A 111734-nucleotide genomic window follows, 5' to 3' on the forward strand; every position below is an offset into this window, starting at 1 on the left:
AGCCGGGCATGGGGCAGCACGACACATCCCAAAGCAGCCAGGAGTGACACAAAGCAAAAAAACAGGCAGAATGAAAGAGACTTGTGTCTCAGGCTGCCCCCTTGAAGCTTTGTGAGTGGTTTCCCCACACGTGGCATTCAGAGGCACTCAAAAGCACAACTCGGGGGGGAAAAACGGGAGTGGAGCTCTGTGAAAAAGCACGGCTAGAGCAGAAGCTGCTCAGGGGAATAATGGCTGGCTGGCTTCTGTGCAGGAGGATGCATTTGATGACTCTAACCCAAACCCAGAGGTGAGCCCCTAAAAGGAAACAGTTCCTCTGTACACAATTTAGTTGTTAAAAAGAAATAAATTTTACTTTCAGCAACGTGATAATTTATTTTTGAAAGCAAATGGATCCACCTTTAATTATGTGATGGCTCTGGCAAAGAGAAGCAGCAGGTACAGTTGGTGAGGTATTTTCATTTGAGCTGAATTTCACACAGCTCCGTGCAGATACAGTGCCAGAAACTTCTTGAATGTGTCTGGCTGAAAGCCATATATTCCAGCGGGCTTCTGCAGAGAAAGAGACACGGATGCTCAGTTTGCAGCAAAGTGATTAATGTAGACACACAACGGCTTTAAATATGCTCCAATAAGACTTGAAATGCAGTGGCTTCCCTCACCAATGCTTAGAAATACCTAAAGGGCTGGTGGCGAGAGGATGAGGCCAGTCTTTGTTCTGTAGTGCCCAGTGACAGGACAAGGGGGAAGGGGCACAAGCTGGAACACAGCAATTTCCACTGGAACAGGAGGAGAAACTCCTTTGGTGCTGAGGTGAGGGAGCCCTGGCCCAGGCTGCCCAGGCAGGGTGTGGAGGCTCCTTCTCAGGTTTCCAAACCTGCCTGGATACGTTCCTGTGCCCCCTGGTCAAGGGGAACCTGCTTTAGGAGGGCGTTGGGCTGGATGAGCTCTGGAGGTCCAACCCCCACCATTCTGTGATTTGTGCCCACCCTCCCCAGGCATGTTTGTGTGGGAGTACTTCCACAGGGATAAATCTCAAGGTGGCAAAAGCCCTTTGCCCATCAGAGCAAGCGCCCCAGGGCTGACAGCACTGTGCTCTCCCGACTCACAGTGAGGCTGACACATGCTTCCTTCACCTGAGCTTGAGCTGTATTTCAACAAGCCCACAATGGTTACAGATACAGGTAGGTCACAGATGGGGCTATGTGTATGTGGGAGTTCCTGTCAAGCTTGGTGTGTGGCTGACAGGCACATCAGCCCTACGAACGCTTCCTGACAGTAACACTTGCTTAACCAAGGCCTATGCCCACATTGGGCCCTTTCAGCTGGTTTAAAACCCACCCTGCAGCTCCAGGCCAGCTCCCAAACCAGTGGCAGAGCAGGGGTAGGATTTCCAGGACCACCTCCCAAGTTCTCCTTACCACAACGACTCTCTTCTTGACTTCTGGAAGGCACTGGGCTTTTTCATACAGATTCTGATCAGAGTCAATCCAGACTAGATTTTTTATGCCATCACCAGAGACAAGGTCTGTGGTATTTAACTGGAACACCATGAACTGGAAGAGCTGGCCATCTGTGCCAATGCTTTGCACCACTATCGGCTGCTCCAAAACCTTGGGATCATTCTAGGAAAAGAAAGAGGTGGGGTGGGGGTGGAGAATGTTTAAAAAGCCAGTCACTACAGAAACTGTAGGAGTTACTTGCTGATTCAGCGTCTTCTACTTGGTTTCAAGCCAAGATTTTAATAAATGTATTGTTACCTTGCCCAGAAAATTACTCTAGTCAAACAAGTTTTGAATGTAGATTTGGTATTTTAATTAAAATTCCTCCTTCAGCCAGCAAAGAAGCATCAATTTACATACTGAGCTCTTTCACAGCTGAACCTACTTCCTGGTCCCCGCTTCGACACGAGTGACATCAGGAAGACACCCATGGCTGGGTATGGTAACCACACCTGAAGGTTGGTTGGAGTTAGCCCATTGGACTAGGAAGCTCAGGTTTGAAAACTACTCTAACATGCTACAGCAAGGGGAATTCCACAGCTCTTCCCACTAGCTGCAGCTTCAGGAGGAGAACAAAGGCCCGGCAGCAGCCTCGGGTACGTACCCCGTAAAGCGCCTTGGCCTTGGCCAGCGCGTTGCCGAAAGCGAACATCAGCATCTTGGCACGGAGTTGTTCTGGCCTGAACCTCTTGGGGCGGTGGTTGTGCGACTCCAGGAAGAACAGAGTGTGAGGATGAGGGTAAGGATAACCATCCCTAAAACCTAAAGGGCGGATAATCGCGTCAGAAAGCACTCGGTAAGAGACTAAGCAGCCAACGTTTCCTCTCCTGCCTTTGGGAACTGTGAGGTTGTGAGATTTAAGTTCTTCTCCACAGTCCTGCTTAGGCTGCTTGCCACAGGTCTGGAGGGCTTACAGTGCACACCCCATGCCTGGCACCTCTGTCCCCTCGCTCCCTACCCACAGCTGTCTCACAGAAGGAGAGGGGCTGCAGGTTAACCTCAGCACTTGGTCTGACATTAATATTATCATCAAACAAGGTAGATTTACCTGTTTCGTTGAGCTCTTTGTACACATTCACTTCCTGGAGATCAATTGTAGGAGAAATGGGATAGAAGGTCTCCAGAACATGTTCTTCAGTGGCCAGCACCTCCTCCTTGGAGGCTACAGGTGGTATTGGAGCCATGGAGTTCATAAGTATTCCGTTCAGGCCTCGGACCTGAAGGAGAATGGATTCTGGGGAGGGAAATCGGGTTACATTCAAACACTGCTGAAGAAAGATTAGGAAAGACATCTGTTTCCTTTTGGGCAGCAGTTGTTCTGCAAGTCTCACTCTCTCCCCCTCACCTCCAAATTCATCTTGAACAGTAACTCAGCTGTAGGATCTTCTTCTAAAACACCAACCTTAACTGCTGGTGTCAGTTTTTTAACTAAACATACTTAGAAAAAAACCAACCCAGTACAGATTTTGGGCAACTATAATAATCTGTCCTAAGACACCCCTTCTTGTCTCCCAACACCGTGTCAGTGTTGTCTAACACCCTCATCATCTCCTCAGGGCAAGCATCACCCAAGGCCACCCCATTTAAAACTGAAAGAGTTACTCGGTTCTAGAAATTGTTTCATTTTCTCAAGTCCTCAGCCTTAAAGCTAAATAAAAAAGCCTTGAACCTCGTATTAACAACAAAGAGAGAAATGCTTCCACTGTGGCAGCGACTGACCTCTTTCCCACGTAGCTGCTACCCTGTAGTTTCTTGCCAGGATTCTTTTACTCAGAGAAGGATACTTCGGAGTCATCGACCGACATAAATGTATCAAGTCTTCAAACAGTACTGGGCTTTAGAAAAACACCCCACATGGTTACATAAAACAGTGTGATGGAAATGGCAGACAGATGCTTCTGGAACACCAATGCCATAGCATTGCCGTATGTAAAACATACAACAGTGTAACATTTCCAAACAGCTGAGGCAGACTCCAGACTAATATCCCACATGCCAGTCCTGTTCCAAGCTGGCAGAGGTAATGTTTACCATTAGTGATTTAAAAATCTGGCATTCTGCATCAGCTACGAGTAGATCTCAAGTCGAAACACAGACCTTGGGCCTGGAAGAAGCTTTGATGCAGAGTATGTTTACATCAGTACCTCTGTCAATATTCAGAGTTAAGGTAGGGTTTTCTCATAGAATCATTTCAGTTGGAAAAGACCTTGAAGATCATCAAGTCCAAGCCCTCCCTTCACACTGCCAAGCCCGTCACTAACCCATGAGCCTCAGCACCTCATCTATGCAACTTTTCAGTATCTCCAGGGCTGGGGACTCCGTCACCTCCCTGGGCAGCCTGGGACAGGGACTGACAACCCTCCCAGTGAAGAAACTCTTCCTCAGCTCCAATCTAAACCTCCCCTGGTGCAACTTGAGGCCGTTTCCTCTTGTTCTGTCATTCATTACTGTAGACAAAAGACCGACCTCCACCTCACTACAACCTCCTGACAGGTAGTTGTAGAGAGTGGTCATGTCTCCTCTCAGCCTCCTCTTCTCCGTGTTGGTTTGGCAGTTGTTGTTTGTTTTGGGGGTTGACAGCCTGGCACAAAGGGTCTCAGAGTTTGGCACAGTTAGCAAATCTCAGTACATCTATGTATGAACCTTCTTTGTAGTGCTAAAAACTCCAGCTCTGAAGCTGCCTGCTTGATGAGCGGCTCATGCTAAAGCCACAACCATGCAGCAGACTTTTGCTCTGGCCCAGGCACTTACCAATAATGTTCCCTCATGGGAGCAACCTCTGTGGTGTCCCAGAACCGTGCGTGCGAGATGGCACGCTTCACCCTCTCCTCCTGCTCCTCCAGCTGCTGAGCCGGGTCGTGGACGATGCTCAGCACTGGCGGGGGCAAACCTTCCACCAGCTTCGTCTTGGTCAGCCACTGCGCTTGCCGCACCCCTTCAAACAGAAACCGAGAGAACCGGCGTTACCGAGGGTCGTGAGCTCGTGGGGCAGGGCAGGCTCCTCGCCCTCCGCGTGTTTCTGCACTGTGCGAGGAGCCTCGGCTGGCGCTCAAGGGCAAGCGCCTGAACACGCTGCGCGGCCTTGTGGGGCGGCGAGGCGCGGAGGCCCGGGCCGGTACCTTCCAGCATGCGGACGCGCTGCTGATAGACGAAGCAGCTGCGCTCGTTGTACAGCGGCATCTCCTCGTAGCGCGGCCCCCGCCAGTGCCGCGGGTCGTGCCAGCCCCGCTCCCAGGGCGGGAAGCGCGGCCGGGCCAGGCCGGGCACGAAGTGCTGCCGGCCCGCGTAGGTGACGGTGTCCAGCTCCACCTGCTCCCGCACGGGCCGCCGCTCCACCCTCCGCGCCAGCTCCTCCGGCGGCGGCCCGCGGGTGGTCCAGGGCGTGCGGGGCAGCGGCCCGCGGGGACGCGGGGGCGCGGCGCGGGTGAGGACGCCGCGGGTGTGGGCTCGGCGGCCCCGCGCCGCCGCCCGCCCCAGCGCCATCGGCCCCGCCGCCGCCATCGCCCCGCCGCCGCCTCAGCGCCCGCCCGCCGCCATGTTGGGCCGCGCGGCACGGCGGGAGCGCGAGCTCCCCCCTCCCTCCGCCGCGGGTGACTGACGGCGGCGGCGGCCAATGGCGGCCCCGCGGCGAGGCCGCGTCGGCAAAGCGCCTGGGGCCGCGGGCGGCGGGGCCGCGGGCCGCGGCGGCAGCGCGGGAGGCGGCCGGGGAGAGGCGCGTCCTCTGCTGCGACGGCCGGGGCGGCGATTGGGAGCTCGGCCCTGGCGGAGGCCGCTGGGGCCCGCGGAGGCGCTGTAGGGGCCCGGGACCGTGCTGCGGGGCGGGCCGGGGCGCCGTGGGGCCGCTGTGCCCGCGGGCAGCGCGCTCGGGGGCCCGGGCTGGGTGCTCGGGGACCCTACGGGGCCGCTGTGCCCGCGGAGCCGGGCACGCACGGTAAGCGTTCGAAACTATCAGTGTGGCCAGTCAGAGGGCCCTGGGCTTCAGCCGCCGCCTGGCCGGGTTTTCCCCTCGTTACAGCCCGCGGAGGAGCCGCGGGTGCTGAGGGAGGGCCCACGGACCGGCGGCCGCTGTGGCAAGTAGGAAAACTCGCCTTTTGGTTCTCCTGCCCCTTATCTTTTGGTTCTCTCTTCTCCCTCGATAACGTTCGAATAAGCATGTTTGCCTCTCAGGGCTGAAGGCTGGTTAATTAATTCTCCTCGCAAATGAAGCTTCCCGAAGTGCTAAGTGTTCTCTTCCTCACCCCCTGTCACCCGTGGCTTTATAATTTCCTCTAGACCTCCTTTTGTTTCAGTGGTACAGCTACAAATACATTGGGAACAGCGTTGAGACAACCATCGTGTAAAAACAGCAGAGTCTCTGGCAGGTCTTCACCAAGCAAAGACAATAGCAGGGGATAAAAATCACCCTGCCACTGCTTCTTGCCCTTCCTACGTGCCTGTGCTTAAAGCCAGACTCAGATTTGCTCCTAACCAAAGTGTTTGCCTGTGAGTTTGCTGCATTTGCCTCTGGTCTCTTGGCTCAAACCCCCACATTGGTCTTGCTGATCTCCCCCTGTTTTGTTGCCCTTTTTTGTGGAATGAGGTGTAGATTTTTAAGACATTTGTGCTCTTTTGTAAGAAAGCACGACGGCAGAACGAAGGGGAGTCAGGCTGTGTCTGCTGCTATTAGAGGTGACTTTGGCTGAGGAGCCAGGGTGGGATGCAGAGCCTGAGGTTGGGCTGGGGTCTGCTGTGCAGCTCAGGGCCCAAGGGCCGTGACGTCTGGTGTTCCTGCAGCTGACAATGCAGAGGCAGCGAGCACTTGAGTGAAAATGGAGTGTTGCAGGCACAGGATTTCAGTTTTCTGAGATACACAGGCAGGATGCTTGAGAGAGATTTTTCTCAGCCTTTCTCCAAATAACGCTCGGCTGATGAGCACATGCTGCTCTTCATCGTGCTGCTTCTGATGCAGGGCTTGTGTTTTGCAGACAATGAGTGGAAATGAGCAGGACTGGCTGGCTCTCAGACCTCAGGAACCTTCTCCATCCCAGTGCTGCGGCAGCGGCTGCAAACCCTGCATCTATGATGTGTACGAGAAAGAGCTTGCACAATGGGAGAGGGCCAAAGCAAAGCAAGACAAAAGCCTCCTCGTGGAAAAGAAGGAGCAGGTCAATTTATCATCATCACATCCTAGAGCCAGTGCTTTGATCATCCTCGTTAGCGTGCGGGGTTGCGGTGATGGGTGAGGGATGCAGCAATAGATTAAAGCAGCGCCTTAAGAGAAGGCTGTAAATGCAATTCCCCAAACTCTGCCTTGGCAGCCTCCCTCCCTCCCCCTTGCCTGCTCTCTCCCTGCTCTAATGTGATTTTTCCAAGTGTAGAGTTGGCCCCGGTGTCGCATTACAGCCCTGGATCTGCAGCTTCTCGCTGGGGCACCCCAGCTAGCCAGAGCCAGCCTCTTTGGAAAGTGGGAATAGGTGAGAGGCACAAAGAATGGTGATTTCCTCTCACAGTTTCCTCGGAGAAGCTCTGTTTTCCTGACCTTTTTCGTCTTTTAGACTCCTATTTTGAGGACAGAAAGAAAAGCCGCATTGTGTGTATGGTGGAGTAATTGTCTTCAGAGTGTAGTTTTAAGCTCGTGAGCAGCCTTTTACATCAGATTAACTATGCTGGGTCAAGCAAAACTGACAAGCCTTTAAAAAAGCTAATGGTATTTCCTATTTGCAGTGGCCATCAGTAGGTTTCCAAGTTGCCCCCTAAGCCTTGCTCAGCTCTTTCAGCAGTATTGTTTCTGTGAGAAGGGCAAAAACCGATCGCATAACAGTCATAACAGGATGGTCTTGCTGTAAGGTGTAAAACATCCGAAAAAAACCCCAAAAGTAATTAAAAAAATAAAGAGGGTGGGTGAGGAAATGCAAGATCCCAAAGTGCATTGCTACAGATTGTGATAATGAATCAGCAGAGAACTGAAATTTTGCTCTGGGCCCCAGCATTTAATACACATTCTTCTGGAGCCTTGAGTATCTCTGGCACTAAATTAGCACATGGAGTTTGCTTCCAAAGGGGAGGAAGGAGAAGAAAAAATGAAGAATAATAGACACCCATCTAACCAAGCAATTATTTATTGTTGTTCTTGCAGAGCAATAATTCAGAGCTGAATCCAGATAGGTTCTCTGCATTCAGCCTCGACTCGGTGGAGCAGCTAACAGAGGACACCTACCAGTACAAATTTGAATTACCGGGAAATAGCAGCCTGGGATTGAGTTTAGGACAACACATCGTGTTAAGGTATTGTTCTCTCTGCTGGTTAAACAGTCTGCATTATGTAACCTAATACGTAGGGGTTTTGTCAATAGACAAAAGGCTCCATAGCGGGCAAATCACGATTTCTATACCTCCACAGTGACACAGATGAAAGGACCCGGGAGCTCTGCTAATTTCATGGTAAAAGCCATTCCAAAGCTGCATTTTTCTTCAGCATTATCCTTGCGTCAGTGGGTCAGAAAGAACTAGGTGTGATTAAGAAAAGCCATTTGCAGAAAGAAAGGCTGGAAGAATAGATGGTACAACAGATGATTTGCTCCAGTGTGTTGGAATGAAGACAATGAGCTGCGCTGACCCCAGAGCTCCCTGGCTCAGGCCCTGTGTCTTGGGGTAACTCAGCACCATGGGGTGTAACCCCCCAGTGCCCAGGCCTTTCCTGACTGATTTCTAGCAAGACAGCCCTCCTCTGTAGTTGATTGCTTGCCAGAAAAGGGCCACTTGGGACAAGTTTCTGTCTCTCCCAGCCATCTGTGGTGATCATTGCCAGATAGAAAAGGCCACGTTATGATGCCATCGATCTGGATCCATTGACGTTATTGCTACGTTCACAGCTGATGTGTACAGCTGGCTGGCTGCTGAAAGTGCACCCTTCTCCTTTCAGCATTCTTCAGGAAATGCTTTGGTCACTTCAATCAATTACTGCAGGCAAAGAGCAGGGTGGATATATTCTAGGGAGAGGACTTAACAGGGAAATTGACCAGCCCTCAGGTCAAGGCTGTGCCTTTGCTTTCATTAATTACCAGATGCTGCCTGACCACAGAAAGGAAGGTAGACCCCAGCCCAAAAGGGCAGCAAACTTAACCATGAAAGCCTTTGCTGCTCCTGCATGTTTAGCTCTTTCTCATAAAATGTCTTTCCAGAGGTGTGTCCAAGAGCTGAATGTGCAGTACAGCTGGGGCCACCACCCCCAAAACAAAAGGTGTGTTGGCCATTGTGTTCCCCCTGGATTTTTATCTCTGGAAGGGAAATATTTTGCTCTGCTCAGGCTGGGCCTGGGGAAGAACCTCACCTGCCCAGAGAACTACAGAGGTTTGAGAATAGCAGCCAGTGACCCAAGTGACAGTGTGTTCCTGTGTTTCTCCCCTCAGAGGAGTGGTGGATGGTTTGGAGGTGCAGCGTGCCTATACTCCCATTAGCCCAGGGAATGCAGAGGGGTACTTTGAAGTTTTAATAAAAGTAAGTAAGCCTGTACAATACAGATCAGAGCCTGAGGTGTTGGGAACTACGTTTCCTTTAGGAACCAAACACACTATTCTTTTTTTTCTCTGATTTTTCTCATACTGCTCTGTGTCTGTGTTGTTTTGAAGCAGTTGTGCTTTCCTGATAAACACTGCAGACTTTTTGCCCATCACAAACCAGAAAGCAGAGGAAGGTGACACACAAACAAGTGCTTTGCAGCATAAGCCCTGTTCAGCACTTAGCAGAGCCTTTGGGGAGCCCTGTGGTCATCAGCGTGGAAAGAGGTGCCCACTCCACTCCTCCAGTTTCACTTTGCCGTTTCAGTCAGTCTTTGCAATCACACCCAGCTGTCAGCCCAGTCAAACCAATGATTTTGGTAAGTCTTTGCCCAGCTGCAACCCTCTTCTCTGGATTTTGCTTTAAGAACACTCCTCAGAAACATTTTTTCCTCGTGTTTAAAAGTGCAGATGGAGAGCAGAGGCAGTTTCTGGTTTGTGGGCAGGGCCCTGGAGCTGCCTGCAGTCAGGGGCCCAGGGGCACAGGCTGCACCTCTCAGCGTGCAATGGGGTGGCAGAGACATATTGTGGACAACTGTCCTGCCCCTTCTGGAGGCCACCACAAAATGCTGGTTGAGTTCAAAAGGGTTTTCCGGAAGAACTTGGCTGGAAATCTGTCTTAATAAAATCTGCAGGGCCCTCATAAACGATTATTTTGTGGGGAGAATATCAAAGTGAAGACTTTTTTCCCATACTGCATTTGTATATCGCTAGTGATTCATCAGGGCAGACACAGACTTCAGGAGGGGTGTGAAATTCAGAGTGCTGGGTGTCCCCAGAGGCTTGCAGAGAATGACCACTTGTCCTCTGCCCCTCTTCCAGGATCTCACATTTTGGGGTTTATTACGCATTGTACGTTTGAATGCAAACCCCATTCTTTAGAAAAACTTCTATAGGACACCTGTGGGAGGGTCATTTCACCATTCTTGTGGCAATTGGTGTGTGGCAGGGGAGAGAAATGTTGCATTTGAGCTGCATTAATAGGATACCTTCACAGGAGGACTGTGAAATTTCATGTATACTTGCTTGTTACTCACAGGTTTTGCATTTCAATAATAATGGTAATGATTGTAATGATACCTTTCCTTTATAGAGAACCTTTCATCCCAAAGGGAGCTGTAGTTATTCTCTGGCAGTGACAAAAGAGGTTGGTAACACCCAGCGTAAAGCCGTTTTTATAGCTCACTCTGGAGGTTGTGGTGTATTTCACACTATTCAGGCAATTTTGGAAAGTACTATATTATTGTTATTACTCTGCAATCCAAGCACTGTTCAAACCCCTCTGTCTCCTGTTATTAGAGCATTGCATTTGTGATACTACACTTAAGGGTGAGGGAGTTGCCATTTACAGAGCATAACCCTCTTTTTGAGTGATTTTATAATGTTAGGGTTCCTCTCCATGTAAACCTGGGTGTAGAAGTTTTCCCCCAGGAGATTTTGTTTTTCTTTTTTCCCCTTTTTATTGATAAAAAAAAATCATTTAAAATCCACTCCATCACTTCTCACTTCAACTTTTTGGAGAGAATGTTGGTGAAAGAAGGATTGTTTTAGTTTCCGTTGCCCTGGCCCACTGGGGATAGGCAGTAAGTGGGGCTGACTTCTCCACCCTTGCCTTGGGTTTCTGTATATATTTGAAGAAGTCAGGTATAAAATACTGCACAAATCTCTTTGCATGAGACAGAACCTGCCCAGAGCCCTCTCAAAATGTTTCTCAGAGCCTGGATGTGTGTATGTTCAATGCATTTGTCTATTGAATGTAACAACTGGTGCTGATAGTTCGGAACATTTGGGATATCTTGTTGAAGTGAAGCTGTTAGGGGGGAGGAGCATCTGTGTTCTTTATTAGCTAATGCTGCCTGCAAGCACAAGCACCCTCTTGCTCACTTTTTCATAGCTTCTTTGTGGTTCACCAATTTTGTTTGCCTGCAGTGCAGCTTGGTGGCCAGCCAAGGCACAGGGGTGTGGAACTGGGCTTCTCTCCAGTATGCCTGCAGAAAATACCCCAAAATACGCTCTCTGTACATGGGCTGGAGCCTATGAAGGCTCACATCACAGCTCATCTTTTAACCTCTGGTTCTGTGGCTCTTCCAGTGGCACTGCCTCTGTGTGAGCCCAGTTGCCTGCCACCACTGCTGACCCTATGCTCTGGCTGTTTTCCAGCCAGACCCCTTAAACAGTGGCCATTCCTTCTCCTTACCCGTGCAGTGTCCATGCAGATCAGACATACACACAGATGTAGCAGCAAGGCTGCTTGGATGAGCCCTTCATCTCTTGGCCTCTCTTCGTTTCTCTGTTTCTAGCAAGCACTGACTCTTCCTCATCAGTCACCAACCTCATCAGGTTGGCATTCTTGCAGGCAAAAGCCCAGGTGATATTGTTGGTGCCTGGTACAAAGCAAGGCAGATTTTACTGCTGGTTTTCCCCCCCGAGGCTCACATTAATGTATTATCTTTGGAAAATGTGAAGGCATCCCTTAGCATCTGAAAACAAAGAGTTTTACAAGTAAGAAACCTGACTTTTGGTCACTAATTGCATCAACACAGCATCTGAGAGACAGAGAGGAAGCAAGAGCTCTGCAGTGTTTATGTAACCATCAGTACCCAGAGGGCATTTCCAGAGCCCTGTACCCTAAGATCTGCACAACGCTTCAAGGCTTGGGCTGTGCTTTGCATTCGAGACACTCTTCTCTGTGTGCTTTGTAAGCAAGAACTCTGATAAGCTTTTTGCCAGTTTTGGAAATTCAGACTGCATGAGAGTGGGTTGTGTTTACATTCTAGTCAAGCTGGAATGGATCCAATATGATTTAATTTAAATGTCTTTGTTTTGGGTATAACTTTGAGTTATTTTTTCAAACAGAACGACCTTTCTTTCTTTTCAAACACACGGAACGAGTTGTTTGGTGGCGGTAGTGGGGGGTTGTCTCCTCCTTGTTTAAATGGAGATAACTTTAAGCTGGGAAACTTTCCAACAGAGTATAATTATTCTTTTCTTTTGTGCCATGTTTTTTTTATTAGTGCTATGAAGCTGGACTAATGTCACAATACATAAAAACATGGAAGAAAGGAGACATGGTCTTTTGGCGTGGGCCTTTCGGAGGGTTCCCATACCGACCTAATCAGGTTAGTTCCCTGAGAGACCAAGGCTGTTTCATCTAGCTTTGCTTAATACTCCAAGGGGAAGACATCCATTTGATTACTGTTTTCATGCTTATTCTAGGGGAGCTTCCTGGGTTAGCATACAGTGCTCCAGCATTAGCAGTCAGTGGGAGAAAGGACACCTTAATGAGCTGCAGAATATTTAAGGAGGAGGAGGAGAGGGAGGTGGACGGGAGCCTGGAAAATATTAGCAAGGCTCTCTGTTCATGACTTGCATTAGGAGTTTCTGGTGTGTTTAACAATGGGGAGTTATATTTGAGTGGGGTTTTTTTGCCTTGTTTGAAGCATGTTGCTGTTTGGTGACCCACGTGCCAAGGGGAGGTGTTGATCTGTTCCCCTCACTATAGCAGCTCCAGTGAGGTGTTGTGTCACCCATCCCCTCTGCAAATGCTGATCCCACCTGCTGATACCAGGCTTGCTGCAAAGGCAGGCAGATCCAGTTTCAGGGAAAGGCTTCTTAGACATACCAGTTCAGTTACTTAATCCCGACCTTTCAGACAAGGAGCAAAATTGAAGCACTGGTCATTAAGATCCCAAAGCCTTGGGTTTTCTTCTTGGGTGTTTTCCTCAGCAAAAATAAGGCTGTAAAACCCCAGTGGCTGAGCACCATGCAAAGCAGTTGTGCTCTGCTTCCTGAAATATTCTCCCTGCTGCTTTAGACTACTGTTCCCTTCTTTTCTTAAAATCTTGCAGACAGTAGTTTGGGACAGAACACGTCAGTCGTGCCTGGATGTGGCTGTGTTCAGGGGCTGCTTGGGCGATCCCTGTACCTGCAGTCTGCAAAACACCTGAGCAATCTTCAAAACAACTTGCTTCCAAAGAACACTTTGTTATTTAGGAATCATATCATAGGTTCAGAATGTTGATTTTGTAGTAAAATGTTTTTATCTCTGTTTGCTGCCAGTAGAGTGGGCCCCAGATCCATTCACAATAAACTGCCCAGCCAAAACAGCACAAGCAGCCTCTGAGGGAGCTAGTAGGAGCCTAAGTCCCACTTCTGGCTGGCAGCTGGGGAAAGTGGTTGGAACCTTCTGTCCTCCTACACCCAGCACCTTACTGCGTGGACATCCCCATCGGGAGCAGAGGGAACGTCTGTTTGCGGGTGGGAGGCACGAGTGCTGCTGGGAGCTCTTTGAGAAAAGCGAGATAATGCACCAAGAAGATGTGTGGGCCGAGATGGAGGAGCAATCCTGGTCAGATTTCCTCCAGACAGCAGTCAGGATTGTACGTTGCAGCACCCAAGATAAACAGGGAGCATTTTCAGTGGGACGACAACACACAGTGGGTCAGCAGAGTGTGCTGCAGAACTGAAACCGAAATACAAAGTAATTGAAGTCCAGGCCGAAGTTGGGATAAATACTTGTATTTGGGTAAAATCCCAGTTTAGATAGGTTTGCTATACAAACCCTGGGAGTGCTGTCTGTAATCCTTTGCATAAAAACTCCTTCTGAGATTTGAGTTCACTGATACGTTCTCTCCAGAGGGACCTCCAGTTGTGTGGCAGCAAGGAGGAGCTGACCACATGCAAGGAGGAATGTGCCCATTCATTTCCTCTCACCACAGCTCATTCCAAACATCCCGTTCTGTTGGCAGCATGGAGAGCTCCTCATGCTGGTGGCTGGTACTGGCCTTGCCCCAATGCTCCCCATCCTGCGAGCCATAACGGAGGATGAGGAGGATGAGACCTTTGTCACTCTCGTTGGCTGCTTCCGGACCTTTGACAAAATCTACCTGAAACCTCTTCTCCAGGATCTGGCTCGATACTGGAACATCAGAATATTTTATGTCCTAAGCCAGGTAAATAAGTGGACATGGAGGGTGTTTGTGTGAGGGCTCTGGGTGCTGCACGAGCTTCTGCCTCCTCTGGGTTTTTTTCTGTCAGTGTGATCTTCTTTCCCAGTCATTGAAGGGATTTTTGATCCAGTTCTTAAATGTGATACATATTCTCACACAGTCTGGGGAATTTCAGGGAAGGGACCATTGCTGCTCGTCCCTCTTTAGCTCCTTGGTAAGCGTTCTGTTAGGATGACCCCACTGATTCACAGTCACTGTCTGTTATTCCCCACTGCTTCTGGTGGCTGTTGTTGCAGCTAAACATTGCTGCCATGAAAACTTGACTCTGGGAGACTCACAGCAAATAAACTACTTTCCCTTTTCTAATACCAGTGCTTTAACCTGTCCTTCCCTTTACTGCTCATGGCTGGAGCTCTCTTCTTGTAGTATGTTAGCAACATCTTCCCAGCAATTATATTTTTTCCCCAGCTGACCCATTTTTAAACTTCTTAAATTTGTTTCCCCCTCTGTAAAATTACTTTTTCCTGCCAAATCCATGGGATGAGGGCATACCTCTCAGTGGTCTCACATTTTGAGCAGTCTCTTTCATTTCCATTTGGTCCCAAAGTTGCCTGCCTTCTGCACAGATTTGGTAGCTGAAAATTATTTCCCTCAGAAACGAGAATTCATTGCAGGGAGGATATAGAAGGAATTATTTATGCTAAGGGAATGAATCCCATTGCATTTTTAGTTTCTCAGATGAATCATGTTTTGTGTATCTCGTGGTGGATCTGCCTCATACATTATGTTCCACATACAGCCTCAGCAAGTTGAGATTGAGTGTAGAGAAAAGTGCTTGTGGTTTAGGCACCCCCTAAGCAGCTTTACAGGAGTGCAATGGGTAGCTGTGTCTGGTGACATAGCTTAAATACCCTTTTCAGGACAGTGCTGTCTCAAGAGCATGAGGAGGTCTTGAAATTCAATCTGTGAAGGGCAAGAAACCCACCTGACCCGTGTCAGCACTGTCTGCCCTGCGTGTGCATCTCCCTTTCTTCTCTTCTGCTCTCTTAGCAGGACTCTTGTAGCCCAGCACTGACTTGTGCATCCTCCCTTTTAGGATTATACAGCAGTCTGTACCTGACTTTCACTCTGCTGCCTGTCACCACCACACCTGAGCACCTTCTGCTTCTAGTGAACAGCAGCAGAGGAGTCCCTGCTGAGTCTAATGCTGTGGGATCTAACGTTCCTTATGGTGCCGGAGCTGTGCTTGGAGCAGGGCTGGCTGCTTCCCCTTTAGGGAAAGGGAGGTGGGACTGAAAGAGGCTTGGGAATGGGGGAGGCAATAGAGAGGAATAGACTTGGGAGTTAGGACTTGGGAATAGGAAAGGCATCCTGAGAAGTGGTTCTCACAGGAGAAGGTTCTGCAGCATTTATTAGCGATAGTTAACACTCTGGTTTTGTTGAGTCCCCTCTGAATGAGTGTCCAGGTCCTGTGGTGGGAGAACATTGGTCTGGCCTTTGGAAGATAAATGGTGGCTCTCAGGCTGGGTGACTTCTGCCCAGATGGAGTCACAAGGGTGACGAATGTCCTGTGCAGTGCTCTGAGAGGAGGAGGGAGATTGGGCTGTAACCAGTGAGTCGTCCTGTTTAACGTGGCACACTGGAAACCTTTTGCCTTTTCAGGAAACTTCCCTGGAAAAACTCCCTTGGAGCTATCAGGAAAACACACACACTGGTCGTCTCAATGAAGACTTGCTGAAGACCATAATAAACTCCTGTCGAAGAAGGCCATTTGTATTAATCTGTGGCTCTTCTACATTCAATGAAGATATGAGTAGATACTTGAAAGCTGCAGGTATTGAAGAAAATTCCTGTTTTGTCTTTTAGTGGGGTATTCCTGACCTGAGGAGCCTCAGGCTGAGCTTTGGATGCCCTTTTTTCTCTGCCAGCACTGCTGAAAATCACTCACCTCGACAGATTGAGTTCCTTGTGCGTGGACTTCCACCAGCCTTTGGATCAAATCTTTGTCTCCAGGATGATTCTCGCTCTTGAGAATCTGGTGCCATTCCAGAGTGGCTGCTATGCAGTGTGCCACCCACACCTCAGAGAACAGCACAGTCTTGTAATGGAAGTCTTCACATGCAGTTTTAAAGGAGATGGCTCCTATGGGTACTAAAAAGCATCCAGGCACATAGCTCTGCTGGAGCATGAAGACCAGTGACTTGCTGGCGGTGGTGTGCCCTGCTAGGTGTCCAGAGGAAAGACTTAATCCTCAGGGAGAAGGCTACCTGGCCAAGGGAGCAGCAAAGCACTGGCCCAGCGCTCTGGGGCCTTGGGCTTCGTTTTGGTTGTGTTGTTACTGTTCTGGTTGATGCCAGGCAAGTCAACCTCTGCGTGCTTCAGGTGCCCTGTTACCAACTCACACAGAGAAGGTGACACTGATCTCCTCTGGAAACAGCCTTTCCAATTGTATATGAAGAACTCTTTGCCTTGCTTACCCTGGGCCTTAACCCTTGAAATGCTGCCCAGAGGGGAGAAAGAACATGTCCTAAAACTAAGAGAAAGCATCCCCATTGTAGCTGCTGTCTGTCAGGGAAGATGGTTGGTTGCCTTCCGTGTCCCCTGAGTGTTGTATAATAGCCCTGGTTCATTAAATTGAACCTCTTTTCAAATAAACAGCTGGTTCTTTTTGTTCCAGGACTCTCAGGGTGCCTCAGAGGCTGCTCTGAGTGCACAAAAACCCCACCTAAGGAGCAAAAGCTTCAGGAGGCTTTGCTAGGAGCTCTCTTGCAGGGCAGGGGCCAGAGCCCCAAGGGGATGGCAGCCCCGTGCCTACCCTGGGCACAGCACCCATCCCCTTCCTCCCGCTGCACTGCAACATGCTGCTGCCTTTCCTCTGAGGTATCCCCTGTCCACTCATTTTTTGCTTTCTTAGACCCCCCTGTTTACCAAGTACCCCTGGAAACAGAGCTTTTCTGCCAGCCTTCATCATTTTCCATTCATTACCGGTTTGTCCCCTGTCGAGGGTTTCCCAGGTGGTGGCAGAGGATGTTGCATCATTGTTCATGCCTTGTTCTTGGCCTGTGTCAGATAGTCCACCTTCCTTCAGAGGAGTTTGTTACTCAAAGTAAGCAGTGTGCACTGAAATGATGGCTGTGATGCAGGTGCTGGGAGGAAGCCCAGGTTCCCCGTGCATCTGTGAGGTTTTGTCTCTGGTTACCGCATGCCTGGAGTTAGTCCTTGGCAGCAGCAGCTTTGAGGTTAACTTCAGCAGAGCAAGGGTTGACAAGAAAGCCATCTGCATAACCCAAAACAGGAGTCTGGCTTTTGACATGGAGAGATCCAAGGAAGCTGTAGCTCCAGGTAAGCTCTCAACTCCCATCTGAGCGTGGATATGCTTCTGCACAACATGGGGATGATAAAATCAGGAGCTGCTTTCACTGGTTGGCCTGGCTGGGAACACAGAGGAAATATTTTCCCTAAATATTACATACTCTCAAAAATCTTGCTTGAAATATTCAGCCTTTCTGAAGCTTTGCTACAAATCCACCCAGCCTTTTTGCAAAGGCCTGCACTAAAACTTCTCACTGGGGAAAAGCGCGAAAGCTGGGGCTGTGCCTTTAAACACAACCCCAATATGGCTGGGTATTTCAGCACATATGGGCCCCCCTGCCTAAACCCTACCCAGCTGGTCCGGCCGTGCTGCCGAGAAGCCTCCCGTCTTTGTTCCCGGCTAGAAGGGAGGGTGGTGAGAGACGGAGCAGGCTGTGAGTGCTGCGGGCTGCAATCCTGCAAAGGCAGGCTGGGGGCAGAGCGAGAGGAGGTGATGCATACCGAGCCGAGCCGGCGGGGACGGGGGTCTCGGCGACACGTTCCCCGTGGGGGACACGATATCCTTGGAAGTATGAACCCGAAGGGGCTTTCACATTGGCCGCAGGCACTTTGTTCTCTATTTTTCTGCCTTTCTCTCCCTTCCCCCTCTCGCCTTTTGTCATTTCGCAGCCCGAGTCCCCTCTCCCAGACCCATCCCCCGTGGAGACGGCCCCTTCCACAGCCTTGCGCGGCGCCTGCAGAGGCGGGGACGTGGGGCGGAAAGGGGGTCGGGCGGGACGTTCCCTACCGAGGGAAGACGAGACGTTTCCTCCCCTTCCGAAGCCGTGGGGAAGCGGTTGTGGGGGGACCGGTGGGGCTGGAGGTGTGAGCGCTCCCCGCAGTACTGGGGGGCCGCAGCCTCCCCGGCGGGGCAGCGGGTGTGGCGGGATCCCTGCGCTGGATGCCCCCCGGGAAGCCCCTGGCGGTGCGGTGCTGCGAGCGGGGTTTCGCATCTCTTCCCGGCTGCTTCTTCCTCATGTGCAGCCTAAATACCTTCTTAATTTCATCTCATTATTTCCTGCCTAAATAATTCCCGTTTCTCCTGGGGACCATATTTAATCCTTTGATCTCCTCTGAAGTCTCACAGTCCTGATCACATCCTTTTTATTTAAATGAATCAAATGCCTTTTTCGCCTCATGATTTATAAATTTGCCCACAGAGGAACAGAGGCAGCCCTGACACGGCACACACCTCGAAATCACCCACCGTGTCTCTACACAGAGCCACAACACCCAGAGCTGATCCAGAGGGGAGCTGATCCTCCGGCCATGCCTCCGTGCGGAAGGACCTGCCTGGCCCCTCTGCCCACTCCCTGCCGCCCCTCGTCCCCCGCTACCCCGCTCCGCGTTGTCGGGGAGCGGCCAGCCCCGGGCCGGGAGCTGGTGGATGTGCCGGGGCTGATGGGTGCTGATGGGTGGCGGGAGGCGGGCACGGCTGCACGGCCCCGGCTCCCGGGCTGTCGCCGATACGGAGCGTAGCTGGAGAGAAGGGCAGGAGTGGCCGAGTAGGTACCGGTGTCCCGGGCACTGGCTCCGTGGGTGATGTCGTGAGGATGAACGTGTTGCTCTGTTGTGCAGTGATGGAGAGTCACAGCATGGTGGGGGTTGGAAGGGACCTCTAGAGCTCATCCAGTCCAACCCCCTGCTAGAGCAGATTCCCTTCGATCAGGGGGCACAGGAACGTGTCCAGGCGGGTTTGGAAACCTCCAGAGAAGCACATTGTCCCCGAAGTGGGGGTATCCTGGTGGGGAGGGCTGAGCCCTGCTCGGGGCTCAGCCAGAACAGTGGTTACAGTAATACCCAGGAGAGGCCCCTGCACTGACTGCCCCATGTTGCCAGACCTCTCCTGCCTCTTTGCTGCAAGCTCTGGCTCCGCACATGTTTTACGAGGAGGCACAAAGACAGCCCTCCTCTTCCAGCCCGTTAAAGGAGCAGCTAATTAGTCTCTGCAGCATCCCTGGGAGGTGGGTAAGAGGTGTGCATCCTCACAGCCATCTCCCAGAGCCTGCACTGGAGCAGGAGCTCCACACAGTGCCTGGGCACAAGGAGGGCTGCCTTATGTCTATCTCTGCACTTAATCCCAGTGCTCATGGGGTGACATGTTGTCCAATGCCCCAAGACAGCAACCCCAATGTCCTCTGCCTCAGCTGGGCTCAGGACGGAGGGCTCCTGGCTGGGATGCCCCAATGCTCCCACCATCTCTTAGCCTGACCCCAGCAAGGCAGGGTGAGGGGGAGAGAGCCTGTACAAATGTTGTTGTTGTTATTACCTATAAGGATATGCAGCACTTAACGACCTTGGCATGGAGCATTTCCTGAGGATTCATGACCAGTGGGTGTTAATGGTCCTTAGCTGCACCTTGGGCCATCAGCTCCTCCCAGCCCATCATTAATCCACAGGAAATGTCTCAGGCATCGATCCTCGTTGCGTAATTAATAAATACAACTTGTCTCCCTGCCTAAGATTTAGAGACACTCACTGCTCCTTTACCCGCTGCTTGAAAGGTGACTTCTTTTAGCACAGGTCCCTCACGTCGGGAGGCCCTTGTGGGTTTCTGTTTCCTGGCATTCATCTGTGTGTGGGCTATGGCAGCAGGAAAGTCTTTTTCTCTCCTGGGTGAGAGGGAAGGAACCGAAGTGCTGCTGGGTTTGAGATTTCTCCAGCTAACGTGGCATGGCATGAAGAGCACATCTGTGTCACCAAACATAAAGGCTCCATTCCCTTCAGCCGGGTGCATCCAAGAGCCTGGGTGAGAAGGAGCGTGAGCCGGCATGGAAGGACATGGTAATTCTCCAAGGCCTTAGCGAGTTCTATAATAATCAATGATGGTTTTTGCCCCTGAGTCACAATTCATCTCTAATCTTCCTCAGGGGAGGTGGGATTTGCTATCTTTAGTGCTCATGACTGCCACTTTCCCGGGCCGAGCATCCTGCTGAGTCTGGGCGCTCGCTGCAGGGATGCTGACCTGGCAGCCCACGTGGAGATGTTTCAGTCCCCTTCCCTGTTTCTCCAGCCTCCTGCCTTTGTGCTTGGGTGCTGCAGTATAAATCATGTTAATTCCTGAGGTGCTTTTCCGTGCTAAGTCTGAAATTCCCATTTTGGTTGGCTGGCTCGCCCGGCCAACTAAATTATTTTCATAGCCCCTTAAGGGCATATTGTCATCCCAGACTTACTGCCGTTACACACGGTGTCTGAAACATTAATATCTCTTCTAAATATAGTGTATTGACAAGGTATCTGCTATAGTGTAAATCCTTGGGACATTTGATCCAGATCATTAAAACTGAGCGAAGGAAGGGAGGAATAGATCAAGTTACCTTGCCGCTCTTAATTCAAACAAGGGATGAATTATTCATCCTGCTATTAATTCTACAGTCTTCTCGCTTTTTATTTATTTCTCTCTTTATTTATTTTTTTCCTCCCAGATAGACAGGTCCAAAAGGATGCTCGGGTGCTGGTGAGGGGAGCCCTGCCTGCCTGATGGGGTGTACAAGGGTGGGCTGCCTGGCAGCGCTGGCCCTGCTCTGTGGCACTCTCAGGGATGCCGGCGCCAGAGGTAAGAGCCCAGTCCCAGCTCTCAGTGAGGACCCTGGGGCTGATGGGCACCCATGGTCCCCAGGGAGGAGAGGGATGTTTGTGGGTGCTGCAGTGGCTCTGGGATGTGAGTGGGCCCCAGCTCCCAGCCCATGCAGGAGAACAGCTCACTCAGGCCAGGCCCCCCCCCAGCTCAACCTGGGGAAAGGAGTTGGGATGTGCAGGAGCAGGACACCGCTGCGTGCTTCACTTTCTGCTTCACACTTACTGGACTGGAGGCTGCAGGTAGGGGTTGTCCTGTCGTGATGTACAGGTGCTCTGCTGAAGCCTTTATTAACTTCTGGAGTTGCACACACCTGTATAAATAGATGTTTACAGACATGTAGACATGTATATGTGGATGTATGTATGGGTGTGGATGTGTGTATGTGGCTGCTTGCCCCTCCCAGGGGCTCCCCTCTTGCCTATCTATTTTCATACCACTATTCCTTTGGCAGCAGCCCCATATTACTTCATTGCCTATCTGCAGTAATTAGCAAGGTGATTTTAGATCTGGACAGCTTTGCTGCTTGTGGAAATACAAACATACACTCCCCCCCACCCTGCTCCCCAGTTTGCCGTGGTGCTGCATCACACGCATCCACAGGCCCCCCCTCTCTGGGCAGTCCCCGCGCCAGCCGGCGTGATGGAGAGCAACACGCGCTGGCTGACTATTGATTTGCAATATACTTGGCCTAGATTGATGGCAGCGAGCACCCAGCCTTGCTAGGGAACCCACATGTGTCCCCTGGGGGCTACACAGGCTCTTCATCCCCCCAGATGTGATGTATGTGCCCTCTAAATGAGCCTCTTCACCCCAGCCCCAGTCAGAGCCAGGGGCAGGTGGCAGCCGCCCCTCCTCCTCCACCTTAATTTATAATAACCATGTGTCAGTATAAAGATTTCATTAGAAAATCGATGTCTACATGCATAACTCATCAGTAAGGGCACCAAACCCTTCTCCCCCATTTCTCCCACCTTGAATTCAATGGTGCTGCTGTTAGATGGAGGAAGCATCATGGGGGAGACATGAAGCTGAGAGGCTGAGCAGCCGGGGCACCACCGAGCCTTTAAAACTCACTCCCTGCTTTCTTTTTCACAGCAATAAATAGATGAGGCTGAACTGAAGGGCATGGCTAGCCCTGCTGCAGCCATGGTGTGGGGCAGCACAGGGAGAAGAGGGTGGTGGAGGGACGAAGAGGGGACACGTGTCCTACAGGGAGAAGGGGTAGCTGAGCCCAGCGGGGGCCTGCAGGGCATTGGTGGTGAGATGGAGCCGGTGTTGTGCACCTCATCTCCGTTCTTTTAGGCTTCCCCTGGAGAGGGGACATCACATCCACCTTTGTGTCCCTCAGGCATCAAATGTGGGGGGATCCTCTCAGCACCCTCCGGCAATTTCTCCAGCCCCAACTTCCCGGGGCTATACCCCTACGAGACGGAGTGCACGTGGCTGATCGTGGTGGCCGAGGGCTCCTCTGTGCTGCTCTCCTTCAGCCACTTCGAGCTGGAGTATCACGCCGCCTGCGCCTACGACTACCTCCAGATCTACAACGGAGCTGCCCGGGACCGGGGCAACCTCCTGGGCACCTTCTGTGGCCGCAGCCCCCCGCCACCCTTCTCCTCCGCCTGGCACGTCATGGCCGTCGTCTTCCGCTCCGACCGCCACGTCGCCAAGCACGGCTTCGCCGCTGCCTACCGCAAAGGTAGCGGGGAGGGATGGCAGCCGCGGAGCCTCTGGCCCTTTGCCCCTCCTTGCACCCACCCATCCATCCTCACCCCCTGTGCCTCCGCGCAGACGCCTGCGGCGGGCAGCTGACGGGGCTGTCTGGGGACATCACCAGCCCCCGCTACCCCGAGAGCTACCCCAACGACGCCGAGTGCCGCTGGAGCATCGGGGGGGCGGGCGCTGGCCCCCTCACTCTGGTGTTTGCCGACTTCCAAGTGGAGGGGGGTCAGGGCTGCGGCTTCGACTACGTCGCCCTGTTCGATGGCCCCGCGGCCACTGCCCCGCTCTTGGGCCGCTACTGCGGCAGCGCCCGCCCGCCCCGCACCGTCTCCTCCACCCCGCACCTCCTCGTCCTCTTCAAGTCAGACTTCAACATCGGTGGAAGGGGCTTCAAGGCTCATTTCTACTCAGGTACGGGGGCTTTGGGGTGGCGGGAAGGGTGCCCAGCGTGGTGGTAGTGATACTCTCCCTCCTGCAGCAGCAGGAACAGAACAGACAACAGTGGCGGGGAGCGCTTTGAGGTGAGCTCCTGAGATGACACTGTGAGGTGTAAGCCAGCACTCAGTGCAGATGGCAGCACTGCGGCTCTCCCAGGCCACAGGATGTCTTTCTCTTGAACAACAGCTGCCCTTCTCCCTAGCTCATGCCACTCCCTGGGATATGGGTTTGCCTTGTCTGCCTGTGTAGGACTTTGGCCATCCCCAAAAACTGGTCGTTGGCCAAACGCAAGGTTGGGAAGCAGTGAAGGGAAAAGCAGAGCATCTCTTAGTAATAAAACAAGTGCTAATTCATCTGCCAGCTCATCCACACCCGGAGCTCCAGGTTTGCTTTCATTTTTGCCTTTCCCCTTTTTCCAAGAGCAGGTGAGTGCCAGGAGGTGTTCACCACCATCAAAGGGAATCTCTCCAGTCCTCGGTACCCCAATTTCTACCCCAACAACCTCAAGTGCCAGTGGAGCATTCAGCTGCCCCCGGGCTACCGGGTCAAGGTCTTCTTCTTGGAGCTGGATCTGGAGGGCCGGAGCAGCCTGACGGGGGGCTGTGACTACGACCACCTGTCTGCCTTCGACGGCAGCAGCGAGAGCGGGGCCCTGCTGGGCCAGTGGTGTGGGCACGAGAGCCCCACACCCCTCACCTCCCACAGCAACCACCTGCTGCTGGCCCTCCACACCGACCGCAACACGGCCAGGAGGGGCTTCTCCATCACGTACGTGGGAGGTAAGGCCTCACCTCAATGCCTTGCTTCCATCAGGAGGTGCCCAAGGCCATGTAATTTCTGTGAGGACCACGAGGTGAAGGCATCTGTCTGCAGGAGCAGACATCTGCACCTCGGGATGAGATGAAGATGTGAGTTCCAGCTCTCACAGGCAGTGTGAGACACGCAGGCTCCACGTCGTGTTTAGCATTCAGGAGGTGCTTTCCAGCTTCTCCTCCCCACGTCTCTGCCGCTCACATGCTTCTGCTCCTCTCTCAGGGCATGAAGGAGAGAAAACCCAGGGGCGTTTTAGAGGACCAAAGCCCCCAAGTATGTGACCAGCTCAAGCATCACAACCCTGTTCCCTGCTCCCCAGGATGCTCAGCACAAGGCTGAGCAGGCAGATAGAAGCCATGTCCTCTCCCCTGCTGGCAGCAGCACTAGAGGGGCAGGGCCCCTGTGACACGATGCTCCCAAACCCACCTGGGAGACCCTGCCCAGCAGCTCCCTGCTGCATCCTACCCTGTGTCCCAGCTGGTGGGAGGAGCAGTGTGTAACCTTCCTCATGCATTTGCTAACCTTTGGGCCTCAAAAGCCAGCAAATTTATGGCATTGATTGTATTTCAAGATAATTACATCTGAGCTGACCTGAGTGTCGGGGATGGTTCAGACAGGAGCAGCCTCACCGGCAGGCTGGAGCCAGAGCAGGGCTGCTGGGCCGGCAGCACAGGAGCTGGAGGTGGCCATCCCGGGGTTTATGAGCTTTTATCCTTCAGCAGCAAAATCCTTTTTAACTTCCAGTGTAGCAGAGGGGATTTGAGAGGAACGTGGCTGTCGGAGTAAGAGAGGAGATGGACTTTTGTCCTCACCCTCTGAAGCCCCTTAACAAAGAAAGGTTGTCCCAGGCATCTAGTAGGGTTTTAGTGTGCACAGCAGGTCTGCCCCTGTCCTTGTCCTGTTTATGTCTTACTATTTTACAGCAGTGTGCAGGAAGAGAAGTCCTGGCCTCATTGTGTCTGGTCATGGAGAAACCCCATTCCCAGAGGAGCTTGCAGACAGACAGACAGGATGCTGGCTGGGGAGCAGGGGGAAGTCGTGGCACAGAGAGGGACGTGACCTCTCCCAGCTGCCCGAGGCTCCTGCATCCCTGGTGCATGCTGATGGATGCCTAAAACTGAGCCTCCCTCTGAGAAGCCAAGCTGCCTGCTCTGCCTGCCCAGCAATTACAGAATCACAGAATCTCAAGGGCTGGAAGGGACCTTTAGAGATCATCCAGCCCAACTGCCCTAGAGTAGGTCACACAGGAACTTGTCCAAGTGGGTTTGGAATGTCTCCAGAGAAGGAGACTCCACAGCCCATCTGGGCAGCCCCTTCCAGGGCTCCCTCGCCTGAACAGGGAAGAAGTTTTCCCTTGTGTTTCTTTGGAACCTCTTCTGTTCCAGCTTGTACCCATTGCCCCTTGTCCTATTATTGGCCATTACTGAGCACAGCCTGGCTCCATCCTCCTGACACCCACCCTTGATGGATTTGTAACAGGAATGAGGTCACCCCTCAGTCTCCTCCAAGCTACAGAGCCCCAGCTCCCTCAGCCTTTCATCATAAGGGAAATGCTCCACTGCATCATCTTTGTGGCCCTCCTCTGAACTCTCTCCAGCAGCTCCCTGTCCTTGAATTCATGCATCTGCTTGCCATGAGCGTCCTGCATGGCCACCAGTGCCCTGGCAGGGGGGCAGTGGAGACACTGGCCCTGCCACCATCTTCCTCAGGAGCCCTCAGGGCCAAAGGGGCACCTCGAGCCTCCACAGCCACATCCTCAACTCTTCAGCCATGCAGACATTTTCCTTCTGGGCCCTGGGAAGGGCATGACTTGGGCTAAGTCATGATTTATGGCCATTTGAATGAAAGCCTTCATGCCAGGAGACAGGATCCATTTTCTCCTCCTCTTGATCTAATGCACTTCAGTTTATTTGGTAAATCTTCTAATGGTTTTATAATGCACTGAGTGAAGCAAAGTGACACTATTTCTTCACATTGATTTGATTGCATCTTACCAGTTTCGTAAGGGCAGGATTCAGAGGGAGCTGGAACAGTTCAATAATTCATACTGCCCAAGTGGTTGGTTCAAGCAGAGGAAGGATTAGCTTTAAAGAAGGGGGAATTTTTCTTCCCTGCTTCTTTCCCTGCATGGATGCTTTCTGCATCCAGAGGGGTCAAATACGATGCCAGAGGGAGAGAGATGGAAAGGGGCTGGGTTCCCCAGGGCCTTTCTCCTCTTCTCAGCATCACAGGCAGCTCAACAGCAGCTCCCTCTGTGCATTGTTCATCAGGTCCTCATCAAAAACAACACTCTGGAGAAAGTGAAGGGCTGATGATACCTTCTCTGGGGAGCATACGGCAGCCACAGCTGCATCATCCTGGGGGAGTCAGGTATGGAGTTCCCCCTGAGATACATCTCCTCCATTTCCTCACAGTCAAAGTGTCTCTTGCAGGGGTGTCATAGAGTGCAGAGGAGTTCTGTGCCCACTGCAAGCCCTCAGCAAAGCTCTCTTGGTCTAATCCTGATCAGTAACTCATATATTTTGCTGGTTTTGCAATGATGGAAAGCAGCTGCTCTCACAGGGTAAATCCTTCCTTCCTTCTTCCCTTGTGGCAGTGATGACATGATGGTGTTGCTTATGATGGCACTTGGGCATCACTTGGAGAGCTGGGAAGGAGGACAAGGCTCAAGAGGGTCGGTGTTGGGGCAGAGAGCACAGCAGTGCCTGGGAGCAAACCTTGGCACAGGACAGGGCTGAAATACTGATACATAAAATAACACTTTCTGCATTTTGGGTGTAGCTCCTTTTTGTAGGCACAGTGAGCTCTGGAAGGAGCTGTGGCTCTGCATTGAGCCACTGCAGCTGGGGGAAACCCCATCCCAATGGACCTTCACATGTGCCTCGTGTTCTGTCCCTACAGTTGTGCCCATGAACGTCAGCTGCACCCGGACAGACTTCCACATCCAGATCCCTGTGCAATCCCTGGCCCAGCTGGAGAGGAATAGGATTTATTTGGGGACTCCCTCCTGTGCAGCCCAGGTGGTTGGCAGGAACTTCAAAATAGACACCAGGTTCGACACCTGTGGCACCGAATCACAGGTAAATGGTCAGCAAACCTTCCTTTAAAGCAAGCTGAGAAGATGGTTAGCCCCGTGCTGGTCAGACCAGCTGCAGAGAGCAGTCCATCTCCCATCTTCCCAGTAGCTGCTGATCAGATTCATGGGCAACTGTCCTCCAAACTCCTGGGAGAATGAGCTGCACAAAGACCCAATGAGCTGTGACTATAGAATCAGAGAATCATTTAAGTTGAAAAAGACCTTCAAGATCATCAAGTCCAACCCCTCCCCTCACACTGCCAAGCCCATCACTAACCCATGGCCCTCAGCACCTCATCTATGTGTCTTCTAAATATTTCCAGGGATGGGTGTTCCCCCACCTCCCTGGGCAGCCCGGGACAGGGACTGACAACCCTCTTGGTGAAAAAGCTCTTCCTCATTTCCATTCTAAACCTCCCTTGGTGCAACTTGAGGCCATTTCCTCTTGTCCTATCATTCATTACTGGGGAGAACAGACTGACCCCCACCTCTCTACAACTTCATGTAGGTGTAGACAGTGATCACGTCTCCCCTCAGCCTCTTCTTCCCCAGAGTAAACACCCCCAGCTCCCTCGGCCACTCCCCATCAGACCTGTGCTCCAGACCCTTTACCAGCTTTGTTGCTCATCTCTGACCATGCTCCAGCACCTTTTTGTTTTATATTTCCAGACTGTGGCATGTCTTTGATCCTTGTCTTGCAGAAACGCAACAACACGTCCGTCATCGTCAGCATCCTCTACATTGATTTTTCGGCGGGGGACCAGGAGGACATTCACCAGTACGAGCTGCAGTGTGAGCCAAGGAGGAAGGAAGCCTCGGTCACCCTCATTGCTGGCCCAGACCCAGCCAGGCTCAGTCAAGCAGAAAACCTGCAGGATGCCCAGCAGCGGGAGGGGGCGGCGACGGCCACCCGCGAGATCAAGAGCCAAGACACCAGCGACATCGTCTTCATCAGCATCTGCATCCTGGCCGGGCTCCTCATGCTCATCGCCGTGGTGGGGCTTGTGCTTCTGTAGGACGCTGGCCTGCCTCAGGGTGGAAGCACACCCCAGAAGCCCACCTTCACCCCAGGTCGTGCACTAACAGCTGCTCACGTGGAGACGTGTCTCCCAGGCCCTGCAGCAGAGCCTGAACCCAAGCCTCGCCACCTCGCAGCGCCGGAAAGTCTGGGCAATAGGCAGCCGTTTCCCTCCCCAATTTGTTTTCCTCTGTCTCAATCTGTCCCTTTGGCTTGGGAACACAATTCTTGTGCTTCCTAACTCTTCCTGCACCTGCTTCAATTTGCTTTCCCTCTGGTGCTGCTGCTTTCAGGAAAGTAACATTGTTTGCCAATGGCTGCAAATCATCCTGTCAATTATTTCTACCTGAGCCCCTGAAGGTACAAACCATCCCCAAATACAGTGATATTCACAACAAACACTTCCCACGCTCCTTCCTGTGCTCGGGGGTGGACTGTAGAGCTGTGCAAATGGTGTCTCCACTTGGCAGGTGCAGATGTAGCTCATGTAGATGCTCCCAGGTGATGTTTCTGGATGTCCACAGGTGATGTGATGAGGCATGTTCACTGCGTGCCCTGGACCCCTTCAGGCTTCTTCACTTGAGTGGGCTTCAGGGCTCACCCGAGTGAAGAGAAAGAGAACAGTCTCTCTCTGTGTTTTCCTCCCTTCCAGCATGCCCAGGTGTCCACTGCTGTGAGCTCCAGACCAGTGTCCCTCCCACAGTCTGAAACCACAGGCATGGAGGTTTCAGTACAGGAATTGGCACAGTTTTTGCTGCCAACCTCAGTGACACCAGACCTCCACCTTTGATCCTCACAAAAGGGGAGCTCAGCAGCCCAGAGCACGAAAAATGAGTCCTGTGGCCACCTGCACCTCCAGAAAACTTGGGTTCCTCCCCAAGAGTCCTGATGCTACTGGCTGCTGGATGGCCAAATAACCTTCACTTGCCTCCTGTGCCACCCCAGTGAGAGGGAAATCCCCTTTCAGCTTCACACAGGAGATGGCTCTTACAGAGCAGCCTGTGTGTGTCCTGGCACAAAGAGCCAACACACCGTGGAGCCAGCATGGAATCTCCCTGCAGCAGTGGGTGAAAGCAGCCCTGGGAGCCTGGCATGGGGGACTCACCCCAGCCTGTGTAAAACACACTGTGGTGCACGGACGGATGTTAAAATCTCCAAACATGGTCATTCAAGGGCAAAAAATTGAGCTTGAGGGCAGTGGGTAATCCAGGAGGCATTTTTTTGATAGCAGTGTCTCTAAAGGCAAATCCATCCTTGGGAGGGTGCCAGCTGCTCCTGTCAAGCCTTGTGCCACACAGCAAACCGCTCTTGCTGCTGAATCCACCGGCAGGATTTTTAGCAGGGGCTGACAGGACAGTCCCATAGGTGAAAAGCTTTTTCCTGACTGATGTCCTGCTTCCCTCACCTGCTGGGAGAGGTCTGGACATCAAGGCATCAGAGGAAGCAGCAGTAAAGGCAAAGGATGATTATCAAGAAACAGCAGTAAAGGCAAAGGATGGTGATCAAGCAGCTTTTTCTGCTGGATTGTAGCAGCCCAGGGATGCCCAAGAGGGTGTGTGAGGAGGGATGGAGGCCAAGACCTGTGCATGCCTCCTAAGGAGGAGCCTTCATTATCAGAGCCCAGACTGACTTGGTGTTTGTTGGTGCAACATGATGGCAAATGGGAGGTTTCAGAGTGAAATATTTGCCAGCACTCTTAAGCTGCACTAAGGCAAGGGTTTGAGAGCATGTTGTATACATAGACAGGGAACAAGGCCAGACCCTCCCCTGCTGCTTGCAAAGCCTTGCTGTTGGTTAATTGCTGGGTATAGAACTGTCAGCTTGACATGATAGCTACAAGATTTGACAACTGAAGGAACTTAAAGATGTAATTAACCTTCCTGGAGGCCCAGGTTTTGCTGAAGTCGTGCCTGGCAGACAGCATCCAGCCCCATCAGCATCTGAGCCTTGTCCTTCACAATGGGCTCCTCCTCTCTCAGGGGAGCCTCCTACACCCTTTGATATCCAGGGAAAGGGGCTTTTCTGGGTAGCTTCTGGTGTTGCACTCAAATCAAGGGTTGGACCTTATCCCAGAGCCCAACAGCAAGATGGACTGCTGTGTGCTTGCCCCAGGGAGGGTTTCCAGCTCTGCTTCAAAGCCACTCAATCAAAGAATCGTCATAGAATCATAGAATGGTGGGGTTGGAAGGGATCTCTACAGATCATCCAGCTCAATTCCCTGCTAAAGCAAGCTCCCCTCAATCAAGTCACACAGGAGCACGTGCAGGTGGGCTTGGAAACCTCCAGAGAAGGAGCCTCCACAGTGGCATCCAGTTGCTCTGTGCCCTGCAGGGTTTTGCTCACTGACATTCCCTGTGAAACCACCTCTTCCCTGATACACAGGGCTCTCCCTTTGCGTTCCCAGTTTTGACATGCTGGGAAGTTGTTTGTGCAAAACACGTGGAGGTGTCACCACTGGTGATGGCTGGGAATCCTCTGTGCTTTCAGATAATCAATACCTCGGAGCTTTAGGACCTCAATGAGTGCCATGCTAGCAGCATGGGGCAAAGGTGACGTGATGGGGACAGAGTTAATGTATGAAGCCACAGCTGTGCTTGGTTCCAGGATGTTGGAGAACCACATTTCTCCAGTTAATGCAGGATTGTTTTCTATCTAAAACAGCAATGACAGCTTTGCAAAGCCCCCAGACCCCCTGAGCTGCCAGTGATAGTGATTTCCAGCCCAAATATGCTCCCAGCTGGTTTATCCTGGTTGCCTCTGCACCTCTAACTCCCCAAATCACCCAATAGCTTCTCCAGCCCCTTCCCCACCCCGTGGGGCACTCCTTCCCTGGGGGCTACAGGTAGCCCAGGAGTGTGATGTCGCTGCCTGAGATGTGGTCCTAAAGCATGACAGCCCCAACATCCCTCACCAGTGCACAGAAAGACCTGGCAGCACTGACAACATGTCCCCATCCTCATCTCTGCCCCCTTTCCAGACAGACCTTTCCTCATTAATGTGGATCTGTACACAGGGTGCTTTGTGCTCAGCATGATGGGGAGTAGCTGTACCTTGGGACTGGGGCTCATTGGGCTCTCCCAGAACCTCACTTTGCCTTTCCCATGGGCAGCCAGATGTGACAGGCACAGCCGGCACGGAAGGGTGCTCAAGGGAGCACCAGCTCATTTGTCACTGCAGTGAACAACGTGAAACAAGCCAAGTGGCAGCTGCAGAGACAGCTAAGGGAAAGAGGTCAGAGGTATTACCAGGGGCTGGAGATATTCTGGCCTTGCAATTTAATTTTAATAAGAAACCTGTGTTCATCTGATCTTCTCTGTGCAACCAATGCTCCCCAGAAATGGATCAAGGGGCATCTCTGTGCCACCACTCATGCTGCTGCTGCTGCTGAGAGTGGTCATGGCATGGACCAGTGTGGCACCTGTAGCAGTTCTCCTTCAGCAGGCACGTCCATCCTCATCCCTGCAGTGAGGACCCCAGCAGCACAGGAGGTCACAGTGGGACAGCTGGGAGGAGAGAAGATCCTGGGGAGTGGGTGCCAAGTTCCCTGTCTGGGCACTTCCTCAGCTGGGAAGGGGACAGGGCAAACACACAGCCTGGAGAGAGACACTGCCTGTGTCATTCTGTGAAACAGTCTCTTTTTCTCATGCAAAAGCCATTCAGGTGAGCTGCAAACAGGTATGAGGAGTCCATCACCAGGGCTTCTTTTCCTCTACCACACCCTGGGACCTCACCCATGGGGCCTCAGTCTCCCTCTCTGGTGTTACCCCCAGCGGGTGGGCAGAGCAGCAGCCACAGGCACTGCTCCTGTTGCTCAGCTGATAATTTATTTAGAGCCTGGTGATTTGATTGCACTGGGCTGAATGCAGCCACTCCATCTTCTGGCTTTGCTTATGGCCATGGAGCTGTGTCCCTGTGGAGCAGACAAAGGCTTTGCTGCTGTGCAGGAGGGAGAGCTCCTGTTATCTCTCTGCGAGCGCCTGCGCACAGATCTGATGAAGAACCATCACTGGAAATCGTAGACTATAGAAAAGATGACTGGAAGAGCCCCCTGGAGATTGGTTGGTTTATTCCTCTCCCTCCCTGAGGGAATTGCTTCTACTGGAGAGAAGCTGGGCTAAAATATCCTAAAAATCACAGCCACGGTCTCTGTTTTCTCTGTTTACTGGAAAACTTTTCCTCGTGTGTCACCTGGGGAGACACGCTTTTGTGCTGCTGCTTTGGGCAAGCACAAGGGTGAAGCTGCCCCAGAATGGGCACTGCTGCTGGCAAAAGACCCTGCTGCCCTTGCCCTGGGGAGGATAGGGCATCTCACTAGGGCTCCCAGCAAGAACATGGTGTCCTGATCCACAACAAGAGGGTTTGGCAACCTTGGGAAATCACCCCTGCACCTAGAGAGAGACCAGGCAGGTGCAGTGGGTTGTGCCTTGATGGCATGAGCAGCCTGGAGAGCCTCAGGGCTGAGGGCTCTGCCGGGGATGCAGACTCAACACAGCTGAACCCAGTCCTGTTAAGAGTCTCTCTGGTGCCTTTAAAGCTGTGGACAGGGAGGTAGGGCACTGTTTTGTTGACAAAGAGTGTGGTGCTTAGCCTGGTTCCCTGAGGTTTCCCCGTGTGAGGCTGAGTGGCTCTGCAGTGAGGTAAGCTCTGGGGGTTGCTTGGGACTGGTGAGCTCTTGGTGGCCATGCTGGAGTGCCCTGGAGACTCTGCCTTTACAGGGCTGAACTTGAGGCTCTTTGGTAGTGTGGGGAGCAGGATGAATGCCATCTGCACTGCTATGTGGGTGCAGTGGCAGGTAGCTTGAGTCCCTCTCCTGCTAGGAATGCTTTATGGACCCTAGCTTGCACACTTAGCAAAAAACAAAGGGTGTCCTGGCACTTTCTTAGGCAGAATCATCATATGCTCTGATCATTTGAGGTTAAAGTGGTCCAAGGGGAACAGTAACGTTCTGCTGACTCATGTCTTTCTCTTAAAATGAGATTAAAATGGCGAGTGCTGTTACCTTGGTGGCTGCAGGGAGGAAAAAAAGCTTCCTGGGCACCAGCTGGGTGCTCACCCGTTTCCAGGCTTCCACTCTTTGGTTTATTGTACCTAGCACTCAGTAAAGTTTTCTGTGTTGCTGCGTGGTGTGGGGAGCTGGGGCAGCCCTGCTGCTGTGGGGGACATGGTCTCACTGGGGGTGCCAGGGGTCCCTGAGCTTGTGCAGACCACGGTGCTCTACTTTTTCCAGAGGCCATTCTCCATCGGGATGTGAGTGTGTGTGGCCTCACATCACAGGTGGGGTAGTTGCTCTGCTCCCTCACATTGGGCTTGTGCTGAGAAAGAGAAGGGGAAATATGTTTAAAGCTCTCCCCTGTGGGTTTCTTCCCTGTTCCTCTGCTCAGAGGGTTGTGTATTTTCAGTTTTTATACTCAAGACTGCTGGCTGGAGCTGGGGTGCAGAGAACTGACAGAAGTGTGACACACAGGGAGCCAGTGCTGGAGCTGAGCCTCACATCTCTGAGCAGTGCCAGTGTCTTACACTATTACACTCCCTCTGTGCAGCTTTGGAAAACAGTTTGGGGATTTTTCCTGCTTCACAGAAGTATCCCATGGCTGGGAGTGCTGCCCTGTGTCCTCCATCATCCCCCAAATCCCCCAAAAGCAGCAGTGTGAAGACCTAGGAAGAGGCACTAGGATTGTGTCTCTGTCGTCGTCCTGTCCCCAGGATGGGGACTGTGATATCTGCAGAAGGGGCAGCTGGGACAGAAATGCCATTGACAGTCCCAGTGAAACCTGATGGGCAGGGGTGAGCGTGTGCAGGTGGATGGGGTCCCTATCACTGGAGATATTTAAAAGGCACGTAGACAAGGTGCTAAAGGACATAGTTTAGTGGTGGATTGGCAGTGTGAAGTTAGTGGTTGGGCTTGATGATCTTAAAGGTCTTTTCCAAGTGAAACGACTCTGAGTGCCTCCAGCCTAGCTTGCAGGAGTCACTGTGTTGCCAAACTAGGACTTCGGCTGTTGGAGAGGAGATTGTTTGTCTCTAGATCTGGAGGAGGCATCCATTTGTTTCTCTCCAGGAGTGTATAAAAGCCAAAGCACAAGTAGGATTCCAGGTACTTTTCTGCCCATGGTTTGGGCAGGTTGCTTTTGCTTGCATCCAAGTATGCAAAACAGCAAAGTAGCTTTGGAGAGCCAGGACATGGAAGAAGTAGAAAGCCAAGGAAGTATTTTCTGAAGCCAAGTGGCTTTCAGACCTTGCTCCTGGGATTTGGTTTTTTTTCCTGAGAGAGACTTGGTGCCCAGCTTTCAGCCATCCAGCCTCCCTCCAGTGTCCTTGCATGGACTGGTCCTGTGAGGGACCAGCAAGAAGGGAAATGGGAACTTGTTTGGCCTCATCTGCAAGAAAAGTCTCCTTCACTGGCAAGCCAAAGCCCCCCTCTGTGAGGGGGTGGCTAACCCTGGCTGCTCAGGTGGCAATGCCAGCCTGCTGCAGGGATATCTCTGCCTGGGAGATCCAGGTACTCGCCTGAGATGCCAGTCCTGGGGACACAGATGAGGAAGCAGTAGTCAGGCAGCCCAGCCATCTGGGGAAACATAATGGATCAAGCATATGGACAATTACAAATGCAGTGGCAGCATTTACTAGGAGTTACTTTCCCAGCTGATTTTAAACCCCATTTCCTGGCCATGGTGCCTCTGGGGGGCACCTGATGTCCTCCCATGCTCATGGGGGCTGTGGTGTGAGGAACCTGATCAGGGTGTTTACTCCATGAAGCGTGGGACAGTTTGCAGCTGGATTTTATGCTCATAGGCATTGCCCTGCAGTGGGTTCAGGGGGTGTGAATTTGAGCCTGTCTCTGCATGTCACAGCCTTCCTCCTTCTCTTCCTCCTCCTCTGTCCATCCAGGAGCACAGTGCAGTGTTTGCAATGTGAAAATTTCAGCTTAGGTAAAATATTGACCAAAGCAGAAATGGGTTTGGCTTTTGGGTTGGGGTTTTTTTTCTGTGCCTTTGGGGCTGGCTGTGCTAGAAGATGAGTGTTTGTCCATTATAGGAGCACCCTTTACGGGGAGATAGCTGCTTGCTATATAATAATCTATAATTAGCAAGGATTATCTCATAATCTAGTCTAATTGACAGAGACTGTGGATGTTGTCCAGCAGACTGCCAGCAGAAGAATTAGAGCATCATTAATTGCAGTGTAACTGTGGCATGGGCTTCCCTTTTCTGCATCCTGGGACAAGTCAGGGTCCCTTCATGCTTCAGTTTCCCCTCCTGTGAGAGTCCAGTTCATTTACCTGAATGGGGGGGAAATTTATCCTGCAATACCTACACCTGTGTAGAGGGGTGTTAAAACAAGTGAGGGAGGGCTCTTCTGTCCTTGTGATATCCTCCATGACAAGATCTCAGCTGAGGCAGGATTCACACATTAGCATGAAAATGCTTAAAAGGTGCTGCAGCCATTTAAAACAGGAAGGGAAATGCAATGCTTCTGGTGCTGTGTGTTGCAGGGAGTAGCAAGGCTTTGGTGCCTGCACCCAGCAGCTCCCTGATGTGCTTCCCTCCCTCTGGCTCTTTTCTGCTTCCCTTCATCCCTCCTCTGCTCCAGGCCCCAATTTCTTCTCCATCCTATGCTCCTGCCTGTCATGTGCTAACATAACCTAGGAGGGAAGTTTCTGGAGCCTTCTTCAAATGATCATGTCTCCAAAAGACATCTGTGGCTTTCTTTGCCTTAACATCCCTTAATCCAGGGCCAGCCCAGCAAACCTTTATATTACAGGGCTGCCAGGGAAAAAAGTGAGATCTAAAAGTTCGGATTCTTTGTGAAGAAACCTTTGAAGAGCTTCTTAAAAGATGAAAAATAGTGAGCTGCTGTGCACTCTCTCTTCCCAAGGACAGGGAGGGTCTTGTCTACTGTCTTCTTTCGCCCAAGTAATTTGCAGCAGGACAAAGCTCTTCTGAGCTGTGCCTGCTGATGTGGAACAGAGTAAGCTGTTGCCTGGTGTCTTCCCAAACTTGTTTTTGGGAGAGAAGCCAGCTTTGGCAGGGGTTAATTCCCACTCCATCTCTCCTGATGCTGCCCTGAACTCACTCTGTATTGCTCAAGCAACACGGGCAGGGGAGGAGAGCAGATGTCACCCACCTCCAGCAAGTGCTTTCACTCCTCTCTTGTTGGGTGGAGCAGGTATCTGTAGGTCTCTTGACTTTACCTGCTCTTCTGCTGAAAGAAATCTGTGGGCTGGGCTTCATCTGGTAAGAAAAGGGAAAAGGAAGAACTTTTCTTCCAGATTGGGTTCCTCTTTCATTTAATGTTTCCCCTGTAAAAATGGAACCAAAGGCATCAAAGGCATCATGCTAGGGAAACCTAGCATGAGGGGGCTACTGCTCAGCCCTTTCATCCTCCCTTTTCATCTAAAAGGGTTTCCCCAGTGTGAGAACAGGAGTTTGTGGAGAGTCTCTGCCTTTGTAGTGTATCTTGCTGGCATCCTGTGGCTGCCAAGAGAAAAGGGAGGAGAAGGAGCAAAATTTAGGAGAAATACACACCTGTGCCAGACAGCCCAAACTTCAGCATGTGTGAGGGACTCCTTCTTCCAGCCCAGTGTGGAAGCCATGTGGCAGGGAACCTGAGCTGGCAAGGATCCTGTAGGACCCCCTGTGAGTGTGTTTGCTACAGACAAGCCATAGCAGATCAGACATATCAGAGCCAGGTCAGCCTGGGGAGTGATGCACTCTGGAAGTTTCAGGTGCCTGTGCCCTTCCAGACTTTCTATTTCAAGGGATTCTCTGGGGTCACAGAAACAACAGGTAGTGAAGGGGTCAGGGCAAGTTTTATAGAATATTAAGTATCCTCTTGTCAATGTCAGTGTCACTCTTTGGGAAAATGAAGCTCTTTTGTCCATCTTCCTTAGCCACTCTCCTCTCTCTTTTTTTTTGTCCTTAAAGCATTCCCTTGTTCTCTTGTGTTCCTTCTGTCCAGTAGATCTCAATCCAATCTCAAGAATCTTTTCCAGTTTCTCCAGACAGTCTGTGAATCTTCAGCCCAAATGTTACTGCCAGCTTTAACATCAAGATGTCAAAATACCCAAAACAATCCTGGAGCCAGAGCTGTACACAGAGCTGTCCCTTCAAAATCAAGTTGGACAAAACAACCATTAACCAGAGGAAATTTATAGGAGACTTTCCTCTTTGTGTGCATTAACTTTGCATCTCTGAAATTAAAAGAATCTCTTTCCTGAAGGCTGCTCAGAAAGTGAGCAGAACCTCAGAAGGTGTTTGGGACCAGGAGAGGGCATGGAAGAGAAGAGATGGACCTGGAAGAGCTTTGCCTGTACCCCAAACAAATGTTGATGCCATAGGATAGACCAAGCTGGCAGTTTGTGTGGAGCAAAGGAGCTCACAAGCACCTGCAAGTTGTTGTCCACTGTCCGTGGGCTCGGGGAGGCAGTGGCTGCCCCACACTAACCTTGGGAGGTTGCACAGCCTGTAAGATGACAGCAAACAGACCTCAGATGTCTCTCCTGGTTTGCACCCCTCCAGAAGAGGTGCACAGAGGAAGAGCTGCACTCAGGTTGTAGCTCTGCTATTTTTCTAAATGCACCTTGAGGACAAGGCTGGCATTCCTCACCATCTTCCCATCTCTCCTCCAGCCACCACAACCATCACAGGGCTGCTCTGGACCATGGTAGGTCCTTCTTTAGAGCTGAGTTGCTCTTACTTTTAATTTTTACAGTGCTGTGTCACAAATGGCATCTCTTCCATGGGACTAAGAGGGGAAAGAATCATCTACATCCCTTTCCCCCTCCCTTAGTTCCCAGGGCTAAACTGTACCAACAACATCTCCTCATGTTGCTCTTTTCAGAGTGGAACTGCCATCTGTAGAGCAGGTCACTTTCAGGCAGCCATTGTCCTCACCTCATACCTGCACTGTGCATCACAACTCGGATGATTCTTAGACTTGTCTTGCAAACTGAAGTACAACATAAGTTGGTCACGTGTTCAGGTAATTCAAGAGATCTCTGACTATCTGACCTGTGTGGGGAAACTTCTCTGGCCTGGCTCTCATCAGAAGTTCCTCATTTGGGGGATATTCTGCTTCTCACACATTACCTAAATAGTGAATACACAACCCAGCACTAGAAAGCTGAAAATAAACACTGCAGGCCTTGGTGTTGCAGCTCTGATAGTGAAAGGTCAGTCACTGATCCTGAACCTCTTCCACCACAGTCAAGGGGAAGTGAATTCCACTCCAGCTGTGCAGCTGGAAGTCATTTTGATGGGAAATTGGGCTGATGGCTTGTAAGAAACAGGTTGAGGGGTTTCCCATCTCTTGCTACAGCCTGGTCAACAAGTGTTACATCTTTATTGATGTATTATCCACAGAGTCACCACCCCTTTAGCTTCCAGTTTCTGTCTCCTACTGTCTCCAATTGATTTATATTTAAGACAGCTAGCAATTATCTAATTAAATTTACAGAGCTCAACACCTCAGGTTAGTTTTAGGTGTTTCTTTATAGTGATCACAGAAGAAAAGCCATATTTAGCAGGTTCACATAACGACAGTCATGTTTTGGGCTGAAGATCTGAATAAAGATTAATTCAGGGTTTTCCCACTATGTCATTTGTCCTTAAGTGACTCTTCTGAACAAAGAGTGCTGACCACAACTGATCAAAAGATGCTTCCTTATGGTACACGAAGACTTAATTCCCATGAATGTGAGCAGGTAGGTTTCACTCACTTGGTTCTATCTGCCCTGATAATTCAGAAAAAGGTTTGTGACCAGTCCCCTGTCACACAGAGAACACTTTATTACCTACTGGGACAGAAATGCTGCTCCTGTCCCAGCTTTAGCCACAGGTTATGGCAAATGAGATGATTGGAGGCACTAAAAACATCAAATACAAAAGACAAGATTTCTGTTTTAATTAGAAGGAATTAAAACAATAGTTTGTTTCTTAAGTTTGTTCACACAGTCATTCTGAACTGGCTTCCTTCTGGAGGAAAAGAATAACCTTTAAAAGGAATGTTCTGCTTATAACTTCATTTTATTTATAAAATTCATTTCAAGTGGTTTTGACTTTGCAGTAAGAACAAGCACCACATTTAAATCATGAGTGAGGTACAGAAGTCTAAGTGAGCTGCTCATTAAACAGCAAAGGCATTAGCACCTAAACTCCAGGGCATTTTGATTTGTACCCCAGGGTATGAGAAAACAGTCACAGGATGACTGAGCATATGGAATGGTGGATAGCAATTTGCTGAAATTCAGTTTGCATCCAACTCTGGAATGCAGCAAAGGGAAATCACCTGGCTGGGCAAAACAGACAGCTCTTGCCACAGGCCATGTCCAGCTACAGCAGATGTGGCTGATGGAGGGTTTACTGGAGTTTGCAGTTCCCCTGAATTCCCAGTATTTCCAACCAGCACAGCACAGAGCTGCTGCTTTGTGTTACTCAGCTGATTCCACCTGAAGGTCCATGTCAGGGATGGAGCTCAGCTGAGTTACAACAAACAGGCAGAAGTGAAAAACAGGTGAGTCAATGTGGATGGTTTTGTAGCAGGAAAATACACACCAGAGTAGAAGAAACTTTTCTTGCCACAAGGGATTTGAAGCCCACAGGGAGTCAGATACAGAGCAGTGTTTCCACCATTAGCAATCCTTGTCTCCAGGAGCCCTGTTTGTAGCGTGGTGCCAAGTGAGTCGCGCTGCCAGCGCTCCAGCACTCCCAGTGCTGCAGAGATGTAGGCACCCAGCTCTCACTCGGGGTCAGGCACGACACCTCATTTCTGATGGCTCTGCACAAAGGCAGGGACAGGGAGTGTGCCAGCCCTGACTGCTGCTCGGGTCTCAGGCCTGTGCTTTAATGAGAAGACAAGCGCCCGAACGGTTCTGCGGTACGATGTGCTAACGAGGCGGGAAGAGAGATGAAAAGCCTCTCGCTCAATATTTTCAGCCAGTGGGTGATCAATCTGAAAACAGCAAAGTATAAATTTAGATCTGTACATTTAATAAGGAGACTGACTGATTGGAATTGGAGGAGTGGTGCTTTTCAGTGTTTCTTCATTAATCAGCTGGGATTCAAGGAAATCTACTTCCCATCACAAGTGTAACAGGAAGAGCAATTTAATTCCACCCTAGCAATTAAGGAACAAGGCAAGGTGGCCAGTGCTAGGGAACATATCCACAGCTCCAGCTGGGTTGGCAATGCTTTGCCATCACAACAGGAAACTGCTCTGCAACCAGCTTTGGGTATTAAGCTCAACTGCAATTATAAGCCACGTTGCACTGTCTCCCTAAAGCTTACTTTTGATCTTGCTGCTATAAGGTACCTCTGATACTGTTTTAAACCTGATTCCAACAGCAACTCTAAGACATGCCAAACACTTGGCAACTCTGCCTGGTGCTATAAAGGGAAACACAGGCTCTCTGGGTGCAGAAGGAGGTGTAATTAAGAACACAGAATGGGATTTGCTAAATGTTAATTATGTAGTTATTGCTTCAACCTGTGCCAAAACCTGTAATTTAGCCCAGCTTTGAAAAAATTCCCCACCTATCAAGAAATGGTTTCATTTCACCACTGCCTGTTGTGATGGGGAATCTCCCATGCTTTGCATGCAGTGTGCCAAGCAGGATTCCACCAGGTCTGTTGCCCGCTCTGGTTTTGCTTCCCCATCACTAAGCTGCCCCTCTGTTCGGCAGCACTAGAAGCCCCTGGACCCATTCAGCCCCACCTTCCCTTCTTCTTTTTGTCAGCCTCCTGGATGCCCCTGCTCTCTCTCTGCAGGACTTCTGTGGCTCCCCTGCCTATGTATGCAGTTCATCAAGGCTTCATTTGCACATAGAGGGGTAGGTGTAAGCTAAAAAGGTATTTTTCCTCTGTGTTTTCAGGTGGGTCCTGATCAAAGGTAATTCTGCTTTAACTAGTACTACTACCAGTTAGACTGGTGCTATGGTCTTTGCATCCCTCAGGTTCAGACTTTACTACCAGTCTTATCACCACATACAGATGTGCTTTCCAAGAACTAAGCTCAACACAGCAGCCTGGCAAAGGTGAGCTCCTCCCTTTCTGAGGCATTCCCACAGCCCACCATCCTTTTGTGCTGCCTCTGTCCAGATGGACTGGAAGTTGGGGAGCTTGTTGTTCAACAACCTCTTCTCCCTAGTTGTTGTCCAGAGAGCTAAGGGTGTTTAGTCTGGAGAAGAGGAGGCTGAGGGGAGACGTGATCACTCTCTACCACTACCTGAAAGGAGGCTGTGGGTGAGCTGAGGGTCAGTTTCTCCTCCCAGTTAACAAGTGGAAGAGGACAAGAGGGAATGGGCTCAAGTTGCACCAGGGGAGGTTTAGATTTGGAATGAGGAAAAGCTTTTTCCCTGAGAGTGCTGTCAGCCCCTGTCCTGGGCTGCCCAGGGAGGTGGGGGAGTACCCATCCCTGGAGGGATCCCAAAGCCATGGAGCTGAAGTGCTGAGGGCCAGGGGTTAGTGATGGGTTTGGCAGTGTGAGGGGAGGGGTTGGACTTGATGATCTTAAAGGTCTTTTCCAACTAGAACAATTCTGTGATTCTCACAGTCAACAAACACTTAGCTTTGCAGCTCTTGAATTCTTACCGCTTGACCTGCCATTTAAAGGATAATTAATGAATAAATATAAAAGGACTATTATTAGGGCATTTCACAGACCAAGCTAACTAGTCATTAAACCTTACAGGAAAGCCCTGTTCATTTACTCAAAGATACCTGAGGGATCTGGTGTTTATCACCACTTTACATACTGTCAACCTTGCCTTTCTGTTTTTGCAATAGATTTAAATTTACCAATGCTTACTTAAATACAAAACACCCAAAAGGTTCCAGAGTTGCCTTCACAGCTAAGTAGTAGGAAAGATTTTACATTCTATTCACTTTCTTTTTCTGTTCAGCCCAACTGAAGCAGACACACACAAATATTCTGTTGACCGGCTCTGTAAATGAGAGGAAATACACCTCACTCACCATTAGCACATTCACTTGGTTGACAATCCCTGCCAAAAATTTATCTACCTTGAAAACAAAGCTGCTTGCAAACAGGGATGAGCAGCAAATCACTGGAAACAGGAACAGATCATCTGGTCTTGTACCCACTCTGCAGGCAGGACCAGCTTTACAGCAGCTATGGCTGACACAGGTCTGTTTAACTTGTTCCTACAAGAAGTAACTCTTTGAGTCCAAGACAAACAGCTCTGAACACTACCTCTAGATCCAGGGCTTCCCAGAGCAGCCTCCGTGCATTCTTTCTGAAGGCCTCGGTCTTGGGGTCACTCCTGACCTCTATGGAGGGCCTGTTGGCATGGGCTTTGATGAAGGCTCGCCACTGGCTGTAAACATCTCTGGCAAGGGCGGCCACGTCCTCATCTGAGTGTTTGCGCATCTTATTCACTGTGTGACCTGGGAAACAGCAACAGCTCCTTCAGCTTTGGGAGGTGGGCAAAATGTAACACACCTGTCAAATCACAGCGGAGGGAGGCCACACACACTCTTGATTCAGGCAGTGGAAGCACTGACACAACCAGAACATTATTAAGAATCAGGCCTGAAGTTCTCACTCTTTGACCTTTGCAGTGATTTTCTTGCCTGAGTAATTAGCAAGGAATTGACCTACACGTGTGAAAGTAACCTCCCCGAGACAGCAAGGTGTAGAGTGTTGCTTATGTACTGCAGGGCTACCAAGATGATCAAGCAACCTTTCCTATAAGGAAAGGCTGTGGGAACTGGGGCTGTTTAAAATGCCTGGAGAAGGCTGAGAGGGGACACTTACACCTAAAGGGTTGATGTTAGGGGGATGGGGCAACACTTTTTTCTGTAGTTCCCAGTGACAGGACAAGAGGTGATGGACATGAGCTGGAACACAAGAAGTTACACTAAGATACGTGGAAACATTTGATTGGTGTTGAGGTGAGGGAGCCCTGGCTCAGGCTGCCCAGGAGGGTGTGGAGGCTCCTTCTCTGGAGATTTCCAAACCCACCTGACATATTCCTGTGCCTCCTGATCGAGGGGAACCTGCTTTAGCAGGGGGCTGGGCTGGATGAATGAGCTCTAGAGGCTCCTTCCAACCCCCACCATCCTGTAATTAAGGAAGCAGATGTTGCTGGTTGGTGATGGCTACAGCATTTTAACAGACAACCACTATGGTGACTCCAAGCAGAATATTTCTAATCGACTGGGCCTGCCAGTGCCAGAGGCTTCCCCAAGAGAAGGCAAAAGGGGCCTCCTGCCAGCAGGGGATCTCTCTCTGCCCATCAGCACCGCTGGCCAGGAGGTGTCACTGTTAGGCTTCGGTGGCTCTTCCAGCCCAGCTGCCTTCAGCAAGGCACTGGGAAAAACCCTGAGTAAGCTGAATATGGCAAATGCAGAAGTCTGGGGAAGGGAGCAGATCACATTTCCTTTTGTAATGAAAAATGATCTCTTTGACTAGAGATTCAGCTGCTCTGATGGCAAACAAAGGCCAGCACAACTAGCTCATGCCACCTTCATCTCCACAGGCAGGAAAGGCAGTGACCATGTGGTCTTACGTTGTCCCTCCCGCAGAAAAGCAGCAGGCATCAGGCTGCACCCTGCCCATCTGCTGGGGACTTCTCAGTGTGAGGATGCAGTACAAAGTTCTAGGCCAATCTGAGGTGGATTTCTCAAGTGTTTAGAGGATTCAGACAAGTCAAATAGACGAGCCACATCCTGGATGGCAAGAAAGCACTCTGCCAAGCCCCTGACAGATAGCAGGGGAAGGTGCCCAAGAAGAGCTCTTCAAAAATTTGACCACAGAGAGCGTGGTGCACTATTTGGTAATAAGCAGGTAACCTGGGAGGAATCAGAGGATAGTTGAAGTCTTCAGTACAAGTGCTCTAGACTGCAAGGTGGGTATCAACATTTTCTTGCTGGCAGCAACACACATTTCTTAAAAACCTTGCAAGTTAGTCTCTTTCACACTGAGAAGCTAGGCAGGCACAAGACAGCCCAATATTCACAGTCCAGATCAGACAAGGTGTACCTATTTTTGTTGAAAGTAACACTTCCTTGGAGGGGATTTTCTTCTTCAGCTCCTCCAAAGCTTCGATCAGATTCTCTTTTGGCTGCCCAGGAAGCTCGAGCATAGACTTCCATCGTTTTATGTCTTCCACAACCACAACTCTCTGGAAAAGAGAAAAGCCATTAGGAGAGCAGAATATTCTTATTATAAATAAGGACACTGGCTTCCTCTCAGCTAATGAGGCTGTTATCAACACATGAATTATTGAGTATGGCATGAACCAGAGCACTGAATACATGATGGCTTGGAATGATGGGTGCTCTCTGGAGATCAGCAGCCTGCTGCAAATCCAGACTGAAGGAACTAGAAAGCAAAGCCAGGTGCTTCACCTTGGTCTGCCAAGCTTAGGGAATGCAACAGCAAATGTCTGCTAGAAGAGAATTGTTTTGGATTTGAGTCCATTGTATAAACATCTCTTACCAGAAAAAGGGATTAAGAGAGAGGCAGATAATTATCTTTAGCAGCCTGGCAGAATCTGAATCCCTCTCCAGTTAGCTTGAACTTTAAAATAATGCCAGCAGGCAGAGAAACAAAGCATTAGGGAATGTGAGCACAAACTCAAGTACCCTGGACATCTGCAGTGTTTTTCACCCTCGGTTTTCTTTGCCACAGACCTGGACAGAACAGACTGCAGACAGTGCGAGTCTCATATTTCAGATGTGAGGGATCTTACAAAGATTCAGCAGTGCTCAGACAGTTGAGGTGCCTTATGCACCACTCTTTTGCTTTCTGCCTTACATTAATAAGCTCTTTGGCACAGCAGCTGTTTTCCTGTTGTGTTTCTACAAACAAGTGGCAGACAGGGGCTCAGCTCTTATGCAGGTCTCCAGCGGGATCACTGTGCAACCAACGGGTGCTTTTTGCTGGAGAGAGAAGTGAGTCAGCTGCCAATATGGAAACCGGGGGGTTACCTGGCTGTGCTTGAACTGTGTGCCCAACCTGATCCTACACCACACCAAAGAGGCAAGCAAGAACCAAGGTACGATTCGCCTCAGCTCAGGAGACTCCTTCCAGTTCGGCACCTCTTCACTTTTTTAACATTGCTTCCGTGAAGATGACACCTCAGTGCTGCAAAGAGTGAAGATCTGGAACCACGGAGGTGGTTTACAGAGCCGTCCTTGCGAAGAGGCAGGATGGCAGCCTGGCCAAGGCCTCACAGATCTTCCTCTATCCGAGGCGCCGCAGGGCTAGCCTGGCTTCTCCCGTGAGCCCTGCACACAGCCTCCGGGGACCGGCGGGGCCTCACCTCGTGCCCTCGAAGGCAGCGGGCCCCGCAGTAGCTGCCGGTGCCGCGGGAGGCCGGGACGCGCCGCTCTGCCCCGTCCCGCTCCTTCCCCCCCTGCCCCGCTGCCGATCACCTGCCTTGAGAGATTCGAGGGTGGCCTGCCGGTAGGCGCGCGGGGCGGGCCCGGCCCGGCGGGGGCTCTCGGGGCAGCGGGGCCTGCGCACCACGAACCGGTCCATCCTGCCGCCCGGCGCAGCGCGGTGCGGCGCCCGCCCTCCCGCAGGCCGCTGCCCCGCCCTTGCCGCCGTGTAGTTCCCGGCGGCGGCGCGGCCCGAGGGGCTGGCTGCGGCTGCCCCGCGGCACAGACTACACCTCCCGGCAGGCACTGCGCGGCGGGGCGGGCGCCGTTCTTCTCGCGAGACTGCGCGGCGGGGCTCTGAGGGAGGAGGAGGAAGATGGCGGCGCGGCGGGGCGCCCTCGTCTGCCTACCCCTCGCCCTGGCGCTCCTCGCCGGCAGCAGCAGCAGTGCTCGGGCTGCCGGGCCGTTGCCTGCCGCCTCGTCTGAGGCTTTTGACTCCGTGCTGGGCAACACGGCGTCGTGTCACCGCGCCTGCCAGCTGACCTACTCCTTGCACACCTACCCCAAGGTACGGGCGGGCCCTGCCTCACAGCTCCCCGCGGCGGGGCGGGCCCTTTCCCGGCCTCTCCCCTGCTCCCCTTCTCCCTCACCCCCTTCCGGGAGCTGGCCTGCGGGGCAACACGGCCCCGGCCTTCCCAACACGGACATTCCCTGGCCTGTCGCTTCCTCCTCCCTCCCTGCAGCCCAGTCTCCGGTCTTTCTCCTTCTTGTGCTCCAGGATGACAGGAGATACCTTTTAGCAGGGCCTGTTGCGAGAGAAAGATGGGGTAATGGTTTTAAACTAAAAGAGGATAGATTTCCACTAGAGATACAGAAGGTAGTATTTACAATGAGGGTGGTGAAACACTGACACAGGTTGCCCAGAGCAATGGTAGATGCTCCCTCTATGGAAACAGTCAAGGTCAGGTTGGGTGAGGCTGAGCAGCCTGGTCTAGTTGTAGATGTCCCCGCTCATTGCAGTGGGTTGAACTAGGTGACCCTGGAAGTTCCCTTCCAACCCAAACCGTTCTGTAATACCTGAGATTTTCTTGGGCAAAAGCGTTTTTTGAGGCACGTCCCCATGCGTGTTTTCTCAAGCAATGTTGGACATGTCTAAGTAACCATAAACATGAAGAACCTTGTATTCAACAGTGTTCAGGTGCAGTCAGCAGCTGGTCATCCATGGCACCTCTCATCTGACTTAGATTTTAATCCCCTTAAAGTTGGGAATGTGGTGGCTTCTCTAATGATAGATAGCTCATTTTGAAAATAGATGGTTAGGCTGCAGCTTGCCAAAGAAATACTGCTTTCAAAGTAGAGCTTTGTTAGTGCTGATTACTTTTGTGGGTTTGAGGAGGTTTGCTGCTTTTTTCCCATCCTGTTCCTAAAGAGGCAGCTATAATTTTCCTTCTGCTGTTCAGAATTTTTGGGGCACTAAAACAGTGCTGTGTTCAGGATAGGCCCAAGATCCTGGCAGCAGTGTGACACTTGAAGAGTGATACATAAATGGTGACAAATGAGTAACTTGTCAGAACCTTCAGATTGTCTTTTGATTTAATTGCATGGCATTTTTTTCATTGCCTGATAAAATACTGAAACAGCACCTAATGGATGTGTAATTTCATACTGCAGAGTTTGCTGTTGGTCCAAGCTCTGTACAACTTTGAACGACTCACTTGAAGTTGGAAGAGCTAGTACCAAAAAATCTTACCTTTCTTGGCAATATACTTTTTGTCTGCAGCTGTGTGACAGGTTGAACTCTTAAATGATGGGAGCTCTTACCCCATCTTTGAGATTTCACAGGAGGCCAGCAGTCAAGTGAAGGGGTGATGATGTTGGGTAACTGGACTTTGTCTGATTTCATGTGAAACTTCAATTGGACCTTATGACTCCATAGCTGGTACCAGTATCCCTGCAGAGAGAAATAACAAGGAGTTGTGTGGAATACAAAGAAGCTTGCAGCTTTCTCACAGCAGGTTGTAGTGCCTACATGTTATGATAGTGAGGAGAAAGAACTAACCTGAGAAATTGGGACCAAACATTCTCCTAATGCATTTCTATACTGTTTTGGTGCAGCACTCTTCATGCATGCAAGTTCAAGGAAGGCTGATATTTCTGTGTTTTTTACTGAAATGTTTGTTGTGTGTTGTAACTGCCAGATAATATACTCATCTCTTCCTTTACGTTTAGTCTTTGTTGTGTTTGTCACACAAATACCAGTTCAGTTGAAGGAAATTGTTTTAGTTGTCGTTGGAAAGTAAGACAGGCTTCACTGGGACTTCTGTGGAAGACTGTTATAGAAATCTGTCTGCCAAAGCTAATTCTGTGTGGATATCAAACCACAAAACACATTTTCTGCCACAGTATAACTATCTGAGCCACCTTGTCAGTGTAGTTAGTGTTAAGTTTTCATGGACATGCACAGTTTTCTACTTTTGTGCCTTTAAAGCACGTGAACTTGTGCTCTGAGACAAGCAATGGCCAGTTAGTTTGCAATAGAAAGGAACAGCAAGGCGTGGTGTGTTTGGTTTTCTGTTAAATTAATTCAGAGTCTGTTTTCCACCTGTACAGCAGCTGACTGCAGTCATTTGAGTGCTCATGCCATGAGTGGTTTGGATGGGTCTGATTCATAGAATCATAGACTTGTTTAGATGGGTCATTGAGTCCAGCCATTAATGACAGGGTGTGTAAGAGTAGGAGCACTCATGTAATAGAGGCTGCCTTTAGTTCTGCAATGTGGAGAGCACTGTATATGGGAAGTGCACATCTATCTGTTTGGTATTGTGGACAGAAGAAATACAAGGTGCAGGTTTTCTATAATAATTTTAATAGTTGGAATGAGGAAGCACTTTTCCTCCTCAGTTCAATATAACAAATAAAAATATGGCTTCATAGAACAGGTTCAACAAGTGAAGGGTTTAACAGGATACTGGTGTAGTACCTCAGAGGATAATTTAATGCGACAACTCCCTTGTAATTCTGGTTAGAGACTGGTAGATACATTGTAACTTACTGTCAAAATTAGTCTCTTTTTTTTTGTCCACTTCGGTTGAGTTACACTATTTAACTTCTGAGATGGAGACCACCTACTCTTTGTAGGGTTAAACATCAGTAAGTCTTTTACAGCAGATTCTCCTACTTTTAAATCCAATACTTTAACAAAAAATCCAGTGCAATCTTATTTGTGAGTTACAGGGCTGAAATTACAAAATGGAATTTGCTGTTCCAGGTTTGCCCCACCACAGAATGAAGAACTCTCTCTGAAATAAATGGTATCTTAGTATAGGTTTGCTCCAGATCATCCGAAGTGTCATGTTCAACTGGCTTCTAAGTCTAGTGTAGGGAAGGAGGATAGTGGATGGTTTTTTTCTGGCAGTTCCAGAACAAAAGGAAGAATACTTGTTTTCTGACAATGTCTTGTTGAATGGAGGGACACAAACCTTTCCTTGTGTCTTCACAGGAAGAGGAGCTGTATGCCTGCCAGCGAGGCTGCCGCCTCTTCTCCATTTGCCAGTTTGTGGACGATGGCATCGATTTGAATCGAACCAAACAGGAATGTGACTCTGGTAAGTGCTTCTTCAACATCCTGTAATATGGGGATGTCAGCAGTGGGAAGAATGGGACTGTTTAAAAGAGTGTTGTTAACTTGGTGAGATTACTTCAGTTGCTTTCTGACTTTGCTTAAAAACTTCTTAAAGTTTATACACAGGATATTAAAAAAACCCCAAATCTTTGGGAAAGGTTGTCTGATATCTGCAAATTTCCCCTTACCTGATCCTTAGTGTTGCTCTTTTTCCTGAACTTCTTAAATGTTGTCTGTGTAAGTCAATTCTCTGTAAATTGGTTAGAAATACTAAATTTTACTATAAACAGTTTGTTACAAAATGACTGGGGAAAAAAATACAGGCGAATTAACACTTTTCCTTTAGTAATTCCAGTGGAACTGGAAGAACACTGGATCAGGCTGTCTAGGGAGGATGTGGAGGCTCCTTCTCTGGAGGTCTTCAAAACCCACCGGGACACGTTCCTGTGTGACCTGATCTAGGTTGACCTGCTTTGGCAGAGGAGTTGGACTGGAATATCTCTAAAGGTCCTTTCTAACCCCTACCATTCTGTGATTCTGTGAATTCCAATCATTCCCATTTACAGTTCTTGACAAACTTGTACATACAAGTGAATTGTTCAGACAGAGCAAGAACACAGACCTTAATGTGCTGTTTGGCTCGTGACTTGGGGTCTGGCTGCATCCTGAGATTTACTTACAGCTAAACTTTTGGGAAGGAGGTATCAGTTTTGTTTGAAATAGGCTGTTAAGTGCTGGTGACTGATTCTCTGAGGTTATCTGTGTTAGATCCAAAATTTCAAAGTGAAGATGAAATGTCTACGCTATAGGGTGGTTAATACTGGGTTTGGAATTGTATAGAAGTTTCATGCAATAATCCTGAGGCACCTGAATCACAGTTTTGTTGAGAGATTAAGTGGGAGAGATTCACCCAAAGCAGGAAAGTAGGAGCTCTCTGTTGATATTTTCAATTAAACACCAAGACAGCACTCAAAGGAGGCTTTTATGTTCTCAGTAGCATGAAAACAAGAGGACAAGTGAGTAGCTCAGGGAGCTGATGCAAGTAGAAAGCCTGACATGCAAAGATGCTAATGTGATACAAAACTACATTAAATACTCTAGAAATGGGCTAATGCTCTAGTCTGTCACACACCGTGTATAGCTGTGATACAGCATGTCAATCTAGTTGTCAAACCACACATGAGAGAGTGCCATAAAAAAGGGTAATGTAGCACTAGACCACATGTAGAGATAATTGAACAGTTGCTTACTTTCTGGTTTGACTCTCCTTCCTGAGGCTGTTGTCTTCTGCTGGCTTCTGTTCTGTAATCTGTTACACTGGTTGGTGCCCTGACTAAGTATTCTCTGCTTGGCAAGATCCATCTTGGCTGATCTGCACAATTCTGTCTTCTGATGCTTCTTTATGCCTACAAGCACTGGTTTGGTGGCAGTTTTACCATGGAGTTGCTGTTCAGGTGCTATGTTCTGCTGCTGATGCTTTGGTTTCTGCCAGCTGCTTGGCCTTCAGGATGACCTGTGTGTTCCTGCAAAAAGCTGGGAGAGCTGCTCTTCTGTGTTTCTACTTGGTTTAATTATTTAGTTCAGGTGGTACTGCAGTGTGGTCCAACTAAGCACTAGAGTTGTGGGGAAGTACTGTGCCCCTGCATTGTCTGCTTGATTTCTTCATGGGCAGAATACTCTTAAATTATTCTCTCTGAATAATTTAGGTTTCTTGGTCTTTATGATCTCTAGTGAACAATTACAACTATCTGTAAAGCAAAGAGTGGCCTTAATTTTTCATTTAAAAAAAATACATAATCATTTCAGTGCAATTTCTGTACTGTGCACTCTAGCAGCAAAATGCTCCTTCGTGTGATACCATGGCTTCTCTTATTACCTCCAAGGGATTTAAGGGACCAATTGTTTTCAGGATTCCATCTCTGTTCTCTGAGGTAAAAAAAAAATCACGTTTTTCTTCGACATGTCAAGGTAAAATTGAAGAGATCATGAGAGGATCAATGAAAACTTGCATTCCTGAGTTTGGACAGGGTAGCATTTCTGATTGGTTGCTCTGATTGCATTCAGATTTCAACTACCTCATCTGCCTAAGCTCTGATTCCTTAACCTTCATTGGACCTCAGAGCAAATGCTACCCTTGGAGCCATTGTGGTATCTTTCCCTGTAAATGGGATTGTCAGTCCTTTAACTGCTGCTTCATTTCTGATCCAACTTACACTGAAAATGTTTTCCTAACTAAAACACAGAATTTATCTTCTCATTTGAGGAACTTCTTCCTTGCAGCCTGTACTGAAGCATACTCCCAATCTGATGAACAATATGCTTGCCATCTTGGATGCCAGAACCAATTGCCATTTGCTGAGTTAAGGCAAGAGCAAGTGAGTAGATGACATGTTTTTCAAATACCACCTACTTGTTTTCTGTTCAGCATGTCTTCTCTTTTTTTACATTCCTTCATTTGAAAGGTAAATTTTCCTAAGGACTCAGATCTAGACATGGGATGAGGGATGAGCGAGAACATGACTTCTGTCTTTCTGATATAAGAACACGTGGAAAGCCAGTTAATGTTGTGCTTTCAGTTAATGTCCCTGATGCCAAGAATCCATCTCCTCTTTCCTCTAACGCTGGTGAGATCGTTCTGGAGTGACATGATGGATTCAGCTCAGAGCTTTATAACATCCTCATGGACTTTCTACCTTCAAGCAGATGATGGCAAAATTGTTATTTTCCAGGTACTTGCCTTTTTCATTGAGATTAAGGTGTTCTGGCTGCTAAATGTTTAGCTCTGCTCCTTCCAGTCATGGAAAAGACTATGGAGTACCATCAGAAATGTGTTTTTTGTAGTATTACACTACCTTTAGGGCCAGTGCAGGAAAAGAGATTTAAATCAAACAGTGCATATCTTAACCTTAACTTGTGTATTAGGTCTGGAAATGTAAATGATCAAGATGAGTGGAAACCTGCTAGTGGGATCTCCTCTAACTCCTTGTTTTGTTTTAGTCAAAACCAGAAGTACAGTATGTTCCACAGCTTGATCAAGAAACTGGAGATACAAGAGGATCCTTACCGCTGAGTAAAACAGCCTGTAAGTTGTTCTTTGTGCTTTGGAAGAGGAAATGCAAATGTTCCCTGTTGTGCAAGAAACAAAAGAAAATATCAAGTTGCAGGTTGCACATGAAAGTAGATTTATAGGAAGCTGAAATGTAATTGTTTCTCGTGTAGACTGTGCTATGTGCACTTAGCAAAGTCTGTGGTGGAAAGCAGGCTGTGCTGGAAGTAGAAACCTGCAGGTTAAGGACATTTTAATATCTTCCTTTTATCCTCTCTATGTAGACAAATTGTGTGGCATTTGGGTCTTGTCTGTTGCTCTCCTGACAGCTGTTTCTGCTGTTGTATTTCAGCAGCCCTGCGCCCAGGGAGTTCACAGACGTACCGAGGGCTTTTTGAAGAGCGAGAAAATGATAGTTTCTTCAAGTGTCTGTCCATGTATGTGTATTCTAGAACTTCTCTACCTATTAAGGATTCTAATGGCCTTTCCTCTGTGTGTGGGGGGGGATTCTGTTGCAAGATCTCCAAGAGCTACAAGTCTGATAGGCTGAGGATACATAGCAGTCAAAATTGTGTGTCTGACTGCTGCTTTTCCCCTCATGTTATTTGCAGGCTATTCTGCAACTTTGATTCTCCTTTCCATTTCAAGAGACCATCATATTGATATATTGTTTCCTACACTGGTTTTTGAGTGTGGTATTTGGACTGTTTAATCCATGCTATGTTTTGCCTATTCTTTAGTTCTGAGTATGTTTCAGGCCAAAAGACTTCTGCACTTCATTTTGGGAATGCCTGATATGAAGGACATGGTTAGGTGTCATATCCATGCTGAAAAGCCCAGTACATATTAAAGCTTTGCTGAAGATCAGCATGTTGATTCTTCTTTACGTTACTCTGATTGCTTTATCCTTCAAAGTTTACGCATGGAGGATGAGTGAATTGCACCCTAAATGCCTAATAGGAAAATCTGGATTTAAACTGTAAATGTGAAGATCCTTAGGGCCCAATAAACAGAATCAAACCAGTCTTTTGTGTCTTTCAAGTCAGATAATTACTGGGCTTTAGAGTACTCAGGAGTCTGAAGTAGGCTATGTAGCTGGAAGAGCTAGAGGCTAATGAATTGGCAGGAAATGCAGGAAAAACTGAACCTAGCTTTTTAAAGGGTCTGTTGTCTTGTATTCAGTATATAAAATCTAGTAACATTCTCTTAATTCCAGAAATTCCAGTTGGATTTTAACCACTACACTGGTCCTGTCAGTGTTGGTGCTGCTCTGGATTTGTTGTGCAACTGTAGCTACAGCTGTTGAGCAGTATGTTCCATCTGAGGTAACTGGTTTACTGCTGTTACAAAACTGTTACAACTGTTTACAATATTTTTAATTTGTTCATTATATTACTTATATGTTACAACTGTGCAGAGACTAAGAAACATTTTGGGGGAGTTTCAACTAGAAGGAGAGGTTTTTTTATGTTGCAGATGTGGTTAACCAATAGTTTTGTTATTTAAATGATTATTTTTATAGCTGAATAATTGTTTTTTATTGCTGTGGCTGATTGATGCTCTGAGCTTTCCTCAGTCAGCCCAGGTATGATGTCTGCTGGTTTGTAGCACTCTTCTCCTGACAGACTTCACTTTACACTTAACAAATGGAGGCTGTTCCTCATGTCCCTGGGAATATAAAGCTATACTGAGAGTTGAATGGTGTAGTTGGAACCCAGTATGAGTTTAATCCAGGAGGATCAATAGTGAAAACAGAAATGACAGCATATTATTGGTGAGCCCAGAGAGTCTGATCAGAGGGAAACTGGCTGAACAAGCATCCCTCATGCCTAGAGAGATCCTTGTGCTCCTGAAGTAAGCAAAGCTCACACTATTTGCAAACTAATGGAGCTGTCACACAAGCACTGTATCTACTGTTGTTTTTCTGGCAGACTTCCTACATTCCTTTTGGACTCTATTGGAGTTCCAGCCGTGAATTTCAGGTGTTACAGAAAGCCCGTGTTAACTTCTGTTGAAGGGCTGCAGCCATTGGGACCAGGAATGTAGTTGCCTAATGAAATGCATTTATATGGAGAGCCTTTGTCTTAAAGTAAATTGTTTAAATATTTCAGAAGCTGAGCATCTATGGAGATTTGGAATACATGAATGAACAGAAACTGAACAGATATCCATCCTCTGCACTTGTTGTGGTTAGATGCAAGACTGAGGAACATGAAGAAGCAGGACCTCTTCCTACAAAAGTCAATCTGGATCAATCAGCAATTTAAATAAGTTTCCTTTGGATCTGATAGACTAATTCTAACAGAGCTAGCAACTTCTGATTGTTTGTGATGGTTTTCCAGACCCCAAGCTTAGCAAGCAGTCTTTAAATGCAAATAAAGTTACAGAATTAAGAAATGTCATGGGATTTTGTTTTCAACTGGTAGGGAAGATTCAGACACCTTGAATTTATGTTTGTTTCCAGACGTAATCACTTCTCACTGGTGTTTACTATCTGTCCTTTTGCTCACAAAAGCTTTCTGCCATGACATTTTCAAACTTATTTGTGTGTTCTAGGACGTGATGTGTACATTCAGAGTTAGCTTTGTAAAGGTATAAGAAATTTTAAGTGAGCAGGAGATGCCTTTTTAGTGTTGCACTTTCTGTTGTAGTTAAGAGAAAATACTATCAAATTATCTGCTGAATTTTTGTACTTGTTACTGTCCATGCACAAACAAATGTCTCCAAAAGAATCTCCAAAAAATAGAAATCTATTTTTTCTACAGCACGGTGATATCCCAGATGGAAAATATTTATGAAGGGCTGTAGGCTAGAGTTCAGTTTGTGGAAGATGGAAACTTTGTCAGAGCTTATGGACATACCCCTTCACACACGGAACATCACACGGTCAGTTATTTTGTCCGACTTTAGCCTTTAAGTCTTAGAATGCCTGTAAAGTTAGCACCTGTATTTTCAGAAGGAGTTCTGCTTTTCGTTCTTGATTAACTATTCTAGTCTTGTAACTTCATTTACAGAAACAAGTTGATTCCTGGGAAATGAGAACAGACAAATAAAATTGACTGTATAGAAAACATGGACTATATAGCTTTTTGCTCTGCTTAGTTAATGACTGTGACATTCTGTATGAAAGCCTGTCTCTAGCATTCCTCTCATGGGCAACGTGACCTGCTTCTGCTATGTGAGTTGCTAACACAACTGCAGCCCTCATAGCTCAGATATTTTTTTCATCTCTCTGAGAAGGTTACTAAATGCTGGTTCCCTTAACATGATCAAGGTGAGGATATGTGTGGTTTATTTTAAGGTCTCTAAGTGTTTGAAAGCTGGCTAGGATGCATAATCTCCATATTTTGTTGATTTTACAGAACTCCCTTGAAGGTTTAAAAATAGTTAAAAAAATCCAACAAAAAAAAAAATCCCCAAACCACCACATCTTATGGCTTGAACTCTGGTTTGAATTCTGTTGGAATTCCACTTTCCTTTTTGGTTTTCAGTTCTACAGAGGCTTTGGAGGATAGTGTAGTGTTCCCTCCCATTTAAAGCTGCCCTCCCAGCAGCTTTAGGGCTGATAATTGTGTAACTACATGTGATGGAGCTGTTTGGGGGCCATTAGGCAGTGCCTCAGTGAGGTTTAAGAGCATAAAGAAGTGTTTGGTTTAAGTGCAGAAAATTGCAATTTGAAGTCTTAAATTAGTGATACCTATTCATGCTGAAGTCTTCTTCAGAGGGACAGTGTCACAGCCCAGAAATTTGGATGGCAGCAGCCATTAAGAGGTACTTTTGTGTGTAGGTGACATTATTGCAAATGACTGTTGTGGAAATCGCTGTGCCAGTTTTGGAACACTGCTCCCTTGCACGATGGTAAGAGTGGGGAATCACAGGGTCTGCAGCGGTGGTTCAGATGAGTCTGGTTTCTGCTTACCCTGTACAACCCCATTCAGTACAGGATGACAATGTTCACTTGGAGCAGTATCAAATGCCTTTTGTGCAATGGCTGTTTAGATTTATTTGTAAATGTGGGCTTTACTTCAGTGGTTATTGCCTTGGTTTTAGCACTGTGTTCTTTGGGATTGCCTTGAGCAACCCCAGTTTTTCTAACTGAATGACTAACATGGAAATGTTTTCAATCCTGTTAGAGTGTTTTCCTTTTCTATTACATATAGTTGCAGAGGAAGTGTTAGAGCTTCATGAAAACATGGCTATTTGCCTGTTTCCAATGTGAACAGCACAACCTCTCTTCTGTTGATGACTTGATTTCACAAAACCTTATCTTCCAAAACTGTTTGACTCGATTGCTTACGTTCATAGTTTTGAGTTAAACGAAAAACTTCTGCTTTCCTTTGGCGTTCTATCTGCCTCCAACAAGGAGAGAAACCTCAAGTTTTCCTGTTTTATCTTTTGTTCTCTGTTTAACTACATTTCATCTGTGCAGTGAAGCCAGTGATTCCGTAACGTGCTGCTAGGTCACAGGAATCTCGATGCCTGTGGCAATCTGTCACTTGGCACTGCTTTTTCCAGAGCCAGCCAGAGTCTGAAGACTTTCAGTGTTGTATTTGTGAGCTCTTGTCAAAGTATCTTCCCTCACTAAAATCAGATACTCGCTAGGCTGCAGTAATTGAACTGTTTCTGAAGGCTTCTAATCTAAATGGACTGTTTAAGCTATCTTGGTGTTTGGCTCTGCAAAATGGCTTGTCCTACTCATTTTTGGTTAAATGTTTGACTTTCTGACATCTTCATATTCAGAGGCTGCAATTTGGGTTTGATCTCTGCTGAAGACCACTGTTTAAATCAAGGACCTTAAATTATTGAAATTGCAGGAGGAAAGCATTTTATATTCTCTTTAGGCATGTGTTCAGTTGAACTAGTATCAGATTTTTAAATGGAATCATCTTGACACAAATGAGGCAGCTCTCTCAAGCGTATGCAATTTAGTGTTGGCAGAAACAGCCGCAGTACATTTGGGGGATCTTGGGGCTTTTTTTAAGTGCTGAAGTTAACAAGTCTCCCATCATACTAGATATCTTGATCTGTGTTCCCTCTTCAGCTTCTCTGAGCTTTGATAAAGATTTTTTAGTCTTTTTTTCAGAAGGGCTTGCTTGTGTGTATTACCCTATGAACTCGTCTTTATGAACCATAAGCAGTCTTTGATGTGGGGTAACTGCTCTAAAAATCCAACTGCCTGATTGGCTATAGCTGAGACTGGTAATCTTGGTATAGGAAATAGATGGTCTTAGATGTCAGGTCTCATGGACGTTTGCTCTAAGGGTAGATTTACTCCACATTTAAACATTTCCATCTTGGATTGTTTCTTGGGGTACATATAGGTGGGCTGCTTGACTTGGCTCTTACATGTGACACTTAGCAAACTCACAGTCACCTTTTAGGCTTTCTGAAGGCTCAGAATAGTCCTATGTCAAATCTGATTAGAAACTAAAACTTCCTCTTCAATCAGAAGTAGATCCAGAATTTAAAATATGCACATTTTAACCCTTACTCTGCCATTTTTCCTTACTGTAGCAGGTGCCCTGACTTGCAGACTTGCTACTTGGTGTTTGGTATTTTCACTCAAAATCCCCCTCGGAATAGGAGACCTTTCTATCACCAAGTTTAACAGTGATACATTCCTGTGAGAAGCTCTAGCTTTGAACAAATTGGTGCTGCTATGCCAAAGGAGGAGCATCTGAAAGACTACATTTAATTCTGGTTGCTCTGTGAACAGGTGAGTGCAGGGTTGGCAGATGCCTTTGTCAAAAAGCATATATGAATTCTATGTAATTGAGAATGTGTTCTGTTTGTGGGGATGGAGAAGGAAAGAGCTGTAATTGTTCCTCCATGTTGAGCATTATTTGGTGCTTTGAATCAATTTGAGGCAACTGCCAGCTTCTCCAAAGGCCTGGTGAGATAGATATGACAGCGCTTGGAGAAGAACCGTGATCTTTGAGGTATCCACAATTTGGAGGCACTTGAGTCCTAATGGACTCTCCTGTAAGAAAGATTCTTCTGAATATGGGCTCCTCAAACACTTTATGCTGGTGCTTTTTCTCTCCCCCAGCCGCTGTTGCAGAGTTGCCTACTCATCACACTTGATCCTTGAAGCTGCAGAGCTCTGCTCTGCATATGCTGTGCCAAGACCTGCAGCTACCTGAGAAGGCTGCAATTGCTTTTTAAGTTCATGTTAGCTACAGGCTGAGCTGTTAAGACTTAACTACAGGCCTGGAAATTCAAGTTCACAAGTGAAAGAAAAGGCTGTGGAGGCTTTGTCATGGCTGTGCTTGTTGCTGAAGCAGGAAAGCTCTTCCAGATGATTGCATCTTGCACAGCTCTACTGAGATCTGATCATCTTGCAGGAAACAGGACTGATGCTGTGATTAGGTCAGTGTCAGCTCCACCTTGGGAAGGAGATGGGGAGAAAGGAGACTTTACATAAAGATGATCAGACTCTCTTTCCTCAAGCTTTCATCATGAAGGGAGATTCTCCCTGACCAGCGCCAGAGTCAATGCAGTTGTTTCAGCCTGGGGGTGAGTGCTCATCTCCCAAACTGGCATCAGGAGTAGCAGTGGAGTTCTTGGCATTCAAAATCTCCATGTGCGTTATAGCTTGCCTAATGCCCTGTCAAGATGAAGCCAGGAGGAACAGGAAGCAAACCAGAAACCAGCCAGACCTGGAGCACAGGCTTGGTGCCGCCTTCCCCGTCCTCCCCTGCTTGTGTGCCCGGGCAGCAGCACACTCCTTGCTTTCCTATCTCTGTTGGGTTTTGTATCCTGGCAACATTGCTTGTGTTAAGGTTCAAAGAACTCCCTGCAGTCCTTTGAGCTCCTGTGAGGGCTGTAGCTCTGGGAAGCATGAACAAAACTCATCCCCAGGTACAGTCCTGCTTCAGAAAAATCTTACATGCAGCTATTTCCTGAAGCACATATGTTCTTGGTCATGGTGTTTGTCTGACCTCTGTATCACTGGTTTCTGTGAGATTTTGAGTGGTTTCTACTGAACCTTATTTGATACAAAAGGCAAGTATTGATATAAAGTGCTGGAATTGCATTAGTGTTTGTTTTACAAATGGGTAAGACTTAAAAGGTGAGCTAATTGATTGCTTTGTGAATAAAATCTGGGCCATGTTTCCACTGAGGCAATTTTTGCTTGTATGTAAAAGTAAAGGAATATGTTGTTATATTCCTGGGTAAGATGGCATGAGGACTGGAAAGGTGTACCTTGGTGGTTACTGCACACTGCTTCTGTAAACAGTCTTTTATTCCTTTCCTTCTAGAGAAATGGTGGTGTGGCTTTTGGTTCAACAAAGCCCTTCTTTGAAGAAAGAGGTAACAAAATGCAGAGCTTAACATTTTTATTATTAAAGTATAAATCAATTGAAACTATATATGTAATGTAAACTACAACCAGTATTTATGGTCTGTGGAGACTGATTTTTAATTCTTTCTCCTCTTCTGTATAGTGAAACGTCCAGACTGTAAAATTATAAGCTTCAGCTGTTCTTTGTTGGCCTGGAGTTGGCAATCTTGGGGTATAGTAGCATAATAGGTAACCCTTGTCTGTTACAGGCTCATAATGAACTTGCTCTAGACTAGATTATCTAAAGTTTTTAATAGCTGAACTTCAGGAAATTTTGTCCATATTGCAAAGGAGAAGGTGAGATCAAACAGAATCAATTGCAAACTTGTATATCAGGTTGCAACAACATCTCATCACTGCCATTATTTTATACTCATGTTTATTTGCAACTGTTGTGCTTTCTGGTCAAAGGTGCTGCCTTGTAGACACAGACAGGCTGTAATTCACCACAGTCCTTTCTAGCTGAAACATTCTGTGTTTGGTTCCCTCTCAAGCATGACGGAGGGGGTGGTTACTGCAGCCAGGATCTCTTTGCCTTTGAGCAGAGGCTGTGCCTTCACTTGTGTTTGTACAGCACAACTAAGTAAATAGGAAGCACAGCTAAGACAATTCTGACTTTTTGATCAAAGCACTTCAGCAATCGTCAAATCCAGCCATACTGCAGGGTTATTTTGAGTGACTGGTTACGTGTTTCTCAGATGATCATGTGCAGTTTTTTCTGTTGGTCTGGAATTACGAAGGAATGCATGAAAATACAATGTTGGTTTAGAGACAGAGCGCTGGTGCTGCAGAGACCTGAGATGAGGGCAGCCCATTGGCACTGCTTGTCTGTGCACTGCTGTTGTCTTGCAATGACTGTGGGTCTGGCCTTTAGCTCCCAGATTTAGGATGACTTATGTACTTTCTGAAAGTTTAGAGTCCCTGGAAGGTCAATGGTCTTTATACTCTGGAGATGTCTTTGGGGGGGGAAAGGGCTCCTTTTCAGCCAGTTCTCACCATTTTGAGCTGCTAATTCTGTCCGTGGGAATGTTAAAGTCACAGCTGGAGCAGAAAGCCCAAAGTGCTGTAAAATGAAATGGTACTGCTTTAGGAGTTTTCCCTGTGAGCTCTGGGAGGGCACCTGTCCCAGTGTTATGCTGACCTGCCATGTGTTTGGGCTGCTTCTGCAGTGGAAAGGGCATTGCTGTCCCATGGAATCAGGCAGGGGCTTGGCCTCTTCCACTTGTCTACACCTGAGTGCAGTGGATAAGCTCTGACGGAGATGCAGTGTTTGTATCTTTCAGTCCTAGTGCTCCATGACAGCAACACAGGCTCACCCATACTGCCAGCAGCAAAATCCCCTATGAGGAGATGTTTAATGTCAGAGCTTGGATTAAAACTCAGTTATCAATTCCTAAACCCCTCTGACAGTCCTACATGCAGATCCCCCAAAACATCACCCCTGTAGCTCTGTGTTTCCTCATCTGTCCCCGCCCAAACACTTTCACACAGAAAGGTAGGGGTTGGGTTTGACCTGCCCACCTTTCCCCAGCCCCTCACCTCTCACTGTTGCCTCCAGCAGGCTGCTGCCAGTGGGGCTGCACCCGGAGGCAACTCTGCATCTCTGCCATGGTGCTGCTCATCCTTGCTGCTGCCACGGGCTTGGCGGCAGTGCTGGGACTCCTGCCACGTGCCCCAGGTTGGTATCCCAAGGGCCATTGGGTTTTTTTTAGGTAAGGGAGGCAGAAAATGATGTTACAGCCTTTGTGTCCATCACTGTCAATGAAGGGGTGTGTCCTGGCGCAGAGCAGGAGGAGGGAAGGGGATCAATGGGGGAATCGTGGGGCTGTACCAAACCAAGTCACCACCAGTCGTTCCTCACCTCCTGTGTCCTGCCCCATAGGGCTGTGGTAACTTTGCATGCTGTGGTCATGCTTCAGGCTACTGGTATAGTTTTCAGACTCTGCCATGAACCTCCCAGAGATTAATCTTGGCCTCTGGCTATTTACAGAATAAGAAATGAGTTTTGGAAATTCCCTTTCTTTTCATTGTACTATGAAAATGCTGGAAAAATAAAGTTTTTCTTATTTGCCCTTCAGTGAACCGCTTCTGTGCAGCCTCCAGGAACCAGACAGGCTTCCTGTGTGATGACAGAGTGACCTGCATCCCAGCCAGCCAGGTCTGTGACAGAGTCAGCAACTGCAGGAATGGAGAGGATGAGCAGGAGAAACTCTGTGGTGAGTGATTTTGTTGTGACTCTCCTGCCTGTGCTTCCTGTTGAAAGACAGAGAAGCCGATCTCCCTCTAATCCCATTCCGTGCTTCTGGCTGTGTATGTGAGCAGATAAGCCTGGTAAATCCTTTGTAGGGCAGATGCTGAGAGATGGCACTGCCCAAAAGCCATCAGGAGTGCCAGGAGTCAAAGACTCTAAACTCCCCTTATTTTCCCAGGGTTTTTTTCCAAACTGTGATGCAATTTTCTTCTATTAGTTAAGCTGTATGCCTACATGGTTAATTTATTGTCCAGTTAACCTGGGAAAACCCTCATTAATACAGAAGCCTGGAGCACCCAGACTGTGCTTCTGGCTCAGCCACAAGCATCCCTTTCCCTCTCCAACCACAGCTTCCCCATCTGTGCTGTTATTCACACTCTGACACTGTGCAGGGCAGGACTGCCTGATCCCCCATGACAGCAGCCTCTGGCAGCTTCATCCCCCATTCAGTGGGTGCATCTGTGCCTGGTGGAGCTGAGCACGTGCCCTGTGTGTCCATCCTTGCAGGTGACCTGCCCCACAGCCTTCCGGGGTTCCTGGTTTTCCACTGCGCTAACCCCACGTATTGGGTCTACGCTGATCAGAGGTGTAATGGGCTCAATGACTGCGGAGACTGCTCTGATGAGATGGGCAGCTGTAAGTCTCTCTTCTGGCTACTGCTGTTGGGCAAAAGGTCTTTTCTGCTAATGGAATGAAATAGGTCGTACAGGTGTGGTGTTACTGGTGCTGCTGGAAATGCATGGATGCTGGCATCCACTGCTAGAACACCCAATAGCTGTGTGTGACATGCAGGCTCCAGCCCGGTAGCTGCCAAGGGCTCTGTGTCAACACCTGGTAGAAATCAAGAGGGAAAAGGCTATGTGCTTCATTCCCAGCCCCAAAAAGTCACTGCTCCTCTGTAGCTTGCTGAGTGTGGGTCAGTTTCCTTGTGATGTGTAGTTGTAGGCAGCAGCCATTATTCAAACTAGCCTTTGGTTGTTGATCAAGAGATGGGTACGTCTCAGCCAGGAGGACTGAACATACCCCAGCAGCTTCAAAGCCATCCTCCCCTCTCTTGCTAAAACAAGCACCAGATGTTTTAAGTCACTTCCTTGGTTTTGAACATCAGAAAAAAGCCTGCCAGTATCAAGCAGCTTTCTCTAGAGTAGCTTGCTTAAGTAAATAACTATCAGGTTATTTATCAGGTTATCAGGTTCCTGCCAGGATGTCGTCTGCCATCGCAGTGTCGCACCCCGTCACTGCCTCCCACAAGTAGCACCAAGCGTGTGTCCTCTTTGATAGGCTCCCGGGTACAGGCTCATCACCAGTGGCTGCCAGGGAGTGAAAGGATAACATGCTGTGTGATGAAGGAGGAAAGGGGCCAGTGCAGCAGCAGCATTTCTGTTCCCTGTTTTCCATCCCTCACAGTGGCCGCCTGCACTCCGTGCGGGTCGGAGTGGTGGAGCTGCAGCCCTGTGCTCTACGAGTACTGCTCCTGCGTGCCCAGGAGGCTGTGCCGGGATGGCATCCAGCACTGTCTCAGCTGGTCTGATGAGTACATCTGCAACCCATGAAGTCTTGGCACCCAGCAGTGCTGAGACAGCAGGAGGCTTCCCGAATTGTCACCTTTAAGCTTTGGTGTCCTCCTGCTCGCCACCTGCTTGAGAAGCTCCAACCCCTATGCTGAGTGCACAATGACACTCAACTGGACTTGGACATGCCCATGCCAGCCCATGCTGCCTGTTGGGTACTGGACACCTTCAGGGGTTCTTCTGTCATGTGAGGGTGAGTCCTCTGTACATGGGCAGAGCAGTGTCTCACAGCATTGACTTGATGGGTTGTGTGCAGGCTGCTAGAGACGGTTTACCAGCTGCTGCCAACAGTTGGCAGGTCTGGCCAACACTGAGCAAAGAGTTTTTCCCGTGTGGACATGCTGGTGCCTTTGCAGGCAGTGAGATGGAGGGTACATTGAAGAATACTCTAAACGGCAGGAGCTGAATGAGGTGAAACTTTCTAGGCCTTGGGTTAGCATTTCCCTCCAGCACATCTTCACACTCCCGATCCTCACAGGCAAGAGAAGAGGCTTGTATTTATGTTCAAAGCAGGTCTGCTAGTGGTTTTGGCAACAGCTTTGGAGGCTTTTGCATTGGTGCTCCTGGGATCCTTCCTTGGGAACACTATGCTGAGGGTGATGCCATGGAGAGCTGCTGCACAGGCCACTTCCTGTACTCTTCTTAAGCTGTGAAGAATGTAATGGTAGGGAAAACTGAAGTGGAGAGGTTTCAGGGTTTGTGGAGATGTATCACCATTTCTCCGTGATTGTGGAGCTGTCTCTGCAAGCCAGGGCACAGAACCAACGTGTATATAAAATGTACTTCTCTCAGGGCTGTGCAGTTTTTGAGCAGGTTGAGAACAGACATGGAGCTGGGATGTGTTTTGCAGTAAGTTGGCAAAGAAAGGGAATTCTAAAAAGTCACAGCCTCGGAGCAGAGAGCAGCAGAAAACCAAGTGCCACTCCCGAGGTGCTGTGGGATGACGAGGGATCTGTTCGTTGCTTGTTTCATTCCTCTGCCAGCAAAGCAGTATGAGGCAGCCAAACCTTCAAAACAGTCCTCAGGAAATAGACATGGATGTGCCACTGAAATTTCAGAAAGATGTGGTCTATCTCTGCTCCTTTGAAAATCTCATCAGTGTCTAAAACATCATCTCTGAGAAAAAAACCCACACTTAAAGTGAGTATACTTACTTTTCTAGCCCCAAAATAAACATCAGGCAATCTTCTTCCCACCACAATCCAAGGTCATAGAACTTTAAAAACAAAACCCCATTCACTCATTTCCTCTCTGTCCTGTGATCCTGTGTCACTATGACTTATATCAACAGTGAATGATTCTTCTAATTTGTCACTGGGATACAGCTGTAGATCTGAGGCTTCTTTTTGAAATGGTTTTACATTATCCTGACTCAGGCTTCACCTGGAAAGAGGTGGCAAAACTGCAAAATGGAACTGGTACTATGGGAAACTTTTAAAGCTGCATTTAATGACCTGTCCTCTTCTACCCCTGACTAGGAGGAATGGCTTGTTTTCTCGATGCCTGTAAAACACAACTGCAATGCATTCAGTGCTGCAGCTTGGGAAATAGGTTAGGTGTTCTCTAGATAAACTCTTCTCAGTTGCAAGCTTCCAGCCATGATCAAGGCCTGAAATAGGGATGCACATCTTTACTGGAGAGTCATAGACATCTAATGCTTCAACAAGGTTCAGCTGGGGTTGGTAAATAAAGCCTGGCTTATTGTAGTTGCTGATGTTCCTCTTGTTACCCCAGAGTCTATTCTGGGGCAACCACTGAGGAAGTCTTGCAGCATTTCTAAGAGGAGCACAGGGAGGGGCAATCCAGAGGCAGCAAGGGTCAGCCTCCCCTTCCTGGGAAGAAGAGCTTCTTTCTAATTCAGATTGGATTCAGCCATGGGCTGTTTGCCTGCTCCTTAGCTTTGGAGGCACCTGCTGCTTGTCTTTGGAAGGGGAAGATGCATAACAAGCTCTCTGCATGAGGAGGAGGTAGGTGGGCTGCAGGACTGCTGCATGCTTCTATGGGGTAGCGGTCAAAGAAAGATGGGAACTGTAGCTGGATAACAGATACTGTTGTTGGTTAGGCTGGCCTGTATGGCAATGGCTGTATTCTCCCACTCCAGTATTGGTTGATCGTTGCCACAGCTTCACCTCTGCCAAGTTTTAAGATGCTCATGAGGGTGAAGGGGAAAGGGCTGGGGCATGTGACATGGGAGTGGGGGGAGTTGGATGTTTGTGCTTGTTGTGTAGAAGGCCACTGCAGCAGAGGTCAAGTGGTGGCTTGCCTTGCCTGGATGGGGATAATGTTGAGATGTGGAAATTCTTACTATATTGTGAGATGTGATAAAGAGCACAAGTGGCCTGGCTTAAGGCAGGAAAGATTATTGTGCCACCTTCTCTCTCCTTTAGCAGGAGGGTGAGGAAACAGAGGCAGGCTTAGTGTGCGTGGAAGATATCCCTGACTGCAAAAAGGAAACCAAATACAGGCTTCTTCTCCCTTTCTGCCATCTCACAGCTTTGTAACTGAGCTGAACCACAGAGAAATGGGGTCAGTAATGTGGTCCCTGTATCTACGATACGCCAGTAAAGGTTTACTGGTGTCAGAGGAGCTGACCTACCTGCAGGGTAGAGCCCCAAGGTTCCTCTCTGGCTGATATCCCTGTATCAGTTTGCTCCTGGGAGGCCAGAGCTGTGATTAATGGCCTTAGGTTAGGAGAGAGGAACCAGGGACTCATCCTGCTCTGGATTTACACCTGTGAAGAGACTTGCCAAGAGAGACATGGGAAGCAGCAGTCCATGGGCAGCAAGGCTTGGAAGTCAATCTGGAAACAGGCAGGGATTCAGCAGGCAGTTTCAGCAGCCCCTTGGCTGAGCCCATCTATTTCAGGGTGAGTCTCCTGTAATTTTCTAACTGCCTTGTTCCTGGTCAGGAGAGCCTGTGTGCTTCACAGAGTGCAATAAATAGAGAAGAGTGGGCTGAGGACAGTGATAAGTGTGTCTAAGTCTTCCTAGGATAAAGTGTACACGGGGTGTGTTTAGAAGAGGCAGTCCACTGGTCAGCAAGAAACCTAAGAAAAGGAATAATTGTATCAGGAATGGGGAAGAAACACCGTGGTCTATAACAACTCTCTTCTGAAAAGGAAAGATGTACTGTATTATTTTAGCAGCAGCCCTGTGACCTGGGGTGACTGTTTGTATCAAATCACGCTGTGCCCGTTTTCCAGCTGGAGGCATCAGCTCCCTGCTGCTTCGCCCGTGTGATCCCCGAGACGTGCCTCCCTGCCGGGCCAGGCCAGCACATCTCCACAGTGCTGGAAGGGCTAGCAAAAGAAATCTGGGGTAGCTGTTGACCCAGAAGCCAGCTGCAGTGGGGAGGAATATACTTGAGTGCCACTGTCACCTTCCTGTGCAGGCATGGGTCTGCCAAGTGGCTGTGTCTGCCGTTGTTTGCCTCAGCAGAGGGCTGATGGAGTCGTCAGTGGAAGCTATTAATAGCCTTCAGTTTCTGGGAAAAAAAAAATGTAGGGCTTGAAAGTATGCTTGTTTTGTTTGTGCATAGTCCTTTTCTGAGGAAAACTCAGCAGTAGAAGAACAAAGAGAGAAAGGAGTCTAGCCTTTGTGCATTTTTGAGGTGAAGCTTCTTTTCTTGGCCTTTTAATTTCCAAGGATGTGTTGCTTTTTTATGTTAAACAATGGTGTAAAAGGAAGATATGCCCTAAATAAGCACTATTAGGGGAAACTGGTAGTAAATTCTTGGCCTTACAGGTCTAAGAACACACTGATGGTTGCAGTGCCCAACTTGTGGGCACAGTGCACATCAGCCAGCTTTGAGAGTAACCCAAGGGCAGGAATTTGGTGATAAACATGCCTCTAGTAGTGCAGCTCTGCCCCTGGCTTCAGACAGGCTGACACATGATGAGTCTTAAGTGTCTAGGGGTTGTTTATAGCAAATATGTACAATCTGTGTTTGAATGATAAACTTCCTGGGACGTTTTTAGGTGGGAAGTAGTGTTAGTGCATTGAGGATGTGTGCATGCCCCAACAGGGGGGTTCAAACCACAGAATGCTCTCAAACGCAGAGAATTTGCTTATAAGAGAGAATATATTCCAACTGCAGAGCCTGGTCTCCCCAGTAACCAAGTTTCAGCTTTCATTTCTTGGCCTAAAATGAGAGAGAGGGGACTTCTGTTCTACTTTGGATTTCTGCAGTAACTGTTACCCAGGGCTTAGTGCCTCTGCTCCCCTGGGGCCCTGCTTATCTTCTTGGCTTCCTCCCTTTCTCAGAGCTCTGGTGCTTGCAGAATGAGCTTTATGTTCTACCAGCACTATTAACAGCCCCAAGGCACTTGACAGTGGCAGTGATGAGTCTTCCTTCAGCTCCTTAGAAGGTGAGAGAAGAGGGAGAATAGGACCAGATATTTTTGTGAATATCTACACCAGAAAAATTAGTTAAGCATGACCACAAAAGCTTTATTTGAAAAAAAATATGTATTGAAAATATACAGTAGTATCACCAACCTTTTCCTTGCCTCTGTCCCTCCCCAGCCTGGTTAACCCAGCAGCATGTCACAGCAATCAGATTTAACACCACCGATCTCCTTTTGTTACTCCCTCTCAATAGTCTAAATTCTGTCATCAGCAAGAAAATAACAAACAAAAGACCCACTTCTTTCTGACTCAGTAGGTATTTAACAAATCCCAGTCCTCCACAGTGAGGCACAGATGCTTCTGTTTGGAAGTCCTTTCTCTCTCTTGTTCATCCAAAGCTCTTTTTTTATTCTTCTTTAATTCCTGGCTGCCCAAAACCTCCTTTTTCAATGGCAAATGGCTATTTTGAACTTTTTCCTTATAAAACTGCAAGTGTCCAGATACTTTTGTTTCTGCCTCCACCAGCTTGCATTTCACTACTTTCTCTATTCTGTGTGTCTTGCCATCTACAGGAAAAACAAACACAAAAACCCATAAAAATTAAGTTTGGATTTGGGGAAAAGCAGAATTATGCTGTAAAATGCACACTTGTGTTGGCCAAGCAAACCTGGAATACTGACTGCTTTGCTGAAACGTGCTTAAGGGAAAATAACCTTTGTATTTTGGACTCAGGATTTTAAGGAGAAAACTCAGTTATTGTATGTTGCCCCTAAGCATGCTGCCATGCTATAGTTTAAGAGTTATCCAGCTGCCTAACAAACAGAAAAGATGAAACATGTTGTTAATGTAGTTACACAAACGGCTGAAATTCCACACCTAAGATGCTGTTTGTGCTAGAAAGGGATGAAAATATTCCTTGTAGAAAATAAACCAAACACACTCTGTGGGCTCTATGCAGTTACTTACAGAAGTGCAGAGCAGCTGTTCTGGATTTCAAGTTGTCCTGTGGCTTGATGGCCTCCATAATCATCTGCTCCCACTGCAAAACTGTCTGAAAAAAAACCCATTTGAAGGAGTTAAAATGTTTCTTGGAAAATTTACAGAAATATCACTGCAAGTAACTCTGCCCCTTATTCTCTCCCACTCAGTGACTTTTAATACACCATAAGGATCGTTTCTAGAGAGTAAATCAGACTTAAAAGCCTATACCTGTTCTGCCCATCCCTCTGTTTTGCAGTTACTGTGATCAAATTCTTTCAGAGGCACTTTGGAGTGAACCAGGCCTATCTGCATTTGGAGCCGCTTAATGACAGCATCAACATCCTAGTGAGAAGGGAAACAAAGCAGTCAGAAGGGAAGACATTTGATTACACTTGCCCAGTAAACTTAGATGCTTCTTTTTTTTTTTTACCTTGAGACCTGTCCCAGAAATGTCCAGACAATTCAATTTCTTAAAAGAAAGAAGGTATCCAATTCCCACATCTGTGATTTTAGGGTTACCTGTAAGGGCAAGGAAAGTGAGCTAAGTTGTGAGTTGTGGAGAATGATGATCAGAATACCAAGAAGCTGTTTCTTCCAAAAAGCTGGAACATGGGAGTCTGGGCCCTTTTTTTTTTGGTAGTATGCTTCATGTTCAGTGAGTCAAAATTTACTTTTTCCATCTAATGATTAAAGTACAAGTACTTACAATACCAATTCCCAAACTACTACAAATCTTAATGTGAGTAGCAAAGTAGCTGAGCCCACAGGTGTGACCTGTGCCTTCTGGAAAGTCGGGAGTCCAGTCCTTGGCACATGGGAATCATGAAATTAATAGCATTCCTTCAATATCAAGGAGGACAAATTCTTTATCAGAAAGGATACAAGTTGCTTCTGATGTTAAACTATAAAGCACTTACATGACAAGTCCAACACTAGAAGATTCTCAAGTCCCTTTTTCAACACCCGCACTGGTGCTGTCATTCTGCGAAGGCCTACATCTGATAGAGAGTTGTCTTTCAGGAGAAGCTGTCTTACACTGGGAGGAGAGATATAAATGCACAGGTTTTAGTCATTATTTTAGATAGTTTTCCAAAACTTCCTAAAACTTTCTGGTGGAAGGTCAGGGTCTTCCCGTGCCAACTCTTCGGTCTACTTGAATGTTAGCAAGAAAGAAGCCTCAGTGAGTAAGATGAACAAATATCTTTCTATTGCCTCAGCTAACTCAACAGAAGCACTTACTTGACCAGCTTTTCCCAGGTGACAAACTGACCCTACAGCACAAGCACTTGTGAATAGACAATACAGTTCTTTATACACCAAAGTTCTTTAAACCAAGGCTGCCACTCTCAAATCCACTCTAAACTGAAAAGAGGGGGTTGTTTTTGCTTAGCAGAGTGGGAGAGGACAGATTTGGTAAGAGAAACTGCAATAATTTTAAGGAAGCCATGAGCTATTAGAACACAGGTGAACAAGAGAAAAACCAAACACTAAAACTCTCTGGGACACTGCATGAAAAAAACCTTAATGCAAAATGCACCAAAATCTTAGAGCAACGTAATATCCCCTAGTTAGCAGTTATCCTGCCTGTTGATTTCCAGCATTTTGTACTTTTCAATCTTTAGTATCAAACAGAATTTTGTATGTTTTGAATGGTAACCAAATATTCAACCTACTGCTTGTAGAAATCTTAATCTGGAACAGGGTTTTGGTTAGAAATGCGGCTGGTAAAAGTTCCTTCTTAAAACAAGGAAATAAGTGTAACACTTCCAAATGTTTAAGATGCAGTTTTTTACCTGGCCAATGGAAATTACTAAAAGTGGATTTCAAACCACAAGACAGGGAGTTATCTTGGCTGCTTGCAGGACCTTTGAGGATTCAGGGTGTGCTCTGGATCATTTGCTTTGCACACAATAAATCCTGCATTCCCTTTACCTCAATAAGGGGTTTTATGAACAACCAAAACTTTCAACTTTATACATTGCTGCCTATGAATCTTTCCTTTAAAGTTCCCAGCTTGGTTCTTTGAACTGCTTAGTGATAAGAAAACTGTCATTTTTAGCTGTCTGTCAAGAAATAGGTACCTAGACAGAGCCTCTTTGGTGAGGTGTTCCAGCAGTTCGTGTTCGTCTCCAAGTTTACAACAGGAGAGATCCAAACATGTCAGCTCCCGAAAAGACTTAATTTCTTCTAGCTTTTCAGAGATAACCAGGTATCTGCAAAGAGAACAACAACAAAATAGCATAAGGCACATAAAAAGGCACCTGTATCTTCAAGTGGCACAAGCATAATGCAGTTGTTTCTTCCACGTTCCTTTGTGAAAATGGAGAGAAATGAGCCAGGTGTCCCAGCTACCTTTTTATGTGCAGCCTGCACGCAACACATTCAAGTTCTCAATCTTCTCCTTGAACAAATGTCATGGTTTTGCTTTGATGCAAAATATTGGACTAACAGTTAAGACTTCAACTTGCCAATATCACAATTAGGGACTTCTTCACAGAATATTATTGTATTATTTCAGAACAATGCAAAATATATATTTCAGTTTACTATAAATCAGCTTCATAAACTTCTCTTCCTCGGTATCTAGGAAGTGTGCAGACAAACTCACATACATCCAGGTTTAAAATCAACTTCAAACGTATCAGCATAGCTTCTCAAATGGCAACATTTCACTTTTTTAGACATAAATAAAATACTTGACTAGAGATGAAAGGCCTGAAGGACTGTGGCTGCACCCTAGGCAGTAGTTACCCAGCGAGTTGTTTGCTTAGCTGTGCTGGTTCCCTGATCTGCTTCGCTCCACAGTCCTGCAAACATCTGTGCTGGAACTATTCATTAGGAGGCTCAGAGATGGGAACAAACCACTGAAGAATGGCATGCATGAAGATGCAGTAATGAGCACGTAGCAGTCACTGCCTCAGCAGTCTCTCCTACGTTTATTGTCCCCATGGCAAAACAAGTCCCAAATTTGCTAATCTCTCCTGAATTTACCATATATTCCCCATGGCAAGACAAACCCTGAGATCAGCATCTTCACTGCTGAAATGAGGAGTGCTTACCAATTTCATCCCTCAAAGGAACACCTCTTTGGCTGTGCAAATGGGAGGACTTTCATATCCCTCTACTGCAAGGCCAGCTATCAAACTACCCTACCAAATCCCTTTGCCATGCAATTCAGCTATGCAGAAGGCAGTACCTACAGTCAGAGCACAAGCCAACTCTTGAGAGATGCTACTAGCTCAGAGGGGATGTGAAGAGTGGGCTCTTTTAGAAATAAGATTAATCAGAAAATGGCTTAATATCTTACTTTCTGGATTTCAAAGACTCGATACTTAGCCTTCTGTAATGGCAAAAGATGACAGAGGTAACTTCTGAATTAATCCCATTAAAAGTATCTGTACTAGAGATAAAAAGGCAGTAGGTTTAAAGGATAAAACAAGGGATAATTGACCTCTGCTCAAACGTTCCTACTGTTCTCTGAACACCCTTGGCACTTCACATGAATATGCCTGTACTTGGATTTTAAACTGGATAAACCATCCCCTTTTCAAGTGTACAGATGGAAGATAAGGCTGGTTATATTACTGGGAAAGGCTTTGGTAGGAGCAAGGTTTTAAAAACAAAACTTTTTAAGCTTGGTAAGACTCTCTTTTACTGAAAGACAATGTGGACATTGACAAGATGGAAAAACTGGTACTGGAACCTCCTTAAAGCATGTTCAATATGGAAATGGGAACGAGAATAAACTAAGGTAAAACCTGCCTGACTTCAAAGCCTGTAACCTACCTACAAAACTGTATCTTCTTCTGACCCCCCCAAAATGAAGTGAGATGGCAACCTTATAGTAAATAAACTCAGACAGTTTGCAAAGGTGTACAAGTCCACTAAGTATGTGGAATTGCAATTACAAAGACAACCCAACAAATACCTGAGAAGACATTAAACACAGATTGCTATGGAAGTGCTGATTCTTCTTGTTAAAAAATAGTTGCAGGTTTGTTCCTTCACATAAATGCCCTGTTAGTTAACACGATGTAGTCTGTTACCTGCATTATGATTTGTGTCTTAGGATGAAACCAGCAGCTGCACTCGTAAGGAAAGGAATGGACAAAAGGAAACATGCAGATCAGTCGGATAAGGCTCAGGCCACTTCATTAGAATTAGGTGCTGTCATAAACCCAAAAGATTATTATTTTTTTAAAATATTTTTGAGAGAAAATCATTGAAGGGGAACTTTGAGTGTGCTGGCAAGAAGCTCTAGCAGATGCTAGAGCAGCACCTGTCACTGAACTCACGTACCTGTTCCGCAAGCACAGTGAACATAGCACCAAACTGCCGTATGCTTCAGTGAACTTCTGTAGAGCTCTCAGTCCCGTTACTGGTTCTGCAAACTTTTGTCTTGCTTCTGCAGCTGAAAAGAGCTTCTCACCAATCTGCTCTGGGAAACCAATCAGTGAGTCGATGTGATCAACATTGTCAGAAATGTAGCCCAGCACCAGGCTGAAGAGAGTCTTGGCTGAGTACCGGAGGTTCCCCTCCTTAGTGTACGTGAAGATGAAATGGTCAGTCCTCTGCCTCCTCGCCCTATCGTCCTCCCTGTTCAAACAAAGCTCCACCGAAAATCCTCTGGAAAACAGCCTAAAAGGTCTTGTTTTGGGAGTGACATTCTGTATGCCGCCTGCACTCTGATTTACCACATGCAGCTTCCCATTTTCACGCACATATATTGGCCCAGTATCCAAATGGCTTTCTGAGTGGAGACAGTAAGACATTCCCCTTGTCCAGTTCTGCAGAAACAAACCATAGGCAGGTAAAGAATAGCCACAGAGAAAAATGCTCTTCAGGAGAGACCCCAACCCCTGGCAGCATTCCTCAATGCCCCAAGAGCAGTCACGTAACCCCGCAGTGCAAGGATGGACAGGCTGCGTGGAACGGGGTGTGTGCTGGCTGCCATCATACCACAAACACCAGGCAAGGGGGAAGTGAGCCCAGGGCTGGCAGGGGGCTGAGGGGCCTTGGCTCTGCAGGGCTCCCCACTCTGTGCCTATGCTAGTGGCCTGGGGCTGGATCCCTGCCCTGCGAAGGGCTGCCGGAGGAGGTCTGGCGCTGTGGGGGAAGCAGCCCCCACAGCTTGGCCTGGCTCTGCTGCAGGCGGGAGGGAACAGGAGGGCAAATTGCTGACTGCAGCAGGGCAATAGGGCCTGCTGAAGGATGTCCCTCCCTGAGCGGGAGCGCAGGCTCCCGGTGTCCCTACCCCAGCCTCGCCCACCCGGTGCCGGGGGGGCTCCGCTTCGTGAGCAGGTGTCGTGGTCGGGGGGGGGGGGAGGGAGGGCACAGACCCTGCCATGGCGGGGGGCAGGGGAGGGTCGGGGTCCTGCGCAGCCGAGGGCTCGGGTCCAGCGGTGCGGGGGGAAATGGGGTACCGTCTAAGAGGGCAAAGGGGTGCTGACGGGATCGGGCGCTGCCCGCGGGGAGGGGGCTGGGGGGATCGGGTCCAGCCCTGAGGGGGCGGGAGGGGAGCTGGGTCCTGTCCGGGGAGGTCTGTGAAGGGCTCGGACCCTGCGCGGGTCTGAGTGCGCCGCAACCGGGCGCAGCCCCGAGGGGCGCAAGGGGAAAGGTCCCCGCCCCGCCCGCTCCCGGTCCGCTGCGGCCCCGGCAGGAGTGGCGCGGGAAGGCGAGCGTCCAGCGCCCCGCTGGGGCTGCGGCAGCGGCCCGGTCCCCACCTACCTGCCCCAGGAGGGCCCCCCCCGCCGCGCCGTCAGCCGGGCCGTGGCTCGGCGCTCCCGCCGCCCATCCCGCAGCGCCCGCGGGGCCGGGCGGAGCCGCGCCGGGGGCGGGGCCGGCGCGGGGCATGCCGGGAGCGAGCGGCTGAGGCGGGGGCTGTGCTGGGGTTGCGGTCTGTGTCCGGGGGTTTCACGTGTGGCGAGACCCCGCTCCGCAGCCTCCTGCCGCCGCTCCTCGGAGAGGGGCTCGGGGCTCCGGGCGTGGGCCTCCCGGGAGGCTGCGGCAGTGGCGAGGAGCCGGGGAAGGGGGCACCGGTGCGGTGCTGTCGCGGTCCCGCTGCTGTGAGGCGGTCAGTCTGCGGTGGCGGGACCCCGCGAAACGCCGCCGGCGCGGGCAGGCGGGGACGCCGCCGTTGCCTGGTAGCGGCCGCCTCGGTTTTCCCCTCGTCTCCCCGCCTCTCTGCTGCCGGCCAGCGTGGGGATGAGGGCCACCGACTGGTGCCTGAGCTCGGCAGGGGCTGTCCTCGTCCTGGCCACCTCCAGCGACGAGCAGCACCCCGCCGAGAACGTCGCGGACGGGTGAGGAGGGCGCGGGGCGCTGAGGGGCCGTGAGTGGGGCGCGGGACCCGGCGGGAAGCAGCTGCTCCCCTCAGAGATTACCGCAGCCCCTCACCACCGGCTTCTGTCCTTTGCTTTACCTTTCCTGTAGGCACAGAGTTTAACTCTTTTTCTGGGGCCTCCACCGTTTGTGAGTCCTCCTGGGGTACTACTCGGGTACAGAGCCGGAGCGTTAGAGCATTAGTACCACATGAGAGCTTTTCCTATCGTTGTACACGGGTGTGCTAAAAGTACCCCAAATAACAATGGCTTTGGAGCTTTGGGGGGATTTTTGTGTAATAAATTTCTTTCAAGATGATTATAAATGGGAACCTGAAGATGGGGGTTTTGTCTGATTCCCTCCACAGAAGCTCAGAAACGTTTTGGACAACGACGGGCATGTTCCCACAGGAATTCATTATTGGTTTTCCTCAACGTGTAAAAATCAGCAAAGTCACAATCCAGTGCTATTTGGGTAAGACTTCACGTATTGCAGCTTGGCATAGGGACCGTGTTAGAATGAGTGCCTGTGACTATATGCACATTGTCGCAGTACTGTCACGGCCTCTAAGTAGTCACTTCTAAGAGATACACAAAGCTTAATCTAATTAATAAAGCTTCGTTTAGTTTAACAAAGCAATTGTTCTCCCCGTCCAAAGTTTTTGATAAACAAACTAGAAAAAGATGGAAAATCTACTTCATCTGTACTTAATTTGTTCTTGGAACACCTTCTACTGAGCTTATAACTACCTGTTCTGTTGCACCATGATGGCTGTTCTGATGTAACGGACAGGACTACAACACTTACTCTTTTAGTGATTTATGTTGAATATTGAGTTTTATAATTCAGTAGGACAGAACTCTTACTTTTTAAGAATAACATGAAGGAAAATGTGAGTTTTAAACCAGAAAGGCCTGTTAGGAGGTCAGAGCATGGAGACAGGAGCTTGACCCTTAGCAAGGGCTGTGTAAACGGCAGGAAAACTTGTCATTATTTGTCCAACCTGGAACACGGGGATGGTGGTTGTATTACAGTCCTGTCCCAAAAGTTAAAGGAAGAATGGATTAATTAATGCTTTTAAAGTGCTTTGTAGACAGGAAGTGATGGAACAAACCGTTATCAATACCACTCAGAACTTTTGTTCATATCTTAAATGTATCTATTCCAGTGCGGACTTTAAGGATTGAAAGAAGCATATCTAAAGATCCAGTAGATTTTGAACAGTGCATAGAAAAAGGTAAGATTCTGAATCTGCAGCAGTGTGGCTTTTGTGGGAATAGTGTTGATCTTTCTCAGTCAGTATTTTTAACCCCGTATCTATTTGTTGACAAGTGTGGCTCAATCACTATTTTACTAGATATTAATGCACTGAAATGCAGTTTATGAAGACTCCCGGTCTCTGTAGGAATTTGTAGACGTAAAATATAAGGTCTAAAAGCACTATTTGTGCCCTCGCTTTTATGGTCCAAAAATGAAAACCAGAATGATATAGTATAATAGAGTGGCATTTCCTGCATGGGTTGGTTGGTTTGGTTTAGGGTCGTTTTTTTAGTGCCTCCTGGGTGCCATTTTATATAGCAGTGTAATGAGTGGGATATATATGCACTGAGATATTGCAAAAACTATTTGTTCTCTTAAACCACCTTCTAAAAACAAAAGAGCAATTCCTGTATGCAGTGTAAGTTCATGGTCCTTAAACTCTCTTGCGCTCTGAAAGTCCAGTGAAAACTTTTCACAGCACTACAGATTATTCTTCATTATTTGCTTTAAAATATATTTTCTAGATTTGCAACACACAGAAGGACAACTTCAAATGGAAGAATTTCCAGTGAGTATTTACAGTGTACATCAGTAGTGCTTTGAGAAGTGAGGTGTCTAGACTAATTGTGGAGAAACCACGAGAAACCAAAATGTGCCTTTATTCACAGTAATTGCTCAGTTGATGTTCAGTACAGAAATTTTTAGGTCACAGTATGAAATTGCAGTTCCCGATTGCACATTTGTAGATTAGAGTATGAAATGGCAACTGCCCACTGCTCCTAAGTATGGGAAAGAGCTCTTTCCAGAAGTGTGGCAGTCTTTCCTCCTTGAATTGTTTCCTTTATGGCTGCAGTACTTGGGAGAGAGGGATGGGACTTCTTTGAATTGCTGTCATCTAAAGAAACTCTGAAGCCAGCTAGATGAGACAGAAGGCCTTGCTTTATGTGTAATTCGAGCACAGACAGAAATATCTAGATCTCTCTGTTGAACAGTGCTCTCTGCAAATGTTGTTTGATAGTTATGTTACTACAGAGAATGCAAGAACATGTTTGGGGTTTTTGTTTCCTTCTACAGCTTCCTGATTTCCAAGCCACTTACTTGCGTTTCATCATCAAATCTGCCTTTGATCACTTTGTGTCGGTGCACCGAGTGACGGCAGAGGGTACAGCTGAGAACACTTAAGTCCAGCTTAAATTTGTACTTCTTGTTTTTTATAAAGAAATTTCATTGTGGTATCTGTAGCACAGAGAAAACTTTTAAATTTTTAATTATTAAAACCTTGTATTAAAGTGTTTGTTGAAGGTATGGATGTTGTATGCCTTCCCCCGTCCCCAGTTTAATGTATGTCATGCAGTACTCCTGTTAATTGTAGTAACAGCTTTCTGGTTTTATAACCTAGATTGCTACCTTAGAACACTTGAACATAACCAAGTCTGTTTAAATAAGTATGTTTTAATCAGGCTTTCTTAGTATATGAATTAAAGCTCTAATTTCCTCTAAAATGTTTGCCTTGCACTCAGAGTTATATAAATAAAACCCAAGTGTGAAATAGTTAAATGGGAGGTATTGCTTCCTATTGCCAAGCAGGTCCTTCAGAAGTTCTTAAGTCAGTACCTTTCTCATCAACTCAAACTGTTCAAGAGGATTAATATGTCTGCTATTACAGAACTTGGGGGTAGAGGGGCAGGGTGGGGAAGGAAACAATCTGAAGCCATCTGAAGTGCTCTGATAGGTTTTTAATAGTTGCATATCAATCCCTTGTTTCTATAAGTATTCTCTTCACTCAGGTCCCAGCCGTCTGTGCTTTGTGCTGGGACTGTCATAACAAATACTAATAGAAACAAACGTTGACAGAGGTTGTCTTGTTCAGAAGCCTTCTGAAGTCAGTGGAAGCGAGCATTTAGGGAAATTGTATGTACGCAAGAGAACCTTAACGCCGTGAAAGCCGTTGTGTTGCGTGCCAGTCGATGTCTGCAGAGGGCACCAACCCCAATGTTTATCTTGCACAGTACTTACAAAGGTAAGTGCTTGTTTCCTGACAGCTCCGTGCACCCAACTGCTATTCCTTACCCCAAGTAGGATAAGCATAGTAAGATCCCCCAGTGCAGTAATGGGGGGCAGTGATGAGGCTTGGGAACCTCTAAAGAAACATGTAAGGGACCACTTTACATAGGAAAACTTATTCATTGGGCTGTTTTTCTCCAGATAGTCTTTACTCTGAAGCCGTCTTCTATTTCATTTTTTCGAGGATGGCACGTATTTCCTGGGGGTAATAATTCCAAGGCCCCTCTCCTCCCTGCAAAGGCAATAAAATTTTACAGTCATTCTCAGGTATGCAAAGCAGAAATGCTTTAGAGCACAGTGGGCAGGTGCACTTGGGGAGAGCTGACCTCATTAATGTTTACAAATACATAAAGGGTGGGTGTCAGGAGGATGGAGCCAGGCTGTGCTCAGTGATGGGCAATGATAGGACAAGGGGCAACACGTACAAGCTGGAACAGAAGAGGTTCCAAAGAAACAAAAGAAACACTTCTTCCCTGTTCAGGTGAAGGAGCACTGGAAGGGGCTGCCCAGATGGGTTTTAGAGTCTCCTTCTGTGGAGATATTTGAAACCCACTGGGACAAGTTCCTGTGTGACCTACTCTAGGTGGTCCTGCTCTGGCAAGGGGTTGGGCTGGATGATCTCTAAAGGTCCCTTCTAGCCCTTAAGATTCTGTGATTCTTCTGTGTGACAGCCAGCAGGTGGGAGATGGTATGTGCACAGGTTACACCCTGCTGTGTTACCAGGACAGGGCCAACATCTGGATCCGGGAGCTGGCAAGCCTGCCTGGGTCTCTCAGCTTAGGGCATTCCTAATGAGCCAAAAGATAAATATTTGAACCAGACTGAGGTGTGTACATCAAATATGGACATTGAAAAGGCCCAGACTGGGTTTGCTGCCTCTTCTCTCCACAGTTACAGTGAATTGTGAAACCTTTAGCTCTCAAACAGAATGAAATACTGTTTAAATGTAAAGCATTCTCAAATTCTTTTGAAATTTAAGAATCTTGGTACAGTGTGCTCAGTATTATTGTTGAGATGTTTTACCTTGTGGACAACCTTCCCTCCTTGAAGTATATACAGTCGTTCTGGCAGCGCAGCGTATTTTGCACTGCTCACGTTCTCCATAGTGTCCAAAACCACTGGACATAAGGGATTCTTTTTCTGTAGCAATTGTGCTGCAATTTTTCGATCTTCAAGGCTTCTGTGCTTTTTAATAACAACATTGTTTTTAAAAGCCCATCCATCTAAAACAAACGAGAAAGGGATTTAGCAAGGGACATCCTAAATAGGTGTTAAGAGTGTGGAGACATGTTGTCTGTCATATCCCAGCACTGTTAAAAAATACTTGTAATCCTCACATGAGAACTTGCCGTGAAATGAAAGCCCTGCCTCAAAGGACAGCAGTACTTGAGTTTTTCGGTGGTCTCAAGATCTATTTTTACAAAATAGTTTTAATTTCAGCAAACTGTATGTTCCCCTTGCCCTGGATTCTGAAATATTGAATGTATTTTCCCACGTGAATCAGCTCTCAAGAAATAATCAAGTGGGAGATATATATCCTGTTTGGATAAGGTTTGTCACAACTGTTGGCAGAGAAGGGATTTGAAGATGGCCAGTAGTGCTGTCAGCTGGTGACAGTTCATTTAGTGCAGTTGCAACAATAGCACTGTTCACTCTGCTGGATTCTCCTCATTAAGCCTAGAAACTGACATTCAGTGAGAAGGGAAGAATCGGAGTGAGGATACACCATCCTTTTTCAGAAACAGGCAGCCACACATTCACACACAATTCTTCCCTGTGAATAGAAACTAGAAAAAGGTTTTGATGCCTGACTGAGTTATTGTCTGATTCTCAACTACTGAAAGTGATGTAGAGTTAGAAAACTTGAAAGCCGTAAATATTATGTTTTAGAAAAGCCCCTTAACTCTGGGATCAAATCGGTGCCAGTGTGTTACTTAAGAGTCCTGTGTGCATGAAAGAGTGTGGAAAAAATTAACCAACAAACTATACAAATTAATGTCTGTGTTCTATTCTTCAGACATGTTAAAAATGAATTCATTTTTTTACATGCTGGCATTGCTCACTTAGCCTCTGTTCTATCAATGTTTCTTTTTCCCTTCCAGAAGGAGCAGTACTAACACTGAGAGGAAGTTCTGTAAAGATACAGCTACGTTCTTTGGTTCAGCAGGAGTACCTCGGTGTGAAATGAGATGTGTGAGTAAACTGGAGAGTTAGAGACACAAACTGGTGCTGAGATTTGGTGTTGCTGCCTTTGATTTGAGGAAGCAGTTTTGGTAGAGATGACTGTGATGTTTGTGCTGTTTGTAATTTACCTTCTGCGTGAGCTTCTTCAATGTAGACAATAAGAAAATCTGCTATAGAGCTGAAATCTTTGATGAGCTTGTTGAACTCATGAAACGTTAACATGAACGAAGGTCATGTGCAGCTTCCAAAATTCAGGATTAGAGGTCGGTTATCTGGGAAGAAAAGGGGAAACTTTGTGGTTAAATCAGTGGTGGGAGGAAGGACAGGGTTAAATGGATGTGCTGTGTTGAGCTTTGGCCTTAAGATGTTAAAATTATCAAGAGAAGATCTTCACCTTTGCAAGTGATGCTTGCTGTTCCCCAGCCTCGCTCTGCCCTGTGCTGGATCCAGCAACGAGCTGAACCGAGAGGTCCCTTTCCTGCACAGAGCCCAGGAAGGGTGGGAGGCACCCTGCAGTCACACAGCTTCTCGTGTCCTCATTGCAGAGCCAGTTCCAAGTTACCAGCCTTTTGGGGTAGGGAACTGATCTAAAATCAGAACCAGCGCGGCCAGCAGGAGCAGGGCAGTGATTGTCCCCTGTGTCACTCGGCACTGGTGAGGCCGCACCTCCAGTGCTGCATTTAGCTTTGGGCTCCTCATTACAAGAGGGACATTGAGAGGCTGGAGTGTGTTCAGGTCTGGAGCACAAGTCTGATGAGGGAGCTGAGAGTGTTCAGACTGGAGAAAAGGAGGCTGACGGGAGACCACCTTGCTCTCTACAACTAGCTGACGGGAGGTTGTAGGGAGGTGGGGGTCAGTCACTGTTCTCAAGATCCTAGCAACAAGATGAGAGGAAATGTCCTCAATTTGCACCAGGTGAAGTTTAGATTGGAGATTAGGGGAAATTTCTTCACCAAAAAGGTTGTGAAGCACTGTCCCAGGCTGGCCAGAGAAGTGGTGGAGTCCCCATCCCTGGAGAGATTCCAAAGCCATGTAGCTGTTGCTCTGAGGGTCATGGGTTAGTGCTGGCTGTGGCAGTGCTGGGTTAATGGTTGAACTTGATGATCTTAAGGGTCTTTTCCAACCTAATTGGTTCTGTGACTCTGTAAAGTGGCTGTAAGGCACGTGGCACGTCACAGCCTCCCCAGGGTCCATAGCACAAAGGAACTTCACAACTACTAAACGGGATCATCTGTCAGGCTTTTCAGAGGACAGTGGTGCAGGGATGGATGTACAAGCACAGGGTCCTGAGGCCTTTAACCGACCCTATTGGACGTGGAGTTTTTGCCAGAGACATCAGCTTGAGCTGAACTGAGTGGAAGCTGCAGACTTTTCAGTCGTGCAACACAAGCTCCTATGCTTTCCAGCTCCTCCTGGAATTTCCTGTCCAAGCAGCACTCTGGTTATATGTTATTATTTATTGAACTGTTACACAAGCCCCTGGCAAAAGTATCCATGTGCTTGCTTGCAAATTAACACAGCATGTGCCTACAGGTGTTAGCATCTGTTTGCAAGGCTTCCATTTAAGAGGACTTGCAGGATTTTTAAGCACCTCTTTTTGTCTCTGGTTATGTTAAATCATCTGAAATTTGTTCAAGGCCTTCCTTCTGGCTGAGCTTCATTTAAAATACTGCTGCTAATACAGATCCACATCCTAAAGGATCTAATAAAGGGGGTGCTTTCCTGTAGGTATTGTGTGTATCTCTCTGCCAAATTTGCATCCTATTTCCTACATAAATATATCTATAATTAGAAAAGCAGAGTGAGAGAAGGATGTAATCCCTCCCATGGGGATCCAGTCTGCAGCTTAATGATTAATTCCACATTCTACAGAGCTCTCGGTGGGAGGCAGAGGACAAAGTACGAAGCAGCTTCTTTTTTTCTGCTTTATTTCTAGCTACTTTGAATCTGGATAAAAAACCCTACTGTGTGCTTTTTCTAGGCTTTAGGGTGGCTAAGGGCACTGGTGGGAGACTTTCTGTACGTAGTCAGCACTCATGAATCACTGCAAACGCTTCTGATCCTGGGTCTTCTCTTCTTAAACCAAATTATTCTCTTGGCTTTCAGTCAAGAGGTATTTCCAGGCAGAGCCAGCTTTTGCAAGAGGTTCCTAAGCTTACTAGGGGGAAGGGATATTGCAGCCAGGATTATAAATGTAGGTTATACTTGAAATTCAAGAGGTAGACAGCTGGAGGGAGGGAGGGCTGTTGGTCAGGTCTGCAAGGGCACACAGTCTCCTGCCTGTCCCCAGCCCCTCAGCAGCCTCCTCTCATTGATTGTCTTGGCAAGCCCAGCCCCTTGGTGTGGTTGATGTACTGACCTTGCATGAAGTCAAGGAGGTGATGAACTTCACCGTTTAAAGTCACCACCGGCGTGTTGGGAGCAGGATGTCCCTCCCAGGCTTCATCCTCCAGCCTCTTCCACTTCACCCTGAGCACAAAGAGCAAATACTTGAAGCTGAAAAAAGTGGGTCCCCAGTTTTCATAGCTGAACTTCGGGTTTTCATTCATCCTGCTTTTTTCTCCTAGTTTGAGGATGTGTCTTTTCATGGCATTGGGGAACAGTATCATCAGTGTTTTGCCAATGACAACAGACGTAGTTACTTGCAGAAGGATGAGGGTTTTTTGTAGGAATGTCCTGATGCTGAGCATGGTGGCACAGGTCTGCCTGCTCCCTGCAGGAATGCAGCCTGCTGGCAGGGGCAAAGGTGGAGAGCGAGGGGGAGGAAAAGTGGCCACGTGTTGGGTCAAATTTCTGTGTGTGAGGCAAGGCCAGTCCCCTGCCATGGACTTAAGTGTCTGTGGTAGCAGGGGCCTGGCTGCCACACTCTCCATCCATAGCAACAGCAGATGTTTTGTGCCAGCTGCCCAGTTCCAAGGCTTATTCACAAATAGCTGGTGTATTTTACCACTGCGAGAAGCCTGTCAGTAGGTGCAGACTAAATAAATGAGGTTTGCAGTGCCTGAAGGCCTGACCCTGCCCATGCAGGGCTGGCTGCTGCTGCCGCTCCCACAGGGCCATCCAATGGAGCTTGAGTCCAATTCCCCTGCCAAAGCAGGGTCACACAGGAACGTGTCCAGGTGGGTTTGGAAACCTCCAAGGCAGGAGCCTCCACACCCTCCCTGTGCAGCCTGTGCCAGGGCTCCCTCACCTCAGCAGTGCAAGAGCTTTTCCTCATGTTTAAATGGAACTTTGTGTTCCAGCTTCTTCCCATCACCCCTTGTCCTGTCACTGGATACAACAGAAACAAGTGCTGCCCCAGGCTGCTGACACCCGCTATTAGGTATTTGTCAGTACTGCAGAGATCTCGCCTCGGTCTGCTGCGGGCGGAACGGCCGCTGCTGCTGCAGCCTTTGCTCAGGCCGCGGGGGCGGCGCAGTGCCACGGCCGGGCCCCGCCTCTAGCCGGGGACCGCGGGCTCTTTAAGGGGGCGGGCGGAAGCGGAAGCGCGGCGCGCTCTGTGATTGGCCGGGGCTCCCAGTGCCGCCGGTGTGTTTGTGGCGGGGCGGGGCCAGGAGAGCAGCGCGGCTGCTGATTGGCTGTCGCTGCGCAGCGCCGCTGCCCCTGTAACGGAGCCGAGGGGCCGCTGCCGGTAGCGATCGTGCTGCGGCGGAGCCCGGAGGTGCGGGGGCTTCCCGGGCCCGCACCCGCGGGCCGGGTGACCGGGGGCGGCTCGGTGTGCTGTGGGCGGGGACGTGGGGCGGGAGCGGCGGCGGGGCTGGGCGTTAGGGGAAGGGGCGGGACGGGCGCCCGCTGTGGGGTCAGCGCCGCCTCTGTGCTGTGTGCCAGGAGGGTCCAGGCCTCGGGGAGCTGTTCCTCCACCAAGCGGATGAATGGCGGCTGCGGACGAGCTCAAATTCCAAGGTAAAGGCGGTAGCGCAGGTGTGAAGGGGGGATGGGGGCCGGTCTGGCGGAGCGGCTGGGACGCGTTGCTGAGCTTCCGCTGGGCCAAAACTTCCGTCGAGTCTTGGGGCGCACGGCAGGAGCGGCTCCACTTTCCCGAGGTGCAGACACCACGTCATCGGTGTCGGCTGAAATCCTTTGGCGTGGAAAGCGAATGCTAGAAACTGTATTTAGAAGAGACTGTAGTTTTAGTCTTCCTTGATCTTTAGGAAATAAATTTAAATCTGAGAAAAATGCAGTTTTTAGAGAAGGTTAATAGAACCTATTTCTCCAGTCTTTTCAGGTAACTTCCCCCTGCCCTCGCAGAGACCTGCTGGCCCTCAAGTGGGGGCTGACTGCAGGAAGGACAGGCAGTCTGCCGTGGGGTTAGGCTCCCGTGCTGCCATGCAGCTAGGCTCTTGTTCTGCCCGTGGCGTTAGGCTCTATTGCTGCAGGCAACTTAGCAAGGAGGGCAACCAACGCTGTATTAACTAAGTAAATGTCCAACTTGATCCGTGTCAGTTTGGGCTTTAAGAGACAGATCATACTTGACATGCTAAAGCTAGTGATATGTCCTTTCTTGGGCTGTGGAGGGGTTTTAATGTAGTTTTTTGAGTGAGAAGACAAGTTTTGGTAGCTTCATCATCACCTGTCTTGTACTGCACTTACTTGCAGAATTTGACGATGCAGCTAATTTGCTTGCAGCAAACCCTGACGCTACCACAATAAGCATCGACGAGCCAGCAGAAACACCCAAGAATCAGCACAGCCGTCTGCAGGAGCCAGGGAGGGAGGAGGATGATGAATTGCTGGGGACTGATGACTCGGATAAAACAGAGGTAATGCTCCTGGGCCCACCATGCCTCCATCAGTTGTGTACCAATGGGGCTGACAATGCTGAGATGTTTCTAGAAGACACCAGAGATTCATACTGAGTGACTTCAAACTCTGCTGCTTCTCTGTTGCAGGTTACTTTGTTGATAGCAGAGTTGGGAAAAGCATATGGATGTTGGCTCTTCAGTTGTTGCGGTTTGCAGCCTAGGAAATTCATAGACTCATAGAATCATTTCAGTTGGAAAGGACCTTTAAGATCATCAAGTCCAACACTGCCAGCTGAAATTGCACTGAAATGGTGGTGACTTCATCTAGGTGAACCTGCTTGAGCAGGGGGGTTGGACTAGATGATCTCTAAAGGCCCCTTCCAACCCCTACCATTCTGTGATTTAAGCTAAGAGATGAGCGCAGCAGCAGCTGAAAACCCAGCACTGTGCTTGTTTCTGTCAGTTCTGCTGTGGGGCTGGTCACTCTGGCAGCAGAGCAGGAAACTTGGAAATGGGCAAGGCTTGGCTGAAGGGTTCAGCTAATACAGCCATTGGCTATCCGGAGGGAACTTGTGCTGCCAATGAAGACGTGTGTTAGAAATGATGTGGCAGAAGGGTAGTCTCAGGCTGCTCTTAGAACCCCAGGCCACTATTCTGCTTGCAGGGAGGTAAGAGACTAGTTGCCTCTAACAAACACTAGAGGAGGAAGGCAAACCTTTTAAAAATTCATAGCAGGTGCCACCCAATGAAGTTTGTTTTTATCTGGGTACAGAAATCGTTGTACTGTTGTGTAAATGAGCTAGTAAAGCATTTGAGTTTCATGCTTGTAACATTTTTCCATGTTACCTTTCTCACCATACAGCTGCTTGCAGGACAGAAGAAAAGTGCTCCTTTCTGGACATTTGAGTACTACCAGACGTTCTTTGATGTGGACACGTACCAGGTTAATGCTCTACGCCAAAGGAGAGCTATTATCTGAACTACACCTTATCCAGACAATGAGGTGGTTTTGTGTTTTCAGTCAGACATATCTGTATGTTTTCACAGGTCCTGGACAGAATCAAAGGTTCTGTTTTCCCAGTACCAGGGAAAAACTTTGTAAGGCTGTATATCCGCAGCAACCCTGACCTTTACGGTAGGTACGAGGTGTGAGAAGTTCTCTCCCTGGGCTAAATGTTCCAAGTTTGTATTTTTTGTACTTGCTAATCTTAAAAAGCAAGAGGACAGAGGAATTGTCGTTGAAGTTTTTTGTTTCTTTGTAAGGTCCCTTTTGGATATGTGCCACACTCGTCTTTACCATTGCTGTTAGTGGCAATCTCTCCAATTTCTTCATCCATCTGGGCAAACCGACGTACCACTACGTGCCTCAGTTCAGAAAAGGTTTGTAAGTGGTCAATACAGTCCTGAGTTTGTGGTATTGGCTTGGTGATTTGGGCTTGGTTTTGTTTTAGAATGCAGAAAAAGTAATACAAAACCAGGTCACAGCCTTGATTTAGCAGAGGTTTTTGATTGATTGCTCTCTTTACATTTTGAGAGATGTGAAATGAGTCCATAAAATGGGCTGTAACTGGGCAGAACCCTACTCCTCCAGAGCATAAAGTAGTCACGGGGTTTTATTAGAGCAAGCAGGAGTAATCAGAGCAATTGTTTTCTCAGCCTTAGTGAATGCTTCCTTGTACAGAGAGCGAAAGCCCAGCAGTGGCCACTGTGGTGCTTTTGTTAGGTGCCTGTCTGGATCCATGGCCTTCTAGGAGCCTGCAGGCCTCAGACAGAAGATTATTAAATCAGAGCATTATATCACCTACCGAGGGCTGGCAGTTATTCCCTTCTGGCAAACTCAAAAATAAGCAAAAGGTGCTCAACTCATTTGGGCCCCAGAGAACTCAGAGTGAGGAGTCAGGTGTTGATAGCTGTCCCTGCAGTATGAAGTAGACTGCTGGCCATGCAGAGGAATATGGCTTCTGTTTGTTTCCAAACCCCACAGCATGAATGCTGCCACTGGGGAATCCAGTCACCTGAGTAATTTCACGTTTGACACTCGTGTCTCTATTCTCTATCTTTTTTTTTCAGCTTGTCTGCATTCTATCCCCATTTTTCAGTAGCTATTAGTAGACAGCTTTCTGTTTTTAACTAAGTTTTCCCTTGTGACATTCACGCTGAAACCAACAGCACTTTATACACAGGTGTAAAAAAAGAAATTGAAAATACCAAGAGAGTACTTTCTGGAGTCTTTAATTTTAAACTAATCTGAAGTGCTGGCAAAGTAGTGGGTGTAAACTGGGTGGAAACGTCAAGTTCTCAGTTTATTAATCATTCAAACTTTATCTTTTGAGAGTAACTTCAGAGGTAGTTTGTACTTTTCAGGCTAAATGCCTTTGGTTCTGGCTGGTATTCTAAATAACATGTGAAATCTTTTGTCCTATTTCCAGTATCCATAGCAGCAACAACAATTTATGCATATGCTTGGCTTGTTCCCCTTGCTCTCTGGGGATTCCTGATGTGGAGGAACACTAAAGTTATGAACATTGTCTCCTACTCGTTCCTGGAGATAGTGTGTGTATATGGCTACTCCCTGTTCATTTACATTCCCACCGCGGTACGTATGGCCCAGAGAGTGCAGCTCTCTTACCTGTTTGAAAAATCTGATACTTCTTGTAATATTGTTCATATCAGTCAAAATCTTGGGGACTGGGAAAATGATTTGCTCCTTTTGCTTGCCTAGAATAAAGCTTTTTTGTTGAAGCTTGTCCAACATAAAGACATCTTGTGGTTTGTGGGTCCTGGAAAAACCCAGGACAGGTCATTTCCCCAGAGGCAGCAAATCCAGCAAGGGTGCTGGAGGCAACTTTGGGGGTGGGGATGTGTGTCCCTGGGTGCAGACAGATACGAGTGTGCCAGATGGCAATGCTGATGGCCCTAAGGACAAGCTTCCCTAGCAAGGACTGTCTTGGGCCATGCTGGCAAGGAGCAGGCCTTGGGAGGGAGTGTTGCAACTCAAGGGAGATGCTCTTTTCATGTTTGCTATTTTCTCAAATACCAGACACATACCAGCTAAGGCAGGAGTTAATTTGTGCACAAATTGGCTGGAGGTGATGAAATGTCACAGAACAATGGGTTAAATAAACAAATCCCCATTTCACAGTTTGTTTTAACAATCATTTTCCTCCCTCTTACAGATTTTATGGATCATTCCACAAAAAGTGGTGCGCTGGGTGCTGATGATATTCTCCCTGTGCCTCTCGGGGTCGGTTTTGGTGATGACCTTCTGGCCTGCTGTCCGAGACGACAACCGGCGCATCGCGCTGTCGACCGTGGGGACTATCATTCTGCTCCATGCCCTGCTGTCTGTCGGCTGTTTGGTATGACCCTGCCTTGCCTTTTCTTTCTCAATTATTTCCTGGTTGCTGCAAAAGCTTTTCTTAAAAAATCAGTGAAGAAACAGTACTTCTGAAAAACTTCCAAAGCAAAAATTCCAGTTAATTCAAACATGGCAAACATTGGTGCCAATCTGACTTTGAGTTTGTTGCTAGCACTGCCAATACGTTTTTAGCACAAACCCCTAACAAAACAGTCTTAAATTTCTGTGGAATTCATCATAGTATCAGCAAAGCATTAATCTTTATGGTATCCAGTCACAGCTTATTGCAATGAGTACTCTGCTTAGTTAATTCTCTGAAATGTTCAACGTGTAGTGTGTGCTTATGAGTTTTATGTGTGAAGCCTGCTAGAACTGAGTAAAACATCACCATTGTGAAGGCAGCCGACCCTAATGCTACTGAAATGCTTAGAGCTGAGCACCTAAATTATTTCATATCTGTTTGTTGCAGTACGTAGAATGATATCATCAGTTCTATTCCCCTGCTAGCTTCCAGAGCAGATGGGTCTGGTTCCCTGCAGCTCAGCGTGCAGGGAGGCAAAGGCAAAACACAACTTTTGTGTTAGCAGGAGACTTGCAGCTGACTTCAGTGGGGCTCCTGTCACTGGAGGCTGCCTGCAGCTTCATTAATTAAAACAGCAAATGGTCAAATAAATAGCTGAAATCCAGACCTTTCTAGTGCAGGTCTATTTCAAAGGCCTTAGCTGCTACTGGTGACGTTTAAAAGTAGAGTTTAGAGCACTGTTTTGGCTGTTGCTGATCTGATAAAACCAGGAAAGTCCCAAATCTGCCATTTTACTGCTGTGTTTGTACCTTGTACAGTCAGTGTGGAAAGATGAGGCAGAACTGTTTGTTACTCTCTGAACAGTTTTTCTCCTCTGTAACAATGTAGGCATACTTTTTTGATGCCCCCGAACTGGATTTTCCTGCACCTATTATCCCTGCTCACAATGGAACAACAGTAATAACAAAGAGTCGGTAAATAAGGTAAGAGCCCAGTCTAACCTTTCTATGTAACCATCTAGAAACTTTCCCATTACTATGGTTGAGTGGAAATGTGAGGACAGACTAATTTTGCCCAATGGCACCTCTATATAAATGCCACTGATTACCTTTTCTTTCAGTTGTATATTTAAAGTATAGCCATAAAGATGTCAAAGGCTCTGGGGAACAAAGTTTACGTGGTTTACTTTTGGTGAAGAAGCACACATTTAAATAATCTGCTCAGTCCCAAAGGGTCATTCCAAAGATGGGAGTTTTTTCACCTCAGTCCCTTACAAAAGCCTGAGTGTTTGTTAGAATTTGTACTGCACAAGTAAAAGTTCAGGAGTATCATAACATATTGCTTTTTACCTTTCCTTTTAATGATCAATTGGGTGTTTTTTCCCCTTGATGTTTGTAAGAGTGTTTGGGGGCAGCATCTCTCTCTGTGTATGGGGCCAGCTGTGCAGTCTCAGAGCAGGGCTGCCTGGGCTCTCGAGCCATCCCTATGGGCCACATTCCTTGCGTGGCATGGTTTGAGGTTTTGCTTCCTGGTAGCTGGGAGTGCTGCCAGCAGCAGACGACATTTGAATTCTGTTGGAGAGATGAGACGTGGAACAAGTCCAGGAAAGGGCTAATAGACATCCAGAGGCCTGACCAGCCCCAAGTGTGCATGTGGAAATCGGAGTATTTACCTACTAGAAGCTGAATTAGATTAAAAAAGGGAAACAAATATTAAAAATCGGCCAAATACGTCTAGCAGAGTAGTCATAAAAAATTACCAGCTGTGACACAGTCTAATCATGCAGATCCATTTTAGAGGCTTTCCTCCTGCAAAATCAGTGTCTCATCCCAGGTGCCTAATAAGACACAATATAATGGTAATGAATTTAGGATTTATATCTAGCTACGTGCCTTACTGTGTTCTCTGGTGCCTGTGAGGAGCTGCGACATTCATAGGAGTTACTTGTTTCTTTCAGATTACAGTGCCCGTGTCTCCATCTGTAACTTTATTTTAGATTATATTTTTCACTGAAGACCGTGAGAAGTGCAAGACCAGGGGCTGTTTTTTGCAGGAGGACAGCAGTGTCCCATGGCCCTTCGGACACCTCCGTGCTCACTGGAAGCTGTTACCATAAGAAGTGTGATCCTAATTTGTTGCCTGTGTTTTTTTTTCCCTCCCCGTGCCACACTTTTGCCTCTGAATAAAGTGTTCAGAAAGTGATGTGAGACTGTTTCGGGCAGGAAACACCGCATACTCCTCCCAAGCTGGGAGGGGGCTTTGATAGCGGTGTGAAGGTGGGACAGGATTTTGCCGAGTTACTGTTTGAGGCCCCGGTGCAGCCCGGCCGGCCCGCGGGGCCGTATAAGCTCCCCTCCAGCGGCACTCGGGAGCCGTGTAACGTCCCTCAGGGGGCCGCGGCCCGGCTGCCGGCGGGACGTCACTTCCCCTGGAGGTGGGCCTGGCGCGGCCGCCCGCCTGCCGTTGGCTGCAGAGCGGCGGCGGAAGGGGCGGGCGGCCGCGGAGGCGGTGGAACGGTCGAAGCTTTGAACGGCGGGCGCGGGCCGGCGGGGCCGCCGCCATGGAGGCGGAGGGGAGCGGGGGCCGGCAGCGGGCGCTGCTCCGCCAGGTGAGTGCGGGGCCTGAGGGCCGGCGGCGGCCCGCGCGTCCCTTCCCCCGCGGGTCGCTTCCCCCGCGGCCGCTCACGCGTTGCGCTGCCCTGGTGAGGCCGCGTGGAGAGCGCTGCGCCCAGTCCTGGGCTCCCCAGCTCTGGAGGGACAGGGGACTGCGGGAGAGAGGCAGCGCAGGGCCACCAAGATGATCAGGGGACTGGAGCACCGTCCTTACGAGGAAAGGCTGCGGGAACTGGGGCTGTGTAGTCTGGAGAAGGCTGAGGGGGACCTCATCAACGCTTTTGAGTACCTAAAGGGTTGATGTCAGGAGGACGGGCAACACCTATTTTTGTAGTATCCAGTAACAGGACAAGGGGTAACAGACGTAAGCTGGAACACAAACAGTTCCATGTAAACACAAGGAAAAACTTTCCCACGAGGGTGAGGGAGCCCTGGCCCAGGCTGCCCAGGGAGGGTGTGGAGGCTCCTTCTCAGGAGGTTTCCAAACCCTCCTGGACATGTTCCTGTTCCCCCTGACCGAGGGGAACCTGCTTTAAGGAGGGGGTTGGGCTGGATGAACTCTGGAGATCGCTTCAAACCCCACCATTCTGTGCTTCCCTTAGGTGCTGGGCTGGAGGGTGGCAGCTGCTGTTGCCTGGTCTGTGCTGCTTCTGCCTGTCCTGACCGCGGCCTTCGTTGTCTTCAGTGGCCTTGACCCCTTCCACCCGGTGCGCTGGATCTCCAGTACGTGCAGTGGCCCCGTGCGGGTCGGCAACTGGGGCTGGGGAGGAGGGAAGCAGCCTGGGAATTGCCTGCTGAGGGGCTCTGGGAAGGGAAGACAGCATGTGGCTGTGTGTCAGCAGGACACAGCAGTGAGGGACACCTGCTTTCATTTACCTTCCGGATCTGCTTGTGATCATAGCATGGATGGTTGAAATGCTCTCTTACATAAAGAGACCTCATATTAATAACTTAAAACCCGTTTATAAAATAAAATCACTTCCTTAGCCACACCTGACAAGGTGCCCGCTGATGTTTTTATATTTTCACCATCACATGTTTATATTGTTGGGGTGTTTTTCCTGTTGTTTTGGCCTCAGTCTCAGATAATGGGCACTGTCTGCAGCATTGTGTTACGTTTCTACTTGTTTTGGAATGGTCTTTAGGCATTGAAATGGCAGTTTCTGTGTTACTTTAAACTATAATAGCCATAATCCCCCCTCAGTATAAACAGCTGTTGCAAGCTCATGTATATCCTCTGAGAAAAAATTAGGTGAAGTGACTCGATTGCCTGTTCTGACTGCTTGGATATGCTTCCCCTTTCTGCTGTGTTTGCATAAAGACCTTAAGTTTCCTCAAACTTTGGTGCATTGGGTTGCAAGTGAAACTCCTGAAGTAGCTACTCTGCATGGTGAGAATAACTTTCCATCCAATGCACACACAGAAAATTGAGACCTTTAGAAGGGAGGTTGAGGCCTGTTATTATTTACCTGCTCCTTTTCCCACTTTGAAAATACAAAAGCCTAAAAGAACCAAACAAAACCAATTTACTCTGTAAGGAACTTAGTACTTTTAAGTGAGGTTGTATGGTTGCAGCTTTTATTAAATGAAACAGAACTGTATTAGTTGAGCCCTAGTTTAATGAGCTTTGAAAGATTTAAAGAAGGAACCAAAACATCAGCATTCTGAATATTCTTTTATGACAAAACCAGTTACAAGGGTGTGAAATAGTTGCTGAGAAATTTAAACATGCTTTTATGCAGAAATGTTGTGCAGCTGGGTGGCAGATCTGGCATGAGGCTGAAGAGTCCACTGTACGTTACTCCTCTGTGTGCACTTGGGTTATTACTAGCTGCTGAGGTGTCCTCTTCTGTCACTTCATGTGTCACTGTTGTGTTACTGTAAACTTCTGAGCAATAATTGTGGTTTTTAAAATTTATTTTAGATTCTCTCAATGATTTATATACTTCCTACGTCATCTTTTACATCTTCCTTCTGTCTCTGGTGATAGTCGTAATAAGCATCTTCAACGCTGAATTTTATACAGGTGGGTTCTGTGAATTGCTGAACTGTCTGATACCCAAATTAAACAGGATGACCATTTAAAGAGACTTGCATTTACCTTCAGTGTAACTAAGATGGGTATATTTCCGTTTAAACTAACATAGACAATTCTCAAAGCTTATTAAATCAGCCCAGATTCCTGCTTTGAGACCCTGAGGCCCTCTTAGCTGAGCCACTTCATTGGTTTCTGTAGCATTTAGTGACTGATTCCAACTGGGAAAAGTTCTTTGGTGACAGTGTTGGGTTTTTCTTTTAATGAAGGGTTTTATTAGTAAGAAGTGAAGATTCACTTTTGGCTTTTATTTACAGTTGTGCCATCAATACCATGCTCTCGATTAGCACTGATAGGAAAGGTTATTCACCCTCAGCAAGTTTTCCATTCAGTTGCTCACGGTGTCATGGGAATGTTGATTGCTTGGTGTGCTGCAGTTATGACAAAAGGGAAGTTCCAGTTTCTTGCTGTGCCCTGCACGCCTTCAGAAAGGTAATGATTTGTGTGTGTCAAAGACAAGTGATGCAAAGAACTTTTCTTGTAAACTGATGACTTCTTTGAAATAAAAACCTAAAATGTGAGTACATGAGCCAGCAGTGTGCCCTTGTGGCCAAGGTGGCCAATGGCATCCTGGGATGCATCAAGAAGAGTGTGGCCAGCAGGTCGAGGGAGGTTCTGCTCCCTCTCTACTTTGCCCTGGTGAGGCCTCATCTGGAGTCCTGTGTCCTGTTCTGGGCTCTTCAGCTCAAGAGGGGCAGAGAACTTCTGGAGAGAGGGCCACCAAAATGATCAGGGAGCTGGAGCATCTTCCTTCTGAGGAAAGGCTGCAGGATCTGGGGCTGTTTAGTCTGGAGAAGAGGAGACTGAGGGGGCATCTCTATAATATTGACAAATACCTAAATAGCAGGTGTCAGCAGGTTGAGGCAGCACTTTTTTCTGTTGTATCCAGTGACAGGACAAGGGGTGATGGAAAGAAGCTGGAATACAAAAAGTTCCATTTAAACATAAGGAAAAGCTATTTGACTGCTGAGGTGAGGGAGCCCTGGCACAGGCTGCCCAGGGAGAGTGTGGAGGCTCCTTCTCTGGAGGTTTCCAAACCCACCTGGACATGTTTCTGTGTGATCTGATCTAGATGGGACCTGCTTCTGCAGGGGCGGGTTGGACTGGATGAGCTCTAAAGGTCCCTTCCAACCCCCACCACTCTGTGATTCTATGATATGTTGATATTCTTTATTAAAGGGTGGGGAATACCCTCCTTTGTAACTGTTAACAATGCACAGAGAAATAACTGGGCCAGGAAAACTAGATTACCAGAGGACTTCATGGAAAGTTAAATGGTGACACATTGTTTGTTACTTGAACTAAGTCTTGGTCTTCTGGTTAATGTGATGTACTTCATAAATACCACAAGCATCCTCACGCATAAACTACTTGAACAGTTGGTGGGATTCTTACTTTAGAAACTTCCTGAGATACCATCATATGCACTGATCAGGAAAGCAAAATCAAACTTCTGGGTTGAGCTTTATTTTATTTTTGAACTCATAATTAATTCTTAGTTTTCTGTATTAAGCCTAGATGATGCTGTTCCTCAGATGTGCCTGAATGAGTATCACCTCTTTTTTCTACTTTTTGGAGCTTTCATGGGATACAGTTACAGTCTTCTGTATCTTATTAACAACATGAATTATTTGCCATTTCCCATCATACAGGTAAGAGGTTGAACACCTTTGCAGAAAGACATGTCAATGTAAAACAGTGATCCAAAAAAGCCTTGGTAGTTTATAGCTTTGAATATGGCAGCAGCAGCCATCTATTGGCACCCTTTCCCTAATAGATGCAGGGTATACTCAGCTCTAAATGCCAGTAGTGTTCATCCTCCTCCTTCCTGTCCAGCTCCTTTCAAATGAACACAGAAATCCAGGATGCTATCGCTATAAAGTTTACACCTCTCTGATGTACATTAAAAGCTGTCTGAGGCAGACCAATGCAGAGAGTGAACTACAACAAAGACATAGCATGCACAAACTGAATATTAACTCCCAGAACTGCCAACAAAGGTCACCAAAAAGCTGAAAATCTTGGGAGTGAACCAAAAAAAGGAGCATATTATCAGTTGTGACTGGCTACCAGCTCATATAAAGTCTAAGTAGTACATGAAATCTTGCATGCAGCTCAACATCCAAAGCCTGTTTGTGTGTGCAACGCCATGGAAACTGCAATTCCATTAATTCCTTTGGAGAGGGCTCTCTGGCAGTTGCACAGAAATTTGTACCAGTGCAAAATGGTGAAGAGTGGCTCATGAAACATCATCTTAAAAATATTCCTTCTATTGCTGTAGCCTCATAGCAGCCGTTGGGTTTGTACAATTCCCACGTTTCCAAAGTCCAAACTTTTTGGCAAAACATGTCTTTAAACAAGATTGTTTGTATTAGTGGAAAACATGAAGTCATGACCGTTCAGTTTCTCATTAACCCAAGCATCCTTTTGGCAATGCTGGAGTTAGGATACTGTAAAAAAAATATATTCCTTGAATACTTTTAATAATCTTTATATTTTTAAATGCAACTTAGATGTATTTTTTTACATGATTTTGGTTTCATTCATTTATAGTGTCGAATGAATTGCTTTAGTTTGGAAATATGACTTGTATGTATGGAGAAAGGTGTCAGTGTTAACTCTGGTTTTGCTGCTTGGAGGTTTACTGACTGTAACTTGTGCTTTTCTCAGTTTTCTCTATATTTTAAGGGAACACTTCTAGATGAAATCTAAATGATGAAATATGCCTGCTTTGAATCTTTCTGTTTATTTTGCATCAGACAGTTTTTTCTAGTTAGTTCCTCTGTGTACACAGTCAGTTTACCTCATCCTCCATTTTCATACTGCTACAAGCAGGAAAAGGTGAGAACTAGAGATGATTATAAAATGGCAGAAAAAGATCAGGATAATAAATAGCTTAAACTATTTTTTTAACATTCATCTAGATTTCAAGTTTTCAAGTACCTTGTCCTTTTTTTTTACCATTTCATTACTTTATCTGCATGTGGGTTACTGAACGATTCATTTTTGTTTGCTTTTAGCAATACAAGTACTTACGTTTCAGAAGATCTTTGCCTCTCCTCATTAGGCACAGTTGTGTGGAATCACTGTATTTTGTTAGGAACTTCTGTGTCACCTATTACTTTTTTGGTAAGCATTCCTGAAATCCTCTCCTTTCTTTGTTTTTAAAATAGTTCCTGTGTTTTGAAAACTTTCTCTTGAATCAGTCAGGGCTGCTATACCGATTTTCAGCCTTCCAAGTAACTTGCTGAAGGCACATAGATTTGTTTAAACAAATGAAGCAACTAACGCCTCCCTAAAACAGTAAGAAAAGGCACAGGGTTTGTACAGGAATACTGCATGATGGCAGTTCTTACAGCCTCACAGAAGCTTGTTTAGCATATGAGCTGTGTCTCTGCTCCAAAGAGATGAACGCCTTCTGTAAGAATTTCTTTTCTAGGACAGTATTCTAAGGAGAAGGGAGCGGGGAACAATAGTCTTCTAACTGGACATCTGTGTTTGTTCACTGTACCAAAACACAGACTACTGTCTCTAGTGATCCCTTCTGTACAGGAAATTTTGTTGCAGGCAGCTGTGAAATAACTTGCATGTTAGAGGAGCTACCAAATTCTAATTGGCTTGTGGTTTACAAGTGCACATTTTAAAACCTGGTGCTTTGGGCCACTAATTACATACTCATCCTGATTCATGGCAAAAAGATTATAAATCTGAAAACATGTTGCCACAAAAAAGTGGTTTAATCTGTAATTTATATTCCTTTTTTTCTTTAAATGTTCTCAAATATCTTTTTGACATGGATAAACCTCCTTATGCCTTGGATTGATCCTTCCATGGCCTGGTATTGGAAACATAGTGTCACAGAGCTGAACCTGACCTAGCAGCAGTGGACATGACTTCACTGTATGTAGTGTTGATATATTTTCAGTAAAAATTAGCACTTTGCCTTTCTTCTCAAGTGCTCTTTGTGTCATTTAGAGGAAACTGGGGAAACAAAGGCACTATGGCTCCCTCCCATATGAAAATGAAGTTTGATCTTTAGACCTATGGTAAAGAAATTTGTGCTGATGAAGATGATTGCACAGGACTTTGGAAAATCGGGAACTTTTTATATTATGGTTGTAATTATACCCCTAAATTATGTTAAAATATGCTAATTTCCACTTCCTTTACATTAGGGGATAAATTAGGAGTGTACAGTGGCTCTCTAACAGTGTACATTATGTCCTTAAAAGCACTTTGCAGCTGACTGAGCTGTAGGGACAATTAACATGAGATTACTATTAACCTTAATGAAATAACTCAGTGCTGCGAAGTTAGCAATAAGAGGTAAAGTCTATGCCTCTCAATGTATAGTTGTTGACCTGAAGCCTTTTCTCATTCTTTTGTTTCTGTTTCTTAAACCCCAAACCCAACCAAACAACAAACCCCAAATGCAGATTGTTTCCTGATGCACATGTGTTACCAGTCTCTTGTCTGTAGATGCATTCTACTTTTGTCTTCTTTTTCGCTTGTTGTGTATGTGTTTTGAGTGTCTCATTTGTTTCAGTGTTTCTTTCTGATCCCTTTAGGTTATATCCCAAAGGTATGGATAAGTACCACGATGGATCTTCATATAGACAGGTAGGGATGACATTGTATTGAAAACTTGTAGGAGAATATTGCTGGCTAGACCCTTGGCTGCAGAAGTCCAGTTTAGCAGCTGGTTCTTTGGGTGTAGCAGGACTTGGTTCCTTGTCACCCCACAGAGGATGTGGGGAGCAGAGGGTACTTCTGAAACGGACCCAAAAGGAACCAACATCTCCTTGTAGGAACTATCTTGTATATAGTCATTAAGGAATCTTCTCTTGTTTACTTTCATCTCTGTAAGTCTCTAAAGTATTTCAAAGGTAAATCTCATATATGTGTTCTATCTGCTTGTCTGTGTTTTGAGGGAGCATATATTTGACTTTATATGGGTATTGTTTGTTTTAAAATAGGGAAAGTGAGGTCTTAATACCTTGATTGGCTAAAAGTGTTAATTATTTCATAGTTCTGTTATCTTAATTGCATTATTTTTTTCATCACAGTTACTGAAAAATTAAGAAATGGTATCTCAACACCTGTAAGAAACTGGTTTTGCAAAGAAATGTAACTTGGAGTCATTGCTACTGTAACAGCTTACCATAGACATCTTCTGTAATAAAATAACATGTCATTGGTTGTTTTATCTGCAGTAAACTGCATCCTCTTGACTCTCTGACGGGCTTGTTGGATCTCTCCTTGTTTTACCATGCCTGGTTATGTGGTGTATTTCTTCTGATTACCTGGTACATTGCGTGGTTACTCTTCAAAATCTATGCTACAGAAGTAAGTACTTGGTGACAGCACTGAAGGTATAGCATCCGTGTTTCACACATAATCCTTTCTTTTCCAAAGCAGATTTACTGGGAAATAACTTACTATGAATTCTTGGATTTTCAAAGCACGTGCCGCAGATAATCTGACACTTGAGTAGATGAGACAGGCCTAGGTATTAACTCTCCCTTTCTCTCCTTGCAGCAAGGCAGGCCTGTGCTGCTCACAAAAATAGTGCTTTGTTATTGCCACCCTCTACTTCTGTCTCTCTGTTCCCCTTCTCCTATCCATGTTTGATGCTAAATCTATGTAAACACTGTTGAAGTCACCCTAATAAAGAACCACTTGTGCTTCATGGACTTGTCCCCTTTAGCTGCAAAGACAGATGAGCCAGTGCAGGGCCCATATGTGTCTGGCAGAGCTTACTAGCTTGGTCCCTGCATATGTTTCCATGCAATGATTTTGTATTTGAGTGTGACACAAGCTACAGGTTACATGGGAAGATAATATCCAGGTACTGTACAGGTCTCCATCCAATTTTACAATAGGAGAGAGAACAAAATGCTGTACGTTAAGCTCTAGAAATCTCAAATTTAAGCAAACCATCAAAGTATACAGTTCTTCAAAGCAGAGACATGTTAATCTAATTCAGGCTGCAGTTTTAAAATAGACTTGAAGCAATCTTGGGAATTAAGAAACATAAAGTCACAAAGTTACAAATGACTATGGCTAAAAAAAGACCATTTAAATATGTAATGAATTGTATTGGAATAAATGTGAGACCATGATTGAAGAGAGGAAAAGAAGAAGTCTTGCCAACAGAGAATTGCAGGAGACTCGCTATTTATTGACAAATGCAAGTATTTCTTTGTAAGAACACAAAGGAAAATAAATGTCCATCTAACTTTTTAAAACATTACTAGACTGCAGATGAACAGGGAAAAGAGCAAGCTTTAAATCCTCGATCAATGTATTGGATCAAAGCGCTCATGTGGAGTGACCTGGTGTACAGTGCTTGTTGGGAGTGTTAGCTTAATTAAAAAGGTCTACTTGTGACTGCATGGAGAAAAGATTAACAATGAGTCAAGCATAGCTGATGCAATGACGTGTCAGAATCTGGAGATGGCTGCAGCAACAGCTTTGAAGTGTGAACGACCTGTTTCAAAGAATAAAGGGTTGAAGCATCAGTGAAGGCCTGTGTCAGTGTCTGTGGTTATTGTCTTGCTTATAAAACTCTGGAAGGCAAAAGAAGTGTCCAACTGTGAACGTATAAAATGGAACTTGCCATTTGGACTGTTGAACAAAGAGTCATCCTTCTTTTTTTTATGACCTTAAAAACTTGCAAAGCTGTTTGTAAATATTTGCATAGTGTTAACTTGAAAAGTCAGGAAAGAAAAGGTAAATTTAGTCCACGTGGAGTCACTTTATTAAAACTTTGAAAACAACTGCTACTTCAAATTTGAATTTTCCAGCTGGAAATGGGAGAATAAAGCTATGATATGTAAAATGGGCACAGTAACACAGAACTAACAGGTGATCTGTAAAAAGATGCAATATTTGATACAATTGAAGCACAGTTAGTTAGATTTTAAATATTGTAGCCAGAAGAACAGAAATCCTTATTGAATCACAGAATATGAATATCATGACAATGAAATAAGAATTCCCTAGTTTATCAGTGAGACAATGCAAATGAAGAATTTTATTATTTAGTAAAAGACCCCTCAGTTCTTCACCAGGGTGGTCACACTGGTAAAGACAGACATTGCAACTGAGATTTTAGTCTTCCTAAATATGGTCTCACTATATTTTTCCAGGTATATGTTTAGAGGAGTTTCTTTTCATTATGATATGATGCCCCAAGCTACAGAGTATATGGGGACATGGAAGGTATTTGAAGCTAAAGATACCTGGGTTTTCTGAGACTTCTCAATTTTAAATATAAGGAGTTCAAGTCTTCTTGTTTCTCTGTCAAAAATTTTGGGCTGTAGTAAGTTGAAGCATTGATGTGTACAGTGATGTGCTTTTGCAGCTCCTCATTCATCTGACAAGTAACAGCTCAGTGTGGTCTTTCATAAGCTTTTCTTGTGTTTTGCTCTGTATAACTCAACTTCTGATGTTTATATTTAGACACATCATTTTCCTGTCCAGCCAACTTTTGCTGAAGAGACAGACCAGTGCCTGCCTAAAATCCTAAGCAGCAACCCCCCTCTCATTATAAAGGTAATTGAATTCCCACCATCTTGCCAGCTAAGCATATGCTGAGAAGGTATCTCTCAAAGCATGCAACCAGTTATTTTAGCTGAGGTGCTGTTGTTACCAAAGCTGTCTCAGACCAGGACTGGAGGTGGTTACACTTCGGATCAAAAACTTGTTCAGTGGTGACACCTGCTGGTGCTCACCACATTGTGACTTCAAGCTGAAGACTCATTTAGTTAGAAGTAAGATCTGTTTGCAGCATATTAGCATGTACTGGTGCAAAACCAGGTTACTGACATTCAGGTTTTTCAACTTGGAGTCTCGTCAGACCTTTGTACACTCTTAATGCTTTGCCCCCGCTACTTACGTTTGAGTTCCACATGTGCCTTCTCTTTTGAAATTAACAAACTAAAATCTGTGAGTAAAGAAGAGTAATATTGGTCTGACTATGGTAATCATTAATGGGCCTAAGTGATTAGAATACTTAGAAATTGGAGACCTCATATAAGAAGTACAATGAAAATAAAGGTAAGAATCCTCCTACCTGTCCAGAATCCACATTTACTGATTTTACAGATCTCTGACAAGACTGGTGATAAAATAAACTGCAATCCATCTGAATCCTTTTTAAAGGAGACTAAGGGGTGGCCTCATTAATGTTTACAAAAAAAGTGAGTGTCAGGAGGATGGAGCCAGGCTCTTCTCAGTGATGTCCAATGATAGGACAAGGGGCAGTGGGTATACGCTGGAACATGAGAGGTTCCAAAGAAACACAAGGAAGAATTTCTTCTCTGTTCAGGTGAGGGAGCCCTGGAAAGGGCTGCCCAGGTGGGTTGTTGAGTCTCCTTCTCTGGGGACATTCAAACCCACCTGAACAAGTTCCTATCTGACCTACTCTAGGTTGTCCTGCTCTGGCAGGGGGGTTGGACTGGATCGTTTTTCGAGGTCCCTTCCAACAAGATTCTGTGATTCCTCTGTGGTTATCAAAGGACGAGTGGGTAAGAGTTGAGCACAGCACAGTTAAAAGATGAGGAAGTCTAACCTATAGTCTCAGCCATTACTAAAGTGTCTAATTTATGAATGTCTAAAACATTTCCCTTTCTTTTTAGTTTCTAGCCTTACAAGACTTGATGCTGCTTTCCCAGTATTCTCCTGTTCGACGCCAGGAGGTCTTTAGCCTTAGTCAGCCAGGTAATGATAAAAACTATTTCATGTTGATTCTTTATTAAAAAAGTGTTACTCAGATGCTTTTAGAAGTTATTTAATGCTCCATAAGCCAGCAGGGCTTCATCCCTACGATGCCTTTTCCGAAAGGATGCTTAGTTAACTATATTTATAGTGTTCCATCTATTCATATTGTTCCATCTATTAAACTCAACAAATTCCAGTGCCTGTTGTTTGATTTAAATGACAGCCAAGAGGAAACACAGGTCCTAGGATACTGAAAGCAGAGTCCTCTTGACACAACTGATTAGTCCAAACTGAATAATCTAATAGATGTGTATGAAAGCCTGATGTTTAGATGCGAGTGAGGTGAAGTCAAGCATGGTGAGCCACCACTAGAGATGTGAAAGCAAACAATAGCTATAATTAGTGCTCAAGCCTCTTGCTATATACAAAGACATAGCAGAGAAGGTCAATTAAACCTGCTTAAAAGCCTTCAGGAAGTTTTTGTTACACCTCATCAGGAATTCTAGTGTTTGTACTACTGCAGAACTGTTTACCATCACCATTGATACTACTTTGTTCATTTGAGTTGTTTAGTGATTTCAGACCTGATGGGATGAACTGCCTGTTGCCTGCGTGCTTAGAGGGTTTCAATAAAGTCTTTGTAGAGTTCCCCATTGACAGGAGGAGAGAATCTGTCCATCTTTTCATCTTCGACTCAATACAAATAAGCCGTCACAGTGAAAATGCACTGTGTCTTCCTAGAAATGGAATAATACAATAACTTTGAAGCTTGTGCTGTGTGAGAGCAAGTGTGCACTGTCAGAATAGATACCAGGATGAGCATTTGGGTTAAACTTCCCTACTGCATTTCCTTTGTGTGTGCATGCTGCTAGGTGGGCACCCACACAACTGGACTGCAATATCAAGGGAGTGTTTGAATCTTCTGAGTGATCTGACCCAGAGGCTGATAGCACAGCAGGAAGCTGCAGCAGCAAATGGGAGAGCAAAGCAGCCAGCAGGAGAGCTGAAAGTGTCTCCACAGACTCCAGGTATGTGAGAAAACACTCATAATCTTTTGTAAAGCGTCAAAGCACCAATAGCTACATTAGTCTCAATGAAGTTTTGTGGGGAAAATAAGTCACAGGGTCTTCTCCAAATAAATGCAAACAAAAAATGTCTCCCACAGTTTCATTTTGGGTATTCTTGTTGAATTAATGCCAAAATAACTAGAAAACTTGGAAAGATTGTTTACTCTGTTTACTTTCCATGATATTCTTTTCAATGCCGTATTTTTCCACATTTGCGTGAATTAAGAAACTCTAATTAGTTTTAGGAAGTGCTTCAACCTAGAACAGGGAGGACTTCAGTCTTGCCAGAGATACTTTGTAATTTGCATAACTGCTCTTATAATTAGTTTTAAGGTGGTAAAATTAGCTTTTGTTTTGTTGTTGTGGGGACTTTGAATACCTTTGTGTGATTTGTTAATATCACTGTAGAGTAAGAAAAGCCAGTCTGACCCTGGAGCTGTGTGCAGCTTCCCAGCACGTCAGGTGTTTCACGTGCCAGACTTGGGCATCGTTCCTGGCAGCAGAGCTGTGCTGGCACAAGGGATACCAGTTGATTGAATCTCTTAGGGGTCAGTGCTTAGGATACAAGTGGCTGGGGAACAGCAGGCGATTGTTGGTATGCTAAAGGTGAATTTCTTCTAGTGCTGCTGTTCCTTGCATTTTGAGACTGCCATGTCTTTTCCTACATACCAAGCAGAATCAGAAAAAAAATGCTGTTCTTCTATAGCTTTTTTTCTAGTACTTGATCCTAAAAACATGCTTTCTGTAGAAACATACCAGGATGTAGTAATGACAGCTACCAAAAGGAGAAAAAGAAATAAATCCACAGGGACCTTTCTCATCACTTGATGTTCTTAAACTGATGAACTTTTAAAACACTTCATGCGCATGTGGATGTGCACTTTGGAAGACCACAGTAGAAACAATGTCCTTTAACAAAAGCTCTCATGATACAGAAGTTGTTGAAATAGCAATCAAATAACACACCTATCTCTTATTTCATATGTGGCCAGCCTGTTTGTCTTCATTCAGTGTGTTCTTTGTCATTAGGAGCCCTTGGGACAGAAGATAGATCTTTCCAGTCACCATGGTCTAACGTCGTTCCCAGAGCCTCCATGTCTTCACTGGTTAAATCATCCCTAATGCCTTTAAAGTCATCGTCTGGGGCTGGTTCACCTTTTGGGGCTGGTTCACCTTTTGGCTCACCTGCTTTAAATTCCAAGGTGGGAGATGTGGACGTAAGCTCTCCTTGGCATGGATCAAGCCAAAGCCCTCATGTTGTTAGAAGGGGACCAAAGCTGTGGACATCAGGTTCAGGTAGGTGTTTTCCTGCAGCACTGTTCTTAGCCTTGCAGTTATAAGTGTAGTAGCCATGTCAGCAGAGATCTGTGCCTTAGGAATTAAAGTGACAGCAACAAATTTTTCTGAAGATACTGTATTTCTCTTATAGATCTGCAAATGAATGGTTCCCACCACAAATCCTTCACAGTACCCTCTCCTGCAAGAGCTGGCAGTGAGGCAGTACAGCCAAGATTTATTTACACCTGGCTTCAGAACAAGCAAGAACAGGTAAAGTTGCAGTACAGATTGGTTGCAGCCAGTGCAGCTTAGGCCTTCTCTCTTCTGGAAGAACTTTGTGGATTTTTGGAGTGAATAGTTCCTTCTTCAGTTAGGTTACATAAGAAAAACCTTCCCCCCACCCCCCAATCCCTTTACACTGAGAGAAGATGGTAGGGTTGAGGAGGACTGACTGTACATACTTTAGTTAACAATGGATGATGTTTTTGATCTTTTGTTTCTTTTCAGATAAAAACCTTCTTATCAAAACGAGTGCTGATAATGTATTTCTTCAGCAAGGTAATCATGATCTTAGGTTTTATGGCTGAGCAGTGTGGACTGGAAACCTCTGAGTGTATGGGTTCTGCTGTGGCAAAACTTTACTATAGCAAAATGGTTTTAAACCCTTTCTTTTCATCTAAGGTTTTCGAGAGGCACAACTTTGTTCTTACTGTGAGTTTCATAGCAGGCTTCTCCCATACCTGCATAGAAAAACCCCAAAACTTGATCAAACTCATCTAATTATAAATTGTGTTTTGCTTAAAGAATCATGTACTAGTATAACCCAACTGAGAGCTTGAGTTCAATTGTCTTGGTGTAGGAATTGTAAGATGACACAGCTTCTAGTTAATTTTACAATTCAGTTAACTGCTTTTACTCAGGTCATTGTACCAAATAAATTCTTCATAGTTTTCCTCTGTGGGAGAAGCAGTAGCTAGAATGTTGGGACTTTCTCCTTATCAAATACTGGTACTAACATCACTACTGCTGTTCAGTTGAACACTTACACTAAGCTTGCATAGTGTTTACACAGAAATTGGATGCTTCTCAGCATAGTTGAACAATAAGTCAGTTGTTTCACAGAAGCAATCCCTCTCTAATTCAGGTCTTTGTTTTTCAGGGACTTAAATGTTTTCTGCAAGTAGAGATCATATTTTTATAGGCAGTTCCTTTCTGTTTATGTGATAATGGTTTATGCTTACATGTACAGCAGTGTTTTCTGATCAGTTACAGACTGGAGCAGAGGCTGAGGCAAGCAAGCTGGTGAAACAGGCGTGGGAGAATTGAATTGCCCAGTTAACTATTGAAAACTAGCTAGCTAATGTCTTTATTTTTTATTTTTGGAAGTCCCACTTACAGCTGTAGCTTTGTGAGCAGCTGCTGTCCAAAAAGAAATTTTAGTTTCTTAAAAGAAGGGATTTTTCTGGGTATTCCCTGAGATCTGTCAGCCTTTCAGGTCTTTTCTGAGGAGAGGGACGTGACCCCATCAAATGTGTAACACCTCAATTGAAACCTACTGTTTTGGTGATATTATTCATGAAGTGCACTGAGAATGCTTTGCTTTCTTCTCAGCACCCAGAAGCCTCCATCCAAGCTGTCTTCTCTGATGCCCAAATGCACATCTGGGCTTTGGAAGGTGAGCAGTTTCTGTTTCCAGGTGATCAACTCTGTTGGCTCATGGAGCTACAACAACTGAAAGGATCCAGTTCCAGGTTTCTGGGGCTCTGTGCTTGAGAAATGGAATGGTAGAAAATTTGTAGAATTTGTTTTGACAAAAACCTGACTGCATTTCAGATAGCAACATGAGTAGAGGTCTAATTCACTCATTAGTTTTGAGATCTCATTCAAGATCTTTTAGTTTATAGTCTGTAGAGGTTTGGTAGAGATTCCTAAGTATGATTTCTGTTGCTTCTCTCTCATGTGAACCCATGTATCACTTTTACATTTTTTCCAGTAACAGGTCTGTTTACAGCAGCTTTTCTGGCTAAAATCTCTGAGTCTTTCTCTGTAAATCACAGAGAGCTGAGGGAGGGAGGCACTCAGGAACTTAATACAGAAATGGAACAAGGTGGTCTGCAGAGAATTAAAAGAACAAGGACAGTATGTGGTTGCACTACAGGATTTTCTTGTTTGTTTCAAAATTATGAGCAAATACCAGTATTGATAGACTCTTTTCTCAGATTTGAGTGTGCAGAAGTTGGTCTTTTTCTGGGTTGGATGTTATCTGGGCAGATGCACCAGGCTGTGTCAGATCGAAGGGCCAGCTTGGGACACGTGGAGTCAGGAGACGAGAATTGCACATACAGCTTGCAGAACAGCAGAAGATGCCATTTGTGTTTTAACTAAGGGCAGCGGGCCAGGCTTTAACTTTTTCAACTATGATAAACAAACTGAGAAAGGATTTAAAACTAATTTGATGCTTTCCTCAAAGTAGTTCCCCAAAAAGCTGAACAAAGAGAATGAAGCCATCAGAAATGGTCATGTATGGCTAGAAGAATTGTGAAAGAGGTTCTGTCTCTTGGCTGATGTCAGGAACAGCTCTGATTGGAGCAGAGGAAAGAGGGAGCCAATGCTTTTTAAAAGCTTATTTTACATATGATCTCTCTTGCCTTATCATCAACCTCAAACTGTTGTGCACCTGTCAAGCCAGTAACTGGTTTGGTCCTGAAGCAAGCCAAAGCTGAGGTTCCTGTCATCTCGCTGCAGGAAGTCCTGAAGAATTCCACCACATGAATAAAATCTTTGGGCAAAACCATGATCTTTGTTAATACTTCAGAAACTGTGAGAATTCAGTAGTTAGAGCAAATTTCTTTTTTTTAAAGGTCTGTCTCATTTGGTAGCAGCCTCCTTTACTGAAGACCAATTTGGAGTTGTCCAAACTACACTGCCAGCTATCTTGAACACTTTACTGACTCTTCAGGAGGTAAAAACCATTAGCTTTTCCTCACTGCAGAACAAGTTTAAGAGAAGAGAAGGAGTTTTGTTAATTTTCTATTCTGACCTTGCTGACCAGTCATAACATTGAAGTTGTTACCGCTGTAATAACTGTTATGCAGTTAATCTAAACAAAACAGCCATTTGCCTCTGTGTGATATGAAACGGCTGAATAAAAACCTTGTTAGTTTTTTAAAACATAGACGTAGGAAGCGTGTTTTTAGTGGAATGTTTCATTAAAAAAATGGTACTACGTGCTCAGTTAAAGACTTTATTTCAGGGATGCAGCAATTGTAATACTGTGTTTTATGCACAGTTAGGACTTAGTCTTTAGGACTTAGTCTTTATTTGGCTGTATACAATTCCTTGTACATCTTGGAGTGCTTGGAGACCTTGCAAATAGCAGAAGATAAGATCTGTGTGGTGTTTCTACTAAGACTGTTTTTGATGTTTGTGTAATGTGTATTAGAAGATAGATAAATATCCAGATGTGTTTCCAAGGCTGTGCCTGTCCTATTGACATAATCATTTTACACTGCCTTAATGGAGATTCTTGGAAAGAATTGAGAGGTTTTTCAAGTTCTTCAGTGTAAGTCATCTATTCCAAGAACAGGCACCAGGAGGAAAAAAGCCAATGCCCTTGTTTTTGAAAGAAACAACTGTATTTCTACTGCAGTGACTGCTGTGCTTAGCATTTAAGACTCCTTTACAGAGACCCGAACATGTTAGTTACATGAACACATGCTAGTTACATTATGAAATAATTGAGCAGATGAAACAAGTTCATTGCTGTTTTTCTCCATCAGGTTGTAGACAGACATTTCAAACTGCCTCATGTTTCCAGCAAGCCCCCAAGGACTTCAGGCAGTCTGGTGGACACATCCTACAAAACGCTACGGTTTGCGCTGCGAGCCTCCCTGAAAACGGCACTGTACCGCATAACCACTGTCTTTGGAGAACACCTGAAGTAAGTGTAGGACCTGTGAAAGTCTGGGCAAAAATCCCTTCAGGTCGTCATTCTAACGTGGTATTTTTAGTATTTCTTGACTTGTGGAACCTCAAAAAAATTCTTATGTAGATCTATGGTCCCTCTTTGAATCTCGTTATTCAGAGATTTCTGGGCAGTTTTCCTGAGTGACTTTTCATAAGCTTTTCAGAAGCAGTCCACGAATACCACTCATTTCATAAATCTTAGCTGTTGAAAAGAAAGTAAATCAACTAGAGACAATTGTCTGGTGTGGAGAGAGAGAGACTCCTGTGAAAAGTCCAAATAATGCAATGCTCTTGGCGCTTGGATGCCCGATGGCTCCCTCAGCGACTGTTGCAGCAGACACACTCACATACTTGGCCTTGGAATATACAGGACTGAAACTTCTGCAGTATCTGCCCATCTCTCCCTGTGGGGAGGAAATGTTGCTCAGTTTGGAAGTGTTTGATATACAGGAGAGATAATTTCAAGAGATTCTTTCTTAACTTGCAAGAATGATTTAGGTAAAACAGTTGCCTGTGTGTGTTTAAGAGTGAGGAAATCATTTTGGTTTCTTGAGACAAGTGCCTTTTAGTAATGGAAGCTGTAGAGGTTAAAGATGGACAGTTTTAAGGGTTCATGTACTTTTTTTGTCTTAGAATGTAGGTTTTTCCACATGGATGGGTTTTCTAAAACGTAGCTTCAGTGTAATTGTTGATTTCAATGTCTACTTAATTTTGGCATGAGGCTTTTTTTGGTGATGTATTACATTTAATGTAAAAATCTTCTGTTCTGCATTTATTGTTTTTAGTGCAGTGCAAGTGTCTGCAGAACATAAGAAAAGACTTCAGCAGTTCCTGGAATATAAAGAGTAAAGAACAGATTTTGATGCAGCGACAGTTGGGTTTTTTTCAACACTTGGTAAGAAGAAAACGGGACTAATGAGCCTTTTATCTCGGCTTTTTGGAAAAGCAGATGGAAGTACAAGTCACAGACCAAAACTCTTAGATCTGTAGAAGAGTTCTTGTGGGTTTGGATCATCTTTTGTATAATAAAACTTTTTTTGAGTTCCTCTTGCCTTTTTTTAATATCACTTACAAATGAGAGAGTGCCAGTTCTGGTAAGACTGACATTTGAGATTATCAGAGTTTCTTTGTTACTCAGATCCTTCAGGTTTTCCTGATGTATTCTTTCCCTACCCTTTTCTGTTAAAGGACTGAGGAGAGATTTACGTAGATACTTAGTGTGCTTAAGTGTTTCATAAATCTTTTAGTGCAGATGAAGTGTGTACTTTAAGAGAAGGAAACAGATGTGCCCAGGAATAAAACATGCTGCTCTCCTGTGAAATGGAAATATTCCTTCAGAGTAAAATGGGTGTGCAGAAAAGCATTGTTAGGAGACAAGTACTGCTTGAAAAGCTGGCAGCTTGGATTTTATCTTTAAGGTGACCTAGGAAATGAAGTTCTGATCTATGCTGAAGCTTACAGGAAACATGACTGCATTTAGTAAAGCTCTCAAGTAATGATACTGTGAGTTAAAGTTTAGATGAACAGCTTTTTGTTAAGAGGGATTAGGAAAGATGTTTGCAGTATATCCAGTTTCTTCAAAAGAATACACATAATAATGTGGTAGCTCTGGTGAGAGAAAATACGACTTTCCAAAAAGCATTTTTAAGGTTTTTATCTGGAAGTGAACCTGTCCAAATTGATTGAAAATTAGCTACTGGATTTTTAAACTGACTGCAGTTACTGTGATACCTACACTAGAAAACATGTGTGAAGAGCTCAGATGTAGCTGCAGGACCTTACTGTAATTTCCTTGAGCTAGCAGTAAGCTAATTAGTCTTGCAAATGAATTTAGTATGATAAGGGGAAACAATATTTGGATCATTTTCCTTCCATTGCCTTCAATGCTGTTAGTCCTGTGGGGTTGTTTGGGGTTGGGTTTTTCAGTAGAGGAGATCTGAAGATGGCCATGGTGTCAGTTACATTGGTGTGATGTAAGGTTTGGGCAAAAAACCCCAGAGATATGCAGCAAGACCTCAGTACAGAGACACCTTTTTGTGTAGTGCAGACACTGCATGTGTCAGATTTTATAGTGGAAATGAGGACTATATTGTTCCTTTTGCATGGAGATGGCTTACAGCAAACATAAGGCAATGGACAGCCTTCTGTTATACTTAAAGGTTAAGCACAAAATCTTTTAAAGCTTTCCCAAGCTTAACTTCTACCATGGATTTGACTATGAAGCCAAAGCTCTTGCCTGCTGGGCTTATGAGTTAATTTGCTTATTTTCTGGTATTGCAATGTGCACCTGGAGGTGAAATGGTGCCTTAGCTGGTACCTAAGGTGTAACTGTTGACCAAAATAGTTGAGCTGAAAGGTTCAAATCAGTGTTCATGTGTTTAAATGGATGCAGAATATTTCTTATTGCTCTGCTATTTTCTGCAACATTCCCATGACTGTAAGCTGTGAGTTGTAATGAGCAGTGTTAGGACTGTCAGCAGCAGGCCTAAAATGTAGACTCCTTTTTAATGCCAACGTGCTTGAGGTCTGGCCTTGTGCTGCAGTAGAGATTTGCACGACATCAGCTCATGTGCTTGTGATTCATGGCATTCTCTGCCTATGACAGAAGAGCTTTCAAAAGCTGATTGCTTTGTGGTTTCTTTAAAAGCTTCAATTCTTGAAGAGCTGTAGACTTTTTAAGCTTTTGCTTAAAAGTGCATCTTTACCAGTTGCTCATGCTTGTGAATGTAAGTGTGCATGAATACACATGTATGTTGGGTGCCCTCTGAAGATGCAGTACCTGGCTTACCAGTCAGATGAGGGTAACATTCTAGTTTTGGCTTTGGGAATCGTTATATTCCTCTGGCAAACTGTGCTGGTGTTTCAAGTCCTTTTATATACTTCTGTCTTAAAATAAGCTTGTGTAGTCTCTTTGAGGGATGGGAACTGTCTGGAGGTCATTTCTGCCTTCTGGGTAATGAAACACACAAAAAAAAGCCTTTTTTTTACAGTTGGTTTCAATGTAACTGCAGTTAGGTGGGTTCTCTCAAGCCTAATAATATTTCTCATCTGTTTAATCATGTCAAAGCTGAGCTGCATCTTCTTGCTGGATCGCCTGCCACACGCACAAGCAAAACTGAGGGCATTTGGTTTGATTGCTATCCTGGTAACCATGTGAACTACCTGCCTCTCCCTACAAGTTAGCTGTGGTCAAGAGTACCTGAAAATGTTTCCACTGCAGCTGCAGAGGAGATGATTTCCACTGCAGTGAGGTACACAATTGTTCAGATCTGTTTTCTTGTTGCAGTGGAGTAATAGAGTCTTAAGCTCTTAAGCAATCTCTTCTAAGCCTGGAAAAAAAAACAAAACAAACCACTATCCTGCTTGGAAAATTCAGAGTGTGGGTGGACAAAACTGGTGGCCCTCGTCCCTGAAACTGTTGCAGCCAGCTGTAGCTGAGGGAGCTGGGCACTTGCTCCCTCGCTGGGAGCACTCTGCCACTTTGGAGAATTGTCTCGATGCCAGCTGCAGCTCAGGGCCTGAATGCACCCTTGAAATGAAGTGGTTTCGATTCTGT

At 46.8% G+C, this 111734-nt stretch overlaps 11 protein-coding genes across 22 annotated transcripts; 7 read left to right on the forward strand and 4 right to left on the reverse strand.

Moving 5' to 3' along the window:
- Positions 1-339: 339 nt before the first annotated feature.
- Positions 340-5003, reverse strand: MRPL37 (mitochondrial ribosomal protein L37). Its single transcript, XM_062004360.1, has 7 exons — positions 4622-5003; positions 4254-4437; positions 3222-3337; positions 2551-2736; positions 2107-2264; positions 1422-1625; positions 340-552 (listed from the first exon to the last, which is right to left on the reverse strand). The coding sequence occupies exons 1-7, from the start codon at positions 5001-5003 to the stop codon at positions 475-477; spliced, it is 1308 nt and encodes a 435-aa protein (XP_061860344.1). The 3' UTR covers positions 340-474.
- Positions 5004-5333: 330 nt separating this feature from the next.
- LOC104550922 (NADH-cytochrome b5 reductase-like) lies at positions 5334-16703 on the forward strand. 7 transcript variants are annotated; one of them, XR_009819356.1, is made up of 8 exons: positions 5334-5433; positions 6467-6646; positions 7618-7766; positions 8891-8978; positions 12052-12156; positions 13756-13989; positions 15083-15272; positions 15649-15751. XR_009819356.1 is itself a non-coding variant. In XM_062003611.1 (8 exons), exons 2-8 carry the CDS (start codon positions 6470-6472, stop codon positions 16139-16141), a joined length of 1152 nt encoding a protein of 383 aa, XP_061859595.1. In that variant the 5' UTR covers positions 5334-5433; positions 6467-6469; the 3' UTR covers positions 16142-16703. The 7 variants fall into 7 exon arrangements, 6 of the variants coding, with proteins under 6 accessions (XP_061859595.1, XP_061859598.1, XP_061859599.1 ...); XM_062003611.1 differs by lacking the exon at positions 15083-15272 and adding an exon at positions 15915-16703 and having other exon boundaries at positions 15649-15820; XM_062003614.1 differs by lacking the exon at positions 15083-15272 and adding an exon at positions 15915-16703 and having other exon boundaries at positions 13786-13989; positions 15649-15820.
- A 3327-nt stretch (positions 16704-20030) lies between these two features.
- Positions 20031-28345, forward strand: CDCP2 (CUB domain containing protein 2). The gene is made up of 7 exons (XM_062003930.1): positions 20031-20121; positions 20763-20893; positions 22220-22613; positions 22706-23047; positions 23500-23853; positions 26789-26967; positions 27665-28345. Exons 2-7 carry the CDS (start codon positions 20879-20881, stop codon positions 27977-27979), a joined length of 1599 nt encoding a protein of 532 aa, XP_061859914.1. The 5' UTR covers positions 20031-20121; positions 20763-20878; the 3' UTR covers positions 27980-28345.
- Positions 28346-38986: 10641 nt separating this feature from the next.
- Positions 38987-45507, reverse strand: TCEANC2 (transcription elongation factor A N-terminal and central domain containing 2). The gene is made up of 4 exons (XM_062004228.1): positions 45382-45507; positions 43981-44122; positions 42190-42383; positions 38987-39930 (listed from the first exon to the last, which is right to left on the reverse strand). Exons 1-4 carry the CDS (start codon positions 45481-45483, stop codon positions 39742-39744), a joined length of 627 nt encoding a protein of 208 aa, XP_061860212.1. The 5' UTR covers positions 45484-45507; the 3' UTR covers positions 38987-39741.
- Positions 45508-45659: 152 nt separating this feature from the next.
- TMEM59 (transmembrane protein 59) lies at positions 45660-54388 on the forward strand. 3 transcript variants are annotated; one of them, XM_062003607.1, is made up of 8 exons: positions 45660-45891; positions 48823-48928; positions 51226-51320; positions 51522-51674; positions 51943-52027; positions 52347-52428; positions 53208-53316; positions 54103-54388. In XM_062003607.1, the coding sequence occupies exons 1-8, from the start codon at positions 45700-45702 to the stop codon at positions 54256-54258; spliced, it is 978 nt and encodes a 325-aa protein (XP_061859591.1). In that variant the 5' UTR covers positions 45660-45699; the 3' UTR covers positions 54259-54388. The 3 variants fall into 3 exon arrangements, with proteins under 3 accessions (XP_061859591.1, XP_061859592.1, XP_010204405.2); XM_010206103.2 differs by having other exon boundaries at positions 45661-45891; positions 52344-52428; XM_062003608.1 differs by lacking the exon at positions 51522-51674 and having other exon boundaries at positions 52344-52428.
- A 4443-nt stretch (positions 54389-58831) lies between these two features.
- LDLRAD1 (low density lipoprotein receptor class A domain containing 1) lies at positions 58832-72357 on the forward strand. The gene is made up of 6 exons (XM_062004361.1): positions 58832-58852; positions 59254-59305; positions 60895-61014; positions 61415-61552; positions 62095-62223; positions 62995-72357. The coding sequence occupies exons 1-6, from the start codon at positions 58832-58834 to the stop codon at positions 63138-63140; spliced, it is 606 nt and encodes a 201-aa protein (XP_061860345.1). The 3' UTR covers positions 63141-72357.
- LRRC42 (leucine rich repeat containing 42) lies at positions 67586-74301 on the reverse strand. The gene is made up of 8 exons (XM_062003419.1): positions 74213-74301; positions 72785-73272; positions 70567-70698; positions 69403-69521; positions 68916-69004; positions 68714-68827; positions 68471-68555; positions 67586-68070 (listed from the first exon to the last, which is right to left on the reverse strand). The coding sequence occupies exons 2-8, from the start codon at positions 73255-73257 to the stop codon at positions 67814-67816; spliced, it is 1269 nt and encodes a 422-aa protein (XP_061859403.1). The 5' UTR covers positions 73258-73272; positions 74213-74301; the 3' UTR covers positions 67586-67813.
- A 36-nt stretch (positions 74302-74337) lies between these two features.
- Positions 74338-77705, forward strand: IFT25 (intraflagellar transport 25). Its single transcript, XM_062003420.1, has 5 exons — positions 74338-74787; positions 75174-75280; positions 75975-76043; positions 76591-76634; positions 77141-77705. The coding sequence occupies exons 1-5, from the start codon at positions 74690-74692 to the stop codon at positions 77246-77248; spliced, it is 426 nt and encodes a 141-aa protein (XP_061859404.1). The 5' UTR covers positions 74338-74689; the 3' UTR covers positions 77249-77705.
- Positions 77706-78058: 353 nt separating this feature from the next.
- DIO1 (iodothyronine deiodinase 1) lies at positions 78059-83225 on the reverse strand. Its single transcript, XM_010202712.2, has 4 exons — positions 82674-83225; positions 80443-80586; positions 79154-79353; positions 78059-78362 (listed from the first exon to the last, which is right to left on the reverse strand). The coding sequence occupies exons 1-4, from the start codon at positions 83185-83187 to the stop codon at positions 78297-78299; spliced, it is 924 nt and encodes a 307-aa protein (XP_010201014.2). The 5' UTR covers positions 83188-83225; the 3' UTR covers positions 78059-78296.
- Positions 83226-83903: 678 nt separating this feature from the next.
- YIPF1 (Yip1 domain family member 1) lies at positions 83904-90638 on the forward strand. 4 transcript variants are annotated; one of them, XM_062003748.1, is made up of 10 exons: positions 83904-83975; positions 84143-84217; positions 84911-85074; positions 85919-85999; positions 86104-86191; positions 86320-86436; positions 87486-87652; positions 88233-88415; positions 89325-89419; positions 90394-90638. In XM_062003748.1, exons 2-9 carry the CDS (start codon positions 84187-84189, stop codon positions 89412-89414), a joined length of 921 nt encoding a protein of 306 aa, XP_061859732.1. In that variant the 5' UTR covers positions 83904-83975; positions 84143-84186; the 3' UTR covers positions 89415-89419; positions 90394-90638. The 4 variants fall into 4 exon arrangements, with proteins under 4 accessions (XP_061859732.1, XP_061859734.1, XP_061859731.1 ...); XM_062003750.1 differs by having other exon boundaries at positions 84941-85074; XM_062003747.1 differs by lacking the exon at positions 83904-83975 and having other exon boundaries at positions 84084-84217.
- Positions 90639-90724: 86 nt separating this feature from the next.
- Positions 90725-109222, forward strand: NDC1 (NDC1 transmembrane nucleoporin). Its single transcript, XM_062003746.1, has 18 exons — positions 90725-91044; positions 91651-91771; positions 92973-93074; positions 93401-93575; positions 94657-94795; positions 96164-96272; positions 97712-97763; positions 98357-98489; positions 100608-100700; positions 101786-101867; positions 102740-102895; positions 103964-104230; positions 104364-104482; positions 104720-104770; positions 105824-105887; positions 107074-107174; positions 107992-108152; positions 108964-109222. Exons 1-18 carry the CDS (start codon positions 90997-90999, stop codon positions 109025-109027), a joined length of 2037 nt encoding a protein of 678 aa, XP_061859730.1. The 5' UTR covers positions 90725-90996; the 3' UTR covers positions 109028-109222.
- Positions 109223-111734: the final 2512 nt, after the last annotated feature.

Source organism: Colius striatus, chromosome 10 (genome assembly GCF_028858725.1).
Source record: "Colius striatus isolate bColStr4 chromosome 10, bColStr4.1.hap1, whole genome shotgun sequence".
Classification (NCBI taxonomy): Eukaryota; Metazoa; Chordata; class Aves; order Coliiformes; family Coliidae; genus Colius; species Colius striatus.

Bases quoted from the DNA above. Each gene is read 5' to 3' on its own strand.
- MRPL37 (XM_062004360.1), bottom strand. From the start codon at position 5,003: ATGGCGGCGGCGGGGCCGATGGCGCTGGGGCGGGCGGCGGCGCGGGGC. The intron at 4,438-4,621 runs GTACCGGCCCGG...TTCTGTTTGAAG, and splicing joins GCGCGTCCGCATGCTGGAAG to GGGTGCGGCAAGCGCAGTGG. The intron at 1,626-2,106 runs GTACGTACCCGA...TTCTTTTCCTAG, and splicing joins AGGCCAAGGCGCTTTACGGG to AATGATCCCAAGGTTTTGGA.
- LOC104550922 (XM_062003611.1), top strand. From the start codon at position 6,470: ATGAGTGGAAATGAGCAGGACTGGCTGGCTCTCAGACCTCAGGAACCT. The intron at 7,767-8,890 runs GTATTGTTCTCT...TTCTCCCCTCAG, and splicing joins GGACAACACATCGTGTTAAG to AGGAGTGGTGGATGGTTTGG. The intron at 12,157-13,755 runs GTTAGTTCCCTG...CTCTCACCACAG, and splicing joins TCCCATACCGACCTAATCAG to CTCATTCCAAACATCCCGTT.
- CDCP2 (XM_062003930.1), top strand. The intron at 22,614-22,705 runs GTAGCGGGGAGG...GCCTCCGCGCAG, and splicing joins CGCCGCTGCCTACCGCAAAG to ACGCCTGCGGCGGGCAGCTG. The intron at 26,968-27,664 runs GTAAATGGTCAG...CTTGTCTTGCAG, and splicing joins CCTGTGGCACCGAATCACAG to AAACGCAACAACACGTCCGT.
- TCEANC2 (XM_062004228.1), bottom strand. From the start codon at position 45,483: ATGGACCGGTTCGTGGTGCGCAGGCCCCGCTGCCCCGAGAGCCCCCGC. The intron at 44,123-45,381 runs GCAGGTGATCGG...TCTCTTTTCCAG, and splicing joins CCACCCTCGAATCTCTCAAG to AGAGTTGTGGTTGTGGAAGA. The intron at 39,931-42,189 runs GTAGTGTTCAGA...TGCTGTTTTCAG, and splicing joins GGGAAGCCCTGGATCTAGAG to ATTGATCACCCACTGGCTGA.
- TMEM59 (XM_010206103.2), top strand. From the start codon at position 45,700: ATGGCGGCGCGGCGGGGCGCCCTCGTCTGCCTACCCCTCGCCCTGGCG. The intron at 48,929-51,225 runs GTAAGTGCTTCT...TCTTCCTTGCAG, and splicing joins CAAACAGGAATGTGACTCTG to CCTGTACTGAAGCATACTCC. The intron at 53,317-54,102 runs GTAACTGGTTTA...TAAATATTTCAG, and splicing joins AGCAGTATGTTCCATCTGAG to AAGCTGAGCATCTATGGAGA.
- LDLRAD1 (XM_062004361.1), top strand. From the start codon at position 58,832: ATGAACAAAACTCATCCCCAG. The intron at 61,553-62,094 runs GTGAGTGATTTT...CCATCCTTGCAG, and splicing joins TGAGCAGGAGAAACTCTGTG to GTGACCTGCCCCACAGCCTT. The intron at 62,224-62,994 runs GTAAGTCTCTCT...CATCCCTCACAG, and splicing joins CTCTGATGAGATGGGCAGCT to TGGCCGCCTGCACTCCGTGC.
- LRRC42 (XM_062003419.1), bottom strand. From the start codon at position 73,257: ATGTCTTACTGTCTCCACTCAGAAAGCCATTTGGATACTGGGCCAATA. The intron at 69,522-70,566 runs GTACCTATTTCT...CTCTCCTCCCAG, and splicing joins ACCAAAGAGGCTCTGTCTAG to TGTAAGACAGCTTCTCCTGA. The intron at 68,071-68,470 runs GTAAGTAACTGC...TTTTTCCTGTAG, and splicing joins AACAGCTGCTCTGCACTTCT to ATGGCAAGACACACAGAATA.
- IFT25 (XM_062003420.1), top strand. From the start codon at position 74,690: ATGAGGGCCACCGACTGGTGCCTGAGCTCGGCAGGGGCTGTCCTCGTC. The intron at 75,281-75,974 runs GTAAGACTTCAC...TATCTATTCCAG, and splicing joins CACAATCCAGTGCTATTTGG to TGCGGACTTTAAGGATTGAA. The intron at 76,044-76,590 runs GTAAGATTCTGA...TATATTTTCTAG, and splicing joins TGAACAGTGCATAGAAAAAG to ATTTGCAACACACAGAAGGA.
- YIPF1 (XM_062003748.1), top strand. From the start codon at position 84,187: ATGGCGGCTGCGGACGAGCTCAAATTCCAAG. The intron at 86,000-86,103 runs GTTAATGCTCTA...ATGTTTTCACAG, and splicing joins TTGATGTGGACACGTACCAG to GTCCTGGACAGAATCAAAGG. The intron at 86,437-87,485 runs GTTTGTAAGTGG...TCCTATTTCCAG, and splicing joins CGTGCCTCAGTTCAGAAAAG to TATCCATAGCAGCAACAACA.
- NDC1 (XM_062003746.1), top strand. From the start codon at position 90,997: ATGGAGGCGGAGGGGAGCGGGGGCCGGCAGCGGGCGCTGCTCCGCCAG. The intron at 91,045-91,650 runs GTGAGTGCGGGG...TGCTTCCCTTAG, and splicing joins AGCGGGCGCTGCTCCGCCAG to GTGCTGGGCTGGAGGGTGGC. The intron at 97,764-98,356 runs GTAGGGATGACA...TTTTATCTGCAG, and splicing joins ATGGATCTTCATATAGACAG to TAAACTGCATCCTCTTGACT.